The sequence below is a fragment of the Capricornis sumatraensis genome, chromosome 3 (genome assembly GCF_032405125.1).
Source record: "Capricornis sumatraensis isolate serow.1 chromosome 3, serow.2, whole genome shotgun sequence".
NCBI lineage: Eukaryota > Metazoa > Chordata > Mammalia > Artiodactyla > Bovidae > Capricornis > Capricornis sumatraensis.
The window spans coordinates 163,419,884-163,541,779 of record NC_091071.1 but is presented as its reverse complement, the minus strand read 5'-3'; the positions used below and the strand labels follow the sequence as shown (position 1 = coordinate 163,541,779).

General features: G+C 40.1%; 3 protein-coding genes and 1 pseudogene across 5 annotated transcripts; 2 read left to right on the top strand and 2 right to left on the bottom strand.

Moving 5' to 3' along the window:
- Positions 1 to 2,924: 2,924 nt before the first annotated feature.
- Positions 2,925 to 86,550, bottom strand: PSMD1 (proteasome 26S subunit, non-ATPase 1). The gene is made up of 25 exons (XM_068966945.1): positions 86,426 to 86,550; positions 82,231 to 82,274; positions 81,527 to 81,600; positions 81,170 to 81,339; positions 77,965 to 78,170; positions 75,002 to 75,145; positions 72,700 to 72,926; positions 71,265 to 71,325; positions 70,237 to 70,365; positions 68,680 to 68,768; positions 68,129 to 68,207; positions 67,356 to 67,529; positions 65,628 to 65,739; positions 64,436 to 64,632; positions 62,936 to 63,031; positions 60,908 to 60,972; positions 32,255 to 32,369; positions 27,753 to 27,869; positions 20,814 to 20,916; positions 15,001 to 15,170; positions 13,260 to 13,352; positions 11,556 to 11,642; positions 10,842 to 10,988; positions 5,120 to 5,275; positions 2,925 to 3,306 (listed from the first exon to the last, which is right to left on the bottom strand). Exons 1-24 carry the CDS (start codon positions 86,439 to 86,441, stop codon positions 5,129 to 5,131), a joined length of 2,862 nt encoding a protein of 953 aa, XP_068823046.1. The 5' UTR covers positions 86,442 to 86,550; the 3' UTR covers positions 2,925 to 3,306; positions 5,120 to 5,128.
- On the top strand, positions 22,801 to 23,293 carry LOC138077036 (deoxyuridine 5'-triphosphate nucleotidohydrolase pseudogene; annotated as a pseudogene).
- On the top strand, positions 43,735 to 57,332 carry HTR2B (5-hydroxytryptamine receptor 2B). Its single transcript, XM_068969254.1, has 3 exons — positions 43,735 to 44,083; positions 52,478 to 52,678; positions 56,440 to 57,332. The coding sequence occupies exons 1-3, from the start codon at positions 43,735 to 43,737 to the stop codon at positions 57,330 to 57,332; spliced, it is 1,443 nt and encodes a 480-aa protein (XP_068825355.1).
- Positions 86,551 to 94,279: 7,729 nt separating the features above from the next.
- C3H2orf72 (chromosome 3 C2orf72 homolog) lies at positions 94,280 to 104,676 on the bottom strand. 3 transcript variants are annotated; one of them, XM_068967470.1, is made up of 4 exons: positions 104,073 to 104,676; positions 101,463 to 101,465; positions 100,281 to 100,391; positions 94,280 to 97,801 (listed from the first exon to the last, which is right to left on the bottom strand). In XM_068967470.1, exons 1-4 carry the CDS (start codon positions 104,674 to 104,676, stop codon positions 97,662 to 97,664), a joined length of 858 nt encoding a protein of 285 aa, XP_068823571.1. In that variant the 3' UTR covers positions 94,280 to 97,661. The 3 variants fall into 3 exon arrangements, 2 of the variants coding, with proteins under 2 accessions (XP_068823571.1, XP_068823570.1); XM_068967469.1 differs by lacking the exon at positions 101,463 to 101,465; XR_011144647.1 differs by lacking the exons at positions 101,463 to 101,465; positions 104,073 to 104,676 and adding an exon at positions 97,950 to 97,985 and having other exon boundaries at positions 97,681 to 97,801; positions 100,281 to 100,393.
- Positions 104,677 to 121,896: the final 17,220 nt, after the last annotated feature.

The following is a 121,896-nucleotide window of genomic DNA, read 5'->3' as shown; positions in this document are numbered from 1 at the left end:
AGAGGCAGAGCCAAAGCAAAAGCAACACCCGTTTGTGAATGTGACTGGTGATAGAAGCAAGGTCTGATGCTGTAAAGAGCAATATTGCATGGGAACCTGGAACGTTAGGTCCATGAATCAAGGCAAATTGGAAGTGGGCAAACAAGAGATGGCAAGAGTGAACGTTGACATTCTAGGAATCAGCAAACTAAAATGGACTGGAATGGGTGAATTTAACTCAGATGACCATTATATCTACTACTGCGGGCAGGAATCCCTTAGAAGAAATGGAGTAGCCATCACAGTCAACAAGAGTCCGAAATGTAGTACTTGGATACCATCTCAAAAACAACAGAATGATCTCTGTTCGTTTCCAAGGCAAACCATTCAGTATCACAGTAATCCAAGTCTATGCCCCAACCAGTAACGCTGAAGAAGCTGAACGGTTCTATGAAGGCCTACAAGACCTTTTAAAACTAACACCCAATAAAGATGTCCTTTTCATTACAGGGGACTGGAATGCAAAAGTAGAAAGTCAAGAAACACCTGGAGTAACAGGCAAATTTGGCCTTGGAGTACAGAATGAAGCAGGGCAAAGCCTAACAGAGTTTTGTCAAGAGAACGCACTAATCATAGCAAACACGTTCTTCCAACAGCACAAGAGAAGACTCTACACATGGACATCACCAGATAGCCAACAATGAAATCAGACTGATTATATTCTTTGCAACCAAAGATGGAGAAGCTCTATACGGTCAGCAAAAACAAGACTGGGAGCTGACTGTGGCTCAGATCATGAACTCCTTGTTGCCAATTTCAGATTTAAATTGAAGAAAGTAGGGAAAACCGCTAGACCATTCAGGTATGACCTAAATCAAATCCCTTACAATTATACAGTAGAAGTGAGAAATAGATTTAAGGGCCTAGATCTGATAGACAGAGTGCCTATGAACTATGGACGGAGGTTCATGACATTGTACAGGAGACAGGGCTCAAGACCACCCCCAAGAAAAAGAAATACAAAAAAGCAAAATGGCTGTCTGAGGAGGCCTTACGAATAGCTGTGAAAAGAAGAGAAGCGAAAAGCAAAGGAGAAAAGGAAAGATATACCCATTTGAATGCAGAGTTCCAAAGAATAGCAAGGAGAGATAAGAAAGCCTTCCTCAGCCATCAATGCAAAGAAATAGAGGAAAACAACAGAATGGGAAAGTCTAGAGATCTCTTCAAGAAAATTAGAGATACCAAGGGAACATGTCATGCAAAGATGAGCTTGAAAACGAACAGAAATGGTATGGACCTAACAGAAGCAGAAGATATTAAGAGGTGGCAAGAATACCCAGAAGAACTGTACAAAAAAGATCTTCACGACCAAGATAATCATGATGGTGTGATCAGTCATCTAGAGCCAGATATCCTGGAATGTGAAGTCAAGTGGGCCTTAGGAAGCATCACTACGAACAAAGCTAGTGGAGGTGATGGAATTCCAGTTGAGCTATTTCAAATATTGGAAGATGATGCTGTGAAAGTGCTGCACTCAATATGCCAGCAAATTTGGAAAACTCAGAAGTGGCCACAGGACTGGAAAAGGTCAGTTTTCATTCCAATCCCAAAGAAAGGCAATGCCAAAGAATGCTCAAACTACCGCACAATTGCACTCATCTCACATGCTAGTAAAGTAATGCTCAAAATTCTCCAAGCCAGGCTTCAGCAATACATGAACCGTGAACTTCCAGATGTTCAAGCTGGTTTTAGAAAAGGCAGAGGAACCAGATCAAATTGCCAACATCTGCTGGATCATGGAAAAAGCAAGAGTTCCAGAAAAACATCTATTTCTGCTTTATTGACTATGCCAAAGCCTTTGACTGTGTGGATCACAGTAAACTGTGAAAAATTCTTCGAGAGATGGGAATACCAGACCACCTGACCTGCCTCTTGAGAAATCTGTATGCAGGTCAGGAAGCAACAGTTAGAACTGGACTTAGAACAACAGACTGGTTCCAAATAAGAAAAGGAGTACATCAAGGCTGTATTCTGTCACTCCGCTTGTTTAACTTATATGCATAGTATATCATGAGAAATGCTGGGCTGGATGAAGCCCAAGTGGGAATCAAGATTGTCGGGAGAAATATCAATAACCTCAGATATGCAGATGACATCACCCTTATGGCAGCAAGTGAAGAACTAAAGAGCCTCCTGATGAAAGTGAAAGAGAGTGAAAAAGTTGTCTTAAAGCTCAACATTCAGAAAACTAAGATCATGGCATCTGGTCCCATCACTTCATGGCAAATGGATGGGGAAACAGTGGAAGCAGTGGTAACTTTATTTTCTTGGGCTCCAAAATCACTGCAGATGGTGACTGCAGCCAGGAGGTGCTTACCTCTGGAAGAAAAGCTATGACCATCCTAGACAGCATATTAAAAAGAGACATTACTTTGCCAACAAAGGTCCATCTCGTCAAGGCTATGGTTTTTCCAGTGGTCATGTATGGATGTGAGAGTTCAACTATAAAGAAAGCTGAGCACCAAAGAATTGATGCTTTTGAACTGTGATGTTGGAGAAGACTCTTGAGAGTCCCTTGGACTGCAAGGAGATCCAACCAGTCCATCCTAAAGGAGATCAGTCCTGGGTGTTCACTAGAAGGACTGATGTTGAAGCTGAAACTCCAATACTTTGGCCACCTCATGCGAAGAGCTGACTCACTGGAAAAGACCCTAATGCTGGGAAAGATTGAAGGCAGGAGGAGAAGGGGACGACAGAGGATGAGATGGTTGGATGGCATCACCAAGTCAATGGACATGAGTTTGAATAAACTCTAGGAGTTGGTGATGGACAGGGAAGTCTGGTGTGCTGTGGTCCATGGGGTCGTGAAGAGACGGACACAACTGAGTGACTGAAATGAACTGAACTGAATAAACAAAGGTGGTTGTTTTTATTTTTTTCCCATTATTTTTCAAATAATTTATAAAATAGTTTAACTCCTTCACTGATATTAAAGTCATGCCTATTCACCCCAGGAATCAGATTCAGCTCTTTGGGTTCAGGGGTTTCATGGTGGGGAGAATAGTATTTGATCCATTTATTTACAATCCAGGCTGAAAAACAAATAAGAAGTCCTTGTCCATCTGAAGATCTTAATATATTTATTTGAAAACCAAGTTGTGTGAAAGAGAACACTAGTCATATACCATCTCTTCAACCAAAGACTTGCAGACAAGGTCAGCACAGAGGCAATGATACATGCAGTGAATAGCAGGTCTCAGCATAAATTTCCTCACAGGCATTTCCAATATGAGCCTGGACAATCTTCTTCAGGTGAGCAATAAGATCCTGGGGTAGCGGGGAGAGGGAGAAGCTAGGGTTACTCTTAATTTAAAAAAACATTAAAAAACAAAAACCCCCAAAGACACTAGATGTTGAAGTTTAAAACTAGCCCCTAGGGACTTTCCTGGCAGTCCAATGGTTAAGACGTCACACTTCCACCACAGGGTGCACAAATTTGGGATCCCTGGTCTGGGAACTAGGATCGGGCATGTGGCCTGGTGCAGCCAAGACATAACAAAACAAAACAAAACAAAACGAGCCCCAAACCCTGCTGATACAGTCCTAATATGCCAGTTTTCTAAGACAGACTATAGCTTTCAAATTCTTATTAGACTGAATGTTTTCCCCTTTTAAAAACTAACAAGAATCCAATTTCCAAATGAAAACTTGTACACCATCTGGTAGCTCACAGCTCTGAAAGACTTAATTGGGAGGTTTTCAGCAGGGGACTGTGAAAGGCTGCCAGGGGCTAATGTAAGCTCAGTTCTGCACACAAACTGAGAGCTCAGGGTATTAATACTGCTGTGTGCTGGTTGAGTAAAGCTTAGGAAACCATTAAGAGCTGAAAGGTAATTTTCAAAAGCAGGAAGGGAGGTTATAAATCTGCAAATTGTCTCTTGGGGGTCTGACTATATGTTTCTACTAAGAGCAGGGTTTCTGCCTTAATTATTTATCTGAGAAAGCTTTAATTAATTGTTACTTATGGAGCCAGATCTGCAATATGACATTTAAAATGTATTTTTCCTTTGTCACAATGATAGTATTCTAATCTTCTTTGAAGAGTACAATTCATGTTTGTTTTACAACCTATTTGTCCTACGGTGGGATTAGAGAACCTTGATTATACAGTTTGTGTGTGCTTAGCTGCTCAGTCGTGTCAGACTCTTTGTGACCCCATGAACTGTAGCCCTCCAGGCTCCTCTGCCCATGGGGATTCTCCAGGCAAGAACACTGGAGTGGGTTGCCATGCCCTCCTCCAGGGTATCTTCCCAACCCAGGGACTGAACCCAGGTTTTCTGGATTTTTTATCATCTGAGCCACCAGGGAATTGCATTTTCAAACAGGTAACACCCACTTGAAAAAGAAATAGAGGAGTAGAATGATAATTTTGTGAAATGACAGTCTTTTGCACCTAAAAATCCCCTTCAACATGGTTAGGAAACTGGCATAATAATTATCTTTTTCAACTGGACAAAGCTTTGTTTACAGTCTAACTGACCATAAGTACCCATAAGCACTATTGTCTTATACATATTAGATGTTCAGTAACTTCACTGAATAAATGAATAGTAAGGCTTTTAGAGCCAGAAGTATTACCAAAAGAAAGAGAGAAGAATCATGAGAAATTCAGACCTGTGCTACTCAAAGTGGGATCCACAGAACAGTGCCAGTCCACAAACTATAACTGATCCACAAGAAGGAGCTTACATCAGAATGGAAATCAACTGAGCGGCCAGTCAGTTCAGTTCAGCTGATTTTTGGGGGGGGTTAGGGGATAGCAAGGTTTTTTGATGAGTGAAGAACTGAGTCACATTCTGGAGCAAGCCCCTTCCTCAGGGACCTATGAAAACAGTTTGCAGACCAGCCACTTTGAACAGAATTGGCAGAACACTAGACTAGGGGAGAGAATCAAGAAAAAAAGAAAAAGGAATTGGTGGTTACATATTCAGGAAGAAGTTAAATAAAGAGAAGTTTTAATGTCATTACATAAATAGGGATTAAGAACAGAAGGGGAAAGTGAGACCAGATCCTTGTAAAATCATTTGTGAAGAATCGACAGAGAGACTTCTCGCGGTACACAATTTTGCTCCACACGCACCTCTGGTCCTTAGTCATCAATATACTCAAATGGTTCTGGGGGTTCTGGCTCTTGTTCTTCCTCCTCAATTTTTGGGCCATGAGCTGCCACGGGTTCCACCAGCTCTTCAATGTCTTCACTGGTATCCTTCAGAATGATGATGCCTCCAATGGACAGCTATTAAACAGAGCAAGGAATGAAGATGCTCAAGCTCCACTCGTATTTCCAGAATGCTCCACAATCTTGAGTGCTTACTTGTTAAATGGTACCCCAAGAGAATGAGAATGATTTGGAAGTAGAAAACTGGAACTACACTCTCCTAGATGACAGTCAGGAAACTTGGCATTTGTCCCTGTGTGATGCTACACCAGTAACTTAACTGTTCAACTGTAAGATGGGGCTAATAATATCTTCCTCATCTATTCCTTCAGGTTAGTCTGAGGACTGACTGTGGACAGCACTGCCAGTGTACATAACAAAGGATAAAGATAACTGTCGGCTACAGGAGTATCTGCAAATCTAACCCAGTGGCTCTGGAGGGTGGAACACATGGTGTTGCTCTGTCTGGACGATGCATCCCGATTTAAGAAGCGTTATCTAGTACTGTACTGGCCTCAGCTGGACTGCAGGGAAAACGTTTACTATCCAACGAGGCAGTCTAATGCCGTGCCACTCAACATGCGGTCCTGGGCCAGTAGCATCATTATCATGTCAGAGCTTGTCAGAAATGCAGAAAACTTAGCCCTACTTTAGAATCCTGAATCTGTGTTTTAACAAGATCCTCAGGTGATTTTTATGCATGCTAAAGTTTAAGACACACAATCTAATAGATCCTTTTATCATTTGTGTGAAAAGCATCATTTTGGACACAAAAGACAATTTATAAATGAAAAGAGTATTTTTCTCCAGAAATTTTAGAATGACAGAACAATATAAATATCGCAAATATCTGAGTGTTTTTCATTTTAATTTACAAATCATTGTGATCCAAGACAGTGAAAAACTAGATGGGAAATAAAAGGGAAGTAGAATGTAGAAGCAATTCTATTAAGCCCTCTCCCAAACATATTAGCAAAAGGTAAATTCAAGCGCCAAACTGTTCGCCCATCTCTGGTGTACCAATCTTATTCTATTTGCTTGCCTGTGTCAAAGGAAATGGAAAGCTGCTCTCTGTAATTAAATCAGTCAACAGTGGAGGGCACATCTGGAAAAAAACACATTTCTACCAAAGCACATTACTGGGAAGGAAAAGAAGCCCAAGCACATTAGTCAAATGATTCACATATGTATAAGCATCTCTGCAGTTCAACCTAATCTAATTTTTTACCCATCAGAACCCTGCTCTGCCATGCTATAAAACTGGTGTGCCTGCATGAATTTCTAAACTGCTTCCCCTGTCTCAATACACACATATCCATACATATTAATCTATAACCCCTTTCCTTAAAAAGTTTTCTTGAAAAAAAGCCATTGTATGAATGGTCCCTGACTTGACTACCAATATTCACCCAAGAACAGAGTTACTTGGCCACTATCTTAATACTCCATGGTCTAAAAGTGTGTATGAACCTCTAAAGGACCAATGGAGATTCAGCAAAGGACTTCCTGCATTTTGGAAATAATGGCTCTAGGGTTGTAACAGTACTATTTTGTGCTTAACTGGAATGCTCCAGCCCAAATCCTGCAGTATAACCAACATATAGGAAGAGCTTTTTATACCTACATGGTTTAGGTTTATTAATGCCTTATATGTTAGAGAGTTCACACATTCTCTAATAAGAAAATAAGATACACGACAGCCCGTTTTCTGAGAAGGCTAGTGACAACTGAAGACAGAGGCAATGGGATACTTCCTGCTGCCAAAAGCTCTACACTCTCTGTAAGGCGTCTTTTAAGATGGACAGGAAATAGGAGGAATACAACCCATTTTCAAGATTAAATGCAAAGTCTGAGGAAGGAGCTGATGACCCTGCCAGCATGGTACTAGAGGAGATGAGTCAGGGGGTACTCTTTTCTTCACCACAAACACACAGAGGCAGTCTTTTTTCCAAAACTGAGATATAATTCACATAATATAAATTAACGCTTTTAAGTATACAATTCAGTGGGTTTTTTTTTAAAGTATATTCACAAAGTCATGCAACCACTTCCACTATCTAATTGAAGAGAACATTCTGATGAATGTTTAATCTAAAAGAAATTCTGCATCTATTAGCAGTAATTCTTCATTTTTCCCTACTTCCAGCCCTTGTAACCACTAAAACAACTTCTGTTTCTATGGATTCGTCTGTTTTGGACATCTCAAATAAACAGAATCATACAACATGTGGTCTTTTGTGTCTGGCTTTTCTCATTTAGGATAATGTTTTTAGGTTCAAACATGGTGCAGTATACATCACTATGTCATTTCTTTTGGCTGAATAAAATTCCATTGTGCATATCATTTTTATTTATTCACCCACCACTTGATGGACATCTGAGTTGTTTATACCTTTTGGCTATTATGTGTAAAGCTGATAGAAACATCAGTGTACAAGTGTTTGCGTGGACATGGTTTTCATTCTCTTGGGCATATACCAAGGAGTGGAACTGCTGGGTCATATGATGCGCCTGTGTTTAATTTTTCAATGAACTGTCAAATCGGTTTCCATAGGGGCTGCACCAACACTGTGCACTCCTACACCAGTGCCGCCTGAGGCTCCAATTTCCTACATCCTTGCTAACTGTAATCAAAAATTTACTGTCTGTCTTTTTGATTACAGGTATACTAGTAGGTATGATGAAGCATCTCCCTGTGGTTTTGATTTACATTTCCCTTACGATGAATGACGTTGAGAGTCTTCATGTGCTTTTGGCCATTTGTAAATCTTCTTTGGAGAAATGCCTATTCAAATCCTTTGCCCATTAAAAAAAAAGTTATGTTTTGTGACTTTTCTAGAAAGTATTTTTGTTGTATGTGACCACTGAAATCTCTCAGTTATCTGACCGGACAGCTAGTAACTAGTGAGGGAGTTCCTTAAATACTTGGAATAAGTCTCCCAGTCTTTGCTGAGGGGCTATGTGTACGACTGGGGTCCTACCTTCAACAGGCAGCCAGGCACAGACATAGGAAATATATTTTGGCTCAGAAGTGAACAACTGTTACAGCTTCCTCTGATTTAAGCAAAGCTTTAACAATCATTTAAGTTCCAGCTGAGGCAAACCAGCCTCCTCATATGGTGTCATGACACTGAGCATATACTTTGCTGTCTTTAGTTCTTCGTAACTATCAAAATCACTGGATGTCTTGTGTGTGCTTAAACTGTTCACTGGTTGTGCACTAATACAGCTGTTCTGGCAAGAGCAGTTTTGAAAGTATGCTGTTAGAATATATTTTCTAGAAACATGTCACTTAGGCAAGGTGGGTTGCAGATTAGACAGTGACTAATATAATGTGTCCACTGGTGAGTGAGTGAAAGTCACTCAGTTGTGTTCGACTCTTTGCAACCCCACGGACTGTAGCCCACTAGGCTCTCCTCTGTGCATGGGATTCTCTAGGCAAGAATACTGGAGTGGGTTGCCATTCCCTTCTCCACTGGTGGTTCTACCAATTAATTCATTCAACACTACAGGCCAAGTAGTATTGGGTCCCAATCAGGAAGCAACAGTTAGAACTGGACATGGAACAACAGACTGGTTCCAAATAGGAAAAGGAGTACGCCAAGGCTGTATATTGTCACCCTGCTTATTTAACTTATATGCAGAGTACATCATGAAAAATGCTGGGCTGGAGGAAGCACAAACTGGAATCAAGATTGCCGGGTGAAATATCAATAACCTCAGATATGCAGATGACACCACCCTTATGGCAGAAAGTGAAGAGGAACTAAAAGGCCTCTTGATGAAAGTGAAAGAGGAGAGTGAAAAAGTTGGCTTAAAGCTCAACATTCAGAAAACGAAGATCATGGCATCCGGTCCCATCACTTCGTGGGAAATAGATGGGGAAACAGTGGAAACAGTGTCAGACTTTATTTTGGGGGGCTCGAAAATCACTGCAGATGGTGACTGCAGCCATGAAATTAAAAGACGCTTACTCCTTGGAAGGAAACTTATGACCAACCTAGATAGTATATTCAAAAGCAGAGACATTACTTTGCTGACTAAGGTCTGTCTAGTCAAGGCTATGGTTTTTCCAATGGTCATGTATGGATGTGAGAGTTGGACTGTGAAGAAGGCTGAGCGCCGAAGAATTGATGCTTTTGAACTGTGGTGTTGGAGAAGACTCTTGAGAGTCCCTTGGACTGTAAGGAGATCCAACCAGTCCATTCTAAAGGAGATCAGTCCTGGGTGTTCTTTGGAAGGAATGATGCTAAAACTGAAGCTCCAGTACTTTGGCCACCTCATGTGAAGAGTTGACTCATTGGAAAAGACTCTGATGCTGGGAGGGATTGGGGGCAGGAGGAGAAGGGGACGACAGAGGATGAGATGGCTGGATGGCGTCACCGACTCGAGGGCCGTGAGTTTGAGTGAACTCCGGGAGTTGGTGATAGACAGGGAGGCCTGGCGTGCTGCAATTCATGGGGTCGCAAAGAGTCGGACACGACTGAGCGACTGAACTGAACTGAACTGAATGCAAGATTAATAGGAGGTGGGAGAAGACCTTCAAACTGTTCTATCCTTCCTGGCCTTACTGCCTGCTACCCACAGATGTCTGATGACTTGTCACCATAACCAAGTAATAGCTACTGAGGATTTACCACCTATAGATATTGTTTTAGGTATTTCACACATAACAACCTATTTAATCTTAACAATATTCCTGAGTGGTAGGTAGTATCACCATTCCAATTATTAGATGAGGAAACAAACAGGAAGCAATTAAATGAGGTGTCTCAGTCACACAGCTAAGACATGGCAGAGTTGCAATATAAACTCAGTTCCACCCAGTTCCAGCTCTTCCATTAAATACAGCTATCTTCTATCCTCTGCCCTTGTTTCCTGATAATCTAGTCAGGTAAGACCCTGACTCACAATTTTAAGAGTTGTCACCACCAGCAGGGAACACCTTCAAGCTGATAATAATGGGTTTACTTTTCCAGAAGGATCTAGAAATCTTATCTATGACATTTCAGATTGGTCCAGGATTTGAATTTACTAAGTGTGTCTACTAATGGTTCTCCAGTCTGCAAGATATAAGAACCCAAAAAAGAAAGACAATATCATGCTCAAATTTCTGATCAGCATTTGTTTCTAACATGAAACTTTCTGCCCTAGAATAAATTAAGTGGCATGAAGATCCTTATCTAATTCTAAAACAGAACATTCTTGTGCTTGTGTATTAACTGTATATGCTTATATACAAGCTTGTATACACTTGTATATTACGTTGTTCCATCACATTCTCGTGAGTTAGGGATGGTAATTCTTATAGTAGTGAAAACTGATGGAGAGAGGATTTCACACAGGCTGGAAGTGGTAGAATCAGGATTTAAACTCAGGATGTCCAGCTCCAGAGTCCATGGTCCTAATCACTATGCTGTATTAGTAACTCTATGATGTAAACCTTTGGTAGATGAATGGTTACACAAAAGTCAAGAATCCAAATCTGTATGAATGGAAGGGTATGTTTGCTTTTGCTAAGAGATTTATTAGTACTAGAGAGCTGTTTCCAACATTTGGGCAATTTATCCTTCTCTATAAAGATTCCATTGACTTATAGATTAATATCCTACTGGTATATAACTAAGGGCCATTGGTAACTTACGGGTTTGAAAGGCTGGTATCTACAGGTCTCCAGCATGCTTAGGACCTTAAGCTGGGCAGGCATAACTCGGGCTGGGTTATCCAATAACTGGAAGTTTGGCTCAGGTTCTTTTTTCTTCTCTTTTTCTTCCTTTTTCTCTGTCTCATCCTACAGGGAGGAAAAAAATATAGTCCCATAAAGGTTCACTTCTGTTCTACAGCACTGTTTAATAAATTTACTGAGCAACTATCAGGTGCAAAAGGTAGTTAGGATTAGATATAATGGAAATAGAACCAAAATGATACCAGACTCAGAAGAGAGAGATGGTAACTGCTTGGGGATGAGAGTGATATTTAACTTAATTGAAAAGGGTAAGAAGGTTTTTCCATTAGCAGAGATATTTAAATAAATGATGTTGCCTTTGCCTGAAAGGGCTTTTCTTTCTCCTACCATCACCGCACTGTCTGATGAAAATCCTACTCTGCCCTTCAAAACCCATTTTAGTTGTCATTCCTTCCAAGAACTCATTCTTGATTTGTACCCTACTATTATTCCCATGAATGAGTTTAATTTCTAAAGTCTCTTTCAATTAAAATTTTATGGGTTTCCATGCTTGAACAGGATAATTATTTAAAGGAAGTCAAGAGCAAGGTATAACAACGTTCAACTAAGAAAGAATCTGGACCATAACAGAGACAGCTACATCAACCCATATCACCAGAAAGTTATACCCACCACTTCCATTTTCTCCTCTTCCTTTTTTTCCTTTTCTTTTTCCTTCTTTTTAGCCTTGGCAGTTATAGATAACACAGCAGTAGAAACCTAGAGGAGTGAACAGAGTAAACTGTTGTAATACTTACACGGGCTTCCCTGGTACTTCAGAGGGTCAAGAATCTGCCTGCAATGCAGGAGACCCAGGTTCAATCCCTGGGTCAGGAAGATCCTCTGGAGAAGAGACTGACAACCCACTCCAGCATTCTTGCCTGGAGAATGCCATGGACAGAAAAGCCTGGCAGGCTACAGTCCACAAGGTCACAACAATTGAGCAACTAACACTTTCACTTACACACAAATGCACAAGCCCAGTAAGAATTCCGTTCTACAATGCTATTGTTTCCTGGTAGTAAAGAATCAAAAAGAACAAAATAATCTGGGAATATAAGGATAACTCACTGTTACAGTCATCAGGTAAATCTTTAGTTGCTAGAGGCTTGTGTCCAATATAGCTCTAAATTTTTTTTTTTTAATCTGTAGTATACCTTAGATATTAATTTGCTATGATAAGTTTCTGAGACAGAGATTTGGGTACCGCATCCTTTTTTACTTTATAGGGAAAGCACTGGAAAACAAAAATTTTCTCCAGACTTGGTTGTAAAGCTCTCTCACTGGACTAGATGCCCTACAATGGTAACCCACAGTGGCTAAGTGGTTAACCTGGAATTATCATCCTTGATGGGTCTCGCTGAAACCAGAGGTGAAACAGGGACCTTGAAAGGCTAGGCAGTAAATGTGTAAAGCTGCCCTTGTTTTAGACTCAAAGGTGTTGGGGGGCACCCTGAAACACAGCTGATGAATTAGATACACAGCTGATGAACAAGATGCTATTATCAAAGGACACTATCACCTATCACCTGGAAATTTTGTCAATTACATAATTATCCCTACTTAACCATAACATTTACAGCAAACAATCAACTGGCTAAGATGGAATATTCTCTTAAGAGAAAAAGTCATTTTCCTAAACCTGAAGTGTCATAAAGGATAATTTTACTGAGAAAACTACAGGGACAAGCACAGCTCTCAATTTTACCACAGTTTAACTGAATATCTTTATACTCATTGGGAGGACTATAAATTGGTTATATCCATTTTGAAAGGAAATTCAGTTAATACTTATAAAAATTAACAATTTGCATTACTTTTGATTAAGCAATTCTACATGTAAGATCCTAACTTACGGATATACTTGTACAAGTGCACAAATACACACGTATAAAAACTCTATCCCAGTCTCTTCTGTAACAGTGACAAATCAGAAATAACCTTAAATGTCTATCACACAAGGAACTGGTAAACAATATACACACAAAGGGATTGCTCTGCAGCTTCGGAAAAAACGAGATCAATACACATTGAAAGAACCGCTAAAATGAAAACAGTAAGATGCAGAACAGTATGTAGAAAACATGATTTGCGGTATAAAAAGTATTGACATGTGCAGAAAAAACATTTGGAGGATTCACAAATTATGACCCCTGAAACATGGGAGCTGGATGACCAGGAGAGAAAAGGGCTTTCACTCCATACTCTTATGTAATGCTGGATTTGACCATAAGAAGTATTACTTTAAAAATACCTACTTTAAAACATAACAGTATTTAAAACACTAAGCGGCTCTTATACAGGTATAAATGGTGCTCAAAGTAACAAAAGACCTACCTTTTCCTTTTCTTTTTCTTTTGGTACTTCCAGAGGGGCAGGATACGCAAATGTTGATGGTTTACAGTTTGATTTATATTGAACTTTTGGCATCTGAAGAAATAAGAGAATTCCTCCCCTTTATTAAAATAATCAAAATCAAGGTTTAAGGTTTCTATACCCAAAATAAGCACACAGATGCAAAGGGATGCCAGAAGTTTCAATTCACATTAAATCACACAGCTGTTCAATTATGTTACCACACTTCCCTTAAAAGCATCTGTCTTCTTTCACTGAGTTGGTTGTGAGGGGCTTTACAGAACTACTGTGGTTCCCTATACTTTCTTGAAGCTCTGTGCCCATTTTTCATTTTACCATGCACCCTGCTTCAGAGGGTTAAGTCCCAGTCATGGTGTGAGCATCAGATCAACTGTTACCTTTTTTGTAGTGTCATCTGATTATCTAATCTGCACACCCAACTTCCATGTCCCTTCCTTACACTACAGAGTCTAGCATAAGCCTAATGGAAAAGTTGGCTTTGTATTACTTGGTGACCAGATTTAAAGTTCTCTAGTCTGAATTTTTCTCTATTTACCCAATTTGCATTGATAGGGAATGGTAATAAGCACCCCATTTACTAGGACAAGCAACGTTGCCTTTTCCAACCCACTTTCATTGTAAGGAATGGACAGAGATCACAAAACTGTGTGCCAAAGGAAGAAGTCCCTAAGATTACACTGTATGTTTAACCACAATGTTAGAGATTTGGTTTGGGAAACCAAAAGATTCTTGCTCTAAGAGAGCAAACTGCTCAATATATATATACATGAGTAGTTAATACTGAAACACTTACAAGACAATTAATTGGCTATACAGCTATACTGAAGAAGAAAAAAAATCAATCCAGTGAAACACTCAATCTTTACCCATCATTTTTTTTACCTAAAATTTTTCCACCCTGAAAACTTAAAGAATGTTTTAACAACAATGATAACCAAACGTTAAGAGTTACCTAAAAGTCAGAAAGCCTCTGAGAGGATGGAAGACCAAGAAAGTGAATCACTGGGCCAAAGGACTGAGAAAGACACAAGTGAAACCACGACCCCCACCCCTATTTCCCCCCTCAAAATAGTGTGATGACAGGGAATGCATCACCTTAGGTCTTTGCCTTATGTGACTAGTTTCATTCTATGACTGCCCCTGGCTCCTCACCTCCCTGGTCCTGTTTTGTCACTACCAAAGGGACATCCACCTATCTTGTTTTCCCTTTAGTAACAATCCTTTCCTCCAGCAAACACTCTAGCATCACGTAACAGTGGAGCATATCCCTGTCTCTAACCTTCCTTTCTTAGTAAGATTTAGTTTAGGTCTCCCTTGCCCAGACTGTTACAACAGCATTGTAACAAATTTCCACTGATACCAGAATGATGTTTCTAAACTGCAAATCTCACCATGTCATTTATCTGCATGAAATCCTATGACGGCTCTCACAGACCTTCAATATTAAATAAAATTCATCAATGATTATAAAGCCTTTGCCCTCTCTCACCATTTCTTAACTGATTTACCCAAGGTTACACTGTTAGTAAAGAGACTTAATTTTCAAAACTTCCACCAACACACTCCTTTCAGTAAGGTGATTCAGTCTGAGGGGAAAATATTTTATTAATAAGATGCCAACTAATCTTTAAAATTTTCATGAGTGGGTGGCGAACACGATATAGTAAAGATATACTATAAAACTGAGCTCTTGCAAACATACCTTTAAGTCTTTGTTCAGGCCAATGACACAGGTAGGGGTATAAGCCAATGACAGGAAGTGTGAAAGAGGAAACCAGAACCAGAACTGGGTAAAGACAAGGACGCCAACCACAGAAGGCATATGGGTGTGTCCAGTTCTGGACTGCAAGGAGATCGTGACATTATGTCCACCTGCAGAAAAGGAGAGAAATCACGAACATAAATCTAGCAGAGCAAACTAAAATTTCTAAGTACTGCAGTAGAAAAGAATCTGGTGATTAGTTTGAGCGTATAGTTCATAAAATCTAATATGAAGTCACTGGAATTAGCCAATGATCTATGAAGGGTCTCCAAAAGGAAATGCTGGACTCAGGGTAATCGAAAACTTCTTTACACTTACACACACACACAGACACACACACACAGACAAGAGACTACACACACACACACACACACGGCATTTTTTAAAAAACTAAGCCTGAAGGACATCAGAACTTGTATGCTAAATTAAATATTAATCTATATTGTATACTGGCTTTTAATGTACAAATGAAAAGCAAAATTTTAATACATATCATATTTGCAAACAACAGCATAAGACAAGAGGTAGATACTGCTTGCTTATTTTTGTCTTTCTGCTTTAGTATTGTCTGAATGCAGGTAGCACCAAGATTAACTAGGCTTGTGATCTTATACAAATCATTTTACCTCTAAAAGGTTTTTTTTGCCCCACTGGCAAAATGAGAGTTTGAATTTGACCATCTGCACTAGAGCACTACCATGAACAAAAGAAAAACTGTAAATCCAATCTTTGATTTGATTGAAAAAATTTTTGGAGGAAGCATAATATATAAAACAAATCAGAGCTAATTCTATTAAATCAGAAGAGATTTTGGGCTTGAACCTGACCTATTAATCTACCAGTTGCCATGTCTCCTAGACTATTCCCTGAGGGAGTACAGAGAAATACAGTTTGAGAGCTAGTAAAAAAGAACTAAAGGCCAAGTGTCAGTTAGCTACATCTTTACAGGCCCTCATAAGGCTGAGATTCTAGGATGCTCTGGAGGTTGCAAACATGAAACAAATGAGAAAGCAATACGACTGAAGCAAACCGAGAAGTTCATATCATGTTTAGAGAGGACATGTTACTCGGGGTGTAGGTCCATGGTCATCATGTAATTTTGTTTTTAAAAGTACACTTGAATCTGGATTTCTGACAAACATTTGCACATTTTGCTAGGCAGGCAAAAACATATGTTTAAGGCAGATACGGCCCATGGGCTACTGTACTGCTGCCTCTGGTCTATAGTAACAGTGTTAGTGTTGGACCCCAGAACTCTGGGGGTCCAGAGTTATATTTCATATAATATAGCCTATGAAAACGGGGCTTGTTTGTGCCTAGTCAACATCCTAATCTGAATTCCAATTGTGGATCTCCATTGCTTGATTCCATTTCATCTCAGTGTCTCACACATGCCTTCACGTTTTGCTTGGAATCAGGAAATGAGTATAAACTTTACTAAACCAAAAAGCATTTTAATTTCTTGTAAGAATCAGGGTTCTACTGTTCAACCAAATAATCTAGATTTTTTCAGTACTCCTTTATAGATATTTCATTTACGATTTTACCTAGAAAAAAAATCAGGTATACTTTAAATGTATTTTTCCAATAGGAATGAGTTCTTTTACTGTTGGCTTATATTCCTCCCCATTCTGACCTCACATTCACAGAATGCTCACTACGGATTGAGAATTCTGAACAAAATGCTGAAAAAGATTCCAAGCAGCTTCAATCTAGTGAAGATGGATAATTTGATAATTAAAATAAGGCATAAAAGTATTATGACTAGTATAAAGCTAGGCTCACCTAACCCACGGCAGAGGCTGAAGAGGGTAGAAGGGAAGGAAAGGCTTCCTAGAAAATGTGATATTTGACCTAAGTTTTGAAGCTGAATTTCCTCTTATTTCAATGAAATCTATCTTCTTCAGACTAGAAACTAAACCTGCCTTTGGTTCTAACAGTGTGAGATTAATATAAAACAAGGGCAAGTTTATTTTACTGATAGTATTTGCACAGTTTTATAAACTTCAACTATAAACTTTCTTAATCTCCAGCTTTTCTCCATGAAGAGACTAAATCATTGAGTGAGTTCTCATAAACTTTAACTTCACTCATTTCTTTGAAGTTTCCCTCTCCGGATTTTCTCTACTACCATTAACTTCTGAGACAAATCACAGTACTGTTTTTTCTTAAGCAAAGTGAAAAAGGGAAAGGAAATAATTTTATGCTCCTAGTAGTGAACGTGGCACTACAGAACTTTTAATAACACTAGAAATGGAAAGAAGCACCAAAATTTAATTAGCTCATCACAGATCAAATAGACACCAAAAAGCGGCAGATGGAGAGAGGGGTTCAAAGAGGAAGGAGGGGAAAACACAGAGAGGACTTCTAGCAGAGATGGCAGAATAAAGCTAAAATGAAGAACTGTTCTCTCCCCAATTCCTTAACAAATGACTCTGATTTAGTAAAAACCAATGAATGAATGAGTAAAGGGTTGAAGTGTAAAATCATAAAATTCAAAACGAAGCAGCTTATAAGAAAAAATAAAAGATTATGGAGTGGTAAAATGTTACTTCTAAATCCTATTTAAAAACCAATTACCAAAAATAGTCAATCTGAAAAGGCTACACACTGTATGACTCCAACTGTATAACATTCTGGAAAAGGAAACACTAAAGCTAAGAGATGGCAAAAAAGATTAGTGGCTGCTAGGGGACTGGAGACAGGAGGGAGGGAGGGATGAAAGGGTAGAGCAGAGAGGACTTTTAAGGCAGTACAACTATTCCGTATCATACTGTAAAGGTGGACACATGTCATCATGCATCTATCAAAACCCACAGGCTGAACCTGAATACTAGCGACTGACAAAATCCAGTCAGTCAAGTGTCAAGTCTTAGTACAGATACTCTGGAAAAAGCAGCAGCATAAAAGAAATGCTGGTAAGCAAGAATTCATTTAAATATGAATCTAAGACTAAACTGAGAACTATAATTTCACAAGAGAATGTATTTGTTATGAGCCATGACAACAAATCACAAGCTGATATCAAGACTGCTGGGAGAAATGTCAACAGCTTCAGATATGCAGATGATGCCACTTAAATGGCAGAAAGTGAAGAACTAAAGAGCCTTTTGTTGAAGGAAAAAGCCGGCTTAAAACTCAATATTCAAAAAAACTAAGATCATGGCATCAGATCCTATCACTTCATGGCAAATAGATGTGGAAAATGTCAAAAGAGTGTCAGATTTCATTTTCTTGGGTTCCAAAATCAATGCAGATGGTGACTGCAACCACGAAATTAAGAGAAGCTTGCTCCTTGGAAGAATAGCTATGACAAACTTAGTGTATTAAAAAGCAGAGACAGCACTTGGTTATCAAAAGTCCATATAGTCAAAGCAATGGTTTTTTCAGCAGTCATGTATGGATGTGAGAGTTGGACCATAAAGAAGGCTGTGAAGAGAAAGTCACTCAGTTGTGTCCAATTCTTTGCAACCAAATAAATGGACTGTAGTCTGCCAGGCTTCTCTGTCCATGGAATCCTCTAGGCAAGAATACTGGAGTGGGTAGGCATTCCCTTCTCCAGGGGATCTTCCCAATCCAAGGACTGAACCCAGATCTTCCTCATTGCACGCAGATTCTTTACCGTCTGAGCAACCAGGGAAGCCCAAGAATACTGGAATGGGTAGCCTATCCCTTCTCCAGGGGATCTTCCCAATGCCAGGGTCTCCTGCACTGCAGGTGGATTCTTTAACAGCCGAGCTATCAGGGAAGCCCAAAGAAGGCTGGATGCTGATGAACTGATGCTTCTGAATTGTGGTGCTGGAGAAAACTCTTGAGAGTCCCTTAGACAGCAAGGTGATCAAACCAGCCAATCCTAAAGGAAGTCAACCTTGGATATTCGCTGTAAGGACTGATGCTGAAGTTGAAACCCCAGTACTTTGGCCACCTGATGCAAAGAGCTGACTCGCTGGAAAACACCCTGATGTTGGGAAAGATTGAGGGCAAGAGAAGGGGATGACAGAGGATGGATGGTTGGATGGCATTACTGACTCAATGGACATGAGTTTGAGCAAACTCTGAGAGACAGTGAAGGACAGGGAAGCCTGTCGTGCTGCAGTTCATGGGGTTGTAAAGAGTTGGACATGACTTAGTGACTGAACAATGACAATATAAGTATAACATAAAAATCTCGAAAGGTGGCAAAGAATGAGAAGGAAGAAACTATGGCATGTCAATGTCTGTAATGTTTATAACCACAGGAAAAAGAGAATCAATACTGTCAAGAACCGAAATGGTTTACTTCATCTGAAGTATCCATAGAATATTTTCTTTATTTATATACAGCTGCAATAACCTATTTTTAAATTGAAAAGAGAAAAACATAAACCGTATCTTAAACACTAAAAATTTAAGCAGAAAACTCTCAACTTCTTGGAAAATTAAAACAAAACAAATGCCATTAGATAAATGGATTAAAAGAGAAGAGTATTTGCCTTAGAAACTTAGAAAACTGCACTAACATTATAAAAAAAAAGAGAGAGAGAGAGAAAATAAAGCAAATAAGAGTCAAGCCAAAATAATCTAGGGGGCAGAAAGACTAACAGTAGCATATAAACAAATATGAAGAGAAATCTAATAAATTTAATCAAGAAAAAGGTAAAACAATCAAATTAGAAAGGAGACAGATTTTTTAAAAAGCCTTATCTACAGGGAGACTGCCTAAAATCATAAAATAAGAACACTGAAAATCTTGCTATGACTAAAAAATACTTCAAGTGGAAAATATGAAGAGGTTAACCAAAAAAACCTAAGCTATCAAAACATTCAGCTTTTTTTCCTGATCTCATTCACTAGAAATATAAACACATTTCTAGTTGACCAATAAAATAGTGGTAGTAAATATGGTTAACAGTTATTAGAAGAAATTAAGATAACTAATAAGTTTGAGAGCTCACCTAATAATAGAATTACTATGAAAACCTTGAGATACTATTTTTTACCTTCCAAATCAGCAAAGATTAATAAAAAAGATTATATAATTTTTTATTCTTTTATGTATAATTCATATATTATATACATGACTAGTACAGTTAGAGACAGAATCTCATACTTTAATAATTAAATAGTTATGCTCACTCCCTTCTACTCTACTGAGTGAAATATCACCAATAATAACAAACAGTTAAAGAGTATGCTGCTAAATAAACCCAAAGTCCAAGGCCCTAAAACACACCATTCTATCAGCCTATTTCTTCTGAAACAAACCATAGCATAGTAATGACAAATGTGAATTCAGGAGCCAGTACAATGTGCTATGCATACTAGGCAGATATTGCACATACCTTACTTTTGGATGATATGGCTGCTAGAATTTATCTAAAACTTATTTTCCTCAAAAAATTTCCAATGTCAACTTATTTAAAACTGATACATACTAAGAAAATTAAAAGAATCAGCCAGCACTCATCAAACACTTTACTAAGGTACTGGGATGGTTTTAATTGCTTTACATGTATTTTTAATCCTCCCAACACTATGAGGTAGACTCTACAAGACAAGAAAACAGACATAAAGAGGGGAAATATAGCTAGGACTGTAAAGGGACTGGGATTCAAACCCTGACAGTTTGCAGCCTTAACTGTACTAAATTATTTCCAAATTTTTTCCAGAAATAATTTGTCTCAGACTCAATTTCTACTTCATCATATAGTCAGAACAGATATTTCATTAGATTTCAAGAGATAAATAAATCTAGAAGATTTAAAAACATTTACCTGCGTCCAGTATGCCCTGGGCCAGAATAGCGCCAAACTTGGCCATGACATCATCATGTTTATCATTGATGACTTTGGAATACAGTTGTCTGAATTGATTCACCTGAAGGAACAAGAAAAAGAATTACAGCCTAATTCTGTTCCCTTGCCGTGTGATTTTAGAGCAGGGAACAGATTGCTCAAGTGGTAACGAAACCTAAATTCTGACTCACAACATGCAAAGAGAGGGGGATCTGGACCAGATTTGACGGCAGATCTGTCCCACGGTTGAAGCACAGATGTCACGACTTTTCTGGTATCAGAGCACCAGTTCTGTTTTCAGTCCTCATTCCACAGTGGATGATTCAGACTCGGGGGAATGCTGAATGCTATTTTGTACTGCACCACTGTTAGTCAGCAGGCTGAAACTGTGTGAGTGAACACAGGCTTTCATTGCACTGTGAATTAGGGCTATTCTGCTCACCATCCACCTACAGGGCTCCTATGGGGCATAGTCCTTCCATTCTACCTTAAAACAACCTACTCTTCACTGCAGCTGCATGAGTATGTTTTGGATTTATATTCACACATACAATACAGATTTTCATTATGCACACACATTAACTTTTTGAGGAGTAATAATTACCCTTACCAAAAGAACACACTAAAATGAAACACACATGGTGATACATTTCGGGAGAGATTATGGGTAATTTCTATTTGCTTCTTTATTATTTTCTGTATTTTCTAAAATTAGCATATATTAACTTTTATAATTACAAAACAGGATTTATAAAATATATGTTCTTGTTAAAGTGCCTATGATTTTTGGGTGACAATAAAGGAAATATTTTAAGTTTCTTCCATGTCTTACACTTCTCTTCTCCCACCAAGCACTTTTCAAATGGTAGGTACTCAGAAAGAAGCCTGCTTGTTCAAGAAGGAATGATTATGGAGTTCCCCAAATCTGCCAAAAGCGGAAAATACCGAATTTGAGTTCCCTAACATAATGATTTTATCTACACTACATATTCTTTCAGAATCTCTTCACCTTTTCAGTTATCTTGGTCTGGGAGGCCACACTGCACTATAATACAGGATCAGACAACACTGGCCTATAAATACCTCTGCTCTAATAAGCTGTTTGGGTAAGTTCTCGATACTGACCTTTTCTGAGTCTCAGTTTCTTCATCTCTACAGGGATTGTAACACCTACACGGCTGTTGTAAGGATCATTATGAGGTAATATATACGTAAAGTAATGCGTAAAAGGCATTGTATAGTTCAATAAGTACGGCTGTCTTACCATACCAGAGAATAATCCCACCAGTCCTCCATGACTATTACCTCTAACAAAACAATACTTCTTAAAATGGTGCTTACTTTTATTCATAGGCAGCAACAGAATGTGATGGGGAAAACAATGAGCTAACGGTGCCACTGCCCAGCTTATGACCATTAACAGGCCACTTCTCTACATCTTACTTTCTCTAACTATAAAACCCTGCATGATGAGATCATCACCAAATTCCCTTCCAGCTTTAAAAATCCTAAGGTTTGATGCCTTTACTCTGGTTCAACAGGTCAAATTCCTTTGATTCTGAACTTATTTTAGACGAACACTTACATTACCTTATATAGGATGGAAATTTTATGTGCTAACAGTTTATGAAATGGTTCATGAACTTATAAAAAGAAACACTGGACAAAGCACTGTATGTACATTATAAGGAAAAATTTAAATATAAAACCACACCCAAAACAAGAAGACAACATCTGAAAGATGGAATTAAAAAAAAAAAAATCAATACAAATATATAATGGGTTTATCCAATTAACATTAAGTAGACTAGTACTTAAAAAGCCAGTTTTTGTTTATCACTTAAAAATTTTCCTCACATTTTATTATTTATGCAGCAGTGACTTCATTTTCATTATTATGATTCTTCATAAAGAATTTCAGCTCTTGTTCCCCCTGCTCCCTCTTGTGCCCACGTTCTACGCTGCCATGCCCTGCTCACAAGAGGCACAACTCGTCTCCCCCAGCAAGTGGGCCTGGGCCACGGAGGCGGGAGATATGCACCTCCGCTTTGCCTGGCTCTTGGAGCACGCCACAGCCCCCACCAAGGGGTCCGCGCGCCGCGGGCGACGACCTGTACAGTGCCTATGATTACACAGTACCACCGATGGAGAAAGTGCTTGTGAAAACTGACATTCAGATAGCCCTTCCTTCTGGGTGCTATGGAAGAGTGGCTCCTCATTCTGGCTTGGCAGCAAAACACTTCATAGATGTAGGAGCTGGTGTCATAGATGAAGATTATAGAGGAAATGTTGGTGTTGTCCTGTTTAATTTTGGCAAAGAGAACTTTGAAGTCAAAAAGGGTGATTGAATTGCACAGCTCATTTGTGAACGGATATTTTACCCAGAAATAGAGGAAGTTCAAATTTTAGATGACACTGAAAGGGGTTCCGGAGGCTTTGGTTCCCCTGGAAGTAATTAAAACTTATGCCAAGAACAGGAAATGAGAATGCACTTTTTTCTTGAAAATAAAGACTTTGCTTAAAGTGGAAAAAAAAAAAAGAGAATTTCATGGCTAAGGATCATGATTTTCTGACTCAACTTTATCCGTATGAATAATATGGCCCCTACAGAAAGCAAATTAGAATCTGTAGAATAAAGTCATATTAACTTCCCATTTTATATCATGATAATCTCAAAGAAAAGATAATTAAATTTCAGACAATGATGTGATCCATGCTTTCTGCTGTGCTTGATTAAAGTCTATCCTCTCCAAATTCCTACATTTTAAACATTCATCAGGTTTTTAATTCTACACACCTTATACTGTTGGGGAAAAAAAAGTAACCCATGCTTGTATGCCAGAGAGAAAAATAAAGGTAGAGGGGAGAAGAGAATAAAATTACACTGAGTCTTTTCTGTTGTTACTTATCACCTAGGTATGTCTCTTCCTCTCTCTTTTTTTTCCTTCAGTTTTCCAGGATATAGAAATGAAGCTTTACATCAGGGATCAGTTTCAGAGGGTTTTTCTTGTCCCCTTTTATCTTTCTACAATAATACATTAGCTCTTATGACTTCAACTAGGTCTCTTAATTCCTTCCACAAAATCCTTGAGACTAAATGAATTTTGGAATTCAGAATTCACAGTTAACATGGTGCATACACCATTAACTATGCAATAACCTCAGTGGAGTATGGGGGTAGTATCCCATAATTAACCAAATTAATATTTCTGAAGCAGCAAAATGACTGAATATTTACCAATGGGATAAAGGCTATAAACATGTTCATACGAGGTTAGATTTTACAGCCAAATGAGTTTAAAAACAAAGAAAATTCTTAGTTTTTAGAGTTTTCTGGAATTTGGAATTGCAGATAAAGGGCTCTGGACTTACATAATTTATCTGGACTGGCTCCTATTTTTTTCTTTAGTTCTGATTATTTTCCTATGTTCTCATCTTATCTCCAAATGACTTGCTATAATCTCAAACTTTATGTGACTAAAGTGAAAATTATCTTTCTCCTTTTTCAAGATATTCCTGGAAGTGCTATTATAATTTCCTTCTATCAATATACCAAATCATGTTTCTAGCTTCCTCCTCAATTTTATTAGCATTATTTTGTTCATGTTAGTTGCCTGTGCCTTATCTTTATATTACCACCAACACTTTAGTGTCTAAATCCTCTCTTACTTAAGGCAACAGTATGTAATATAGATTTCTATTTACAAATGTGTTATGCTGCAAAATAAACCTTATAAAAGTTGATGCTGATTTATTTTAGAACTGCAAAAGCTTATCAAATGTGGCCAAATATGATCCTACTTACAGAAGGGGTACATGTCAGTGGCGGGAGAAGCTTCCTTGTAGCAGGTCTTAGGCTTGATGATACTGGACAAGGATGAGCACTAGATCCTATTCTTACACTTCAACATTTTTATCGGATTCTATGTATGTTACTTGCTATATACATGTTCAAGTAACTGCTAACAGTGGAGTTCATTTAATAAGAAAAACAGTAGATTCTTCATAAAGAGGTTGGTTTTGGAGACAAAATAACTCCAAAGATCTATAAAAGAACATTATTCTAGTTAAATGGTTCTGATCCTCTGGTATAACAGCTTTTTAAAATTGGGTCTGTAATCACGCAAAAGGGTGTACAGGTTCTTAGGCCTATGTCCGTGAGAGTAAGAAAGCGGCAGAAGAAAAGCAAAGATGTACTGGAGTTAGTTCAACTAAGACCAACAGTGTGTAGAGCTTAGTGTAAAGACGGCATTCTATAAAAGGATGTGATATAGATCATGATTACATAAAAAACATTTCCTTTGGAAATTTCCATTGAGAATCTCACAAAATGTCTCAGAAATATCTCTTCTGGATTCCTTTGAGGAAAGGGTTATAGTTTGATTAAATTAACACGTGACTTTTGATTTCAAGGCATTTTCACTTTATTTCATGGACTGGTTGTAACCTTGTGACTAGGAACCTGTAGCCTTGAGAACTTACTTCTCTTCAAGCTTGTTAACAGTTGTTTCTTTTCAGCAATAACACATACCACCCTGAGAGAATATCTTTTTTTCTTTGCCTCGCTGTGAGGCTTGCAGGATCCTAGCTCCCTGACCAGTTTCTCTGCAGTGGAAGTATGGAGTCCTAACCACTGGCTCACCAGGGAATTCCCAGAATATCAATGTTATCTTCTTGGCAATTATCAGATAAAAGAGAGATGGTATAAACTATAGTCTACAAAGCTCTTGATCATATGCTTCAGAGCAGAAAACAACGAAACAGAACTTAAACTTTAAGGATTTATGAACTGAATAACAATTTCACTCTAAGGGATAGTGTTTCCAGAAAGAACATTTGTTGTATAAAGTTTTGCTTTTTTGTCATTGGGGTACACACTTAACCTTCCCCCAAAGAATTTATATTAATGGCATTGGCTACCAGGTATAACTACATTTCAACATTCTGAATCAATACCAAAGATTCTGATACAATGTGAAGATGGAAATGTGTTCCACATATTCACACTAGCTAAGACTTGGTTCAACAAATGTTTATGAATGATTACAAAAGAATAATTATTCTAATTGCTGCACTCTTTTTAACTTTTTCTAAATATGAAAAAGTTTTACTTATTAGTACTTGGCCATTGTTGGTACACAGTTTATGGTTATAAAATCAAATCAGTGAAATCCTACAGCAGAGGATGGGAAGATAGTAAAACATTTGTCATGTTCATAATACATAAACATGAAAGTAACAGAATAAAAGTGAATAAATATCTGTATATTACTGTTAGGGGAGATGCATTCCATGACCAAACTTCCTTCTTCAATGACATTACTCAGTTGGATAACAAAGATCAACAGATGATCAAAAGCAGACATAAAAGATGCAAAAGCTACTCATATTATAACTGCTGTTAAAAACAAAACCCCAAAAAAAATGTGGTCTGCTTGAAAAGATGTTCTAGAAGTAATATATTATTAAAACAGGATGAGAAGTTTGATTCTGTTTCTGCAATAATCCAGTTTTTAGAAGTCTTAGAAATGATTTTGAAAGACTAGAACTGGTTTTAAAAAAAAAAAAACAGTGACAAAAATGATAGCAACTGCTCAGAAACTGAAATTTATTGAACAAAGTTTCACAGAATAATCAATGAATTCTAAAATTATTTTTCTCCTTCACCCTCCCTTTCCCCCTTCCCAGTTTATCTACTTTGCTGAAAATAAATCTACCTGATGAGCAAAAACACAGTATACCAATGGCATTTTCTGTTGTTACTCTCTTTCACTGCTTCTCATACAGAAGCAGAAATAATACAAGCTTGTTAAATGCCCTAAGTTTAAATTAAGAATTAAAAGATCTGAAATTACTGCATAAACTATATACATCTATTACATTATGTCAAACATGGTAATTTTAGTATATGTAAATAAGATCTATACATCATCTGTTTCTCAACAAAATGAGAAGTTCTGGCTGAGCTGCCAAGATATGTTAGATACAAAAGTCTGAAATAAGGTCTGAGAGGAGACCCCATGAGATTTTAAAATAGATGCCTTGAAATCTGTTATAGAGTCACCCATATGGTCTGTGTGAGGAAGATGATAGAAGGATATGTGAAAAGGGCTTGAATGGGGAAAGCTGGGCTTTAAGTCTTTCCTCCTCCCAACTCCAAGCCTAGAAATGGGCTTCAGGGAGACTACGCGGTGAGCTTAATATGATCAGTGGTCACTGTGCACTGACATCTGACACATGAAGTGAGAGGCATTTGCTATTGACTGAGGCACAAGCAATGCAAGAGGGAGGGAGAAGAAAAGGAAGGAGGGAGAGAGAGGAAGAGGCAAGCAAAGCTACAATGAAACATTACAATCCAACCTGCAGGAAGGGAAAAATATGCAAGAGTTGTGGATAAAGAAAGAAAGTCTTCCTGGAGCCACTTGAAACCCTGCCCAAGGGCTCTCCAATGAAGGCAACGACATTCCTACAGAGAATCTGGATGAGCTCCTTGCTTAACTGAGACTGTATACACTATATAAAGTGACTGAAGAACTTTTTATTGCCTCAGGGGATGGACCAAAAAAGTCATGGACCACTGAGTTTGTATCATGTATTAGAGGAACAGGTCATTCTGCTGAACAAATTTTAAAAGGACAACAGAAGGCAGAAATTAAAGTTGATTTTTATGATTTTGCCAACCCATGAGTTCTAATTTTTCAAGTATGGCTATGTAGCTGAATTAACAAAGTGACCATAAATTTATAAAAAATGCATTCAAAGAATATTATATACTTAAAGCTTTCCCATTCTCCTACTTCTTTACTTCCTATGCACTGTGTTCACAATATCTGAGGTAAAAATGTATTCAAGAGAAGATAAGCTACTAAAGAAAAGTCTGAACCAGTTCTCTCCTAGAGAATATTTTTGTCCACTCACCTTTGGACAAGTGATTTCAGTCTGCTGGATCATGATGAGAGCCGAAGCTATGAGAGCTCCTTGCCTCACATAGTTCACAGGGTCATTTGTCATTGGTTCGAGCAAATTAATTGCTTCCTGAAAGCATAAAAAAAACCTTTTAATAAAGTTCATGTAGCTAAATTTTCAAATTAGTTACTGTCTTTCTAACACAATATTTCCATCTAACATTGTATTCACAAGTTAATTTAAGACTACTTGGATGTAACGGTCAGAACTGAGCATGCTTTAAGTTTCAATATATCTGATGGTAAGTGAAAAGAAAGCTTAGAGACAGGAGTGCCCCTGTCTTCGGGTAAAAGAGGTCAAAAAGAAAGTAAGAAAAAATGAGATTAATGTTTGATAAACAATACTATTTTCCAGGTACAGTGGAAGATATTTTGTATATTTATTACATATTCAGGATGAAGAGGGTATATTCAACCTAAACATATAAAATACCTTCCACTAAAACAACAAGAGCAATAGAAAACAATCTTTATAAACAAAGAGACAGTTAGAAAGGTAAATTCCCAAAAATCACCTAAGTGTAGCAAACTCAGGCCAGTCTGACTCTGTATCCAACTTTTTTCAAATACTAGAGTAAGACAATATCTTAAGATGATTTTACAAAACCTAATTTAAAAAATTAAATAAATCAAATCTAAATCGAAACAAACAAAAAACAAACAGAACTCTGAAAACAAGATTTTACTTGCTAGTAGAATGGCAACACAAATTAAATAGGATTAGAACTAATTCCATGGTAACACTTTGAAAGACTATATATGGTAGAATTTTCCAAAATGTTTACTAGGATTTTCCCAATATTAAATTCTTCAGAATAACAGTTCCATGAAAACAGGATTCCTTGATTAAATAAGTTTGGGAACTCCGGCATACTATATATTAACCCCTCTTGCAGATTCAAAAATGTATCTAGTACATCAAGGGCTCCAGGAATGTATCAGTTCAGTTCAGTCGCTCAGTCATGTCCAACTCTTTGCGACCCCATGAATCGCAGCATGCAAGGCCTCCCTGTCCATCACCAACTCCAGGAGTTCACTCAGACTCACGTCCATTGAGTCCGTGATGCCATCCAGTCATCTCATCCTCTGTCGTCCCCTTCTTCTCCTGCCCCCAATCCCTCTCAGCATCAGAGTCTTTTCCAATGAGTCAACTCTCCACATGAGGTGGCCAAAGTACTAGAGTTTCAGCTTCAGCATCATTCCTTCCAAAGAAATCCCAGGGCTGATCTCCTTCAGAATGGACTGGTTGGATCTCTTTGCAGTCCAAGGGACTCTCAAGAGTCTTCTCCAACACCACAGTTCAAAAGCATCAATTCTTCGGCACTCAGCCTTCTTCAAAGTCCAACTCTCACATCCATACATGACCACTGGAAAAACCATAGTCTTGACTAGACGGACCTTAGTCGGCAAAGTAATGTCTCTGCTTTTGAATATGCTATCTAGGTTGGGCATAACTTTTCTTCCAAGGAGTAAGCGCCTTTTAATTTCATGGCTGTAATCACCATCTGCGGTGATTTTGGAGCCCCCCAAAATAAAATCTGACACTGTTTCCACTGTTTCTCCATCTATTTCCCATGGAGTGATGGGGACCAGATGCCATGATCTTCATTTTCTGAATGTTGAGCTTTAAGCCAACTTTTTCACTCTTTTCTTTCACTTTCATCAAGAGGCTTTTTAGTTCCTCTTCACTTTCTGCCATAAGGGTGGTGTCATCTGCATATCTGAAGTTACTGAAGAAACCTAATTAAAGGAACCACTAGTAAACAGACTCACAGATTTAGAGAACGAACTTATGGTTGCCAGGGGAGAAGGGTGGGGGAAGGGATAGGTAGGGAGTTTGAAATCGACATGCACACGCTGCATATTTAAAATGAATAACCAACAAGGTCCTACTCCTTAGCACAGGGAACTCTGCTCACTGTTATGTGGCTGCCTGGATGGGAGGGGAGTTTGGGGGAGAATGGATACATGTATATGTACTGCTGAGTCCCTTTTCTGTCCACCTGAAACTATCACAACATTCTTAACTGGCTGTACTCCAATGTAAAATAAAAAGTCAAAAAAAAAAAAAAAAGAGAGAGAGAGAGAGAGAGAAAGAAACCACTAAAGCTTTGTATATTTGACCAAGAACTCTTTTGCTCTGTTAAACACTCTGCAGGAGCTTTGTTTAGCACCTTTTACAAGGTCCTTAGGTAAATATAAATCTGGAAGAACAGAAGAATGAGTTTATATGATTATCAAACTTATTTCAATACAGTATGTAATTTCTCAAATGTCCTTTGTTTCAAAGCCGGGTAAATGAATTGAATCCTTTTTCGGGGATGGGGAGTAATGATTTCCTTACATGTCAATTTATTTATTAAAAAAAAAAATCAAGAGTGATTCACAGATAAAACAAACATCACATAAGTGTGTTCTTTCTCACTTCCCTGTAAAATGTAGTGCTGTTGTTTAGAAGAATAAGTTTTTCAAATATTATTTATATATTTTTTTATGATGCAGTCATGATAAAAATCTAACAAAATTTCCAACTTATAAGTTAGAAGACACTACCTTGCCCTTTAAAGTATGTGATATAAGCTCAAAAACATATTTTAGAATTAACAGGGTGTTTCAGGTTTTCCAGAAGGAAAATTAAAGTGCCAAACTTCAGACAGATATTCATAAGTAGATCATATAAACTATCTAGAAATAAAGCAGACTTGTTTAGTAAGAGTAATGAAAAATGTTCATTGAATTAACTTGTCAGATGCTGTGTCCCAAAGAACATTTGCTCCTAGATACCATATTAAGTTCAGAATAATCTGGAAAGAAAAAAAATCTAATTTACATTTAACTTATGAGGTCTGACATAAATGTCTACTAAAGACCCGAGGGAGAAAATACTTTGCATAACATTCAACTATATTTTTCCTTTATTTATAGAACAGATGTGTCTGGAAAAAAATGAAGGCCAATTTCTATAAACTGTATTTTATACACAGAATGACTTCTCTAATAAAATTGAAGAGACATTCTCATGTAAGAAATTCTCCTCCAAAAAAATGAAAACATTTAAAAACAAAACTGTGAGGGCAGAAACCATGTCCAACTTGCTCCTCATCATATCCTTAAAATGATCTTCCCTCTATCATTCAACTGACAAATGTTTACTGAAACTCTACTATGTGTCAGGTCTGACTTTAGGTTTTAGCAGTGAATATTTGGTTCTCAGGGACCCTACATTTCAGTGGAGAGGAGACAGACAATAAATAAATAGGTCAAAATAAAATAAAAAGTCAAAAAAAGAAAAAAAAGAGAAAGAAACCACTAGAGCTTTGTACATCCCAGCATTTGTTCATTGTATTCGACCAAGAACTCTTTTGCTCGATTAAGTCATAAAAGTATGTCAGGTGGTACTAAGTGCTCTGAAGAAAAAAAAAGCAGGGTACGGAGACAGAAAGGGAATACTGGAAGGGCATGTCTCTTTTATAAATTTTTATACAATTCTTGCCACACAGTGAAAATGCCTATTTTAATTTCTAGCTTCAATAATGTTTTATGTGACTAGGAAAAATTATTTGTATCCAATACTAACCCTCTTTATTAGAGAAAAGTCAAGCAAGTTAAAATCTAATTCCTGGAATCAATTAATAAACTAAAAATTATGCTTTACTTTAGTTTGGATAAGAAATGATTTCTAAAACATGGCTCCATTCTGATGTAAAGACTCTGCGGATATAACCATCTTCCTGTTCTTTCTCTCTTTCACACACAGACACACACTTGTGTGCTGTTAAAAGAAAAAGTATAACTTTTGAGGAACTAGCCAAGATGTGTTCATGTGTGCTATGAAAGGCAAAATGTGGTGATTATGTCATTGCTGTTGATCAAGAATACCTGTTATTAAAACACTGGTGCGTTTCTTTATGAATCTCACGAAAAACTGTTTTTGAATCATCAATGTGCCTAGCCCAACTCTTTCTGTCACTTTTGAGGGCTTAACAAATACCAGGTTACCTATTACGTTCTTGAGGAAGAAACAGACAAACAGCAGTTAGGTATAAGGTTAAAACACACACACAAAAAATCAAACTGAACTGACCATGGTGGTCTCAAGAAGAACTTTGATTTCCACAATACTAATTATGCAAATTAAATATGTGAAATAACAATGTAAAATGGCCAGAGTAGTTCTTCAAAGAGAAAAATCTTTTCTCTTCTTTTTAAAGAAATCAATGCTTTTTAAAAAATTCAACAGCATTCTTTCTACTAGAGCCACCCATGTAATGTGGTTTGTTCTTAAACTGCTTTCAGCAATCCAGCACAGTAAAGTGGGGAAGTTCGGGAAAGCTTAGCTTGCGAGGCAAGTGCAGCTTACAGCACGCTTGTATCTTCACAGCTGTTCCATAAACTCTTCTGCTAGGGAAACAGTCTGGCGCCAGGAAGAGCTGCCGGCCCGGCTTTGGGCTTTACCTTGTTTCCTGTACCAGCACAGCAGATGCCCAGGGCCATGGCAGCTCCATAACGCACGTGTGGATTGTAGCTCTCTGACAACAAGGAAACAACGCTAGGGCACTGTTCAGGGGTCCTGATGAGAGACAGAGACATATTTTAAATCAAGATGGAACAACTTTAATCAATTCTGTGAAAGTTATGGCAAACAACAGAGTTATATTCAACACAGAAGTTGCCAGATTAAAAATCTCCAACAGAATTCTAACATTGATATTAGAAATCTATCATCAACGTTCAGAGACTGTAAGCAAAGAAAGGAAAGTATCAGGTGATCCCTCAACCACAGCTCTGCATCCCAGCATCTGTCATTCCTTGTGTCTCCTCCCGGGTGGGAAACAGCCATGGGGGAAGGGGGTGGGGGCCAGCTCTGCTCTGCATCCTCTCATAACTGCTGCTTACTCTGGGTCTTGTTTCAGAAGACACATGTCACTTACAGAGACTCCAACATGATTCCAAATGATTTAAATCTTCCAGTTATTACTCTGATGGAATATTACATTGGTAAATAGGAGTCGGTATGGAAAGAATCCTGATTTTTGTTTTCTGTCTTCAGCAATTATTTTTGTGTTGATAAGAAAAGAGAAGTTGTTCTTTTCTTATCCTCTTCATATTTGCAGCAAATAGAGAAAAGAGGACAACCCTGACAAATGAAGTATCTCATCTCCTCTCTGAAAGACTATCCTGTTAGGGTGGTTACTTGTGAGGGGCAGCCTGATGGGTATAATAACTGGAAGAGAGTGTAAGGGGGGTTCTGAAAGGCTGGTGCTGATGTTGAACTAGGTCTGGTCACACAGGCTGTTCAGTCGTGAAAATTCACCAAGCTTAGGCTAATTAAGTGCATGTTTTTAGATGTATATTATACTTCAACAAAAACTTAAAAAAAAGACTATTCATATATTACATTTCAATAGAAAGTTAAAAAAAGTATCTTGTTGTGAATGAAAGCAGTTATTACATACAGACCAATTCAAACCTATAATTCTATGCAGAAACTGTCCTCTAGCCTCAAACCCCAAAGAATGGTAAATTCAAATTTCCAATGAAGTAGAGTCAAACTTATGAAAACTGTCTATAAAGGTGAATTTGGGGGGAGAGGCAAGACAGGGGTAGAGGATTAAGAGTACAAACTACTATGTATAAAGTAAATAAGCTATGAAGATACATTCTACAACACAGGGGATATAGCCAATATTTTATGGTAACTATATATGGAACAGAGTCTTTTAAAATTGTGAATCACTATGTTGTACATCTAGGCCTTATACAATATTATACATCAACCATACCTCAAAAAGGTGAAGTGGGGGGAAGAACTTTGCTGTAAGGGAAGGTTGGATTATTTCCTAACTTCATTATTTTAAAAAAGTGTAACTCATACCCAAAAGTTCACTCAAAACAATGTAAAAACCAGTTGGATATTAAACCCAGGAAACTGATTATACCTAGGGTTCTGACATCCAGATTTCTTCCCTGACTTTTCAGGGAACTGGTGGCACAGAGAACACTCCACCCACTTTGCCCCTTAGCTGCAAGGACAGGATAGTCCAGGGAAAAGTGACTCACAAAGAGTTTATCTGAAATGTATCTAAAATCTTATTTTACAACTCTCCCCTTGTTAAAAGTATTATGCTTAAAAAAAGGTATTAACTATTAACATAAACTATTATGAGGTTTAGAAAAAAATTTGCCTGTAAACACAAATACAGAGCTTTGTTTGGGAGCCTAATTGGAAAGCTTTACTTAGTTTATTACCATAATGACTGAGACAGGCTGTAAGGGCTATAAACTCAAAAGCACATAAAAAAATTCTTATATGTTTCTCAGTCTAATAATAATTATTCCAACTCTGACACATTCTTCAGAAAATCTGTTAAGACAAGGAATGACAAACTCATTCATAAATTAGCTGAGACATTCAACTTCTTCAAGAGCAAAATAAAATAATGCATGACTGCTAAGTCACTTCAGTCATGTCTGACTCTATGCAACCCTATGGACTGTAGCCTGCCAAGCTCCTCTGTCCATGGGATTCTCCAGGCAAGCATACTGGAGTGGGTTGCTATTTTCTTCTCCAGGGGATCTTCCTGACCCAGAGATTGAACCTGTGCCTCTTATGCCTCCTGCATCGGCAGACGAATTCTTTACCACTAGCGCCACCTGGGAAGTCCCCAAATCATAACGTTCTACTGCTGCTGCTGCTACTAAGTCGCTTCAGTCATGTCCAACTCTGTGTAACCCCACAGACAGCAGCCCACCAGGCTCCCCCGTCCCTGGGATTCTCCAGGCAAGAACACTGGAGTGGGTTGCCATTGCCTCCTCCGACGCATGAAAGTGAAAAGTGAAAGTGAAGTCGCTCAGTCGTGTCCAACTCCTAGCGACCCCATTGACTGCAGCCCAGCAGGCCCCTCCGTCCATGGGATTTTCCAGGCAAGAGTACTGGAGTGGGTTGCCATTGCCTTCTCCGATAATGTTCTAGGTTTACTTAAATTTTTCAACAAGCAGCTCTCAAAGGACAAATGAATTTTGCCAAGCAATGATCGCAATGCAAACATTGACTGAAAGCAAAACTTCCTTATGTTAATCTTTATCCAAACACATACATACATGCTATTGTTATTGTTTAGTTACTAAGTCATGTCCAACTCTTGTGACCCCATTGACTGTAGCCTGCCAGGCTCCTCTGTTCATGGGATTTCCCAGGCAAGAACATTAGGGGGGGTTGCCATTTCCTTCTCCAGGGGATCTTCTAGACCCAGGGATTGAACCTGTGTCTCCTGCATTGGCAGGATTCTTTACCACACAGCCATCAGGGAAGCCCACACATACATGCTGGTAAATATACACTTTTTAAAACTAAGCTAACAAATGAATAAATGACAAAATCATATCAATATTGTCAATATTTTGCAACATGTAATGAAATTAATGGATATCAGCATCATTATCAGACTGCTAACATCATGAAAAGAAAAACAACTAGACTTTATACCTTATGCACACTGCCAGCCTCTCCTTAAATTAAAAAAAAAAGAGAGAGAGAGAAAAGAAGAAATGAGTGAAAAACTGACTCTGAATTGGACCAAGTCTTTATACGTATCAATTTCTAGGAAATACAGAAGACCAAAAAACACATTATATTACACAGAGATGCAATGGGGGTAGGGAGGGCTAGGCAAGATATGGAGGAAGAACCTGCAAATTAGTAGAAAACACACTAACTCTTTAATAAGTGTGTAAGTTCATAAGATTTTCATTCAGTTGTTTTAGATAATTCTGACATTCCTTGAATGTTACTTTTTCTATGTAAACATTTATCTCTTAAGATAACATCATAAAATAATTTCTGTATCTTGTTTTAATGCCTTTGGATCAGTGTAATTAAGTATTTAAATGACTAATCCCTGATCAGCAATAAAAGTTCATCTGTCTCCATGAACATTTCCTGCTCTATTTTTTGGCTAGTTTATAAAAGTTTAGAAAGTGAATAAGAGATTTAGAGATTAAAAGAGGGGTGATAGTATATACTCTGAATTTTGTTTTCATCTCAATATAAAAAATATATAAAATACTATCAGAAAAATAACTGAAAAAGAAAAGTTTCATCTCCAAAAGACAGTGTCCCTTGAGATTCTGTATCCTAAGCTACTGCTATTTGCAGTTTTTAAATTAGTTTTTACTGTAGTTTTTTACCATCAATTTAGTATTTAAAGAATTATCCTTCTACAACATGTAAAGTACCATAAGGAAAACAAAACCACACAGACCCTGCCTCAAATGTTATGATTTTAGTCCTATTTTTAATATTTCTTTTTTATCATCTACTTTGAAAAACTAAAAATTATTATAGTTTTAGATAAACTTGTGGTATGTTTCCAAACAGTTTCATTGCTTTCAGGTGATGCCAAAATGGAATGAAATCTCCTCAAAGAGGTGAGAAGAAAGTAGATTCATAAGATTTATATAAAGAAATTGCTACTTCACTATAAGAAGTGAAACTGAAAGTCACTCAGTTGTATCTGACTCTTTGTGACCCCATGGACTATACAGTCCATGGAATTCTTGAGGCCAGAATACTAGAGTGGGTAGCCTTTCCCTTCTCCAGGGGATCTTCCCAACCCAGGAATCAAACCCAGGTCTCTCACATTGGAGGCAGATTCTTTATCAGCTGAGCCACAGGGGAAGCCCAACAATACTGGAGTGGGTAGCCTATCCCTTCTCCATGGGATCTTCCCAACCCAGGAATCGAACCAGGGTCTCCTGCACTGCAGGCGGATTCTTTACCAACTGAGCTATCAGGGAAACCCGTAATAAGCAACAAAGCTCTTAAAAATCTCACAGTGCATTTCTGAACCTAGTGTAACATTCAAAAAGTTATAGCATTATCAGCATATCTCCGAGCCCTGCCCTTTAAATGAGCAAACTAAGAAATGAAAAATTCACTAGAAGGGGCTCAACAGCAGAACAGGCAGAGATAATACCATCTTTCTTAGGTTAACTGAGAATTGAAGTTAGGTTGGCTGAGACAATCCAATTTGAGAAGTAGAAAAAGAAAAGAATGAAGAAATACGAACAGAGTCTAAGAGACCTGTGGGCATCACAAAACACACCAACATATGCGTAATAGGAGTCCCAATGGGAGAAGAAAAAGAGAAGGCTGAAAGAATACTCAAACAATGGCCAAAAACATCCCAAATTTTGATGAAAGACTAGAAACTTAACAAACTCCAAGCAGGATAAACTCAAAGAGAACGGTAAACAAAAAAGACAAAGACTACACTCTAGTAGGAGACGGACAATAATAAGTGGTAGAGTAAGTAAAAAGCTGAAGCTCCATGGGAACAAAAACAGTAAATCATGGTAAAGGGCCTTGGAAGAGCCAAGAGAATGGGGCATTCTGCAGCATTCACTGGTGCAGTCAGGGCACCTTCAGTGATGAAGTGACATTTAAGCTAAGTCAGTGAAGAAGTGAGCCAAGTGGCTATCCAGAGGAACAATATGGGCAGTGGAAACAGCTCATGCAAGTGCCCTGTGGCAGAATGACATCCAGCATGTTTGAGGAGGGGCAAAGACGCCAACAGTTTGACAGTAGTGAAGAGGGAAGAGCAGGTGAAAACGAGGCAGGTTATAGGAAACTGGCTTTTACTATGAGTGAAATGAAGGGCTATCAGGATTCTAAGCAAAGGAATGATATGATCTGACTTGTTTAAAAACAGTCATTTAGGCTGCTCTACTGAGGCCAGAGGTAAAGGTAGAAAAAAGGCCAGTTAAGAGGCTACCTCAGAAATCTGGTTAAGATATAACAGTGACTTGGGAAAGGTTGTAGTCATGAACATAGAGGGGAAAAGTTTGAAATTTGTCATCTGATGTGAAGAGCCAACTCATTAGAAAAGACTCTGATGCTGGGAAAGACTGAGGGCAGTAGGAGAAGGAGACAACAGAAACGAGATGGTTGGACGGCATCAATGACTCAATGGACATGAGTTTGAGCAAGCTCAGGGAGATGGTGAAGGACAGGGAAGCCTGGCATGCTGCAGTCCATGGGGTCGCAAAGAGTTGGACACAACTAAGCAACTGAACAACAGAGTTATTTTAGTAGAGTGTTGGGGATAAAAATCTGATTACAAGGGTTACAGACTGGGTAGGGAGTAAGAAGGAAAGTGGAGTAAAAGTTGCTCAGTTGTGTCCGACTCTTTGTGACCCCATGGACTATACAGTCCATGGAATTCTCCAGGCCAGAATACTGGAGTGAGTAGCCTTTCCCTTCTCCAGGGTATCTTCCCGACCCAGGAATCAAACCAGGTTCTCCTGCATTGCAGGCAGATTCTTTACCAACTGAGCTATCAGGGAAGCCCAGTAAGAAGGAAAAAGGATAGGCAATTTTCTAAAGAAGTCAAATGATGAAGGAAAGAGACTGAAGGGATAAAGAAAGGTTTTATTTTTCATTAAGTGGTAAACCTGAGCACGTCTGCAAGAAAGAAGTCAAAGCTGAGAAAACGAGTATTTAAGGCATGGATTCTATGTGTGAAAAAGATACTTTATTTAGCAAGATTGCAAATAGTATCATAAAGAGTTGGGATTAAGGATTTAGGTAGAAGTTAGTTATGGAAAAGAGGGATGACAACATGATCTCAAAGAATAGCATGGATGAAAAGACATTTTAAGAAGAAGTTGAAAGCTGACTGAGCTTTCAGATTGGCTTAAGCCTTTCATGAAAATAAGCGGTAAATTCAATCATCAGGGGAGTATGAGCACGAAGAGTCTAAGCAGAACAGACTAAGTCTAAAACAGTACTCTTACTAAAGTTCAGTTATTTCACTGATCTCATCAAAAAATAATGAATAAGAAAGAAAAAAAAAAAAAGTCAAGATGTATTTGAGCTGCAGTGCAGGCCCTGTTGAAGGAGCTAGTCTTACCTCTACCATACCTATATTGTGAGTGAGTGAGTGAGTGAGTCTCTCCGTCGCGTCCGACTCTTGGCGACCCCATGGACTGCAGCCCACCGCGCTCCTCTGTCCAGGGATTCTCCAGGCAAGAGCACTGGAGTGGGCTGCCATCGCCTTCTCTATCAGGATACTGTTTCCACCCTTTTGCCCCCCACCTCCCTCCTCTTCTTTCAACCTGGCTTCCTTTCCTCCCTTTGAAATCTTTGAAGACCTGAGAGATTTTCATTTACTCTGTTAGTACTTGGATCTGAAGTTCTATGTGTCTATAGGAGGTTTTCTGAGAGACTGTAATCTTATATTTAAGGGAGTGTCTGATTAGGAGAATCAGGTTGGAGTATCTGATTAGAGAGGGAAATGGCAACGCATTCCAGTATTTTTGCCTGGAAAATTCCACGGACAAAGGAGCCTGGCAGGCTATACAGTCCACAGGGTCGCCAAGAGTTGGACATGACTGAGCGACTATCACTCACTCACTCACACTGTTTGCATCCCCCATAGATTATAAATTATATATAAAGGCAAAACATGCTTATTCTGTTCTTCACTGTATCTCCAGAAACAAATGGAACTCAACAACTGCTTTACACATGAATGAATATGCAATGAACACAATCCACATATTGTCAAAGATTCATTAATGTGTTAAGTGTTTGAAAGGTATCATGACTGAGAGGTAAAAACTATCCAACTAGCCAACTATCCTTGGCTGATATTTAAATTGCCTTCCTAGACCTATAAAAGATACTACACTGCCCCTTTAAGTAGAAGACAGATTCTATTCAACAAAACAAAAGGCCTCAGGGATAAAATTCAGTATTTTAGGAAAAAAGGCACCAATTAGGTGTTTTGGATATAGTCAGATTAGAGTTTGAAACTGACCTTTAAGCTACTTATGTAAGAATTAATTTATCTGGAGTTCTTGATAAATTAAATAAACTCATCTAGTTCTATAAGTAACATATTCTACACAAAGTTTCCAGATATTTGAAATCTCAAAAAAAATGCATTTCACTTATTCCAATCATCCAGAAAAGAGCTGAAAAAAGATTAAGCTCTCAGCTGGTAAAGCCTCTGCCTGCAATGCAGGAGACCCTGGTTCAATTCCTGGATTGAGAAGATCCACTGGAAAAGGGATAGGCTACCCACTCTAGTATTCCTGGGCTTCTCTGGTGGTTCAGATGGTAAAGAATCTGCCTGCAATGAGGAAGACCTGGGTTCAATCCCTGGGTTGGGAAGATTCCCTAGAGAAGGGAAAGGCTACCCACTCCAATATTCTGGCCTGGAGAATTCCATGGACAGAGTAGCCTGGCAGGCTACAGTCCATGTGGTCGCAAATAGTTGGGACACAACTGAGCGACTTTCACTTTCATCTGAAGCTTTATTAAATATGTTATAGTCATCACTATATCGATTACCATACCACACAAGAGTTGTGGAGGGCTGAGTTATGAGAGCTACAAGTCTCTATTCTGACTAGAACTGCCTGTTCTTTTTAATTCCTGTTTTTTCAGTTGGCCCTATTCACTATTACCAAAGAGCCGTCCATCTTTTAATCCATTACTCTGTTTTGGAGAAGAGAGGGAAATGTGTTTGTTAAAACTGTCTCAAGAGTGAATTTATCACTGAATATTCTTTTGTACTGCTTAGATTTACTACCATGGGCAAATGGTTTTTTTCATTAAAGACAGGGGAAAGACAAGTTTTTGTGTGTGTTTAGTATAAAAAAGATTTGCAGTGGTGACTTACAGTCTTCTACCTAATGTGCATGAGGTTTAAGAGCACAGATTTAGTTATTTGTCAGTTAGACTCATCTACTCTTTCATTTAGTATTATTATTTTGCTTTCTCTCTTGATTGTCAGTTATGCTTCTAATAACTCAAAGTTGTTGTTAACTACAACAATAAGTAGTTGTTCTAACTACTTATGGTCCCTAGCCATTAAGGTAATTAAAAATACAAATATAAAATAAAAACATTCTAGGAACCAATTTTAACTACTTTTAGTTAAGGTTTAAAAAAAGAAGTGAGTGAATGTGGGTAGAAGGGTTAGTATTGACACAGAATTATATAATAATAATGGTTGGTATTTTTATAATATACTCAATGAATATTTTAAAACATTTATCTGTAAACACAAACTGATGAAGGTTTACTTCATACATGTCTTTTCATTAAATATAATAATGCTATTTCCAATCTGACATTACTCATTTTGCAGCTACCTACCTGCCTGCATGAGCACAGAAGCCAAACTGTGGTTCAGAATAAAGCACTATTTTAAGGTATTTCCATATTCCTGAAGAGAAATTCTGGCACATTCAAATTTATCTGATTGTTCTTGAGGATTATTTTGTCTTCACCCAAAATTATTAGTAAATATTTTTTTTCTAAAATAAGTTTGAGTTAAAATAAAGCAGCAAATATTGAATAAAATCTGAAGTGCTCAGTAGAACTGAACAAAATATTTTCTGGTAACTTTCACACAAGCTGCTGCTGCGGCTGCTGCTAAGTCGCTTCAGTTGTGTCCGACTCTGTGTGACCCCAGAGACGGCAGCCCACCAGGCTCCCCCGTCCCTGGGATTCTCCAAGCAAGAACACTGGAGTGGGTTGCCATTTCCTTCTCCAATGCATGAAAGTGAAAAGTGAAAGTGAAGTCGCCCAGTCCTGTCCAAGGAACATAAATTTGAAACAGCATAAATGCTACTGCCAACAGAGAAGTAATTATAACTTAAAAATATGAGTGATCTATGATGATCTTTTATTTTTTTCTGTGTAGCATGTGGGATCTTTAGTTCCCCAACCAGGGATCGAACCTGCACTCCCTGCATTGAAACCATGGACTCTTAACCACTGGACCAACAGGCAAGTCCCCTATTACATAATCTTTTAAAGGGAAGCTTTGAAAATGCCGAAGTTCTACTACTAAGCTAGTCTTTTAGTTTAAGGATGCTTAGATAGCATAGCTGTTAAGACTTCTACGCTAATTTTCTAAAATAAGGCAGAAATATATTTTCATTACCTATCATATACTTTTCCCAATATATCCATAGGGGGTAAGAAAAAACAACAAAAAAAAACTGCCAAGAGTCAACTGCCAAATCCAGAGGTCATCTTTTTAAAAATAAGCAATGAAAACGTCTCTTCTAAAACTTATATATGCATGTAGAATTCAAACCTTCCTGTGTTCTTCTATATAAGGTTGTAATCAGAGCAAATTAATTATGTTCGGCAACAAAGGCATGAAAGCTGCATAAGAAACATGTTTCACTGGTAGAAATTAAAACTCTGGAAATCACTTTAAGGCTCACTGGGCAGAATCTCCACAGAATAAAAGCTCCAGTATCTCTAGGCTGTATCTTATTTTTTCTCAATTAGGAAAAACAGCCTAGGGTTAACTGTAAACAAAATTATCTTAAGCTATAATGACAGAGTTTATCACAGTCCCCCAAATTAAAGACAGCTCTTAAGAATATAACTTGAATAAGGATCATGAATTGGTTCAACATATTTAACTGGTGATTTTATGAATTATAATGAATGCTGCTACTCTCTAAAAATGAATGTATCGAAGATGAAACAACCTCCTTGGCACGCTTACAGCTACACAACACATTTGTATGATTTCAAGCACCAGTGCTGGAGGCTCAGAATAAGTCAACGGGAGGAGGACTCCCACCACAGCAGCAAGCAGGTCTCCTGAGTAGATCAGATGACATGCTTAGCAGAGTAACCCACAAATAAGAGGTAAGTACCCAATAGATAAACATAGGGTTACTCTAAAGGCTTTTCCTTTTCTTTCTTCAAAAACTTCATAATTTTTCATTTCTATTCAGTGCTTTAAAAACCAAAATGAAAAATTTACAAATGTTAAAGGGAAGATTTTAATGTGGGATTTGTAAGGCTTTATGAAAAAATGATTTAATCTTCCTCCTAGCCTTTCCTCCTTGCCTCAGAAACTGGGAAGGCTAAGAAAAAAGAAATTACTACTTAAAAAAATAACTGGTTCAAATGGCATAAAGTGATAAATTCGGAAAATATCTGTGCAGCAACAGATATTTTCTTTGAAAGATGAAACAAGTAAAAACAATTTTTTGGATCCTAGGAATACTTTATCCTCTTCTTTCAAACTATAAAGGAGTTCTAGAAACCCCAGTTTTTTAGAATGAGTTATAAAAATGTTTTATAAAAATGGCATTTATATGAGTATTAAAATAAACTTGATCAGACCAAATCTAATTACAAATAAGCATTCCTATGCTGGTAAATCATGGTGGGGCAGGTGGGGGTGGGGGGCTTGGAGTGTTTCTAGGTAGAAGGCCAGTGTGTATGAAAAGTTCTGTTTGTTGTTTGGATGTTTCTAATCTTCTGTACATATTATAAAGTAAAGGTAAAATAACAATCAAGGGTCAGGAAACACCCTAGGTTTTCATTATACCACTGAAAAAATTAATGTATCTCCCACTTCATTAATTGGAACATACCAGGCATATATATGATTATAAGAACTGGCTGTATTGTCACAAATGCACAAGAGACCTATGGAGAAGGGAGAGGCTGCTAATAAATTCAACTGCTTTTTAAAACTGGGTTTTATTAAGAAATAAAGAAAATAATGCAATTGATATATTTTATATCTAGGGCAAACTCTCTGGCATTCAAATTCAAACTCGACTCTGCCACAAGAAAAAAAAAGGGGGAGAGAGAGAAACCAAAAAATAGTCTTTTTTTCCCCCACAGCTATCAGTTTCTTTCACTAAGCCTTCCGAAACCTGAGCCTCTGCAGAATACTAACCACTCGGGCCTCACCTACAGACATGGACAGATGTACGTACACTTTCATTTTATAGAACTTGAAATTCTCTTTTTAAGGAAGGAGTCAACTTTGGCCTTGAGTGTTTGGCATGGGTACAAAGCCTTAAAAAAGCAGATGACCAGCGTAGCTACTGACCATGTTGATCAGTGTCCGGAATCAGATCAAATCAAAGAAAAACAGCGAATGGCTTTCTCTTTTAGAATATTCGAGCAACACACAAGTCCTGGGCATGTTTTGCAGAGCTCATTTGACCACTTAATCTCTTCTGACTGGTCTGGATTACAGACAGAATCGATACCAGAGAAAATGAAACAGACTGGTGAGGAACAGGGAAATAAGCCGCGCTGGGCAGCTCTTCTGATACTCACGGTGATAATACCCACAATTGGTGGCAACATCCTTGTTATTCTGGCTGTTTCACTGGAGAAAAAGTTGCAGTATGCTACCAATTATTTCCTAATGTCCCTGGCAGTGGCCGACTTGCTGGTTGGATTGTTTGTGATGCCGATTGCCCTCTTAACAATAATGTTTGGTAAGTATTTCACTTTGTTCCTGCCATCGAACCACAGAACTATGATATACTATTAGAGAAATGGATACTCATTCAGGGTTTACATATGAATTTGGACTATTTAAAGATACAGGGAGTAAGCAGTCCCTCATTTTTCATCATTTTCTATGGTTGATAATCAGTTTTAAAGAGCAAAAAATAATTTCTTAAACAATTCTATTCCCTCTCAGTCACCTAAAACAATCATTAAGAAGTCATCCAAGTTAGCAATATTCATATATTCTGAATGTATTACCTAAAACTTATTGTGAAGAACAGATGACTCTATACTTTATCCCATTACTAGTACTTTTTTTTCTTGATAAAGCAACAGCTAGAACACTATTGTGACAGTTAATGTGCTGGGTTAAATATTAATAATAATATCTCTGAATCACTAAATGCCAATATAAATCTCTAAACTCAAATTTCAATTGGAATTATTCTGAAAAGTCTTGCTATAGCTCTTTATAGTTTGTGTACTTAAACTAAAGTGTTACACATGTGTTATGTTAACAAAAAATTATGTTTAGTTGCTGAAGGAATGGTCTGGCTCAGAAAATCCCAAGAGATTATCCATCTGTTTAATTTTTATGATTTCTGACCATTCATGTCCTTGATGTATGTTAGAAGAATAAGACCTCTAAGTTATTAAAATAAATGACCAACTCTGAGTTATTACAATAATTTAAAACATAATTAGAACTAAAATTTTAGTTTGTCATAATAAAAAAGAAAATGATATTAAAATGATGCAAGTAGTTTATGATTCATGCATAACATCTCTAGTTATATAATTTGGGTAAATACAATTCTGATGATGGATTATGAAGGCTCTCAAGAATCAGCATTAAGAGGGTATATAACTTATTTAATGCTTGACATAAATTAATAGTCCATTCATTAATTGCTGAAGAATATGATTATTTATAGCAAATAGAGCTTTTTAGAATTGGTTATATGGTGAAGATAAAAATATTTCAGGTTATAGAAGTAAAATTTGTTTACTAGAATTAGATCGCATATTTGATTGTATTCAGGTTAAATGTTACATGTTTATAATTATAGAAAGGTATCTAATATTAATACTTGATCCCTCAATTACAATCAGATGGTGACAAGCTACAACTTCCCATTCTTAGCTAGGTGTTAAATTCTTTGGCGAGACAAATAGTAATGTCTTTTCTGCTTTAAAAGACTCTCTCATCATTAGTATTCGCTATCTATCCCCTCTCTTGTAAGTTTGTAAAAATCTAGTGTAACACACAATCATGGAAAATTACTGAGAAATCTACTCTACAGGAGAGCCTAAACAATCTTAATTCTGAATAAAGTTTAAAAGAAGTAAATGAGGATTATGTAGGAACATTTATGCATGTTTTATAAAGATTGTACAGGCACCAATTCAAATTCTTATCTCCATGTGCACAATAGTTTAATGTGTGAAGTTACTCTTTAAATTGTGCTTTGTTAGGCATACAGAAAATGTTAAAATGCTCATCCCAACTACAACAAAATGTAATTGACATGTTATGTTGAATAAATGAGATTGAAATGTATTTTAACTTTAAAATCCATGAGTTCATAAATATCAATCATCTATTAGTATTTGCAAAATACTGTTGTAGATACTTAACCAACAGTTAGACAGTTAAGGAATCTTAAAAGGCAAAGTTTCATGACATTAAAGAAAAGCTGATAAACAAAATACAAAAGCAGGTAACAGTGATAATCCCATGTATTTCACAGGAAAACAGCAGGCATACAGCAGTTGAAAACTAAGTTTATATTTAAATATTTAGGGCCCAAGATATTCTTAGCTATAAGAGCAGAAAATCCAACATACAATATGTAGAACATTTTCCTATCTATGTTTAAAAAATTATTATATATACACACTTTTAACTTCATTTTGTTCTTTCAAATGTAAATTTTTAATTACAAAATAAACTTTCATAGCCCCAAACATTTCTGCTATCAGTAATTAAGCTGCATAGAAAGGTTAGTAGATTTTTAAAAATAAGCTAAACTGGGAACCACTATTTAAAATATTACTGTATTAATTCATTATTGAAAACATTCTACTTCTATGAGAAAGTGCATGTTGCCCTCTTAAAAGCTTTCAAAAGGATACATTCATAAACTTGGAACTGCATATATTATAAATGGGGACCTGAGTTCAAATACTGTGAGTTTTTAAATAGCCTTTCATGTGTTAACTAAATCAATGCATTTATAAGAATTTCTGTAACTTTAAAATGCAGGGGTAGATTTTGTGCATTTTTCTTTCATTACAGGAAAAATCTTCAGAATTTCTGAAGTCTGTACAAACAAAAGTATCCCTGGTTATGGAAATTAAAAAAAGTTAACTACCACTATTAGTGATAGGAGTTATTTCAGTTATCTTAGGAAAATTTAAAGAAAGTAACACTGAAACTTTATATTCTAACAAAACTAAATTAAAAAAAAAAAGGACAGCACTGACAATTTTAAAGTGGCTTTTACACTGAGTAACATTTTATCTAACCAATAGTTTGTATATTTGATTATATATTTGAATTTCTATTTTACCACGATTATAATGACTGATATAACACAGTTTTTCAAATAAATTGTGCTACATTAACTTTTCTGTCACCTCTTCCTCCTTGGGAGCACTGGACTTAACCTTTACTTTCTAGATTTTTCACTGTCTTGTCTATAATTCTTAAAAACCATGATCACAAATTAGTGGCTGATAATATAAGGCTTGAAGATGCTGAGGTTAGACATATTTGAGTAGAACTCAAAGGAAAAAAAGAGTATCATATGCCAGTATAAAAAAGACAGGTTATTAACAGTTTAAGAATGTCTCTGAACTTTTTCTTCTCCCATTAAACAAATTATTTAAAATGTAAAGGGAGACATTTGGTCATCCACTGGTCATTACTGGCTTCTTCATAACAAATTTAAAACAATGTTTCATAATCTGTAAGTTGAAACAGTATCTGCAGTATGCTGAAAGTGGGCATATAAAATGGCTGAAATATGGGGGTTCTTTTGAAGCAAGATACCATATGCTTTGAATCCTGGTTCTTTTGTATTCGCTTAGGCAAGTCACTTAACAACATATCAGAACTCAAGCACCCTGTGTGTAAAATGGCTATGCTAAATCTTCCACTGCCACTATCTTGTGAAATTTTCAAGTAGGTCCCAGCATGTATTATATACTAATAATTGGCAAGTATTTGTACAACATGCAAAGGGTTTATATACTTAAATACAATATTTAGTTTAGATGTTTGACCAGAGATGAAATAAACATATAGCAGTAAAAGAGAAAAAAATCAGTTATTCATTTATACAGTGAAAAAACAAGGGAGCAAAGCAATTAAAGGCACTTCTTTCTGAAAAATGGAAATAAAAAAAAAGTAAAATTTTCACAAGTTTTAAATCACTCGAAATATTAATAACACTATATTATACATTTAACCCCATGATCCTTCATGTGCTCAAATGCAGTGAAAAAACAATAACAAAAACAAAGAAGCTTTGTAATAAAAATTTAAGCACTGCTCTAGCTGTCTTTTCCAAAAGATAAATATAGAAACATAAGAATTTCTGAGATTAAAGAAAAAAACATACTTGAAAACTATGTTCTTTTTGGACGTTAGGGCAATTTAGGACTTGTCCTGCTCCAGTATCAAGAACTATGTACATCAATGAACAGAGTCCCCTTGGAATGGCTTTAAAAATAGTCTTTAAATCCTCAAGAGGGAAATCTTTTATGTCATTCAGAGATTAATGTCAATTACTTTCCAAACTAACGGCATAACTCAGCTTTTCAGACTAAAAACTTGCCCCAAGGATAAGCAGGTTTCAGATGAAAATTAGTCTATGTCATCAAGAAGCCAAGTTTGTGGTTTAAAAATTCAGGTTTCTATACCAGTTTAAAAGAAAGCCAAACAAACAAACAACTCACCCAAAAGAAAACAAAACAAAAAAGGCATGGCAATACACATAGGTTATTTATGCTTCTTAGCCATATTCGATATAAATAGTTAAAATTCAACTTTAGTAAAAGGCATACTTTCATGACAAATTTAGTTAAAAGTTGAACAGTTAAACATGTTCTCATGCCCTTTTTACAAAGTAGAGTTTTCATTTTAATCGGATATTTTGCTACTACAGGCAGGAAGACAAACACTGAACAAACACTGATTTTATACTGATGATATGGCTCATTGTTTATAAGTGGGAAGGTTTTAATGGCTGGATTAGTTGGCTAGTTTCTGCCAAACAATAAGAACTAACATTTATTGGGTGCTTTCTGCATGCCAGATGTTGTTCTAAACACTTTACATGTATCACTGTATTTAATCCTCAGAGCAGCTCTATAAAATGGTATTATTATCATCCTCATTTTACAAGAGAGGACACAGGAATAAATAAATGATATGATCTGAACCTAGGAGAACTAATTCTAGAATTCACACTCTTAACCTCTTTTACTCTGCTTTCTCAAATGAAATGAGAAACTGTATCAACCAAAACTGTTTTATTTGGCAAGCAGGCAACATTTTTATCTTAAATAACTTGATCTAACAGGAGGGCCATAGAATTTTATCTAGGGACAAGGCAGAACCCAATATTGTTTAAAAGTTATATTTCATATTAAATGATACATATTATTAATTTAAATGTTTTCTTTCTTCTGTAATAGTTTTTATTAAAAAAATAAAGCCTCAGGAATTAATTTAGTTTAAGTATCTGATAACTTATTTCCCTTAGATTCTTAGATACACTTTTCTGTTTATGTAAATCTTAACTTCCATTTTAAATAATACATTACATTCTTATGGAAATAAGTTAGACATAATATAACAAATAAATAAAATTATAAATCTTTAAAACCTTTTCCAGTTACTCTGAGTAGTAACAAACTTTCCTGACCTCGAGCCTGTCAAATTAATACTGAGAAGACAATTTTAGAATGAAAATATCTGTACTAGGAAAAGTCCTTTTATAAACTGAGAACATCTAGAGCTGTTTTTAACTTGCATAAATTATTATGTTACATGAATTCTACTTAGGCAATTATTTTGGCTTTGTATAAAAGATTTCTTTAATTTAATCCAATCATGTTACATTTGTTAGTTTCATAAAAACAGCCTACTCACTAGTATCTCATGAAACCTGGAATCATACAGGTTAAACAGAAAGATCTATCACTCTTAATCCTAAATTTCAGTCTCTTTCTTTCTTAAAGAAAATTCTCTATCATGCTTCAACATTTCTACTGTAATTGATTAAGAATTGCACTGACTAAAGCAATAACATTCTAATGATCTGCATTAATTTTAGTAACCCCTTTCTGCTCCAAAATTGTAGTTTATAAATTCATTTTGCTGGAAAACAAAGCTAACAAGGCTTCATAGGCTTAGCTAAAATCAACACTAAAGAGCTCTCCCTCTTAGTTCACAATTAGAAGTATGTAGGTCAAACAGTTTAATTCCAGAGATATGTACTTTTAATATGAGAGTTCTGTTGTGGCCTGCTGCTCACGGCTACTAGATTTCTGACCAGAATTTTCCAGACGTTAACTGAAAAGAACACAATCCAAAATTAGAATAGCTAAATAGGCAAGTGTAAATTATTAGCAACCCATTTAAAAGATGATAGAGAGCAGGCATTTTACAGGAGGAAGCCTAAGACATAAGACCTTAATTTTCTGCCTTTTAAAATCTTTAACTATGATCAGAATCTCTGGCTGTAGCTCTAGATTTGAGTATTTTTCTGTTTGCTGCTCAGTTCTAAACCTGAACTTCAGGACAGTTTAAAATGCAGCCTCACTTTAAGTAGTTTCCACTGCAAAACTATCTCAGACATACACGATTCTTTTCGCTCTATTTAGGCCATTAATTTCCTTAAGCTCAGGTCAAAGAATACACTGCTGCCTTTGACTGTTCAAGGTCCTTTCCCGCTAGTTAAAAAGAAAACTGAACACCACGGCTAAGAGGGAGAAAATCTAACTGATTAGATTCTTCCTAAACACAAGTATCTCTGCCATATTTTATTTCTTTTGTTTATTTTGAGCAGTCTCCCATTAAGTTTTTTTATGAGGAATTCTGAGTGCCTATCCTTTGTCAGCAAACTCAATAAAAAACCTTTTCAAGAAAGCAGTGCTTCTCAAACACTAATCTGCATACAAATCACCTAAGGTATTTCCTTCACCTGCAGTCTGATGAAGCAGGTAGGGATGAGGCCCAAGAGCCTGCAGTTCTAAAAAGTTCCCAGGTGATGCTGATCCTTGCAGATCTGAAGAGCATATCTTGAGTAGCAAGGTCCTAAAGAACACTTCCAATTAACATTTTACATTTTAGTAAAATTTTGATAAATAAATGCTCCCTCTCACATTTAAAGACTTCACTGTACCTGATTTTACCCATCTGCAAAATCAGTGTCCCTTCCAGCTCAGTGACTAAATTTTATCATCTCCATCCCTTATCCCCACCCCAATTCAATGAAGTAGGAAAAGCCTGATTAAAGTAATTTACTTAAAAGTATGAATTACTCCCTCCATCTGATGCTTTAAAGCCTTTTTAAAGAATCTGCTGAGGATGGAACCAAGTACAAAGGAATCATTTATTCTAAAAAAAAAATCTCATACTGATTTAAAAAATATTTTAATAGTCCTGTTAGGAATGCTACATACCAACTGGGGAAGCAGAAGGTACCAATGGGAGTATTTGTCCGGTCTGCTAGCTTTTTTGGTGAAATATCCAAGTATTTTTCACTGAGATCCTATTTGATTCTTAAAAAAAAAAAAAAAATTCAAGTCTATCTAAAACATCTTTCCCTAAATTATAGTCTTTTTTTTTGGTGGGGTGGGGGTGGGTGGGGGTCTGGAATACTAACCTCTCTCCACCCCTCAAAATATCCAAGTATTTTTTCACTGAGATCCTATTTGATTCTTAAAAATAAAAAAAAAAAAAACATATTCAAGTCTATCTAAAACATCTTTCCCTAAATTATAGTCTTTTTTTTTGGCAGGGTGGGGGTGGGTGGGGGTCTGGAATACTAACCTCTCTCCACCCCTCAGGCTTCCTGAATTTAAACAGTTTACAACTAAAAGGTCTCTTGGTGCTCTGAAATCCTGAGATAATCTTCATTCCCCCTCCAATTACCTCAATTATTTTATACCTGTCAAAGTCAGATACACTTGCAAAAACCAGGAAAAGTAGTTTACATTTCGTCAGTGGACATACAATTAAACCATAAAAAGGGTTTAGATAATCTCATATGTATGGCATTTGTTCTACACAGAAGCAATGTGCTTTTATAGGAAGTTCTAAAATTTGTGTGTTTATAAAATGGATTCTAACTGAAATACTCTAGGGCAAATGCTATAATAAATTTTAGTTGTTTATTTTTATTTTTATTTTTTAGTTGTTTTAAAACTGCAAAAAAATATAGTAGTGAGTATATATGTACAATGTATAGTCTATCAAATTCATATATGTATGGATACTCTTCTAAGTAAGTTTATTGGAAAACTACGTAGAATATTCAGTAGCATATCCTAAACCTGAAATTTTTTAAAAAATTTAATATTCTAAAGTGTTTAAGACTGTATAGGTATGAGATATAGAATAAATGCTTTTTAAATAAGAGTTTGTTAAATAAATTAATTACCATGCCTAATAATGAGATGTTCGTTTTAAACCAAAAATCTGTATTATATCTCAAGTGCTTAGAGTGAAGGATGGACTTTTGGAAGGGTAACAACCCACTTTTCTATGGAATAACCTACAGCCATTCCTTTCGCAAACTTTATTTCAGAACTATTTCTGTCAAAAGGAAAACTCAAGTCATTCCACTTAGTTATTTCACCAAATTAGAGTTTGCTATAAGCAAGGCTCATACTGCTGCTGCTAGTTAATGCCAGAAATGAGCCCAAATCCCAGGCCTGAACTGCCATGCTAATATTCTTTATGCCACATTACACTGCTTCCTCTATCTGGCAAAAGGTGCGTGTTTGTTTTTTTTAAATAGCAGATTAAAAATAAATTTTATCAGAATAGCAAAATTAAGCTGTAACACTATATGCATTTTTTAAATATTACAAAAGAAATAGACAAAAGGGCAAAGGTCAAAATAATGATAAAAATGCTAAACTGATTTAGAAAGAGTTGTAATTACTATACAAAACAAAATCTATTTAAAAGGTACCATCTACAGAAATGTATATATATATCGTCAACTTTATTATCTGAAGTCTTCTTGGAAGTTAAGTTGTAAAATTTCAGATGAATATTGAAAAAGGTTAAAAAATATGTATCAGTTAAAAAAGAAACTGCAGGAGAATATGTTTTTGTTTTTTTTTCTTTCTTTCAGAGGCTACGTGGCCCCTGCCACTTGTTCTATGCCCTGCCTGGTTATTTCTTGATGTTCTTTTTTCTACTGCATCCATCCTGCATCTCTGCGCCATTTCAGTGGATCGTTACATAGCCATCAAAAAGCCAATCCAGGCCAATCAATATAACTCACGAGCTACAGCATTAATCAAGATTATCGTGGTGTGGCTGATTTCAATAGGTATGTGGGGAATGCCAGGGTGTGGGGTGGGGTATACAGGCCTTTGGTTCCTTTTGGCTAGTAGATTATCAGGCCTGGTAGACAGTGATACAGCAATACAAACTCCTCATAACATTACATTCATCATATAGCTTCTAAACCATCATATCAGAAAAAGGGTGAAAAAGCAGAAAAGTTCATGGCTTGCTGACATGCAGGAAGACTAAATCTGAAAAAGTTTTCATATTTGTCAACCAATCATTAAGGCCTAGGTAGCATACAGAATCCTGAAATTTTATTAAAGTAACACCAAAAAATGACATGCATCTTAAATCACACCTAAGAAAATAAATAGGAAATGAGAAAAAAGAATGAAAACATTTTATGTCGCTATCAAAGTTCATATAGTCACCTTGGAAATTAACATGTATATAGACTAGACACATGAGTGTCTGTTTAAGTGTTTTGAACACGTTTATAAATTTTTTTTTTGGCTATACTGCATGGCATGTGAGATCTTAGAACTCCAACCACAGGGACTGAACCTGTACCCCTTGCAGTGGAAGTGTGGAGTCTTAACCACTGGACCTCCAAGGAAGTCCTTGAAAGTGTCCAATTAGAAATGTTAAGAGATACAAATGATGTTCAGAAATAATTTTTAGAAGAAATTATATTTCTTAACTGTTTTATGCCCCTGTGCCCATCTTTAATACTCAAAGATAGCTGCTATATTAGAGTATCTGAGCATGATATAAAGCATAAATGGTAACTCAAATCTTTTATAAGTTAGTACCACAAAAACAAACAGATTCACAACAGTTACTATGATCATTAACAGTATGTCCAATATGTTCACTTCCTCCTAGTAAGGAAAATTCAGAGAGGAAAAAAATCAAGAGAGACTTGAAATAATTGAGAGACTTGAAACACTAGAAAGAAATCAAGTAAAGATGTGACTTTTCTCTCTATTGAGAAAAAAAAAGACACTGGGGGTTAGGGAAAAACAAACAAGAAAGCAAAATATTGAAAATGACCTACATATTCTTGGAATAAAGATACCAAGACCAACTCTCTTTTGAAAAGTTTGGAGTTTAAAGTAAGGAGTGTTACTACTCTGGCTTGGGAAGAAATTAAGAGTCAAGGAGAAGTCTATTTATCTGCAAGCAGTGAGAAAAAGCTAACTTTGGGGAAAGAGGGTGACTGATAGAACAAAAGAGGGCCCTAAAAAAGAAGCTACAGAAAGGGCATCAGAGATAATGAGTGACAACTGCCAAAATTTAAAGTGGAGAGAAGGAAAACTGAAGTTATGTCAAAAACCCCCTATCTTTTTGGTAAGCTCAGGGCAATGAGAGAAAAGGAAAGGGAAACTGTGTGTTGCAGTAGGGTGGAAGCAAGGGGTGGAATGGGGGACAGGGCAAAGGTGGAGGGAAAATAGGAGAAATGGTTCCTTAAGAATTAAAACATTTGAAACTGAAATATATATTCAAGCTAATATAGAGCCTGTTGGTAGAAGCTGTACCTTGATTAAGCCTGGATGACATGAATTTATATTGACAAAACTGATCAAATTATATTATAGAGTGCTTATATGTTAGACACTAAGAATATAAAAATAGGAAAAAGAATCTTTTCACTCAGGAAGATGGTCTAATAGTAAGTACTAAGTACACAGGAAGAAAAGAATAAAACGATGACCTCAGATTTACAGCTTACAAGGGATCTTACAAACCTATTTTTTCCTTCTATAGATGAGAAAAGAAACCTAGAGGTTTTAAACGGTTGGCTTAAAGACTTATTTAAGCACAAAGGTCAAGATCAATGCCATTTTCAGTTCATCACACTCTGTGCTGTAGAACCAATGACAATTTAACAACTCTGTAAACAAAGAAAAGGTAGATAACGGTGTTAGTTCAGTTTTTAAACTCTGTAATGTGCTGAAAAGAGCTCAGTTTCTTCTTCTGGATTTAGTTATCCCAGGTAACACCTGACAACAGTAAGGTTGAAAGGAGAGTAACAGGGTAAGGTGTAAAAAAATACCAGAGAAGACAAAGGTTACTGACCAACAAGTTGGTTGAGAAGGTAACATGAGCCTTCATGGGAGTTAATGGAATGTGGGAAAAAGAGAAGGATGAACTGGATAGAGCTCAAGATAACTGTGAAAAGAAGTTCTACAGCAATGAAGAACAGCAGGACAAGAAAGGGAAATAACCGTTCACGATTTTAGATATGGGATAATTTTAAGTGGACTTATGGATGGCTTCAGGAATGCAAACAAATAACTGGAGGTGAAGAGTTCAAGAAATATAAACTTGGGTGTTAGAAGAGTCATCAATGGGATGAAATTATGGACGATGGTAGAATGGAACAGGGGACAGAAAACTATAGCAAAGGGCTAAAACCATTAAGGAAGACAGACAATATGCCCCGGAGGTTGGCAGAGGATCCAGATGGAGAACAGTATAAATAGCTTACACAGGCTTTGAAAGAGATGTGCTTTTGCGGGGGTGGGGGTGGGGTGGGGAGGAGAACAGTGTAATGGTTACTGGAAGTAATAGGACAGAAGGACCAGCAAAAGTTTTCTGCAAAGGGCAAGAGAGTAAATGTTTTGGTCTTGCAGATTCTGTATGATTTCTGTCAAAACTACTCAGCTCAGTGGCAGTAGAACAAAAGCAGCCACAGACCATATATTAACAACAGGTATGGCTGTGTTCCAACACAATTTTATTTACAAAAATGGAAGGCAGGCCAGATTTGGCCGTTGAGCCACAGTTTGTTGACCCCTAGTGTAGAACAGAAAGTATACAGATCATCTTTCTGGTGGTGTACCTGAGAAAAAGCAGACAAAGCAGCTGCCTTCATTAGGAAGGGATTGAGGAATACATTCTTGTCAAGGTCTCTACGCTACAATAAAAAGGCGATGTAGATGAGAGGAATATGTTCAGATTCAGAGAAGTGAATCCTATGACACCTCAAGAATCCTAGATGCATCTAAAGATCAATTAACTCAGACTTACTTTAAAATATCTGCTGTTTCAAAGGGAAAGGATTAGGGCCAACACTTGTGTTCTCTTCTCTAAAAAGCTATTTCACTAATAAGCAAGATCATATTTAAATACCTACTTCACAATATTTAAAGCGTACAAAAATTAGCATGAAATATATTTCCTTCATTTCTAATGGAGGAAAATGCAATCTTGAAAATAAATGTCATGATCCACAAACTCTTAAGTAGCATTTAATAAAAAACAATGAACCCTTAGTTTTCCCTAAGAAGTCAGAAAGAAAAAGTTAAAAGACATTCACAAATATCAAAAGATAAACTGTCTGTTAAATGAAACTGTGTAACTTCAGAGATTAAATAGGTATCAACTCAGAACAAAGATACTGCATGAATGTATTCTTAAGACTTTTGAGCTCAATCACATTGGATATTAAGATAAAAGCAACTTCTCTCCCATATTCCTTTCCTTAACCTGAGATAGCTCAAGAAACAAAAATAGATACTGTGAAGTGGAGAATAAATGAAGACACTCTCTATATCATGGGTACAATATAGTTTTAGGGACGCTTTAGTTATACAACTGAAACCACTAACGAGTCTCTTTAAAAACAGCAGGTTTGCCTACTTAGGTTCTGTTTGTCAAATCTTCCATTGATTAAGTGCTTTGATTCTGCCTTGCGGGTACCAGGAATTAACATATACTAATCGTGAAATGTCAGGAAGACAAACTTTAAAAGGATCTAATCAAAGGTCATAACTCAGTTTATCTTGTTTTCCTTAGGCATTGCCCTTCCAGTTCCTATTAAAGGGATAGAAACTGATGTGGCTAACCCAAACAACATCACCTGTGGGCTGACAAAGGATCGTTTTGGCAGTTTCATGCTCTTTGGCTCATTGGCTTCCTTCTTCACACCCCTGGCCATCATGATTGTCACCTACTTTCTCACTATCCATGCTTTACAGAAGAAAGCTTACTTGGTCAAAAACAAGCCACCTCAACGCCTAACATGGTTGACCGTGTCCACAGTTTTCCAAAGGGATGAAACACCTTGCTCATCACCAGAAAAAGTAGCAATGCTGGATGGCTTTCACAAGGACAAAACTCTGCCCAATGCAAGAGCTGACATACTTATGCGAAGAATGTCCACAGTAGGAAAGAAGTCAGTGCAGACCATTTCCAATGAACAGAGAGCCTCAAAGGTTCTCGGGATTGTATTTTTCCTCTTTTTACTTATGTGGTGCCCCTTTTTTATTACAAATGTAACTTTAGTTTTATGTGACTCGTGCAACCAGATGACTCTCAACATGCTCCTGGAGATATTTGTGTGGATAGGCTATGTTTCCTCAGGGGTGAATCCTCTGGTCTACACTCTCTTCAACAAGACATTTCGGGATGCATTTGGCCGGTACCTCACCTGCAATTACCGAGCCCCTACATCAGTAAAAACCCTTGGAAAATGCTCCAGTAATATCTACTTTCGGAATCCAATCGCAGAGAATTCTATATTTTTTATGAAACATGGAATGCGAAATGGCATTAATCCTGCCATGTACCAGAGCCCAATGAGGCTCCGAGGCTCAACCATTCAGTCTTCATCCATCATTTTACTGGATACACTTCTCCTCACCGAAAATGAAGGTGACAAAACTGAAGAGCAAATCAGTTATGTATAGCAGTAATGGCACAATTTTAATATAATGATGAGTAAGATGATGAAGAAAATATAAATATACCAAGAATTATATAAAGAACGTTGTATCATGTATCAAAAATCATCTCTTTAAATTAAGAATTCTGTATTAAGATTATCCAATTTTCTTTATTTGGGCAAAATTATTCTACTATTAATAAAAAATCATTTTTGTATAGCTGAAAATAAAACAATCTAGCACACTGGTTAAATGTTAAGATAATCAAAAGAAATAAAATTATTAAATCAATAAACTTGTGGTTTAGAAAAAAACAATGTCACCATACAAAAAAATAATGCTACCATAAAAATTTATTTAGTTCCTAACTGCATACAAAGCTATGCCAAGAATGAAATAAACAAAACAAACAAGCATTAACCTTGTCTTCAAGGCCTTAAAAGCATAAGGCATAACACAGAACAACAGTGATAAGAGGTCTAAAAAAAAGAGTATAAAATAATGATCACATCTGAAGATAAGCTAAGATTGCCATTTACAGTTTGACTTAGTTAAATGTGGGCTTCCCTGGTGCTTTCCATGGTAAACAATCTGCCTGCAATGCAGGAGACCCAGGTTCGATCCCTGGGTCGGGAGGATCTCCTGGAGAAAGGAATGGCTACCCACTCCAGTATTCTTGCCTGGAGAATTCCATGGACAGAGGAGCCTGGTGGGCTATGACCACGGGACCACAAAGAGTTGGACATGACTGAGTAACTAACACTTTCACTTTCACTTTAGTTAAATGTAGCCACAATTTTGCACTGATCAGGAAACTGTCTTGATGAAAGGGGGTAGGGAGGAGAGTATTTGGATATCACACCAAAGAACTGGATCTTGGAATTACAGCTGTTTGTTAAATGGCTCATACCAGGCATTTACTGAACAGAGGCAGGTTTATTAGAGGAAGAAAAAGCAAATGAAAACAGTCTTGGGTACATGAACCTTATGTTTCTCAAAGAGCATGTGTAAACTGGAGGCATGGGACTTTAATCCAGGAACCTAAACTTTAATGAATTTGTAAATAAGATCATGGCTGCCCAAGCTTGCTCAAAGAGTTGGTTGAACTTCTGGCACATAATTTTTTACCTTCATCTGTTTGTCATTTTACTTTGCACTGCTAGATGTGGACTAAATCCAATCTGTGTCATTTACTAGTTATTAATAATTTGAGAACTTGCAGCACCTTAGACAAGTTGATTACATTTAATTTTCTTCATCCATGAAGTTTTAGACAAAAGCATTCCTAACATCTTTTCTAGTTTCTACTTCTTATAAGAATCATATTATGAAGGAAACACACACACACCAAAACCCTGAATGGCCTTTTAGAAATAAAAAGCACATAATTCATTAGCTGGATCTGAGTATCCTTGGTAGTAGCCTTGGTGGTAGAGACCTTAGCAAAGCCTAAAAGCAGCTCAGGGAAGACATCTGCTGCTGAAACTGGGAATTGACCACATGTGTGAGCTACAGTAAATACAAGAGCAGAAATGAATTTTGTTAATTAGAGATCAAAGCCTGGTCAGGTTAAAAAGGGAAAAAAAAAAAACCAGTTACTCAATTTCTTGTGCGGCAGAATATACACACGAGGTGACTGAGTTATTTTTGTTTTTATATTGTGTCTAAACTTAGAGCAAAACTAAGGAAAGGTTAGCATCACAGGTTGGCTAGAATGATATGCCAAAGACAACAGGATGGAAACAGAACTACTCAGCTTCTAATCTGCTTCCATCTTTTGTCTCAAGAGAATGATTTTTAGACCAGAAAAAGTAATGTTGTTAAAACTGATCAAAATGTAAAATAGGTGAAGAGACTGGCTACCTTAAATGGGTTCAAGCCTCTAAGCTAAATGAATCACATCCCTGAAATAGAACCTATGAATATAATTATAGAACCATCCCTGACAAATCTGAGGAAAAACAGAAAATGGCAAAGGTACAAAAGGACCTAAGTGGCAAATATCCGAACGTTCAAAAAGAGAAAAAAGGGATGGGAATCAAGAAATTTACACTGTGGAGTCTGTTGTAGATCTTCTGAAAAAACATGGAATAGCTTAATACAAATAGGTTTTATCAGATCTTAGAAAAGAAATCAATGAACACCTGATACTTCTATGAATTTACTAAAATCAGTAATAACCAATTAACCACATACTCTGTTTTAGAGGTACCAGACTAGTTGTTTAGTCACCAAGTTATATCCAACTCTTTTGCGACCCCAGCCCTCCAGGCTCCTCTGTTCATGGAATTTCCCAGGCAAGAAAACCAGATCTGTATAAATACCACATCTTCAGGATTTAGTGAAAGCTCTCCGGTGTCTTTGTGAACAAGCTGGACAAATGAGGGTTAGAGGATAATACACTGAAGGAGATTAGTATTTTGTTAAACAATCTCCTTCAACAAAACTGACTGGTGAAAGGAGAAACCTATTAGCATGCTATATGGATCTGTGCTTTGCTGTTTTAGCCAACATTTTTATCCAATAGGAAAAAAGTATTTAGTGTCTGCAGTAAATGGCTAACTTTGCATCTTAGAGACGGTTCTCTAACCAGTTCAGTGGATGTTGAATGAATATTTGTTGGAAAAACTATATATGTATATGTATTTGTTGAATTACATTACAATCTTTACAACAAAGGTTCATTCCAGGAACTTGGGGTAGAAAATCTGTACCAGAGATTAAAAGAACATGAAACTCCATCTTACTTGTTCCTTCAGATTCCCATCCCTACATTACAGTGCAATTTCATCACAATATCCAAAAAAAGGGTATCCAATATCCAGCAGTATCCAAAAAAGAGAGCTGAAAGAAGTACTTTTAATTTTCCTGTGTTGCACTTTAAAGTACTTTAGGGAAAAGAAACTATGCGAGATCAGAGAGCAGAACTATTTTAAGAGGTGTTATTGTACCTACCGCCACTATTACAATTGCCACTACTCACACCCACTTGATTAGCACTTACTAGTGCCAGATACCATTCTAAGGGCTTTAGATATATTAACTCACTTAATTGTCAAAAAAGTCTTAGATACTATTACTCTACCTTTTTTATTGAATTTTACAAATGAGGAATCTGAAATTCAAAGAGGCTAAGTAACAAGCTCTAAGTCACTCAGACTTTGAGTGACTCAGTAAGTGGCAGAGCCAAGATTCAATTCTGGCAGGTTGGTTTCAGAGTGTGTCCCCTGGATCACAACCATACTATAATGCCACAGGCATCTCGATATCTGCAAAATTTTCACTCTTCTGCATTTTAACAAAGCCTATTACTTTTCACTCTCATTAAAGAGCTTCAAGAACTCTACACGGTATGAAAGATAGCATCCCATTTGAATTACCAATATATCAATATATGAGAAGTGGACTACTACTTTTCAAATAGCATCCCAATCTCTCGAAACATACTGGCTTCTTTTTCAGAGGAACAACACTAACTTTATTATTAAATGGTCCACATTCTGAACCTAGATAGATTTCTCAGAGAGTTAGTTGCTGTGTAACTACTAATTACACATAGAAATGGAATATAAACAGAATCAGAAATTAGAAATTATTACCTGAAGAGAATGAATCCAAGTGATTCTACTGCTGCCCTCCTGACGTCATCATTAACATCGCTTACCTAGGAAAAATTTCAAAGGATGATTACATTATATACTACATGCATTCTATTACTACAATCATTATATTATATGCATTCTATTGCGAGAATAAACTGATATGAGTGGTCCACATCATTTAAATGTAAATTAGATCTTATTTGTATATTATACCGTAGCTATCTTCCTATTCACAGTTTCACTTTCAGCAGTTTCAGTTACCCACAATCAACTGTGGTCTGAAATAACTCACAAGTTTTAAACTGCATGCATTCTAAGTATCAAGATGAAATCTCATGCTGTTCCACTCTGTCCCACCTGGGATATAACCCTTTGGTCAGTGTATCCAAGCTGTATTTGTTATCCACCCACCAATCACTTAGTTAACCCACTCATTTATCAGATCCACGGGGTTTTACAGTGCTTATATTCAAATAGCGTTCCCTGGTAGCTCAGCTGGTAAAGAATCTGCCTGCAATGCAGGAGTCCCCGGTTCGATTCCTGGGTTGGGAAGATCCCCTGGAGAAAGGACAGGCTACCCACTCCAGTATTCTAGTATTCTTGGGCTTCCCTGGTGGCTCAGCTGGTAAAGAATCCACCTGGGTTCGATCCCTGGGTTGGGAAGATCCCCTGGAGGCGGGCATCCACTCCAGCATTCTTGCCTGGAGAATTCCTAGGGACAGAGGGGCCTAGTGGGCTGCAGTTCATAGGGTCACAAATAACCTCTAGTTTACTTAATAATGGTTACTTAAAGTTTATTATTGTTTACTTAATAATGGTTAAGTTTACTTAGTAAACTTACATTATTTAATTTACTTAATAATGGTTTACTTAATAAAGGTTATATTAGTTTACTTAATACTGGCCCCAAAGCACAGAAGTAGTGATACTGGCAATTCAAGTATTCTCTTACTATGCCTAATTTATAAATTAAACTTTATAACAAGTATGGATGTATATATGTATATGAAAAAACAGTATGTTTCAGTACTATCCATGGTTTCAGCCATCCATTGGTTGTTTAAGAACATATATCCATGTATAAGGCAGGGGGACTACTGTATTCCTCTATTAGAATGTCTTACCCAAATTTAGAAAGATTCAACTGAGAATTTCTTCATTTCAACACTTAAAAGCCTTTACAGCTTGGTGAAGTTTAAGATTCAGGGATAGTTTTAAAGATTATTTCAGCTGTACCCATAGCATTTGTGGCCCACACCAAAAATCTAATCGTTCTGTCAATGTTGTTTAAAAAAAAATGCCCTAAACTTAAGCAAAATACAAACATCTAGAACATACCACATGCTGCACTGATAAATAATAAATTGCTAATAAATACTATGTGATGTGAACATCTCTAGGAAGAAAACAATATTAACAGTACTAAACTCTTCCTTGCACAGGAAGATGATCTTGGGTCTACCTTTTCCCAGCACCAAGATGGTAGAAACGTCCTGGGTGGAGACACAGGGAATGTCCACTGTGTCATCAGACATTATTGAAAAACTACACCTGAATTGGGTGACTATGAGTGGAAAAAGCCTACTGGAAAACATGGGCACTGGCTCTCCTGTGCAGTGTGTCTCCTGTCACAGAGCATGTCCCTCAGGGTTACCTGGAAGCTAACTTCACAGGCTGTAAAAAGAAGTTGTTTCTATTGTTCATCAGATTTTCCTACCCTGGGGTAGCTGCACACATTCACGTGGTCTTGTCTCTTACTAACGAGGGTTTCCCTTGGAACAAAGTTCCAGAAGTTGCCCTGAATGACTTTAAGGATTTCTACTCAAATAAGACACACCATTACCTGGAAAAACTAAGTGAACCTGGTGCTCAGTTATGGCTGACTATATTCAGTGGAAGAGAATATGAATCTGAGACCACTGGTGGTGACTATGTGGTTGTGGGTGTTATAGTCATCAACACATTGAGGGTCCATCTGCAAACTTTCCCTTTCATCTCTATACAAGAAAGGGTTAGAATACTTACAGCAACATGTAGCAGGCGTCGAATAGCTTTGTTGTTACCTGAGCCACAATAAGCCATGGCTACAGTATACATTCCAGATCGTCGAAGAATTGGATCCTAAGAAATAATTCAACATCATCAACTTATTTCAAATAGTAACTTCTTACAGGCTTAGTTGCATCCATAAGGGGAGCTGGTTTTAGGCAGAAAATGAACTAAAAGAGAACCGTTTTGTGGTTGGTAGTTTTCTAAACGAATGGGGAAACTAAAGGCTCTAACATGGGAATAATTAACTACTTTTAATTCCCAGTATTCTGTGTAACATACCTATGCTGCCTCACACTTTTTAGGACATATAAACTCAAGCCCAATACCAACTGCCCTATGATTCTTTCATTTGTCAAACAACAAAGAAGCCTGCTTCTAATTCTACATTCTAATTTGCTTTTTACCTTATCACTTAATTCTTGGGCACTGAGCAACGAGTGGAAGAGATATGGAGTTTGATGGCTGAGCAAAATAATTAGTTTTATCAATAAACTATAGCAGTGGATTTTTTAAAGTCAGATTACAGAGGACAGTACTGGAAGATCCTCTGGAGAAGGAAATGGTAACCCACTACAGTATTTTTGCCTAGAGAATCCCATGGACAGAGGAGCCTGGTGGACTACAGTCCACAGGGTCGCAAAGAGTCGGACACAACTGAGCGACTTCACTTTCACTTTCACCTACTATATGCAATATAGTAAAAATCGTTTCACTGTTGTAAAAACAAGACACACACACACATCTTGTTTTTTGTTTTTACAACAGTAAAACAATTTTTACTATATTGTACACGGTAGGTAGACAAGACAGGGGCTTCCCTCGTGACTCAGCTGGTAAAGAATCTGCTTGCAATGCAGGAGACCTGGGTTCGATCCCCAGGTCAGGAAGATCCCCTGGAGAAGGAAATGGCAACCCACTCTAGTACTCTTGCCAGGAGAATTCCATGGATAGAGGAGCTGGGCAGGCTACAGTCCATGGGATTGCAAAGAGTCGGACACGATTGTGTGACTAACTTTCACTTTTCAGTTTTTCAAAAACAAGACAAAAGGCAAAGGAAAAGAAAACACATCCAAATAAATAAGTACAGAGATGGGCACTGTTTTGTGATGAAACAACAATGAAGCACACTTTGTATCCCATCAAATGTTTATGAAATCATCCCCAAAACATCATTTCTAAAATAAATCAACTTACAATTTCTAAAGAACTTTTCTAAATCTGCTTATTTGAAAACCACTGAAGTCTTAATCTCAAATTAGTCCTGCTCACCTCTTCTAATCAGTGTTTTTCTTGCCTAAATTTTATTAGGCTTTATATATCTTTCGAGAAGTTTCATCGATAAATGTACCTAGGAGTTATGATGGGAACAGAGATAATTTCTAGTCAAGGTTAAGTGTTTCTATAAATGTTGGATATAATAACTGAAGGGTGAGGAAAAGCAGGGAGGAAAGGATGAATAATATGTGATCTCACCTTATCACGGCAGAGAGATTCAATGAGAGCATCAGCTTCTTCCATCCTCCCGTACATCACTAACGCAATGCCAACTGCAAGACCACGGAGAATCTTCTCATGTTGAGTTTCCTGTGCATAGCCGACCATGTCCTCAATAGCCTGAGCATTTTTAGAGCCCAACATAACCAAACCTAGGGCCAGGCCAGCTGCTTCCCCTAGTGAGTAGAAAGCAAAACATTAAATAATGAGTTAAGTATATAAATAAAACATATTCTATTGAAAGTGCTAACTATTAATGTGGTCATGTATGGATGTGAGAGTTGGACTGTGAAGAAGGCTGAGCGCCGAAGAATTGATGCTTTTGAACTGTGGTGTTGGAGAAGACTCTTGAGAGTCCCTTGGACTGCAAGGAGATCCAACCAGTCCATTCTGAAGATCAGCCCTGGGATTTCTTTGGAAGGAATGATGCTAAAGCTGAAACTTCAGTACTTTGGCCACCTCGTGTGAAGAGTTGACTCATTGGAAAAGACTCTGATGCTGGGAGGGATTGGGGGCAGGAGGAGAAGGGGACGACAGAGGATGAGATGGCTGGATGGCATCACTGACTCGATGGACATGAATCTGAGTGAACTCTGGGATTTGGTGATGGACAGGGAGGCCTGGCGTGCTGCAATTCATGGGGTCGCAAAGAGTCGGACACGACTGAGCGACTGAACTGAACTGAACTATTAATAGCTATCAAAATAACCATCAGCTTCTGTAGCATTTTTTTCAAATCATCAGATATAAAAAAGGATAGTTTATATGGAAGTCCATCCATATATTTATACCTATTTTCCTTTTAAATTGTGATAGGATACACCATGAAATCCTGCAGTGATTTCAAATGAAATACTATGGCAATATTTTTTCTACATTATCACCAAGCAGTATAGATAGTCCCAGGATACAAGGAGATCGCTCTAATAAATTTCTATTTGCAAAAGTCAGTAATACAGACATACACACAAGATATACTATTTTTAGAAGCCTATATATCACAAAATATATTTTTATACGATGAATTTGATAAATGTGGCAAAATTAACTCCCTCTACAAGTAGAGAAATCTATTAGATTTTTAAGAGACCACAAAATATAGGCAGAAAACAAATGTTACAGTTACACTACTTAATCCTACAGTATGTCATCTTTGGAAAAAATCACTTACCTGTCACAGCATCATCCTGATAGAGGTTTGTTTTTAGCAAATCATACACATCCTGGCGTGCGGTCCCCATGGCAGCCAAACCAAGGCCTAGACTGCCACCATGCCGAACGATCTAGAGAAAAAGCACGGGCTCCATTTATCTGGTACACGGTACTTAAAATCCAACCTTTCATTGTACTGTCAAAATATATTGTGCTGTTGGCATGGACAGCATTTGGCCTAGTGAATATTATCAAAGGATACAGAGGGTCAGTGGTAACCTCACAATTTCAGTTTCAAAAGAATGCTGCCTGCTGATATAAAATAATGCGGAGTTATAAACGACTGAGTGACTGAACTGAACTGAAGGAAATGAAGACAAAGTGGAGACAGTACAGCTCTCTTTTAATAAGTTTACACGAGAAGGGGAGGAGACAGATGACAACAACTAAGAGAGAGAAGCAACTGCAAGAAGAGTCTTTTTAGGGTAGGTGAATATGCTTATGAACCGAGGGAGGAAGCACAGAGCAGAAAAAGGACCCTAATGGAACATGGTTATGAAGAAAGTGGGAGAAAATGGTGTCAAAAGCAAAAGTTAGTCTTTATTTGGAGAATATTTGTGTGATGATCCGTTACTTTTGAATGTGCAGTATCCTTTTATTAGTGACAGTACCCCAGTCCTGCTTGGGGAATATTCCTCCCTACTGGTTCAAATCTTAGTGAGACTGTCATTGAAAATAAATTCTCATACTCCCCTGGGGAAAGTGTGGGCCTGTGACTCTAGAGAGGCCAATCAGATGCTCCTCTGGAATTTTAATCTTTCTTAAGTGGAATGACCCAAGGACCAAAAACATTTCAAGTTCATTTATCCTGACAGCAAGCCCCAAAGAGATCATTCCATTAGTTCCTATTACCAAGATTCCCAGAATCACCCTGCTTTAACCTTTGTGAGAACTAGTTCACCAGCTTTCCTTTAATTATATAAGCTAGTTCCAATAAACTCCTTAAGTTGGTCAGCAGAGGTTTTTGTTGAAGGTAATCAAAAAGCTTTATCTGATAAGAAAATTTTTACATGAGATCACCAGAAATTTAAGGCAGAGATATCTATAAATTATATAAGATTTGTGGATAGGGGCATATTAGCTGAGACAGACCATCCTACTGATCTCAGTCTTTTCAGTGAAGTAGGAAAAGTTTTCTGGCTCACTGAGCTACTCTCCCAATAGCTTTTTAATAGAGACTACCCTAACATAAAAGTTTAAAAAGTCTAAAATCCTATGTCATGGCTCCTTAAAATAAAAACAGGGATGCTTAATAAGTTTTTCCCAAAGAGTTACATTTAAAAATCACCAAAAAGCTTACACAAGCAAGAATTCTGACTCCCAAAAGAGTACAGGCAATTTTGGAGGGGCTTTAGTTTCCTATAAAATAACAGAAAATCACTTATGTAACATAACAAGACTCTAAAGTGTCTTACAATGCATACAGTGAACATTTTATAAGTATCTGATACTTTATTTCACTTTTCATACATAAGGTTTAAGGGACTGGAAACACAATTTTAGCTTATAGAGGAGGAGAGGAAATTACCTTTAAAAGATAAGATTCTATGAAAACAGTACTTTAGATCTGGGAATGTAGATTTGGAAATCCTACAAGATTTCTTCTATTCACTGAAATAATTTGGCAAATATAATGTTTCCCTCATTCTTAAGTAATGGGAATTTAGTTGTGCATTACAATACTTACGTCATTGCTGGCATTCTTAAGCTGATTAAGCAGATAGTCAATTATATCACCACCATGATTCGCATGGATGAGACCTAGTGCATAGAGACCTCCACCTTCCTGATAGGCTGACCCTGGAGAGGTGTCCTTGGGCAGGTATGTTGCCATTAACTGTAATGCTTCCTTCTCATGACCCTGTAAATGTGAGCCACCACAGAGGTGTCAGTAAAAGAAAGTGAGAGAAACATTTTCTATGACTACTGCTTTTTCTCCAGAGTGAAGGAGGAAGTGGAGTTCTCTCCTAAGCAACTTTATCACTCTCAGGAGAAGACAGCTTTTAAGTGATCCTAAATCACATCCTAGTTAGAAACAAATGCTTCCATTTGCCTCCTCTTTGTTTTATAATATTTCCCCAAATTTATCTTAGACTCTGCAAATAATTATTTCAATTCATCTTTTAAGAAATGGCTTAGTCTTCACACAAAAAAGATGTCTACTTCTTATTAAAAATAAAAAACCACACATTTCTTATTTACTTTATCCTTTCCTGTATAAGGACTGACCTAATTTAACAAAATGTACTTGTCAATGCATTATAGTAAACATGTTTCTCTTTTTTTCTTTTTGCTGCACTACATAGCATGTGGGATCTTAATTCCCTGGTCTGTCCACTGAATTGGATGCTCTGAGTCTCAAGCACTGGACTGCCAGGGAAGTCTCTATTTTTTTGTTCCTTAACTCAAGAAAAATTGCTTCTGTTCTGATGCCTGCTCACAGAGATCAGTATGTATTACCTTATGAATCACACCCAAACTGGCTGTAGCTGTAAATTTTGCCCAATTAGTGGCTCTGGCTAACCATTCCAAGTTATCTCTGTAAGAAAACAAAATTTAACATTATTACTGAAATGAATTTCATAAAGCTTTTTATAACACTAAAGTCAAAGCTCTAACATTTTTACCTTGAACTGTTAAAAATCATTTTACTTTATGGATTTCAAGTTACTGATGATTCTGTTTTACCTCTTAAGGCCTCTTAATATTCTGAGGACTCTCTAAAAACACATATGTAATTATATTATGAACAAAAGCAAAACTGTATCAAACTTCAGAGGTTAATATATTACATTAAAAAATCTGTATTCAAGGCAACTAATGAAGAAAATTAATTTTACCTCAAAACAGGTAGTTAAATGCAATGAAAAAAATTTATAAAATAGCGAAAGTAGAATTTAAAATTCAGGACTGGCAAGCAGGTAAAGTTCCCCACATCCATGTAATACTGCCAACAGAGTGTCTGTCAGAGACACTTTTAAACTGAAGTGGGAGCCTATGAGTACATTTACCTAAGAAACTGGTCACTGGTAGTGCCGCAGTGCATAAAAGAGTTTGCTATGACAGTTGCCGTATGACAGACAGAATTCCTTACTGCATCCTAAAAAATAAACACAGATATTTATCATTTGTATTCATACAAATGCAAGCTTGCATGTAAATACGCAATAAGAAGCACTATTTTGTGGTGAAAACATGAATAAACTGAATTAGCATTTAAAATATGAATCTTGGAAATTTCTTTATAAAGATTAAATAGCTAGCTTATTAAAAAACAGCAAGTCAAAAGTTTTACTTGTGGTCTTAACTTGAGGTCAACAGATTTCAGGTAAGAATTTAATAGTAGATATTCTAATTGTTAGTTTCTAAATAGTTTGCCATTTCTCTTTGACATCCTGCTCAAGGTCTCCAAGAATGGATGTAACCTGAGGAGCAATGGTGTACCTCTTCTGGGACTGTACCTCTGTCAGTCACCAAAGCAATTTTGTTTAATTCGACTGCACTATAAAGATAAGCATCAGAAAACTGTCATAGATGCAAACTTTTCTCTTGCACACTTGTAAGAATTATTTTAAAAATCCAGAGAAGCATGATTACATATACCTCAATCAAAGAACTTCATATTAAAGAAATAATATATGATTATATAAAATGACTTTGGGAAAGGATTTGGGTAAATAACACAGGCAAGACAGGAAGATTTTTCATAATATGTATCTTTTCATACTAAAATTTTTTTGGAACCAGATGAATAGATCATCTGTTCAAAAATTAAAATGAACAACTGTCAGGATGAATATCTCAGCAAAGGTTACAATATCAAGGTTAAGAACCCCTGTTCTCAAGGAGTCTGCAGTTCACTGGAAAAAACAAACACACAACCTGTATTAATGCTTTGACTGTGGTATCTGTCCAAATGCCACATGTACATATTCAAATAAAAGTTAGCTATTACCATATGTACAGTAGAAAGCCAATAGGAATTTGCTCTATGTCTCAGGAAACTCAAACAGGGGCTCTATATCAACCTAGAGGAGTGGGATGGGGACGGAGGTTCAAGAGAGAGGGGATATATGTATGCCTTGAAGAAGGAAATGGCAACCCACTCCAGTATTCTTGCCTGGAGAATCCCATGGACAGAGGAGCCTGGCAGGCAGTCTATGGGGTCGCAAGAGTCAGACACAACTTAGCAACTAAAACCAAACCATATGTATACCTATGGCTGATTCATACTGAGGTTTGACAGAAAACAACAAAATTCTGTAGAGCAATTATCCTTCAATTAAAAAATAAACAAATTAAAAAAAAAGTTATCTAAAAAAGTGGGGTTAAAAAAAAAACCACTAAATTCCCAGTGACAGACTAACACAAAAAACAGGAGTTCAATCAGTATTAATTCCCTTTCTTCTTCAGTAAGATCAAGTGTCTCTCCCATTGTTATTTTTTCAAAAATGTATTTCCTTGACAGAATGCAATAAATTACTCAATAAGAAATAAGTATTAAGTACTTATAGTCAACAAAGAAATAAATATAAGAAAAAAGCCTCCATTACAGATGAATTTTCTACCTTTGTGTTTTTTAGAATCATGAGATCTGTATTATTGTTTCGTATTAAAAACTGTAGATGTAACTCAATAGCCATTTCACCACTTAGAATTTTAATCATTTTCAAAGTCTGGTCCTTGGGCTCTGGACTCTGCCAAAACAAGCAAAAATGAAGATTATATTACTGAAATCCAGTAAGCTAATTTTAATAGCCTTAAACCAGTGAAATTCAGTCATACACGTAAAAAAACTTAAGCATGCTTCCAATACAAAAATTTTTTTAAAAATCTGTAAAAGTAATGATGATATGCAGGAAGAACTATTTTATACTTAGTCAACTCATAGTTTAGGTGAGAAACTCTCTCTTCAAAATTGAGAAAAAGCACCTTTAATCAACACATAAATATGATCTCACGAATTATACCAAGCCACCAACACAACTCGTTCCAACCACAAGAGTTGAAATTTATATACCTGATAACCAGTAACCAAAAATTCTGATATAAGAAACATTACATCCAACAGACTACTGCTCTAATCCTTGCCTCACTCGTACGTACACTATGAATACTAAAAATAAAGACAACTAAACTGTCCTCTGTCTCTACAAATTGCCATTTATTTGTTAGAGGTCAGAGTTTTTTCTCACCCTATGACGTAATTCAGAGTTATTCTGAACAGAGTTCATTCTTTGGTAGGGATCTGAGGACTTGATTTCTTCTAAGTCAAGTGTTTTCTGGGATCAATCTTCTGCTTTTTGCCTGTGCTGTGCAGCTTGTGGGATTTTGGTTCCCCACTCAATTGGGGAGTGAACTCAGACCCTCAGCAGTGAAAGCGCCAAGGCCTAACCCTGGACCACCAAGGGATTTCCTGAGATTAATTTTTAAAATTTTACTTTTTATAGAAAATCTAATTTTATAAAACAACTTTGATATCAAACTTAATAATAAACCTCCATAAAAGCAGGTATGTAACACTTTTAAGTAATTTACAATATAGTGTGGAACTCTATGTTTAAATGGAAACCTCAACTTCAAAAAGCACACTTACCACTTCTGGCGTCTTTCCTACAAGTACACTACCTGTCTTTTCTTCCGTTTCCATCGAGTCACTAAAACGAAGAGAACCAACAGTTACCAGTGTGGTAAACTTTTCTGAATGGTATGTGTGGGTGACTTTTTCTCTTCCCTTTTAATCAAACGGAAGATCTGAACCATGTCCATAATAAGTATTTTGCAAGGAAAAAAACACTAAATAACTATCTTAAAGTACTGCTGTTAACAAACAGAAAAGACTGTAAAATAAGATGGAGGCAGTTCAGTTACCAAATTTCTGCCAAATAATTTCATAAAACATGCAAAGCAACTGGTTAGCAAAAAAAAAAAAAGGACAATAAATAGAACAAAACCAGGGGACAAAGTATCTCCCAGATTCCCAAAACAGAACCGCCACCACCAGCCACAAAATCAGTCTGAAGTAAAGCAGTCAGAGCCCCAACAACTCTTAAAACCAACTGGCCAACACTCTCTTCTAGGTCAAAGCAAAACACAAAGGAGAAAATGCTGGGTATAGAATTCAAATTAAGAAAGCAGAAACGAGGGAAAAAGAAGGCCAAAATGAAAGTGAGAAAGGAAACACAGCCAGATCTCACAACATAAGACACCATTCTGTTTAAAACTCCACAAACGCAGCAGAACAGGAAGTTCTAGAGAACAGTGAAATTAGAAAAACTATCCTAAACAAGCCTGCTTTGTAAATACTTAGGAAAACTAATTTCAGTAAAGATAAACTACAGGATATAAAAGAATATTACTATAAAAAAAATTTACTTGACCCACTAAATAACTTAAGCAAGGTTGTGGGATTCAATTTTAATATACAACAATCAAGTATAATTCTACGTATTAGCAATAAGCAATTTCAATTGAATTGAAACTTTAAACATACCACTTACAATAGTATCAAAAGACATAATATACTTAGGAATAAATTTAGGGGAAAATGTACAAAAGCCCTATACTAAAATCTACAAAAAAAATGTTGAGAAAAAAATTTAAAAAACCTAGATAAATGAAGATTACTGGATTATAGTAATTTTTATCAGTTCTAATAAAAGCATATTTAAAAGCTTTTTTAAAAGCTAAGAATGTTTCTACCTGTAAAATATCTAACCCAAACATCTAAAATCTAGCCCAACCTACCCTACCTGAGATTTTTTAATTTACTTGATAAGAAAGCGTGCAGGACCCACACCTGCCCCATCAGACAACTACTTTCATTGTTTCCAGAAGGGTCCATTTTTTTTTCATTTTCCTTAATGTGCCCAGCAGAGTGCAAAACAGAGCAACAGTCTTCTTAAGAGTTTACCATCTACGAAACCTAATGGCATTTATTCTTAGACTACGTTGTCTAGAAATACTCTATCTACTCCCCAAATAAGATAAAGATAGCTGGATTAGTTCTATGCAGAAACAGATAGGCGTACCTTTCTCTCTCTGATCCTGGAACAGTGCCCGTGTTGGTGGACCCAGGCACAGAAGCAAGAGGGGTGCCAACAGTTCGAAGATTCTGGATTACAGACGACAAAAACTGCTGGCTAGCACTTTCATACAAATCAAAACAAATCTGATAGGCCATCAGGAGGTTGTCTTCCTTTACCAGTTTTTCTAAGATATCACTCACGGCCTGAGGATCATCTAAGAAAATTAGGCACTGAAACGCAGATAGAGAACAATTACATAATAATCAAAAACTTGGTTTGTAAGATACTTAAAGAGTTACAGTCAACAACACTGGAAACCATAAATAAAAGTGAAGGCAAACTGCAGCAAACTACCTAGTCTAATGATAGCATTCCATTTCTCATCCTGGCACCAAAATTATCCTGAAAGTAGAATCTGCCTTCTATAAGAAAGTCCATACAAGTTATGCCCATGGCTCCTAATACTGTGCCTGGCAATTAGCAATACTTAATAAATAACTGGTTGGTGAATGAATCCTGACTTCTTTAAAACTTCCTCACAAATCATTATCAAGTGCTCTTTCACTTCTAATTTCTGCTTTACCATAAATTGTAGGAGCATTCATTTATTCACTCCTAATGCACTGTATTGTGCTGGGGTAGGATAAGAGGCACTAAAATGAACATTCTGAAGCATTTCTCTTACTACTCTTATGATCTGCCACATGTTTTAACAAAAGCCATCCAATAAATTTAGGATATTTAAGAGTTCAATTTAAAATTTGTTTCAAATAGCAAATAACTCAATTTCAAAATGAACACATTAATAAAAATTATTATAAACTAAGAATAGGAAATTATGGAAACAAAATAAATGACCAATAACAGGAGCCTGGATAAAACAGGCAAAGAACACCCACTGAATGACTACTGCATAATCAAGAAAGAGTTTGTACAAGAGTTTGTGAACAGTTAAAACATGGAAAAAACATTAAACTGAAGGATATATATAATTGATAGTTTGCTTCCAGGTAAGGGAACTTGGGAGCCAAAGGGAGAAGTGGTAGGAAGACTTAACTATACCCCTTGGTCCTTCATGAATTTTGAATCATGTGAATGTAATATCATCTGTTCAAAAATAAATTTTAAAAATGTAAAATTCAAAAAAATTTTTTATAGGGACAAGGAATAAAATAGCTAAAATAAATAAAATTACTTCTGGGAAATAAAACTGAAATACACTGAGAAAAGAAGGCAAAGAACTATTGTTTTTCACGTAACTTTTAAAAAACCATTTAAGAAACTATTAAAAACTATTTAGAAGCAAACAAAACTAAAAAAAAAAACTATATAGAGAAAAATGGAAGGAACTATACTAAAATGTTGGTAGACCAAGTGAGATAAAAGTGGATATTTTTCTTCCAACTTTTTCTTTAACACTTGCTTTAAAAAGCATCAAAAACTATACATAAAACAGATACGCAACAGAGTTCAGAGAACTATATTCACTATCTTGTAATAGCCTATAATGATTTTTTTTTTAAAAAGCATTCAAAAAAGGATTCATTAATCTAAATTTTAAATATGTATAGAGGATAGAAACATATATTGAGAATATATTATAGTGAACAAATAAAATGTGTGATAAAATGCTATGCTCTAAGCAGAATACAGAAATTTATAGTGTGGTAACTGTTAAAAAGCAAACTGAGCATTTCCAGCCAATAAAAACACAATCCAGTCATTGAGATAAATGACATAGCTCCACATGTTTTTGGAGGAAAACATCTATGAATCTTTTAACTGGGAAAATGCCCCGGGAAAGGGATAGATACAGTTTCATTTTATATATTTTCTGTACTGTCTTAATTTTGTTTTAAGTATGCAAGGAAATCCATACATGAAAAGAGATAAAGAAAATACCCAAAGGTCCTGGTTGTGTTTGGGAAATGAAACCAAAGATAATTTTTATACCTGAAATTCTTTTAGAATTATATAACATAGGTACCGTTTTTACCTTTATCTTCTCTTCTACTTATTTTTTTTTAACCTCATTTCCAAAAATTTCCTTAAATGCCTGGATTATTTTCAAAATGAAAAAAAGAACACAAGGAATACATTATAACAAAATAGCTTTTTAGTTTTGAGAACTTCAGTTATTTTAATCAGTAAAACAGAACATAAATACACACCTTATCTTCACAGGGCTGTTGTAAAGATCAACTGAGAGATATATGCATGAAATTATAGTGATGTAATGAGGTACACACATGAGGTAGTGAGGCATTACCCAACAACACAGTGTAAAATAATATAATGTTATTACCTGACAAACATTGATGAAATCAGGTTTCTCTAAATTCATGTAGATTTTAACTAGGACTCTCAGTACTTTATTCCGAAACTGTTTATTCTGCATTAAAGACATGCAGAGCTTCAAGCTATATGCCAGCATTCCTGGGACATCATTCTGAAAGAAATAATTTGAAGAGACATCATTATCTAGTTACTGAAGCATGTTTATTTAGAAATCAAATCATTTTAAACAATATTCTTTAGTCATTCTAGGCAGCTAAAGCTTTATTTGCTACTTAAATAAAATAAAAATTTTTTAACTATTTTAGATGAAAACCTTAAAAGAAAATTACCTATTTCCCTGTCTTCATGAAAAAAATGGGTTGAAAACAAATATTTAGCGTCCATCCAGGATCCTCACTATATGAACACAGTATACTATAACAGAGTAGTGCTGTTAAGTATTATAAAAACCAAGCAGACAACCTAGCTAATCCTCAGGATTATCGCCTATACTCAATGGCCAGGAACACAAGATGATATAACTGTTCTCTAGCTCTGAGTGACTCAAGCTTTGAGTGCTGTCATATCTAACTGGCACTCTCCTGGGGAAGTTTTCACTCCTGATTATTTATGTTTACCTTGTGGTTCTTCAAAGCATGCCTGAATTTTGAGATACCAACCTATAAAAGTTCTTCAGCATAAACAAGCATGCTGAAGAGCTACAGGAGTACTTCTCAAAAATGGAGTTGAGAAATGCAAAATTCAAAAAATTCACTAATTCAGAAAGACTTCTATTGTGCATCCCAATATTCATAGCAGTGTTATTAATAATAGCCAAGATATGGAAGCAACTTAAGTATCCATCAACAGATGAATGAATAAAGATGTGTGTGTGTGTGCATATATACGCACACACACACATATATGCACACACACATATGTATATACACAATGGAATGCGAAATTTTGCCATCTGCAGCAACATGGATGGATTTGGAGGGCACTATGCCAAGCAAAATAAAGTCAGATAGAGAAAGACAAATACCATATGGTATCACTTATACGTGGAATCTAAAAAACACAACAAACAAGTGAATAAAATAAAAAACAAAAGCAGACTCACAGATATAAGGAACAAACTCGTAGTTATCAGAGGGGACAGGGAAGGGGGAGGGGTGATAGAAGAGCAGGGGATTAAAAAGGGTTAATACAGGATTATATAAAAAGTATGCAAAACTTTTGAAAAACTGCAAATTGCTATAGAATTTAAAGAAAGTTAACATTCAATGATAAAATAAAATTTATTTTGTAAGCAAGTTGTGACAAATCAGTGCACACATAATGAAATCAACTTAACAGGACTAACATCTTTCCAAAAAAATGAAGTACAATTTAAAAATACCATGATTATACCACAAGCAGAAAAAGTAGGTATTATTTCATCTTATGGGCTTCCCTGGTGGCTCAGACAAAAAGAATCTGCCTGCAATGAGGGAGACCTGGGTTCTGACCCTGGGTTGGGAAGATCCCCTAGAGGAGGACAGGGCAACCCACTCCAGTACTCTTGTCTGGAGAATCCCCATGGACAGAGGAGCCTGGCGGGATACAGTCCATGGGGTCGCACAGAGTTGGACATGACTGGCTGACTAAGCACAGCACATTTCATCTTAAGTGACATCTATTAATATATGTATATGTGCACTGGGAGACAAAGTAAGATGTACTTCCTACTCTGCTTTACTCTTGTTTTAAACATTTATCACCCCTTTACCTTGCAGGGAATAGGTGTCACTGCTGGTTCCCCTAGTGGATTATTCCATTTGAGCAGGAACTTTGTTCCTTGCTTCCCACTGTTATCTCCAATGCAGAGAACAGTGTTGAATGAATAAAAACAAGTATTTTAGTTCTAGTCCCCTGAAGACAAGGAGTAACTACAACTGCACAAAAATCAAACAGCAAAATAAGGGCCATTCTATGACACTGGGCCATTCATACATTTACACTCTTACCACTGCTGCTAAATGCTGCCTTAAGCTTTGGGGACCCAGTGGTAAAAGCACCTGTCCTCAAGTAGGTTCTGATCTGGTGGACCTAGTTGGATCTAGGGATTGAGGAGGATATGGCTGGCAGGGAGTGACAGAAGGATCTGTAAACAAACGCCAGGTGAACTGAACTATGAATCTTGAACAGGAATAAAGCAGGTAAGGAAAAGAAAAGGATGTTTTCTGGAGGGGCAATATTTTTGGTAAGTGGAATGAGGCACGGCCCATCTAGAAGAGACAAAGTCAAGATGGCTGGAGTACAAAGAGCTAGCTCGTGGAGAAGGATAGAGGGTGAGGCAGGCTAAGTGGGCACTTAACAGATCATGTTCATTTAACTCAGGCTTGCACCTCTCTGACCACTTTGGCTGGTGACTTACAATTGTCCTAATTATTGCAAAACACCCCCAAGCTAGGAAAGTATATTTTTAGCCATAATAAAGGCACTACAATTGCAGTTATCATTATAGTCTTCTTTAAAAGGGCAGAGGACTTCTCTGACGGTCCACTGGTTAAGGATCTGCCTGCTAATGCAAGGGTCACAGGTTCAACCCCTGGCCTGGGAAGATTCCCCGAGCCTTAGGAGAGCCACAGCCATGTGCCTTACCACTGAAGCCTGCACCCTAGAGCCCAGGCGCTGTAAGAGAAGCCCAAGCACAGCAACTAGAGAAAGCCTAATTAAGACAACTTCCCCATGCAAGACCTCAAAGGAATAAAAGTAGTAAGACAAAAGAGGCTATTCAACAAGCACAGCCAAAGTTCCTTTATAAATACATTAAAAACATAAAAAATATAAAAAGACATATTTTAAAAACATAAACTTTTTTCAAAAGAGCATCGCATCTTATTCTATCTAAGCTAGAGTGTCTTTTCACTATAATTTTCAGTTTTAATAATTTGCTCTGCTGATTCTTCATCAATAACAATCTCTAAAGTTGCACCCTCTACCTACCGACTCAAGTATAGTCTTCTCAAAGACGTCCAGTCTTCGTGTCTCCAGAGCAATGCCGATAGCTTGCTTATACTTGTGATCATCTAGACATCTTTGAAACATTTTATTCACAATGCCTTCCAATCTCTGGTCAATTGGTTTTTTTTCTCCTTCGGGCAAATCTGCATTTTCCACACATTGTTTGGTGTAGTGATCAATGCACTTTGCTATAGGGAAAATAAAATAACTGATTACTTTGTAAATTGGGCTGATACTACTAGAAAGGACAATACCTACATTTATGACCATGAAAACTTATCGGATGACTATGGAGTAATAAGTAAATTTCAGATTTTTTAAATGCTAGAAGTTATATCTTCAAACAATAGTTCCCTTCCTAACAGTTATACTTATTCCATATGTTGACATTATTTAAAACATTACTATCTTGTTACTGTACTTTGACCAAAATTACATTATTCAACTTGGCCAAGCTGCTTATTTTACAGAGTTGGCTACAAATAGGTGACTGTTTCACTTTTCAAAAAACAAACACTTGCCATTGAGAATATTAACAAAAACCTATTGTAGCAATTATCACGTAGCAATAAATTATCAGTCTTCACATTAATGAAACTATTAGCCCCTTGAGAGTAGAGCCTGCCTTAATCATCTTTGTAGAATAATGGTGAAATGACCTGAAATGGGCCACTGGTCCCAAAGGCAATCCCAAAGATTTCCAAAACCCTTTCCAGCAATCAGCTAAGATACTCACTGTCTCAATGTGAGGTAGGGTAACCCTTTCACACATATTTCCCCTCTCCCCCGGAGAGTATGAAAGTTCATGCAGAGGTGCACATGCACAATTCGGCTTTCACATTTCACAGTGATTTGGATGAAAGGGGAGGAAGTATCATGTTTACAGCTTACACTACTTTACCATCATACCATCAACTTGTTAAGAGCAACCAAAAAGGGAAATTACCCTAAGACTTCTTTCACCTTCATAAGGAAGACAGCCACTCAAGCTAAATGAGATATATAAGAGCTGTCCTCTCCATAACTCACTGGCTTGTCACTCTCCTTTTCAAAGAGAAAGGTACATGGAAAAGATTAATGAGTTGCAATCTACAGCCTTAGAAAACAGAAATGATTGAACGAACTAGCATGAAGAACTGGCCCATGTCAATGGGGCTATATTCAGGGGAAGCAGAACACTTTTCTAAACTGGAATATACCAGGTTCAGGATCCATCCAGGAAGAATTAGACAGGTTCAGGTACAGTTAGTAAGAACAAAGTGGCAGTCACAACACAGACCTTAATCAATTTTCATTGCAGAAAATCTTCACCAAGCCCCAACAGGAGCTTTTTGAACCAAATGTAGTTGCGAGGAAACATTACCCCTGTCTCACCAGAGAGGAATCTCAGATTTAATAATGGAGAAAGAAAAGTGTTACCTTCTAAGTTTCAAATGAGACTCATGCTCTCACTTATCAGGGATATACTAACTGTAGCCTCATTTCTAGCTAAAATCTTATTACAATTGGGAGAAAATTTTTAGCCTTTGAGTTTTCTGAGTGTACTGCTTGTGACATTCATTTAAGGTCCTAGAAAGGTGTTCCTAAATTCTATTTTATGTATCTTTTCACAGATCTCACTGACATTATGAAAAAAAAAAATTTTCATTCTAATAGTCCCAAGCAAACTAGAAGGGTGAACTCCATTTCTAATTAAAGAAAAGCAAACAGAACTGGTCTACCAGTCAACAATCACCTCTTACAAGCTAAAGACTGAGATGATATACAGGAAGGAATCTGCCATCTCATGGATCAACTGTCCTGATTAAAATCATCATTTGTAAAATGGTAACATTGCAAGCACCTGCAGATCACTGATGGATAAAATTATCAACACTCATCACAATAAATCCTTCAAATAAAAGAAAAAAAGATAAAAGTATTTAACTCCTCATTCCTAACAATGCAGGGGAAGTGCTCTGGTTTCAAATGATATGGTCTATTCTTTAAAATAATCTGTTCTTCCCACAGGATTCACAGATGAAAACTCCAATTTAATAAATCCCCAACAACAATAAAGCTTGAAACATCCTCTCACCATCATGGCAAAAAATTTTTAAATGTGAACACAAAATCTTACTACAAACTTCAGGGACATTTGGAAAGTACCCATTTGGACTCCCTAGTGCAGCATTTCCCAATTTCTGAAAGAGAATACCAAATTTCTCCCTTTAAGAGTTCAGGGGAATAATGCAGATCTCCTCTCAATCAGGAATTCAAAAAACTATCTATACTATATACATTTCCAGAAAACACTCTTGGGCTATCTGTAATTATGACCTAAAGCTTGAATATTCATAGACATGTCTGAAGGGTACACAATCTCTTCTTTCATCTATTAGAGCAAGTGTTTTCTAACATTTTTAAAGCTACAAAAGCTCTGAACAAAATCTTACAGAGCTGATTCAACTCGCAAAATGGAGAACCCAGAGGCTTGCCTGTGTGCTACCCTCTCACTTCAAAAATACAGAAACAAATAAGACAACGGTTACTAGTAGAAACAATATGGATTTTGTAGTGATTAAGCCTAGGTTTTAAATTCTGACCCTCCTATTTAATAACCATGTGTCTTTATCATCTTGAAACCCAAGTTTTCTTATCTATACAACAGGGTGAGCTCCCCCTTCACAGGGAAGCTGTGGAATAAACCACGAAATGAAGAATGATCAGGACAGTGCCTAGCACAATGGAAATACTGAATGATGTTTTCCTGTGCTAGAAACAGTTCCATAAATTGCTATCATTTAATTTCTGTTATTCACAATAACCTGATTTAGTATTTTTATATAAGCATATGCTCACTGGAAAAGAGATGACCATAACCACTGAGATAACTAACTTTGCCTTAAGTCAGCTGTTTCTGAATAATTTCTTAGATTCACTCTTAAAATATTTTGTGAGGTGAGTGCTTTCATTAATAATTTCTGTTACTGATGTTACTGTTTATTACAATAAAAAACAATGGCATAGAATTCTAAGGCAGATCTAAAAACTCAGTATGCATAAGATTATTGTAGAAAGATTATGAACTTTCATTAAAATGAAACGTGCGAACATCAAAGAGTAATTCAGGGGGGAAAAATGCTGTATGTAGGAGAGCAAGAAAGAGGCCAACAAGATAAAGCCTTACTAGATGGAAGATAATTACCTATAATAGTTTCCACATATTCAGAGTTATCATTGACATTGAAGAGGTCACCTGCTCCAAGTGCATAATTCAGAGACTCCTCAAAAGCCCCCAGGTGATAAAATACTTTAGATGCCACTAAGGCCGCAAACTGCCGACTCCGGAAACCTTCATCTTCATACAAAACTTCTCTGAAAGAAATTAGGAAGTATAGGCCTAGTTCAAACTGTGGTTCTCTTTAAAAATTCCAAATCTATATACTCAAGTCACAATTTAGTGTCAGCAAATTTCTAAATGAATTAATAAATCACAAGACCCACATCCATGGATAATTAAGGTTGATCTACTTTATTCCAATTAATAGAAACAAATTCTTACATTTTGTCTACAGACTCAGAAATTTCTGCCCAGAAGTCATTGACAACTGCATTCAATTTGTGTAGTGCAAATTCCTGTAGAAGATAAAACCAAAATTCGATTTTGAGACAGGCTTATCATTATATTTCCTTAAAAAAAAGCAAACAAATCAATGGCCAAATTCTAAGTCATATTTACTAAAAGTTTTAATCTATGACAAATATAAAAGTTCACCAACTAACTTACATTTTCTCTTGGGCTTACATACTTCCTTTCTGTTTTCAATCACAGAACATGAGACTAGCCATATAATGTCATTCCTTATCATACTGAACATTTTTCTTCTTTGACAGTAGGTGTAAGATTGACTGTAGGTTGCTGGTTTGGATATAAATGAATTCAGGTGCCTAGAGCCAACTAAAGTATACTTTGAATTTCTGTCATATGAAAAACGTTTTAAAATATGTGATTTCTATTGCTACAGAAAATTGGAGGGGGGGTGGTTTCCAGGTACCATACTGAGATTTATTTGCCTCAGCTTTGCTAAACTCTAGGGAAAACCAACTGCTGTTGCCAAAGCACTGTCTCTGGGTCTAGATTTCAATGACTGCTTATAGACTGGGTACGATGGCTATTTTAAATGATGGAATATACACAAATATCAATATAGTCAAACAGTTCCAAAGCACAAATATTAAGCCCAGTTAATTTTCTTCAACTCATACCTTAAGCTGCGGTTCTTCTTCATCCAAAAGAGAAATAATTCCAGCTATAAGACAAAAGGTAGACTGTGATTAATTTAGTTGCTCAGTTGTGTCCGACTCTTGTGACCTGATAGACTGTAGCCCGCCAGGCTCCTCTATCCATGGGATTTCCCCAGAAAAAATACTGAAGTGGGTTGCCATTTCCTTCTCCAGGGGATCTTCCAAACCCAAGGATCGAACTGGGGTCTCCTGCATTGCAGGCAGATTCTTTACCAACTAAGCCACCAGGGAGGCTATCTATTGTGATTATGGACTGTATATGCTGAGATAAACTAATGCTTAATGAAAAATATATTACAGTTGGAAAATAAGTATTTTTTGAGGGGTGACTTCATTATAGGAATGATTATTTTTCTTTAAAACCAAAAAGTTTCTATTTCAAAGTTCAAGACTTAACTATGTTATCAAACTCTCACGATACCACATATACCACATTATGTGCCTAATTCAACAGTTTTCAAAGTATGGCTCCTGGATCAATTGGTACAAGCATTACCTGGGAACTTGTTAAAAATAAAAATTCTTGGCCCCATTACAGATCTAGTCCATCAAAAATTGTGGGGATGGGGTCCAGTAATGGGGCCACAAGCCTTCCCTGCAATACTGATATTCATTATAGTTTGAGAATCACTGGCCTAACTGACTGACCAAAATGAGGAACTTCCCTACACAATCGTAGAATAAAATTATTCACACAAAATAAACCAAGTCATAAAATTATTTACAGAAGCAGGAATATTTAGTTGTCAACTCAACGGAGTAAAATAATGACTATTTCAAGATGCTTATATTAAGGCACCTCTGTTGTATCACAAGTAACCTAGAAGGTTTTGCTAAATGATGTGCAATCTCACTTGTTCTGACATGAGTTACTGAAGCAAAGCAATCCTCATGTGAGCCTGAGGTGTTGGCACCAACAGTGGAGAGTAGAGGAAATAACTGTTGTCTCCCAAAAATACATCCTGAAATACAGTCACATATCAAAGGGATTATTAAGGGGAAAAAAAAAAAAAAGTGGGAAATTACTGTCCTTGAACCTAAAGGAAACTAAACTATTTCTCAGATATGTTTTCCATGTAGGTCTTTAAAATCATTCTGCAACAGTGAATTGAACCTGTAAGCTGATACAAAAAGTGTCAAGGCAACTTTCCTTAGCAGAAGTAGCCATTTCTAAGTGGTAAGTGTAGGTTTGCCAAACAGCTTCAGCAGTCTTTAAAGAGTCATATGGGAAAAGACACAAAATTCGGCAAAGGAAACTATGCCATGGTTCTAGCTAGGGCATATTACTATTCTAAAACTTTAAATGCAGATAAAAGGAACCTCTTGGTGCTGTAAGTTGGTATAACAAATCCAGAGCAGAGAGGCTGAATTGAAACCATGAAGAGAAAACAGATTAAAGAATGTAATGTGGGGGGTAGGGGGAGATTTGGAACTAGTATCAATGAAGAGCTGATAGAGAAGAGTGCCTTAAATCTGGAACAGATGGTAAACAGCAGAATGCTTTATCAAAATACTAAAAATGCTACCCATTCCCTTATCAACAGTCAACGGTATGCCTGAACTGCTTTTACCAAAAGACGTGACGGATCTTTGTACATTCTCCTGTTTGGTTTCACTCATGACTAACGTGTTACATGGTTGTCCTGGCTTAGAAATGCTGCCACTGTCCATGGAACACAATGAAATCAAATACCTACACAAATATTTGTGCATACACAAATATTTCCCATCTTAAAAACAGGAGAACTCACCTTTAGATGGGGGATGGGTGCACCTGGGGAATGGGAAAGGTTTCAGGATGCTAAAAAATCTCCTGTGCCATAATACGAAGTCAGCAAGTACTAAGATGCTGTATCAACTTACAGCATTATTTAAAATAGCATATTATTCTTAAACATGAAGCTATGCTCCAGAAGACACAGCTTGAAAGTTGAAACAGTTGCCTCAAAGAATTTCATTCTCACATCTCCCTCTTAATAACCCCCTATCTCTATCTCTCCACTCCCTTTCACAGCCAAAACTCTTGAAAAACTTAACAGTACATGCTGACCTTTTATTCACCACTGTATCTGTAGTATCCTGAAAGTGCCTAGACCATAAATGAACAAACAAACTGACAACTCCAAACTGGAACCTGTTAGCTTCTCTTTAGCACCAGGGACAGATCCTAAACCACAGCCAGCCAAAGAACAGGAAATCAGGTGACAAAGGTTTGGAGCAAAAGCTGATTAAGCAATCCTGTAAATGTAACCAATGAGAGTAACAAATACGTACTAATTATTCTACCATCACTGAGTCTCAGAGCAGGACTTCAGAAAATCATCAGGTTTAAATTCTATTAAGTTTCCTACAAGTGTTTTCTTTTTAGCCTCTACTTCAAATACTCTAGTGACTGATTAATTGATTTGATTAGTTAACTGATTTCTTCATTCAAGATACACTTTTGAAGTTCTGCCATCTGCTTGGCAGTTGTTCTAAGAATTATGAAAGGCTTCCCGCCCAAAATTCTACCACAGACAGAAAGACAGTAGTCAGGTAAGTAAACAAAGTAATTATAGGACTGTAATGAAGGAAGGGGATGGATGAGGGGGAGAGACCCAGCATGTTTAAATAGGATGATCAGGAAAGACTAAAATTTGATCAGAAACTCAAGACTGCGAAGCTAAGGGAAAACTTGAGAAAGAAGAGTTTAGAAAGGGGGAAGAGAATGTGACAGGGCCGGTAGGAAAGAAACTAACATATTCAAGGAACAGAAAGGCCAGTATGATTATGTAAAACCGAAGAAAAGAGTAGTACAAGACAAAGCAGGAATCAAATCATGTAGGTCTTTAAACTTGTATTTTATTATAAACACAACAGAGAGCACTGAAGGATTTTAAGCAGAAGAATATTATGTGATTAAAGTTTAAGAAAGAATACTCTGACTACAATAAGAAGAATAAACTATATGGAGGTAATGTTGGAAAAACAGAATCTTAGGGCTCTCAAAGCAACCCAGCCAAGAGATGAAGGTACTTTGGGCTAAGAAGATGAATCTGAAAAACAATGAGTCCTACATTTAGAAGTGGTAAGAAACTTAATGCTAATTTTATCTTTACAGAATTCTGACTGGAAAAGCTTTTACTTATACTGAACTAAAACAAAAGTCTAATTCTATGTGCCGGTGGCATTTCTTCAAGTGTAAAATTATGCCTTCCAGGGTCTCCGCCAATTTAAGCAATCCTTAGAAACACAAGTTCCTTAAAAGTACAAGTCACTGTCTTCTGATCATCAGTTTGTTTAAAACAAAACACTTGAGAGACAAGTGTAGAGTAAATCAAGACGAGAAAAAGGTCTGTGAGCCGGCAAAAAAAAAAAAAAAAAAAAAAGGCACCAAGACTGTGGACAACTTTGTGCAGATCGATCTGTAATGAGGGGCTTAAAAAACTCCACTTGCAAAGTGACTTCGGAGCTGATACCACTGCAAACGTCATTCCACGAATCCTCGCGCGCAAGGGTAAAGTGGAGGAAACCTGCCCGCACGCCCAGGAGTTCCTTCTTCAAGGTAGCAGAGTGACCGTGCATCCAGCCTCAAAAACATAGGCTGATTCTCAGTACACAGGAAAAGTTCTCGGGGTGCCTTAATTAAAATATCCTTGGAATAAACTCAGAAACGACCTGCCCCAGCCCTCGTTTAATTTAGATTTCACTCCAAAGAAGACAAGAGCTGGGTCAGGTCGGAAGTACCGTGTAGCATGGGCTGCCTTACCGTCCGGCTGCACAGAGGGGACCATCCCACCCTAACCACCCGGGAGAAAGGGCTGGGATCGGACGGGCCCACACGCTCAACCTCGGGAGGGAGGGAATTAAGGAAAAGCCGTCGGGGTCGGAGACCGGCCCGGGAAGCCCCTCGGGTCCGGGCACAGGTCGGGGGGAGTGGCTGGGAAGGGACGACGAGCCGGTCCACCCAGCGCGATTTCCCCTCCCCGAGCCGGAGGTGGTCGCGGGGTTCCCCCCGGAGAGGCCGGGCTGCACGGCCAGCTCCCGCCAGGAGGTGGGCTTCGGACAGCGAGGCGCGCGGCGCCTCCGCCGAGAGGTGCCCAGTCACCGGCCCTGACTCAGCTAAAAGCCGGCGTGGCGGCTCCTCCCTGGCGGCGCCGGCGGCGGCCTCACTCACCGGCCGAAGTGATCATGGCTGCGCCCCGCACTCGCCCGCCCGCTCGCTCGCCGCCCCGGCCGCGCCGTGTATCTGTCAGCTCAGGGCCCGCTCGCTTCGCCGAGCCTCCTGGCTCCCCCCGGTGCCCTGCTCAAGTCAGTCGCCTCCTCAGGCCGCCGGCTCGCTTCTCACCCAGGACCCTGCCCGCCCCGGAGCTGCCCACGACGCCGCCTGCCGCCCGGCGCGAATTCTGCCCCCTGTGCCTGTGTCTCCCCGGGCCGCCGCTGCCGCCCCGCCTCGCGCGGGATGGGGGTGCACGGAGAACTCCATGCTCTCCTCTAACCCTCCTCGAGGCCACAGCTCCCGCGGGGACAGGAACCCGCGTCCGCACCTGGAGTCAGGCTTCAGAATAGCCACCCCTAGAAAAAGGACCCCTCCCCCCACCGTCACCCGCCATTGCTGAAAAAGGGAGGTTGAGGGGAGGTTGCTCGCGGTGTTCGCAGCGCCACCTGCTGCCTGGGCGGTCTCCCTGCAGCGCCCCCCAGCCAAGCCTTTGAGGGTCTGGGTAGCGCAAATAGCGTTTTCTAAGAAAAGTAATTTTCAAATTTTTTAAAAAAGTGGAGCCCAGCTTTAAAAGAAACCCTCACATCAGTGCTCTATTATCGTATCACAGTGAATCCCTAAGTAATCATTGGTTTATCATAAAGTTGAACAAGGGAAGTTCTAATTTACATTTGGAACAGTGAGTGTTGTAAATGGTTTAAAAATCAGAAGTATACAAAGATACACAGTGAAAAGTTTTCCAAAGGAGAAAAAAAAATGTTGTTGCCTTCCATCTGCCCAGTTCCTCTCACCCTCCATAGCAGCGGGTTCCTGTTTTTTAGTATGTCTGATTTGAAATGCCAGTTGTGATCGACATCCGCGGTTTTATTCCAGCTTTAGTAGGCAATTTACTTCAGTAGTCAGTACTAAGAAAGTCTTGACAAACATGAGTGACAAATGGTGGCATTTTAAAGCTTCTAGCCTCGCACTATCATGCTACTCTTCAACTGGCTAGTGATTACTAAAGCTTATTTCTGAGGACTTTTCAAAACAATTTAACCTAGTTACACAAACCAATGTTTCTCACTGGAAATAAAATTTGATTGATGACACACTTGAGTGTCATCAACTAAAAAAAAATAGTATTCTTAAAGCTATATGTTAAAATATATTAAATGTAATTATTAAACACTTTTGAAGAATCTAGCTCAGATTAAAAGGCACTGCCCTCAGAAGTGTGCACGAAAAACAAACAGGCTGCGTGTTTGGGAGTATTATTTTACAGAGGTGCTCTGACTGATCACTCACATAAAGACCCTTGTGTGCCCCAAAGTCCTAAAAGAATCAGATATAAACACTAACAGGTAGTGGAAATGAGTCAAGCACGTCTAGTGTAAGAAAACATCGGCTCAGCAGGATAGTGCATGGAGACTGATACTCGGATGTGAGGGGCAGTAGAGGGTAGTGGTGAGTGAGACAAAATGAAGAATGATGCCCCGTTTCAGGCTTTCCTGATGGCTCAGTGGGTAAAGAATCCAACACAGGTCAAGAGGATCCCCTGGAGGAGGAAAATGGCAACCCACTCCAGTATTCTTGCCTCAAAACTCCCATGGACAGAGGAGCCTGGCAAGCTACAGTCCAAAGGGTCGCAAAGAGTTGGACTGAGCGACTGTGAATGCATGCCCACCCCATTTAAAGAGAGCAGTGGCTGCTTGCTCCTACTGTGGTGGTCTGCCAAGATGCGGGCTACTGTCATGAGGGCTTATGATTTTTTTCCAAGAAAAGCCGGAAACCAGAATTTTTTGTGAAATCCTTGGAATTTTTAAAGTTGATAACTTGGGTGAAATGAATGAAGAGGGTGGAAAGGTATAAACTTCTATTTATAAGAAAAATACATTTCCCCTCTTCTTTCTTGGCTGCAGCAGCTCCCAACAGCCTTGACTTCCTGCTCACCATCTCACAACTCTGTGGGCCATTCTTCACAGCCAGCCTGGAGCACTACTCAAAACAAGGAAGACAGGGACTCTCTCCTCTGCGCTCCTCCAGGACTTTAACCCAACCGTGCTTACCCCCCACCTGCATGCCCCACTCCTCTGCCCTGTGGGCCACACTCCTGCCATCCTGAGCAGCTGTGCAGCCGTGTACCTTGTCTCTGACCGCCCTTCTACCTTCAAGGCCTTCTCCGACTCATACCCAGCTAACCAGACTTGTCCTGAGTTCCAGTCAAGCCACACCTCCTCCAGGAAGCCTTCCTTGACCACCCTACGATGTGTCCCCTTATAGCCGTTACCCCACACAGCTATAATCATATCTCCTTGCCTAAGTTCCAAGTAGGCAAGGAACTACTCAAGGGCACAGCCACATCTTATTCATCTCAGTGTCACCTATGGTAACTAGCACAGGGTCACACACGTAATAGATGATCAATAAATGTTTATTAGACCAATGACACAAGGCTAGAACTCAGACCTATGTCTTAGAAACCTCTGCCTCTCCAAGATTCTAAAGTGATTTCTTTTCAAAGGACACAGCAAGACCACAGAAAGGATTTTTACCCAGTGCTCATAAAACAACAATCTGCCTCCAGATTTCGGGGTAACACAAAAGATCTCAAAGTCCCAACGAGGTCAGTTGTGGTCTCACACACGTATGGGCTGGGCTGGGGTCTCTGTCAGAGTGAAGGGAGGAAACCATGATTCTGATTTTTATTTGCAGATATACCCACCTTGCGGCTTCCTTGAAGCTCAGTGGGTAAAGAATCCACCTGCAATGCATGAGATCCCGGTTCGATCCCTGGTTTGGGAACATGCCCTAGAGAAAGGAAAGGCTACCCACATTCCAGTATTCTGGCCTGGAGAATTCCATGAACTGTATAGTCCATAGGGTCGCAGAGTCCCACACGACCGAGCGACTTTCACTTTCACTTTCATACCCACCTTGAGCAGGATTCAGTCCCAAGCGTAGTCTGACAATCTCCGTGGCCCGCGCAGCGCCCTCTAGTGGTTGCAGCGCCTCCCAGAAGGCGGAGAAAGTGGGAAGGGGCGAGCTCTCCAAAGCAGCATCCTCTATCCGCTGCCCCACCCTCCCCTCCGCCCCCGCCCAGTCCGTAAGCCTTCTGGCCGTTAAATCCTGGGTCTTCGGAGGGCTCGGTCCTCCCGTGAAGAACAGGATTTGATTGCTTTCCACCCCATCCCCCCGCTACTTTTTTAAAAATTTGGGGTTTTTCGAAAAAAAAAGTTTTTTTTTCTGGCCTCCATTTGGCGTGCGGGATTCTAGTTCCCCAACCAGGGACGGAAGCCCTGCCCCCTCTAGTGGAAGCCCTGGCCCTTTTTCTTTTTTAAAAAAATCATTGATTAATTGATTTTTACAACAGATATTTTAAGCGAATTGAATCTACTTATTTATTTTTGGCCTTGTCACCTGGCATGCGGGATCTTAGTTCTCCCGCTGGGGATTTAAAACAGCACCAAAGAACACCACCCACTCCAATCAAGGACAGGGGCAGAACTCGAGGGATAGCTCCTCTTCTTAGAGGTATTAAGACACATATGCTTAAACGTTGTCCAATGACTGAATTGGGTGTCGGTTTTTAAATTTCAATGAAATAAAATTTTAATTTAATTTAAAATCAGTTCCTGGGTTGCTCTAGCCACATTTCAAGTGACCCCCTGGGGCTGCCAAAGACAAGTATTGGTGTCTGAGGTGAGGGTGGAAGATCCACTTTTCTTTTTTAAAAATTTATTTATTTTAATTGGAGGCTGATTACTTTACAATATTGTGGTGGTTTTTTGCCGTTTATTGACATGAATCAGCCATGGAGGTACACGTGCTCCCCATCCTGAACCCCTGTCCCACCTCCCTCCCAGCCCTTCTCTCAGGGTCTTCCCAGTGCACCAGCCCTGAGCACCCTGTCTCATGCATCGAACCTGGACTGACAATCTATTTCACATATGGTAATATACATGTTTCAATGCTATTCTTTCAAATCATCCCACCCTCGCCTTCTCCCACAGAGTCCAAAAGTCTGTTCTTTACATCTGTGTCTCTTCTGCTGTCTCGCATAGAGGGTCATTGTTACCATCTTTCTAAATTCCATATATGTCGTTAATATACTGTATTGGTGTTTTTCTTTCTGATTTCACTCTGCATAATAGGCTCCAGTGTCATCCACCTCATAGAACTGATTCAAATGCATTCTTTTTAATGGCTGAGTAATATTCTATTGTGTATATGTACCACAGCTTTCTTATCCATTCGTCTGCCAATGGACATCTAGGTTGCTTCCATGTCCTGGCTATTGTAAACAGTGCCGCAATGAACATCGGTGTACATGTCAGACCCACTTTTCATGGGAGTGATCTTGATCTCCACAGAGGTGATGAGCTCAGAAAACACAGGCAAATACTCAGAAGACTACCTATGTGCGTGCCCTTTCCCTGGCTCTGCCTCTCTTCCTGTGTGCCTGTCTCTGTCTTTCTCCTTCCCTTCCTCATGCTTTCTCCCTCCCTCCTACCTTCTTTCTCTGTGTCTCTCCCTCTCTCCTTCCCTTCCTCTCTCTTTCTGCCTTTCTCCTTTCTCCCTCTTTTCCAGCCATGTGTCTTTAATCACTGGACTGCCAGGGATTGCTTTCTAAGCTGCCGAGTGATAAGGTGCAAAGGGCCGCTGTGGGCTCCAGGACACCAGGGATCAGATCCCTGTTGCACAGTAGTTCTGCAACATAGGGGGTGGGTCCACCTACGTGGCAGCCGGGCTAGTGCCAGGAGGTGCTCTCATCAAGGGCTGGGCAGAGAACAGCGGGCAGTAAAACTGGTCACATGGCCACTGGTTGCTTCACGTACAGACCGCAGGCCACATGCTTGTTGACCGAAAGCACTTATTGCTGGAGCAGAAACGGGAAATGCAGATGGGGACTCAGGCCACCAGGGGGGAGGTGCTCCGTTGGAGGGAAATGCCCGGCTGGGACTGGAATTGGCCTGGATGGACTAAAGCATGAGAGAACCCTGGAAGCCATCGAGGACGTTAGGGGCTCTTTCCTCGAAGGACAGTGTCCAGGAAGGCAACGCCTATCTTGGGAAACTGGAAGTCTGCCATGGACGAGCTGATGCTGGAAGCCACTGTCCCCTCGTGCGGTGGGGGGAGGGTATGGGGAGAGGGCGTGGGGGGTATAGGGTCCAGAATGGGGCTAAGGGTGACTGAGAGAATGAAAGGGCTGAGATGATGAGCCAGCTCTGGGCTAGTGGCCAGGGGTGGGAGGAGTCACAGCGAACCCTCAGGAGAGGTCTCCTGCACTCTGGCTGTTCTATCCCGCGGCTACTAACCCCAGGTGGCCGCTTGAAATGTGGCTAGTGCAACCCAGGAACTGATTTTAAATTAAATTACAATTTTTTCCATTGAAATTTAAAAACAGAGACCCAGTTCAGTCACTGGACAATTTGTAAGTGTATGTGGAACAATCTGAAGATGTAAATCTCTTTTTGCAACTGTAAATTTAATAACATCTAAATATAGAGTAAGTATTTTGAATAAAAACTTATCTGAAGTGTAAAATTCTCACTGGGATTTCAAAGACGCAAAATGTCTCATTAAAGTGTATTAAAAATGTTTGCAGTTGGAATGATACTATTTTGGACATACTGAGCTAAATAAAATGTTATTAAAATGATTTCCCCTGTTTCTTTTGATCTTTTTTACAATATGGCTACTAGAAAAGCTAACGTGACAGGTGTGCCTGTAGGTTCTTCTGAGAAGAGCTGGTCTAGACTCACCCAAAGGCCGCAGTCCCTCTGCCCTTGAATTCGGGCCAGGCCCCTTGCCTTACTTCATAGTCATGGCTGCTCCTTGGTGGTGGCACAGGCAGGGCCAGACCAGACCAGGGGCAGAAGCTTAACACGAGACCCACCTCTCTCTGGGGTTAAGGGGCTGGGAGTGACGCCGTGGCAGCTAAAAGTTCAGGAGAGCGCACTGCCTCTGGGACGCGGGAGGGTCAGGGTGGTCAGGCTGGAGGCCTTCTGGGGTTGGGGTAGCAATCTGAGGCCACACCCCGCTCTGAGAAGACCTTGTCAACCAGTGAGGAAGAGAAAGAACTCCTGTGACAAGATAAAGGCCCGGTTTCTGCCACCAGGACTCTTTATGAAGGCTTGGTCACAAGGACTAAGCATAGCACCTAATTACTCCAAAGAAATGCAGAGCAGGACAGTCACAAGCATGACTTAGGACTTAAAATCTGAATTTCTGTCTCGGAAATGCACTGGTCTGCACTTGCAGCAGGAGGCCTGGCTGGGACTGGGCAGCTCAGGGAGGAAGCCAGACAAGATTCACGCTCTTGTCAAAGCCCTGGTCCCACAGCGGCTTCAGTGCCCAGCCAGTCACATCCCACGGTCCCTCGGAGTTGAATTCCAAGGTCTCTGTGAACCACAGCATGGCTTGGTCTCTGCCTCTGCTCCGTATTGTGTGTGTGTTAGTCGGTCAGTCGTGTCTGACTCTTTGCGACCCCATGGACTGTAGCCCACCAGCTCCTCTGTCCATGGAAATCTCCAGGCAAGAATACTGGAGTGGGTAGCTACGCCCTTCTCCAGGGGCTCCTCCCAACCCAGCGATCAACCCCTTGTCTCCTGCAATGCAGGCGGATTCTTTACCACGGAGCCACTAGGGAAGCCTCTGCTCCAATTAGGCAGCCCCAGGTAGAAGGCAATCGGAGGATTCCGGCCCAGGGACCAAAGGCTTCAGGGATACGTGTGGGATTCTGGGCATCACTCCTGCCTTATACCCTCTTTCCCCCTGAACTTTCCACCTGTAATCATGTGGCAGGCTGCCCAGGGCAGCTTCCACTTCTGCCCCAATCCTTGAGCCACTTACACACAAAACCAGGTCACAAGGGGGTTATACAGGCCTCGAGTACGAAATAAGCGGCTTCCTCCACTGTGCGGGCTGTGTTTGCCTCCCAAATAGGACAAAGTGCAGCCTCCTGACCACAGGAACAGCCCTGCAGCAGGGATTTGCTACAGCATGGATGGCTTTCAGGTTAATGTGGCCACCGTCAACCTTCTCCAGGCACATGGGGTCCTAGGTGGTCTGTCCCGGGTGAGAGGGGCTTGTTTAGGCCATAGGTTTGGGGGCCTCAGCCCCTGGCCCCTTTGCAACTTTGCCTTAAGCTTGTGGTTTGATCACCAAAAGACCCCTGTGCAGAGTGCTCTTGTAGACAAAGGCTTTGAGAGGAAACTGTGACTAGTACAAAGGGTTCTCTGAGACTCCATTAGGCTGTCTCGGCTTGTTAAACATTTGCGTGTGCAGACACACACCCTAATAAATACCACGTTAAATGCTATCTTTAAAAAAAAAAGGGCAGTCTCTTTTAAAATGTTTACTTATACTTTCCAGCTGCCGGTTTTCCAATCGCAATAAATGTGGTCGCGGACACGTCACTGGCCAGGACTGGGGGATTTTCAGACCAGATGATCCCAGATGTCCTGCTATTCGCTCAGATGCCCTGCTCCCAAAGGTCCCTTCAAGAAACATCTTACGAGAATAAAGGGGAAGATGCATTTTGTTTTTGATTAGACAGCAACGAGGTCTGATTTTATTAGCTATTAGGAATTCTTGATTCAAGTCAGAAGTAGCACAACCACTGCCATATTAGAAAGATTAGCCCCCAAGAGTCCACAGTGGGACCTGACCACAGGCCCCTTGCCAATGGCTCCTGGGACCGTTGTTCTAATCGCCCCCTCAGACAGGCCCGCCCCAACCTTTGCTCCTTGTGAAGAGACTCACCATCAAGGGCATCCCTCTGGTACCCAACTCTACTGTCTGCTAGAAGACAGCAACCATACGTCCTGAAAGGATGGGGCTTGTCTTAGCAATTTCTCAAGATTGCAGAGAAGGCGGGCCAGGGTTTCCAAGCAGGAACTGTGGGGTGGGAGGGGAGGAGACCCTGCCTAAAGGAAGCAAAGGTGGGTCTCAGTCCCATTTAACATTTGGGAGGCAGAACCCAAATCTCAGTAAAGAAAGACCTTCTCTCTTCAACTATTCACAGCAAATACTGAAGGTGATGAAAAAATCATGTGTAAACCACCCTTTGGGCTTTCCCAGTGGCTCGGCGGTAAAGAATCCACCTACAATGCAGGAGATGGAGGAGACCTGGGTTCGATCCCTGGGTCTGGAAGAGCTCCTGGAGAAGGAAATGGTATCTACTCCAGTATTCTTGCCTGGGAAATCTCATGGACAGAGGAGCCTGGTGGGCTACGGTCCACGGGGTTGCAGAGGGTCGGACATGACTGAAGTGACTGAACGTCACCAAACCACCCTTCACACCAGAGGCTTGCAAACGTACCTGCGGGTCTCAGTAGTGGCAGACTCTTTTTTGCAGTGCATGGGCTCAGTTGCCGTCTTACTTTGGATCGAACCCACATCCCCTACATTAGAAGGTAGATTCTTAACCGCTAGACTGCCAGGGAAATCCCTACAAAAATTTTTAAACACAGCAGAGGCTGCTGTCTTGTGACTTCTGCCTTAGACAATTTCCTAACTTCAAAAAGCTCCTGCCCCCCACCACCAGATAAAATAAACTTCAATCAAATTATTACAAAGAGGTTAACAGAGAAATAGAAATATATAGCAGCTTCAAAATTACCAGCCTTCCCATTTTATTTAATTCCTTTTTTATTTTTTAAAGTTTTCATCATTAACAAAATGACTTTGGAAATAATGTACATTTCCCTGACACCAGTACTACAGTTTTCAGAGTCACAGTAAGATACACAGAATTACATCCATAATTAATATGAATGCCAACATTTCAAGCAGTAATTTCTGTTACATGGCAAACAAAATTCAAGAAAGCCATCATCAGGGACTTCCCTGGCAGTCCAGTGGTAAAGTCTCTGCCTTGCAGTGCACGGGGTGTGGGTTCAATCCCTGGTGTGGAAACTAAGATCCCACATGCCATATGGTTTGGCCAAAAAAAAAATTTCCAGGATAGCATATGAGAACAGTTGCTGCTTCAGAAAAGGGTTTCTGGCATAATCAATGATGAGGCTGCCGAAGACTGTTCCAACACCAGCACTGGAACCAGCCACTCCTGTTGGTGCACAAGCGCAGCAATAAATGCAGCCGCAGTCTCAGCATCTCTGCTGACTGCACCGGTCTGAACTCCCTCTGGATTAACTGAGACACACCATTCTGGGCCCCACTAAATACCGTAGAGCCCTCTGCAGTCCTAGCCTCCAGTCGAGATAATACTGATGCAGAAATTGGTCTGCGGGCAACTCTGGATCCAGCTTGCAGTGGGGGTGCAGGCAAACAGCTTGCCTGGCTGAAGACTTGGGTGACGAGGACAGGGGCTGCTCTCCCGCTTCCTCTCTTCCCAGGAGGTGGCCACGGTTAAAGGAATGGGAGCCCTTGTTTTAAAACACAACCAGCAGCAGTTCATTGATCCATTCTTGTGTAGGGGGAAGTCAGCTGGGTCCTTGTCATCCTACCTGCCCTCACGTTGATATGGATTGTGTGTGTACGCTCACTCACTCAGTCATGTCCAACTCTTTTTGATCCTCTGGACTGTACCCTGCCAGCCCCCTCTGTTCATGGACTTCTTCCAGGCAAGAATATTGGAGTGGGTTGCCGTGCCCTCCTCCAGGGGATCTTCCTGACCCAGGGATCGAACCTGCCTCTTCTGCATTGGGAGGCAGAATCTTTACCGATAGTGTCACCTGGGAAGTCCGACATGGATTAGGCTCCCTGTTAGACAGAATAAACAGGAGGCCTGGAGCAGAAAGGCCTCCTTACCATCAAAGAGCTCCTGGGCAGCAGCAGGTCTCCCATTCCATGTTTGGTTGCCATCATAGCAAGAGCTGAAATAGCTAACACAAGTTATGTAGCATCTTGTAGAGTGCTGGGCAAATAGCAGTCACAACTGCATGTCTGCTGAGTGAATCATGCGTGAATGAATGCATTTAGCTGCTTCCCACAGATAGTGCTTTCTACTTGGGAAAATCAGAGCTCTCCCTGCCATTCTAAAGACTGGATTTCTCCAGGGGCAGGTGAGAAGGACAAGGGAGGTAACACAGAGTTCCCTCTCTGAGTAAACACAGGTGGTCTTCCTGGCTTTTAAGGGAACATCATTGACTCTGATGAACTCATAAGCAGAGAAAAAAGGATTCTGGAACTTGGCACGTCTGGGCTTCATCAGCTTTGATCTTGTGTTAGGACCGGACCTGAGATCCAAAACAAATCCTATGCTCTTGTAATTCCTACCCCTAACTTTCCTTCCGTTGGTGACATGGTCAGTTCCCAGCATTTTTATTCTCAAAGAACTTGGCACAGAAAGTCAATGTGAATGTGGAGAAGAAAGATGCGCAAAACTACTTTTACTCTGGGCCTGCAGCCCATGGACCATCTTCGCTCTGGCCCCAGAGGCCCCCAGGATGGCAGTGCATCTTTATTCTGGCTTGCTCTGGGAGCCAAAGCCCCAGGAAACCCAATTCTCTCTGCTCTGGGGACTCTTCCTAGAATTACTGGGAGGAGACAGTCTCACTCAGTGTTTCTCAAAGTTGCCACAACTGGCATTTTTTAATGGAACAATTTTGCACCATTGGAGATTGTCCCGTACATTATGAGGTGCCCACTAAATTCCAGGGGTGCCCTACAGTTGCAGTGACTCTCCTAATACGCACGCACACACACACACACACACACAACACAATTTCCAATGCTGCCTGGAGGAGTAGCCTGGCCCCTGGTTGAGAGCCACTGGGCTGGTAGCGCTCCTACGTGTTTGAGAACTAGAAGCCCCAAAGGTTGAGTGACAGGTCCAGGTCTCCTCTCTCAGATCTGATGATTTCTGGTCCAGCTGCTCTCAAAATGACGGATGCTCATGCAAACAATGACAGGATGCCACAGCACCACAGGACCTCAAAGCCCATAGCTGTCTGTTTCAATGGCATAGAGAAACCGAGGCACAGAGAAAAATAATAACCCCACTGTGACCAGAGAATGAGCAGATGCAAGGTGGGGGGCAGGTTCCCAGAGGATACATTTTCCTAGGTCCTACTTAGCTTCGTAAGTCTCACTGCCTGGCTGGTAACATGTCAATGCAACAGCCCCCGGCAGGTGGGGCCTTGTAGTTACCAGCATCCCAAGGTCCACATGGAGGCAGGGGGGACTCAGTGAGAAGAGCCAGCTCCAAGACTGCAGGTTAGAGCTGGGGCAGCCAGGGGTCCAGCCTTCATCTCAAGTCTCTGGCGGGCTCAGTGGGAGCAGAGGCAATTCTGTCACAGGGTTTTGACCCCTTTCCGGGATCCTCGCAATCTCCGTTGGGATATACGGCCGTCAGTACCAGCTCCTCCTCAGAGTCTTGGAGGTCACCTGGAACACAAGAGAAGGAGTCACCCAGTGAGAGGACAAAGTTTCTGAGTGGGTATGCTGGGAATGAAAGCGAAGAAGTCGGCCCCAGGAACTATCTATTTTAAAAACCCAACAAAATGCGTAGCAAAAACCTTAAAAAGGTACATACCCTTTGACCCAGCAATTCCACTTCTAGGATTTTATCCTAAAGAAATAATTAGGAATAATTAGAATTCCCAGTGGTGGTGGCTCAGCTGTCAAGAATCTCCCTGCAGGGCAGGAGACAGGAGACTGAGCTCAATCCCTGGGTCAGGAAGATCCCCTGGAGGAGGGCATGGCAACCCATTCCAGTATTCGAGCCTGGAGAATCCCACAGAGAGAGGAGCCTGGCAGGTTACAGTCCCTGGGGTTGCAAAGAGTCGAACATGACTAAAGCGACTTAGCAGCAGCATAGCGCCAGCAGCAGTGGAGGCTCCGGCCATCTCGCTACCAGCCTACAGATGAAACAGCGCGGACAGCCCAGCAGAGAGAAGGAAAGAGCCTGGGTCCTTAGCGGGGTCGCTGGGCCCCTGAGTCAATGGGCCCTGAAGCTGATTCCATCTCTAGATGTCTTCTAGGCAAGATAATGAACTCCTTGGCTGTTGATACTAGTTTGCATCATGGTTTCTTCACCCGGAGCTGAGAGCACCCTAATTGATATGAGGTCTGACAAAGGGATTGGCTGAGTAAACTACCGCTTAGTCAGTCATATGATGGGATTCAGGCATTAAAAATGATGTATAAAATTCCCTAAGACTAAACACACGCACAAACGCAAGTAGAATTAGGGAGATCTGAATAAGGCCTGTGGATTTCTTCAGTGTCCATATCCAGGTTGTTGATATTATCCTATAGTTTTGCAAGAAGTTACCATGGGGGGAAACTGGGCGAGATGTACATAGAAACTCTTTCCATGGTCTCTTCCAACTGTGTATGAATCTACGATTACCTCAAAGAAAAAAGATGAAAGATGCTGACATGTAATTGTTGCTGTGGAATACTGCATAGTCACACTATGTTATTGATGAAGAAAGCAGACTCTAAAACAGTATATGTATGCATGTATAATCTACTATTTATGATCTACATTATAAATGTATACATATGGGTCTCTACATGCAATTTGCATCTTAATGTATTCACTTCTACATGAGACTAAACAGTCTGTTCTATGCTACAGAGGGAAGTGATCAAAGATTTACATAAAGTTGTTTATGATTCCTTCACTTTTTTCCCTTTAGTTTCCAGATGCATACAAAATGATGATGCAGAGACTGAAGTCAACATTTTTGTAATTAAATATTTTAAATATGTGATGCATTTTGCAGATGATTTATCCATTATATAGAAGTGAATTTATTACAATGTAAATAGTACATGGTGCTATAAATAGGCAGCTAGGGAGAGAGAGTAGTCTATCCAAATTATAGTTATCTTTGAGTGAGTGAATTAAACGAATGATTTTTAATATTTGTGTTTCTCCGGTTGTATTTTTTAAGCTTTTGATAGTGTGGGCAGAATTCTAAGACAGCAAGTTTCCCACTCCTTGGGGCATTTATCCTGCATAATCCCCTCCTTTGTGTGCGGGTGGGACCTGTGAATATGATGAGATAGTCAGGCCATTGATTTCGGTTTGTGCCAAAGGTGATGGGTTGTCTCTCCTGTGATTACATTATGTTACAGGAGGCGGGAGATTCTCTTGCTGATGGAAGGAGCAGCCACCATGAGCGAGAGAGCCTGGGAGAGGAGGCAATTTCAGGGCCTCTCGGAGGTGACAGCCTGCGAGGCAGGGATCCCAGCACCCCAGCAGGGTGCAGTTCCCTCTTAGCTGGGCTCTGCCTCTGGTCTCTCCCTGCTCCTGCAGTCCAGCCACCTCTTTAACACCCTAATCTGCGTGCCTTTGCTCAGAAGTCGCCAGTGGCTCCCTATTCCTGAGAGACCTGGGCCCAGGGCCCTGATTTGGTTCTCAGCCCTCACCCATCCTCTTATGCATCTATCTCACCACCACCCCCACCCGCCGGACCCTCTGGGAAGGGGTCCCTTTTCTGAGCTTGACATCATTCTGTCAAGTCTTGGTTCATGTTCCCTCTCCAAAGCTTTCCCATTTCCGCCTAAGAAAATCCCCCAACCCTTAGCTCAAAAGTCACTTGCTCTGGGGAACCTCCCAGCATCCTTGGTCGGGGCAGGCAGGGGTGCGGGGGTGGGGCAGGGCAGGGAACAATGCTTTTGGCTCCAGGTGCCCCACCAGGCAAGTCTGACTTCTGCCTTCCGGCCCCGCCCATACGGCCTTCCTTAGGCGAGACTCCTGGGGCTAGAGGCCCCACCCCACTCCACCCCGCTACTCCCCGCCTTCCTGGATGTTGGTCCACTCCATCCCTCCGGTTCTAGTGTGCCCCTGTGACCCCAACCCCGCCCCCCCCACCCCCCAGGGTCCAGGAGGCCAAGAAGGCGACACACTCACCCTGAGCTGGACCACTGCGGGAGCTGGTATCTGGGTCCTTCCCCCGGCTCCAGGGACCCCAGGAAAAGCACGCCAGCAGTGCTGGAAGGCCTGGTCTGTCCCAGGCTCCTTCTGCGAGAAAGAACACAAAGTCCCAGAGGGCATGGGTTAGATGATTCTTGATGCAACTGAGAGAATTTTCAGTTCAGCAACCAAAGTTTCAGCTGTCAACTGCCCTAGTTTCAACTAACTTAAAAAAAAAAAAAAAGATTCTAATTTGCCAAAGGGGGTAGGGTTTTCGAACTTAACTTTAAAAACCCAGTTGTTTTTATATATATTGATATTACTTCATTTCATTTTCACAGAAACCCTATGTAGGTACCATATTGGAGAAACTACAGTAACAAAAATGATGTGAAGTTAATTACAATTATATAGCACCAAAGAAAAAATTCAAGGAGCCATAAACCTCCTCCCTTGATTTTTTAGTTCAAACAAGTTTGTAAAATTGTATTGAAGTATAGTTGATTTACAATGTTGTGCTAATTTCTGCTGTGCCACAAAGTGACTCACTTATACACATACAAACATTTAAAATATATTCTTTTCCATTTTTGTTTATGAAAGGATATTGAATATAGCTCCCAGTGCTATACAGGAGGACTTGGCTGTTTGTCCCTCCTATACATACCACTTTGCATCTACTAATCCCAAACTCCCAATCCTTCCCTTCCCCATGACCCCTCCTCCTCGGCAAACACAAGTCTGTTCTATATGTCTGTGAGTCTGTTTGTTTCATAGATACGCTCTTTTGTGTCATATTTAAAATTCCACATATAAGTGATGTCATACGATATTTCTGACTTACTTCATTTGCTCAGTAAGATAATCTCTAAGTTGCTGCAAATGACATTATTTCATTCTTTGTTATGGCTGAGTAATATTTCATTATATATATATATGACATTTCATTCTTTGTTATGGCTGAGTAACATTTCATTATATATATATAATGTCATTTCGTTCTTTGTTATGGCTGAGTAATATTTCATTATATATATATGACATTATTTCATTCTGTTATGGCTGAGTAATATTTCATTGTATATATATATATATATATATATATATATATAATGACATTATTTCAGTCTTTGTTATGCTGAGTAACATTGCATTGTATGCGGAGAAGGCAATGGCAACCCACTCCAGTACTTTTGCCTGGATGTATATATATATCTCATTTTCTTTGTCCCTCCATCTGTCAATGGACACTCAGGTTGTTCCCATGTCTGGCTATTGTGAATGGTGCTGCTGTGAACGTAGGGGTGCATGTACCTTTTTGAATTATGGCTTTCTTTGGATATATGACCAGGAGTGGGACTGCCGGATCACGCGGCAACTTTATTTTTAGTTTTTTTAGGAACCTCCATGCTGTTTTCCATCATGGCTGCTCCACTTTACATTCCTACCAACCATGTAGCGAGCGGTTCCCATTTCTTCAAACCCTCTTCAACATTTATTATTTGTATTTTTTAATGATGGCCATTCAACTCTTCTTGAAAAAGCCATCAAACTATTTCTTAATAGGAACAGAATTAATCTTTTTTGATAATCACACACAAAATGATTACATGTTGATTTGAGTTTCCTTATTATAGTATCACCTCAGTTATCTGGGGATCCCTAACCATCTGGAATCAGGTCAACTGGAACAAAGTTTTAAAAAAGGACTCCAGAGAGCCAAAACACAGAAAATCTTTATTTATAATTCTTTATGTGGGGCCCATTTACTTAATTTGTACTCAATTTAATAAGATTGGGTCCTTAGTTTTGCAACCAAAAGACAGCTGTATTAAGTATACACTGAGTAAAGAACCACTACCAAGAGGCAGGTAGCCTAAAAGTCTAAGAATAGCCGCCAGACAGTGAGGGAAGAGACTGGAAAACTTTGCTATCACTAGCAAAACCTTAGCGGCATGAACCCATGGCATAGCCTACCGCAAAAGCCTGAAAGGTATTTCTGGACAATGAGTTGTAATTACACCCATGACCTTCAGTCATTAATGAAAGGTTTCATGTTCAATACGTTTTGATAAAAGTATATTTGACTTTAATGCAATAGAGAATGATTCCCTCGCAAACTGTTAAAAGATTTTAAGTGTTCCTGTTTAAAAGGAGGCAAGGATTCTGTGTGCTGAGCAGGGTGTCAGGAAATGGGAATACAGTGGTGATGAAACTCACATGGGAAAGTGACAAAACCACCATGGTAAGAGCTTGGAGAGCAGAAGCGGGTCCTGGGGTTTGATTTGTGAACTTGCAAAGGGGAGTGGGTCAGGGAAGGCTTTCTGGAGGAGGAAGTCCACTTCTGAATGGTGAGAGGAAAAGGAGGATGGAAGAAAAGGCTTTTCATGCAACTGCAACATAAAAAAAAAAAAGTAGAGGCCAGAGCAAGCTTGGCTCTGGTGAATTAAAAAGTTGTTCCCTGGGAATAGTAGATAGCTAAGAAACTAAGGGCTCAGATCATTTTCTAGGCACAAACTCACTAAGGAACAGAAAAATTTCCCCATGGGGCCAGGTCAGCAAAGGTGCTGGCAGCAACAATCTGAATGACAATCCACCTCAGGACATTCTTCATGTCTTTCATGATGCTACACTGAGTTTCAAATTTTGCTGGCTTTCTCACAGACTCAACAGAATAGATGTGGGAAGGGGTGGGGGAGGTTAGGACAGGATCTACAGCTGAAAGAGATGGTCTTCACCTAGGCCGGCCAAGTTGGCAGGGAAGCCTGTGACATCAGGGGTACCAGGTCTCCTTGCTGGAAAAGGAGACCCATCCCCACCCCTGTTAAGTCTGGCATCACCCAGTTGCTGGGTTAACACACGAATGCCCAGGGAGGCAGAATACAGCCTCTACCTTAAGAAACTCTGAAGCAAAAAGGGTTGGCAGAGGCTGGAAGGCTTGTGGGGCGCAGATGCTGGAGAGAGGAGTAAGAGAAGGATGCTAGAAGTGCAAAGATCGCTCTGGCATCTCCTAGCTTTGCCAGGTCCAGCTGTACTTAGCGTCCGTATTTTAATCTCGGGGCCCTGGAAAGCTTCTGTAAGACCTCATGTACCAGGATGGAGAAGATTCTCACCCTTTTGCTGATGGCAGCAGTCACCGGGGCTGGGAAAAGACTCTCACCCCCCTCCCCTCTCCTTAGGAGTGTGGAGGGGAGAGAGGCAGACACCGCGGTGAACAGTCAAGAAGGACTGGGAAAGCCTGTGTCTCAGTCCCTCACATCCTTTCCCCCCATCTTCCAAGTGCCCCGCATTTATTCCTTGCCTTGTTCCTTTGACCCCACGGCGCTTCACCATCGCATCCGTAGTGCATTCCGCATCTCTGGCAGCGCGCTCCCAGCACCAGAAACCCCCGGGTCCCAGTCCTGTGGTCCTCCCACCTTTAAACTGGCGCTTCTCAAGGCTTTCCCGTCTCCTCGCCCTCCTTCTCCTCCCGGAAACGTCCAGATCTTTGCCCAGCGCCGTCCAGCCTTCTCTCTACCAACCTCCCCTGCCTTCTGCTTGTCCCTTGGGCTTTCCTAAGCCCCTATATTCGCATGCACTCAGGGTCCTCCCGGGACAGACTCGGCCCCTTGCCCAGGGCCCGCTCCGCCCTAGTTGGGAGGTCTAGGGCTAGGCACCGCCTCGCTCCCGGCCTCAGTTTACCTCGGGGTACCACGAGGCGGGGGCGAGGGAGGCGTTGGCCTAAAGAGCTCCCAAATGCTGTGTCCAGCCGCTGCCCGCCCACGCCGCGCGGGCCTCGCGCCCCCTCACCTGGTTGCCAGGGCCCGGCGGCTTGCAGGGCCCTGCAGGCGGCCGCCTGAACCGCCAGGCTGGAAGCCGGGTGGCCAGGGCGGTAGGCGGCCGCCTGCACTGGGCCTCCCGCCTGGCGGCCGAACACCCTGCGCAGCAGCGCCTCCAGCAGCCGCAGCTCCGGGGCCGCCGCGTCCTCCGGCTCCGCCTCGGCCACCAGCACCCCGACCAGCGCCGCGCCGGCCCGCCGCCGGCCTCGCACATCCCGCAGCATCTCCCGCAGGTGGCGCCGCGGGCCCCGGGCGGCCAGCGACGACGCGCGGCACAGCACGAAGACGAGCGGCGAGCGGATGGCGCGCGCCCCGGTCGCGTGCCTTTTCGGTGCCCTCGGCGCCCCGGGCCCCGCGCCCTCGGCGGCCCCGCCGCCCGGCTTGCCCGCGGCTTGCTGGGGCGGAAACACCGCTTGGGCGAAGTCCCACAGCAGCGCGCGGCTCTGCTCGCGCTCCCACAGCTCGCCCACCAGCAGCACCTGCCCGCGGCCGCCCGCCGCCTCCACCAGCGCCTGGAAGGGCGGCTCGCCCGGGCTCTCGGGCCGGGCGGCCAGCGCCTCCAGCTCACGCTCCATGCTCGCGACCGCCCGACCTCTGCGGCCGCTGCGGCCCTGCCGGGCCAGCTGCCCGCCTCTCGGGGCGGCAGCGCCCAGGCCGGGAGGACACGCCTCCAGGGCTGCGCCTCGCCCGACCCCCGGCCCGAGGGCCGGATCGCCCCGCTTCAGCCGGGAACTGGGAGGGGGCTTTCTCCCATACAGCGCTCCAAGGGTGGCGCCTCCCTAGGTCCCCCGGGCGGCAGACAAGGGGAAACAGCGGTTCATCCAACATTTACTGAACACCTACTAGGTGCCCTGGAGAAGGGAACTGCCACCCTCTCCAGGATTCTTGCCTGGAGAATTTCACGGACAGAGGAGCCCGGTGGTCTACAGTCCATGGGGTCACAAAGAGTCAGACACGACTGAGCAGCTCCCACTTCTGCTAAGTGCACAGGAGTCGAAGGTGGAGTAAGACAGAAAATTATCATGTGAACAAATGTATCTTCACAAGCAAGACTGATCTGAGACCTGGAGCAGATATTTCTGAGGAGTTCTCGTGGTGTGGGGACAGGAAGTTTTGGAGCTGGGACTGTCCCTGACTGCCCCTTTGGAATTCGGGGAGGGTGTGTGTGGGGGGTGGGGCACCAGAGGTGAGAAAACAAGGGAAGCAGGAGTCTCTTCCGTTACTTCGGTCCTTAACTCACTTTGGGGGCCTTCAGCCTTGAACAAAAACTTATCGAGGACTCATCGTTTCAATAAATCCTATGACCTGCAGGGCCCTGGAAGTAAAGGCAGATAGTGTTGCTCCCTGTGGAACAGAAGTCTATGGGGATGGGATGCTGTTTTGATCTATGTGTGTGTTGGGGATGTGGGGATGGGCTGGAAGACAAGAGAATGTCAGTAGGCCAGGTCAGCAGTAGGAATGCATTTCCTTTCATTCTAAGGGTCTAAGTCAGCTTTGTCCAATAGAACATTCTGTGATGATGAAAGTGTTTTGTATATTATCTGTACTGTCTAGTGCTGGCTTCCCAAGTGGTTCAGCGGTAAAGAATCTGCCTGCAATGCTGGAGATGCAGATTCGATTCCTGGGTTGGGAAGATCCCCTGGAGGAGGAAATGGCAACCCACTCCAGTATTCTTGCCTGGTAAATCTGGTGGAGAGAGGAGCCTGGTGGGCTCCAGTCCATGGGGTCGCAGAAGTGTCGGACAGTGCTAAGCAACTAAACAACAACTGTCCGATACGATAGCTACTAGCCATATGTGGCTATTATGGAGCACTTGAAATCAGTAGCACTGGCTAGTGCTATTGAGAAACTGAATTGTCTATTCTGCTTCATTTTAACTAAGTGTAAATAGCCACATGAAATGAGTGGCTAGGGGACTGGGCAGCGCTGGTCAAGGCTCTTTACCTGCTCTCTATGACACGGTATAGACCAAAGGCCCTTCTGGGTCAAGAACACGTTAGTACTCCATTCTCTCCCCGACCATATAATCCCCAAACTGCTCTTGTAGTTACCCTGTTTTCTGCCCCCCTGTAGTTATGTTGAAACACCTCTTCCTGGAGTTTGTGTGTCTATTCAATTAAAACAAAGCTTTCTTGAGCTCAAGCAGTGAGGATTCCATGGACAGAGGAGCCCTGCCCTAAGCCCGATCATCCAGCAGTGATTTCAGCCAGTGTTTCCGGAAGGACCCAATATCATTGTTGGGGTCTTAGTTAATATGACCTCTTGCCTCTCTACACCATTTTTGCCCAGGAGATCCAGGGACTTAGGTGGGAAAAGCACAAGATATGGAGCAGGAATCCCTGCGCTGGAATCAGGTTGTGCTCCAGCACCAGCTCAGTGATTTAGTCAACAATTTGGATTTATCAAGCATCTCTGCCATGCACTGTGCCCCTTGCTGGGAAGACAGCTATGCACAGGTGAAATTACTACCTTTGTGGAACTGCAGATCTAGTGGAGTTTTCGAGAGAAAGACCATAAACAAGTACATGTATACATATCAGCTTCAGATGGTGATGGGTACAATGAAAAAATGCAGGGCTGACAAGATGGTAATGTGCCTGAGATGCTGGCACACTCCCGTGAATACCAACCTGAAGATGCTATGGAAGCAAGAGGGAGGAGACAAACCTAAAAACCGTGAGATGTGCTCTCCCAACCCTACCTTCCTGGAGGCCGCAGTGGGGAGGCCACATGTGTAGGAGAGACACGGAAACCCTTTCCAGATGAGAGCTGGGTGCCCTGGAAAGGGATAGGCTGAGGGATCGATTGCCCTGATCGCCCTGTGGTGTGTTCTTTCTCCCCACAGGGGCCGCCACAGATCATTGCCCAACTCCAGCCTCTCCCCAGCCCGCCTCCCATGGCACTGAAAACAGCCCCAGATGGTAACATCAGGCTGAGGGCAGAAGTACAGACAAGCGGACCTGCAGCCTAGCAGCCCCTTCTTTCCCCTGGCGGGAACAGGGCATTCCAACCACAAGGCCTGGCTCATGGAAAGAGTCATGCCGGGAGAGTGTGCCCACAACCCCTGATGGGGGTGGGCGGTGGTGGCACATGGAGAGCTGCCAAATTCACACTGTCATGCCAGAGGCCATTCCTATGCCCACTCATATTCCTTGAGCTCACTAGGAGGGAGCTCAAGATAAAACCTAAATTTCAGTCCTTTTCATGCCAGCCAAGATAGCTGATATCTGGTGAACAGGAACTCACTGAAAAAATTAATCAGATTTCTGGAAAGTATAAGCTAATGTAGATTTAATCCATGAAATCAGAGTCATTTTAGCTGCTAATGACACAGACTACACATAACAGTGGCATAAACACAATGAAAATTTATTTTTCTCTGTTGTAGAAGTTTAAAGATGGATAGTTCATGGCTGATGTTGTAGCTCTGTTTTACTGGGTCTTCGAAGACACAGGTTTCATTCTGGATTGCTATTCCTCCATCTTGTCCTCATGATTCAAACTGGCAGCAAAAGCTCCAGCCATTACCTCTATGCTTCAGGCAACAGGGTAGCGGAGGGGTGAGGAAGGAACAAAAATCAATTGACTTCAGATTTCTAAACAGTAACACTGGATTTAAGAAAATAGTTGAATAATATTTTTAAAGTATCAAAGAGAAAAAACTTGGAACCTAGATTTTGATCTCTAGCTAGATTATCAGCTATATAAAGGGTATAACCCCTTTATCATATACAGCCCCTTTGAAATCACTGTTAGAGGAAGCCTTCCAACAAAAAGAGAAATATAGGTGTGCTCAAAATAGGGAGAAAAAGGGATTAAATACTTATTTAAATTACTTTTGTCTAAGTAAATTGTTCTGTGCAATGCTGGCAAAGCACAGCCTGGGTGGGTATTAGCTGGGAGATGGCAGAGTGGGTGGGAGCCCTACCAGGAACATGGAAAGGCAATTGAATCTATTTGGTTACCTTTTTGAGAAAGAGAGGAAAACTTATCAGCTGACTGGAGAGGAACTCTCAGATGTACTGGTGTTTTTATACTTTCACTGGTCTAAAATCAATATGCTCTGCCTCTTCAGCTATTTACTCTCTGCTCAAAATTTCCAGGTAACAATTCCAAACTTTCCAGCGGTGAGATGGAGGCTAGATTGGAGAGGGGGTGGGGCGTTCAACAAAGGTCAGAGTCCAGGGCCAGTGAAGTTTATCTTTACCTGTGTTATTTACCTGGCAAAGGTTCAGGTCTTAAATTAACAGGAAATTACGAAGACCTTAGAAAAAGAGGTAGGCTGCCAAGAATATTTCTTCCTTCCCTTTGTTCATGCCCTAAAAATCATGAAACAAACAGGCTTGTTCTTATGTCTCTGGTTTAGCAATGGAGACGTAAAGTGAAACTAGGATTTCTGAAACAATTTGCTTCTTTATATTTGCTCAGCTTCCCAGTGGCTCAGTGGTAATGAATTCACTTGCAATGCAGGAGATGCAGGAGACCCGGGTTCGATCCCTGGGTCGGGAAGATCCCCTGGAGGAGGGCATGACAACCCACTCCAGTATTCTTGCCTGGAGAATCCCGTGGACAGAGGAGCCTAGTGGGCTAAGTCCATGGGGTCACAAAGAGTCAGACACGACTGAAGCGACTTAGCACACATATTTGCTCAAGTGGAGCTTGGGAGGAGGAGTGATAAAAAAGTGCTGATCTAGAAATCAAGGAGTAATGTTGATTGAGTTGCTGGCACCTCTTTCTCCTCTCTTCTCCCTCTTTTTCATCCCAGTCTTTTCTTCCTTCCTCCTTCCCCTCCCTCCCTTGTGCTAGAAGTTCATCTCCTGATTGTTGGGGAAGAAAAGGATTCTTTTCCTCCATTCTAGATTCTTTAGCTGGTATAATAATTAAATGGACAGATGACAAATTAATAGGAGAAAAACAAATTATGTGCATACTGGAGCCCCACAAAGACCAAAGATGCAAAGGCAGTTGGCCAGTTGAGGCTTTGCTGCCATCCTGAGCTGAGGAAAGGGTTAGGGGTCTGGGGTGCCATTGGGGGATGAGGGCCATTCACAGGAAGATGGGAAGAGTAGATGGTTGGCATCAGATATTACCCAGGCAGGTAAGTCTCTCAGATTACAAAAAAGTTATCTCTAGTAAGCAGAGAAGGCAATGGCAATCCACTCCAGTACTCTTGCCTGGAGATCTCTGGTAAGAGCTGTCTTTTTGGTACAGGCTTCCTTTTAAAAATCTCTAAGGCTTCCCTGATGGCTCAGACAGTATAGAATCTGCCTACCAAGCAGATTTGATCCCTGGGTCAGGAAGATCCTGAGTCAGAAGGACAATGGCAACCCACTCCAGTATTCTTGCCTGGAGAATCACCTGGACAGAGGAGCCTGGTGGGCTACAGTCCATGGGATCACAAAAAGTCAGACACAACTGAGTGACTAACACGTTCACTTTTCAGGCAGTTAAGGAAGAGGTAAAAAGGTTTTCCTAAGTTTTCAGGGTCTTAATCGCCTTCAGTTCAAAATAATCCACACACCAAAGTGGCACACTTTCGGGTGGCATGTTCTGCTCCCCTGTGTGGTCTTCCTGGCCAGCACTGGTTCCCATCAGGGTCCTGGGAGTGCAGATCTCTGGGACAGCTGGTGTTCTTCTGGGGGTTAAGTATCTGAGCCTTACCTGAACTCTAGGGTCTAATGAAGGTTCGTTAAGAAGCCTGGGAGAGGATGCTGAACCAGAAACCCTGACTTAAGCCCCTGTAGTGCCCCCGAGGGGCCCACGATGGTACAGCAGTGTCAAGGGGAGTGGTGGGCAGGCACCCAGGGCACACCTGCACTGGCTGGGTGGATGGGGGAGGGGCACAGGGCACCCCCTCCATCAGCAGAAACCTGCACTCAAGCCACATTTCAGCCATTCTACCCCATCCCACCTCCACACATCCACTGAGGGGCTCATGGTTGAAGACCCACGAGCAACAACTGAAAGGACATCTGGGTGAAGGGTGTACACCAGCCCACCCTGCCTAGTTAGCATCCAAGAGCAGCCGACAAGCTCCCTGAGCAGCGCTTGCACGTCTGCATCTTCAGCACAGCGTTGGCAAAAAGCAGCCTTGATCTGCACCCTCAAAGAGGGCATCTGCACCCGCCGCTGGGGCCATGGCTTCCAGGTGGCTCCAGGAGGCTCTGTCCGCATCCGAGGCTCAGTGGGGCAGGGAGTGAACAACAGCTGAACTGTGCCGTAAGGACTTCAAAGCCACTCAACTTGGTCTTCCTTTAAAAATCAACCTAGTCAGACTCTGTAGGATTTTGATACCTTTAGACCATGAAATTCTTGCACCCTGGATATATTCCAGTGTTTCCTAGTTTATAGTCTATGGGAACTTGAATAGCGTTTGTATCCTACTGTTGTGTGAAAATTGTAGAAATCTTAATCATGTTGAATTGGTTCATGATTTTTTTAGGTCTACTATATCCTTCTACTTCTCTGTATATTCATTCTATTAATTTTTGAGAGTTTGATATTGAAATTTCAATTAAAAAATCTTAAAATTTACCTACTCAAAAATAATTGTAATATATAGTGGAACTATATGTAACTTTGTTTTATATTTTCCAAGTCTCATTTACATGTATTACCCTATTGAAAAAATAAAAGACTGAGAAAAAAGTCCACCTGGTTGTATCAACTTGAAGCTTGAGCCTGAGTCTCTCCAGATCCAGCTTTATGGTAGGGTGATGCTGGTCACGAGTGGCCCAGAAGCTCTAACAGTAGCTCTAATGGGAGCTCTAAAAGTAGAATGAGACCATACCTCCCCAGGACATCATGAATGTACAGATCTCACCAACCAGGCACACTTTCCCTGCCAGGCACCTCGAGATCAGAGGGGATGAAAGGACAGTATTCACAGGCGTCATCTCCAGTCCTCAGTCAAGACTCAGAGCAAGCTCCACTTTATAGAGTACCAAATAGAAGGTCAGCTGTGTCCATGGGGAGGACCTGAGGGCCAGCACTCACCGTGGACTCCCTGCTCCTGTACCTATATGTCTCATTCTGTGCATTTTCAGCAGCCCCTTAATCCCCTAGTTGGTGAGATCGAGGACGTATGTGTTTGGGCATATGGACATCAGTGATTTCATGATCACTGTTCACAGGGGGTCTGGTGTAAGATGAGCTGACCGCTGAATATGAATCTTATCGTTACATTTCTTGCTCAGACCAGATCTTGGCTGGCACTTCTCTTGCCCAGAGAGATGGATCAAGGATTCAAAAAGATGGGCTCAGTGAGTGCATGGAAACATGTGTTCCACTGACAGATCTGTGTGTTCGATGGGACCCCTTGTTCCCTATGAAAACACATGGAAGAAAAGCCTTTCTGGTCTTGGAATTAAGCATGTGATTGTTTTTAAACTCACAGACATCCTGAGTAAAACAGCTGGTCTTGTTTCTTTCTTTGTATGGGCTGCTAGGAAGCTCAAACTGTGGCTCGGAACTAGCAAGTGTGTAGAACTTTCATTGCAAGCATTTTGTGTATCAACCTTATGTCTAGCTTCACATTATTTCTCCTAAGTTAATTCTCTCTTATTCCTAATAGCATCTGTGACATCTTAAAAAATACTTTATTAATGTATTTTGCAAGCAAGCTTAAATGTTTTTTCCTCTATTTTTTAGTCAGAGCAGGATAAAAATAAAGATACACATAAAACATCTCAAATGTTTTCACTTGGGCTTATACTGAACTCTGTGCCATTCTCTCATCTGGGAAGCTCAGGGGTTTTATTGAGATGAAAGTTTCTATTTCAGCCTTTGAGAATAAACATTGTGTTACCATTTCTGTGATTCCTGCAGTAGAAAGAATTTTTACCCACTTGCAGTCTTTCAGAACTCCTCTTCTTCCATCTCATGTTTACTTGACACTTGGCATAATAGTTATGAACTTATCTTTATTGCCTGGATAGTGGAATGGGATTCAGAAACTCAAGTCCTCATGCAGCTTTATAATCCTCAGGAAGAATTCTAAGAATTTTGAGTTTTTAAGCATTTTTTCCCCCCGCTCTGGTCGTGGATCTGGTAGATTAACATCAGAAAGTCACTAGCTTGTCTGCGAGGCAAACTTGAGAAGAACAAAGTGCAGTCGGTAAAGCTTCATTACAGCCTCCTCTGGCCTCCAGCTCTCTCAGGCAGCAACACAGACAACAGGGACCAGAAAACCCAGTGTGTGCTTACAGAGGAATGTATGTATTCATTACAGTGTAAATCTGAAGGCAGCGGTCAATCCTCTTCTGAGCATGTTTCTTGCAGAAAAAGAACAGACAATAAAGACAATAAAAAAGAAAAAAAACCCACCCACTGTTCTATTATTAACAGGTAGGGGGTTAACCTTCAAGGTTTTTAACAAAGTCTTGATTATATTTGACACATACTAACTGAGGGCCTAGAATATGTGAATCCCTGTGTCATGTCCTGGAATATGACAGTATTCAAAACCAGACACAATCCCTACTCCATGACCCCTACCATAGGTCTGCTCTGCCATTAACCATTCATGCAGACAGCACCACTCAGTGTTCGAGTACCTGCTTTTCTCCCTGGACCATATATTGTGGATATCTTTCCATGTCAACATCTACAGACTGACACTGTCATTTCAAAAGGCTAAATAGTGTCACATATATGTAGTTTGTTGTTGTTTAGTCACTAAATCGTGTCTGACTCTTTTGTGACCCCATGCACTGTAGTCTGCCAAGCTCTTCTATCCATGAGAATTCCCAGGCAAGAATACTGGAGTGGGTTGTCATTTCCTTCTCCAGGGGATATTCCTGACCTGGGGACTGAACTCACGTCTCCTGCATTGGCAGGTGGATTCTTTACCAATGAGCTACCTTGGAAGCCCCATACATATGATTAACCATGCATATGTGCATGCTCAGTTGCTTCAGTTGTGTTCAGCTCTTCTTGCAGCCTCATGGACTGTAGCCCTCCAGGCCCCTCAGTCCATGGGATTCTCCAGGCAAGAATACTGGAGTGGGCTGCCATACCCTCCTCCAGGGGATCTTCCTGACCCATGGATCCAACTGGTGTCTTCTGCATTACAGGCCAGTTCTTTACCATCTGAGCCACCGGGGAAGCCCATGATTAACCATACTTTATTTCAGTCAGTGCCCTAATGTTGGGGATTTTTCAGTTTAGTTGCTCAGTCATGTCCGACTCTTTGCGACCTCATGAACCACAGCACTCCAGGCCTCCCTGTCCATCACCAACTCCTGGAGTTTACCCAAACTCATATACATTGAGTCAGTGATGCCATCCAACCATCTCATCCTCTGTCACCTCCTTCTCCTCCTGCCTTCAATCTTTCCCAGCATCAGGGTCTTTTCCAATGAGGCAGCTCTTTGCATCAGGTGGCCAAAGTATTGGAGTTTCAGCTTCAACATCAGTCCTTCCAATGAACACCCAGGACTGATTGTCTTTAGGATGGACTGGTTGGATCTCCTTGCTGTCCAAGGGACTCTCAAGAGTCTTCTCCAACACCGCAGTTCAAAAGCATCAATTCTTTGCTGCTCAGCTTTCTTTATAATTCAACTCTCACATCCATACATGACTACTGGAAAAACCATAGCCTTGACCAGACAGACCTTTGCTGACAAAGTAATGTCTCTGCTTTTTAATAAGCTGTCTATGTTGGTCATACCTTTCCTTCCAAGGAGTAACCGTCTTTTAATTTCATGGCTGCGATCATCATCTGCAGTGATTTTTGAGCCAAAAAAAAAGTCAGCCACTGTTTCCACTGTTTCCCCATCTATTTGCCATGAAGTGATGGGACTGGATGTCATGATCTTAGTTTTCTGAATGTTGAGCTTTAAGCCAACTTTTTCACTCTTCTCTTTCACTTTCATCAAAAGGCTCTTTAGTTTTTCACTTTCTGCCATAAGGGTGGTGTCATCTGCATATCTGAGATTATTGATATTTCTTCCGGCAATCTTGATTCCAACTTGTGCTTCTTCTAGTCCAGCGTTTCTCATGATGTACTCTGCATAGAAGTTAAATAAGCAGGGTGACAATATACAGCCTTAATGTACTCCTTTTCCTATTTGGAACCAGTCTATTGTTCCATGTCCAGTTCTAACTGTTGCTTCCTGAACTGCATACAGGTTTTTCAAGAGGCAGGTCAGGTGGTCTGGTATTCCCATCTCTTTTCAGAATTTTCCACAGTTGATTGCAAACCACACAGTCAAAGGCTTTGGCATAGTCAATAAAGCAGAAATAGATGTGTTTCTGGAACTCTCTTGCTTTTTTGATGATCCAGCAGATGTTGGCAATTTGATCTCTGGTTCCTCTGCCTTATCTAAAACCAGCTTGAACGTGTGGAAGTTCACAATTCACATATTGCTGAAGTCTGCTTGGAGAATTTTGAGCATTACTCTACTAGTGTGTGAGATTAGTGCAATTGTGCGGCAATTTGAGCATTCTTTGGCATTGCCAAAGAATTGGGGACTTTTATGCCATTATAAAAAGCACCTCTGTGCACAGCCTGACACATACAGATCTTGTGCACTGGTCTTATGATTTGAAAATGCTCTTAATCATCATTTTAAAGATGCTCTTAAACTGTCCTCAGATGCACCAGTGTGGAAAATTGGCTCCAAGTCACCCATAATCGTTCTGGCTTTCCTAGTTCAATGACTTCTGCCTGTTCCCAGGTAATCATTTTGTATAGGAAGCTTGACTTGTTTGCATGCAAGTCGAGCTGACTGGAACTGCTTGGGACATGATTGAAGAGTCTGCCTTCATCCTCGTAATGGCCTTACTTTCTACAGTGACAGCATCACTTCATATTGATCTTAGAGATAATGATTGCACTGCCTTGTCACTTCTGGTGGTGGAAGGAACCATGTGTGCTTAGTTGCTTCAGTCGGGTCCAACTCTGCGATTTTGCGATTTTGCACACCGTAGCCTGCCTGTCTCCTCTGTTGATGGGATTCTCCAGCCACGAACACTAGAGTGGGTTGCCACGCCCTCCTCCAGGGGATCTTCCTGACCCAGGGACTGAACCCGCATCTCCTCTTTCTTATAATTACAGGTGGATTCTTTACAGCTGTGCCACTGGGGAATCCCAGAAGGAAACATATCCTTTTCTATTTATACTTTGTTTGAGAACTAGCACCTCCCTCCTGCAATATCCTGGTGCTCATTAAGTGTACCTGATAGATGAATGCATGAATGAATAGCTTCTGCGACTGGAAAAATGCTGTGGCTGAGGGGCAGACAGTTCACAAGTAGGAGGTAGTGTGCAGGTGGTGGTAGGCAGGCTTGAGATCAATAACATGGGTAAGTTAAAGATGAATGTTCCGGTTTCTAGAAAAAAAAAAAAAACCACTAGAAAACACCACCAAGAAGTTTGGCTAAAAAAATAGATGAAATAAATGGCAGACTAAATATACTCAGGGAAGAGATGAATAGAAAAAAAGAACAGATGGGATAAACAGAAAACTAAACCAATATGGTAAACTGAAATCTAACCATATTAATAATTATTTACATCAATGAACCAAATACTTTTATGTGAAAAATAGAGATTGTCAGATTGTATTGAAAAAACATATATCATGTTCACTATGATAGACTCATCCCCTAGCTTCAATCAATTTCAAAGGATTGAAAACACATAGGGTACATTATCTGAGGTATTTAATTAGTCATCAATAAGATATCTAGCAATTCCTCAAATATATGGGACACTTTCTAAGTAACCCGTGGGGCAAATGAAGACAAGTGAAGTTAGGAAATACTTTTAATTGAGTAAAAGTAAAAATAAAACACCAGAATGTGTGAGGTATGACTAAATCAGTATGTAGAAAGATTTTTGTTATAGCTATGGACTGTATGTCCCTCTTTCCCCTCAATTTTTCTTCTTCTTTTTGGCTGTTGTTCTGTTTTTTGTTTTCTTTCAAAGTTCTATTAAAAAAATTTTATTTGTTTATTTATGGTTGTGCTGGGTCTTCATTGCTTTGGTGGGCTTTCTCTAGTTATGGCAAGCAGGGGCTATTCGTTGCGGAGCTCAAGCTTCTCATTGCAGTGGCTTCTCTCGTTGCAGAGCACAGGGTCTAAGCACACAGGCTTCGATCAGTGCAGCTTGCAGGCTGTGTACTCGTGGCTCGTGGGCTCTAGAGTGTAGGATCACTGGTTGCAGCACACGGACTACGTTGCTCTGCATTATGCAGGATTCTCCTGGACCAGGAATTGAACCTGTGTCTCCTGCATTGGCAGGCAGATTCTTTTCCACTGTGCCACCAGAGAAGTCCCTGTTTTTTGGCTTTAAATATTTGTTTAGTTGTTACCAGTTACAGTATGCAAGATCTTTTAACTGCAGCATCATTTTTTTTTTTCCAAATTCAAACTCTCATTTGCAGCATATGGGATCTAGTTCCCTGACCAGGGATCAAACCTGGGGGCCCCTGGCATAGGAAGTGCAGAGTCTCAGCCACTGGACCACCTGGGAAGCCCTCCCCTCAACTTTTTGAATGAGAGAGCATTGCTGTTTTCTGTCTCTGTCTCGCTCTTATTTGTCAGGTGTGTATCAGAGAGCTAATTAGTCTTTGTACTTCACAGAATTAGTCTAAAGACACATGGCAGTTGCACCAACGGAGGTATCTGACCAGGATTTCTGGCCCCTCAGGGAGTACTCCCTGGCCATAATTGGCTTCTGTGCAGTGAGAATCCCACCTCACTTTTTCCAACCCTAGACAGCCACCCTGACTCATTTCTGTCTTCGTTACTCAGGTCACGGAGGTGATGACAGTGAAGGTGTCAGGCAGCTTGTTCTTGGGGCCTCAAACATGGAGAGAGCAGTATACTGCAAGTTTGAAGATGGTATTGGGGATCCTGTGCAAAAGGGTGTGTATGTTTAAGGATGTTCATGGTAGTACTGTTTTTAAGAGTGAACGATTGGGAAAATGTGTATCTTCATCAGTGAAAGTGAAAGTGTCTGTTGCTCAGTCATGTCCAACTGTTTGCGACCCCATGGACTGTAACCCACCAGGCTCCTCTGGCCATGGAATTCTCCAGGCAAGAATACTGGAGTGGATTGCTATTCCCTTCTCCAAGGGATCTTTCCCATCCATGGATCAAACCCAGGTCTCCTGCATTGTTAGGCAGATTCTTTATCATCTGAGCCAACATGCACATTATTATATCCATCAGTAGGTGATGTGTTAAAAAAGGAAAAAACCAATACTGGGAATGTACATGTTGATCATCTCCTCAGCATTCCATGCTTCCTTACTGAAAGTGAAAGTCACTCGGTCATGTCAGACTCTTCGCAACCTGGAATTCTCCAGGCCAGAATAATGGAGTGGGTAACTTTCCCTTCTCCAGGGGATCTTCCCATCCCAGGTCTCCTGCATTGCAAGTGGATTCTTTACCAGCTTAGCCACAAGGGAAGCCCAAGAACACTCGAGTGGGTAGCCTATCCCTTCTCCAGTGGATCTTCCTGAACCAGGAATTAAACCAGGGTCTCCTGCAAAGCAGGCGGATTCTTTACCACCTGGGCTATCAGGGAAGCCCTTACTAAATAAGCTTCCTTACTAAAACAACCTAATTTTCACTCAGATTATATGCCTCCCCTCCTGCAATCTCCTCACTTCAGGGGAAGCTAATTCAACTCGAATCTATAGGTGGGCCCTGGGAGGTCTAAGCCAACGAGCACATTCCACTCCCCTGGTCTCCATCACTGGCGGTCTGTAACTCAAAAGGGTCCAATTAGAGCAAGTTATAGGACTGCTGCTTGGAATGCTGGGAAAGGCACAGGCTTGTGGGCCCTTTCTCTGGATGTTGACAAAGACATATTGCAGCTGTCAGGGAGGCAACCTTTTCCCTGCACCCTCTTAGGGTTTTTTGACTGGGCTTGAGATATAAACTGACATGAGACATATTAACAAGAGGAAAACATACAAATTCTAAGAATGTTATATGACATTGGAGCCTCATAAGGAAATGAACACCCCCCCAAAAAGCAAAACATATATGCTTTTATATTAGTTGGAAAAAGACAGGCAATTGTGGAAAAGTTACTAAACTGTGTGGGGAGGCTAAAGGAAGATAAGAATTATTTTAACAAAGCCTGTTTGTATAGAATTCTCTCAGTCTCAACTGTCAGTTTTGCCCTTGATAAGAATATTACTTTCTTTCTAGTACATGGAAGGCTTCTTTCATGTGGGAGTTTTTAATTTCCTATTTTCAGGAAGGAAAGGGGAGATTAGGATGCCATTCTTGCATCATCTGTGCTTTAAGTGTTTTTAGCTCAAAACAAATATGGCACATTTATGGGTAAAATTCATGGTCCTGGGTGTGTCAGGCCATGGGACCTTCCTGGGACAGACTCCTTCCCCATATTCTCTGCCTGCCTCTTGTTTGTAGAAAAGCTGTAGTCACCTAGGCCTCCCCTGAGTCACAAAAGCCTGGCTCAAGAATTAGTGATTCAAAGAATGCAAACACGTAGTGACAAAAATAGTCAGTTGAGCCAAGAGAGCTGGTAAGAATATAAACAGAGAATCAGCCATATTCAAACTGAGCAGAACACAGCAGGGCTCCTCCCAAGTACAAAACTGAGCAGTTAATGATTAGGATAATAACAGTATACATGTAAGTGGGCAACTAAAATTGTTAGCAAGGGGATATTATAGACTGTGTTGACAGTTTCCACTCCGAGAATGTGGTGCCCTATGTCCGCATAGGTTCACTGAGCATTAGCTGCCCCAGACTCCTTGTCTGGTACCTTACAATAAACACTGCACTTTCCTTCACCACAACCTAGTGGGGGTAGATTGGCTTTACTGTGCGCAGGCAAGCAGACTCAAGTTCGGTTTGGTAACAGGTGCTGTTGGCAGCCATCTTACAACCACAAGGAGTCTTAGTACGAAGCTAACTTGTTGGAAGGCAGAGTGGAGGAAAAGAAAGAAATGGGATCTTTGGATTAAGCCCACCCCAGAGCCTGCTTGATCTGTAGACTCTACAGATCATGAGCCACTGTTTCCCTTATTGGCTTAGCCAGATGCAGCTAGGTCCCCCTTCCCCATCTGTGACTCCAGCAGGCATCATAGCCAGTATTTGCTGATCAGCACTGGGAGCCAGCAATATGCAGAAACTGCAGAGGCTCATTTGATCAATTAAGGATAGTCAGATGACAGCACCTCATGTAGCTGTTAAAAATGATATCTTGCATGGAACAATTTCCAAGAGAAGTGATAAGAGCGGGTAGCAAATATAGGCATGAAATCTTACATAATCAGGAGAAAAAATGTCCATTTTAACCAAGTGATCTCTTGGCGGCATTTGGAAAGGGCGTAACAGGAGAGAGGAATCTTGTTTGCCTCAGTTATTTCAGCTTAAACCCCATCTGAGGCTAGAGGGAGGACAGGGCATCCCCTCCTGGAGGGGGTCAACCTGGTCAGAGGGTAAGAGGGTGAAGGTCAGAGGGTCGAGGAGAAGCTCAGGGGAAGAGACCTAGTCTTGGAAATGCCAACGTGGGGGCAGCCCAGACGGGACATCAAGCCTTAAAACACCCAATGCTTACTGACCCAACAGTCGCCCCAGGGCGGATCTGCTCTGTCCAGGAGGCACTGAGGCCGAACCTCTTGGTTGTGGGGGTAAAGGGAGCTGGGCTTCTGGAAAGTGGATAGCTGGCTCATTTCAAGGCTTGTCCTCCTCCCTGGATCTGAGCTTCTGGTGGGTGACAGCCGTCTCGTTTTGAGTTCCCAGTTACCCAGGACTAACGTGTGCACTAGTACAGGGCAACTCCGAACAGAGGGGCCCAGGCCTAGGTGACAGTGGGGCACAAAGATCCAAAGTGAGGGTTTCACACCTGCAAAGCTCTGAGAAACTGGGCTCCCTCCCTTCGTGGTCAGGCCTGACTTGATAGCTGGAAGTTCTGCTTCCTGGCAGTTTCAGAAGCTTCTCCTTTACATGCAGATATCATTTTTAGGGAGCCTTTTGCCTGGGAAAGTGTTGATCTGCTTAAGGGCTCTCAGTGAGAATACACTTGAAAAGAGAAATCCAATACTGAGGAATTTGCATATTAAGGAAGCTTTCCACAGAAGGCCGAGGCTTGGAGCCCGTGAATGAAGTCTTTCTATGTTTGTTGTGCCATGTGAAGGGTACAGAACGGAGGAGAGAAACGGGTGCAAGGCATCAGGCGGCTGAGCCAGTGGGGAAGGCGCGTGTGCCAAGAGCGCGGAGGACTCTGGGATATGTGTGGAGTCACCTCCCCCTGCAGGTTTCCAGGGAGCTGCTTTGCATGAGATAAACACGCAACCTTGTTCTCAATGCCAAGGGCCGCCACTGTTCGGTGCTCTGCAGCCTCTTCTTCCCTGGAGGACCAGGCCTGGTGGGGAGGGGCAGGGCAACCCAGTGGGCAACGCTGGGGAGGGGTGGATTCTAGCCGTTTGGTGTTTCTAAGAGATTCAGCCCCACACTCTGGGGTTCTGTGGGAACCAAGGGGCAGTCAGGAGACCTGACCCATGTCATTTACTCCCTTTGGCCTCACCCCGTGCTCGTCTTCTTCCCGGTCTGGAGAGGCTGAGTGAGAAAGCCTTGAGGAGGAAGGAGGCTTTAAAGCCTCAGTTCAGTTCATTTTGCTCAGTCGTGTCCGACTCTTTGAGACCCCATGGACTGTAGCCAGCCGGCTTCCCTGTCCATCACCAACTCCCGGAGCTTGCTCAAACTCATGGCCACGAATTGGCCTGAGATTTCCGTCCCAGTACGGGTCCTCATTGTGGGTTCTTGGCTCGAGGAAGCAGGAGACTCCCCCTAGAGGTCACAGTGAGAAAGATGTGGGTGTTTTAGCAACACCCCTCCTCCACTTCCACCGCGCTCCTCCACCCCACCCCGGTGCCTGTTGGGTGAATCCTCTTGGAAAGGATTCCTCCTCTTGGAAAGCAACCTCCTCTGAGGTTGCTGTCCCAATTCTTGTTTTAACTCCTGAGTGTGCACTTGGGGTTAAGTTTCTGAGGGGTCTACATGTGTAAAAGCAACAGTCAGAACTGGACATGGAACAATGGACTGGTTCCAAACTGGGAAAGGAATAGGTCAACGCTGTATATTGTCACCCTGCTTATTTAACTTCTGTGCAGAGTATCTCAAGCAAAATGCCAGGCTGGATGAAGCAAAAGCTGCAATCAAGATTGCTGGGAGAAATATCAATAACCTCAGATATGCAGATGACACCAGCCTTACAGAATAGGAATTAAAGAGCCTCTTGATAAAAGTGAAATCTAGGAGAATCAAAAAGCTGGCTTTAGTTTTAAACTTCAGTTCAGTTCAGTCGCTCAGTCCTGTCCGACTCTTTGCGACCCCATGAATCGCAGCACGCCAGGCCTCCCTGTTCATCACCATATCCCGGAGTTCACTCAGACTCATGTCCATCGAGTCCGTGATGTCATCCAGCCATCTCATCCTCTGTGTCCCTTTCTCCTACTGCCCCCAATTCCTCCCAGCATCAGAGTCTTTTCCAATGAGTCAACTCTTCTCATGAGGTGGCCAAAGTACTGAAGTTTCAGCTTCAGCATCATTCCTTCCAAAGAAATCCCAGGGCTGATCTCCTTCAGAATGGACTGGTTGGATCTCTTTGCAGTCCAAGGGACTCTCAAGAGTCTCCTCCAACACCACAGTTCAAAAGCATCAATTCTTCGGCGCTCAGCCTTCTTCACAGTCCAACTCTCACATCCATACATGACCACTGGAAAAACCATAGCCTTGACTAGACAGACCTTAGTCGGCAAAGTAATGTCTCTGCTTTTGAATATGCTATCTAGGTTGGTCAT

What these genes read in the sequence shown, in the direction of transcription:
- PSMD1 (XM_068966945.1), bottom strand. An exon ending in AGAAGACTATACTTGAGTCG is followed by an intron (nt 75,146 to 77,964) that starts GTAGGTAGAGGG and finishes TATTTCTTTCAG; the next exon opens with AATGATGTCCCAGGAATGCT. An exon ending in TTAAGAATGCCAGCAATGAC is followed by an intron (nt 65,740 to 67,355) that starts GTAAGTATTGTA and finishes CTTTTTCTCTAG; the next exon opens with ATCGTTCGGCATGGTGGCAG.
- HTR2B (XM_068969254.1), top strand. Translation starts at nt 43,735, where the DNA reads ATGGCTTTCTCTTTTAGAATATTCGAGCAACACACAAGTCCTGGGCAT. An exon ending in CCTCTTAACAATAATGTTTG is followed by an intron (nt 44,084 to 52,477) that starts GTAAGTATTTCA and finishes TCTTTCTTTCAG; the next exon opens with AGGCTACGTGGCCCCTGCCA. An exon ending in GGTGTGGCTGATTTCAATAG is followed by an intron (nt 52,679 to 56,439) that starts GTATGTGGGGAA and finishes TGTTTTCCTTAG; the next exon opens with GCATTGCCCTTCCAGTTCCT.
- C3H2orf72 (XM_068967470.1), bottom strand. Translation starts at nt 104,676, where the DNA reads ATGGAGCGTGAGCTGGAGGCGCTGGCCGCCCGGCCCGAGAGCCCGGGC. An exon ending in CCGCAGTGGTCCAGCTCAGG is followed by an intron (nt 97,802 to 100,280) that starts GTGAGTGTGTCG and finishes CTTGTGTTCCAG; the next exon opens with GTGACCTCCAAGACTCTGAG.